General features: G+C 35.3%; 6 protein-coding genes across 9 annotated transcripts; 3 read left to right on the top strand and 3 right to left on the bottom strand.

Annotated features, from left to right (window-relative positions):
* Positions 1–7,493: 7,493 nt before the first annotated feature.
* Positions 7,494–38,733, bottom strand: LOC138323603 (uncharacterized protein CG5098-like). 3 transcript variants are annotated; one of them, XM_069268319.1, is made up of 8 exons: positions 38,528–38,733; positions 38,317–38,419; positions 28,663–28,778; positions 18,038–22,192; positions 17,411–17,504; positions 16,862–16,911; positions 11,676–11,730; positions 7,494–10,814 (listed from the first exon to the last, which is right to left on the bottom strand). In XM_069268319.1, exons 1-7 carry the CDS (start codon positions 38,618–38,620, stop codon positions 11,683–11,685), a joined length of 4,659 nt encoding a protein of 1,552 aa, XP_069124420.1. In that variant the 5' UTR covers positions 38,621–38,733; the 3' UTR covers positions 7,494–10,814; positions 11,676–11,682. The 3 variants fall into 3 exon arrangements, with proteins under 3 accessions (XP_069124420.1, XP_069124421.1, XP_069124423.1); XM_069268320.1 differs by lacking the exon at positions 11,676–11,730; XM_069268322.1 differs by lacking the exons at positions 38,317–38,419; positions 38,528–38,733 and adding an exon at positions 31,569–31,786.
* Positions 38,734–40,382: 1,649 nt separating this feature from the next.
* On the top strand, positions 40,383–52,655 carry LOC138323602 (mitotic spindle assembly checkpoint protein MAD1-like). The gene is made up of 17 exons (XM_069268318.1): positions 40,383–40,509; positions 41,841–42,017; positions 42,369–42,526; positions 42,971–43,153; positions 44,609–44,733; positions 45,044–45,125; positions 45,848–45,978; positions 46,480–46,594; positions 46,806–46,864; positions 47,561–47,647; positions 48,081–48,225; positions 48,839–49,036; positions 49,342–49,427; positions 49,627–49,717; positions 50,180–50,402; positions 50,898–51,088; positions 51,424–52,655. Exons 2-17 carry the CDS (start codon positions 41,849–41,851, stop codon positions 51,580–51,582), a joined length of 2,202 nt encoding a protein of 733 aa, XP_069124419.1. The 5' UTR covers positions 40,383–40,509; positions 41,841–41,848; the 3' UTR covers positions 51,583–52,655.
* Positions 52,656–53,390: 735 nt separating this feature from the next.
* LOC138323600 (carboxypeptidase E-like) lies at positions 53,391–71,392 on the bottom strand. Its single transcript, XM_069268317.1, has 9 exons — positions 71,042–71,392; positions 70,381–70,586; positions 66,058–66,207; positions 63,493–63,656; positions 62,432–62,568; positions 62,041–62,174; positions 60,981–61,116; positions 60,396–60,562; positions 53,391–57,394 (listed from the first exon to the last, which is right to left on the bottom strand). Exons 1-9 carry the CDS (start codon positions 71,253–71,255, stop codon positions 57,251–57,253), a joined length of 1,452 nt encoding a protein of 483 aa, XP_069124418.1. The 5' UTR covers positions 71,256–71,392; the 3' UTR covers positions 53,391–57,250.
* A 444-nt stretch (positions 71,393–71,836) lies between these two features.
* On the top strand, positions 71,837–84,658 carry LOC138323599 (transcription factor A, mitochondrial-like). 2 transcript variants are annotated; one of them, XM_069268316.1, is made up of 10 exons: positions 71,837–71,924; positions 72,865–72,998; positions 74,443–74,513; positions 74,784–74,933; positions 75,623–75,715; positions 77,231–77,287; positions 78,093–78,212; positions 78,645–78,740; positions 81,039–81,092; positions 83,351–84,658. In XM_069268316.1, exons 1-10 carry the CDS (start codon positions 71,863–71,865, stop codon positions 83,735–83,737), a joined length of 1,224 nt encoding a protein of 407 aa, XP_069124417.1. In that variant the 5' UTR covers positions 71,837–71,862; the 3' UTR covers positions 83,738–84,658. The 2 variants fall into 2 exon arrangements, with proteins under 2 accessions (XP_069124417.1, XP_069124416.1); XM_069268315.1 differs by lacking the exon at positions 81,039–81,092 and having other exon boundaries at positions 83,354–84,658.
* Positions 84,659–87,793: 3,135 nt separating this feature from the next.
* Positions 87,794–92,310, bottom strand: LOC138323598 (guided entry of tail-anchored proteins factor CAMLG-like). Its single transcript, XM_069268314.1, has 4 exons — positions 92,206–92,310; positions 90,672–91,183; positions 90,253–90,318; positions 87,794–90,007 (listed from the first exon to the last, which is right to left on the bottom strand). Exons 1-4 carry the CDS (start codon positions 92,306–92,308, stop codon positions 89,840–89,842), a joined length of 849 nt encoding a protein of 282 aa, XP_069124415.1. The 5' UTR covers positions 92,309–92,310; the 3' UTR covers positions 87,794–89,839.
* A 214-nt stretch (positions 92,311–92,524) lies between these two features.
* On the top strand, positions 92,525–103,925 carry LOC138323597 (solute carrier family 25 member 16-like). The gene is made up of 8 exons (XM_069268313.1): positions 92,525–92,796; positions 93,106–93,198; positions 93,898–94,031; positions 94,550–94,616; positions 96,138–96,326; positions 98,085–98,247; positions 98,628–98,699; positions 99,038–103,925. Exons 1-8 carry the CDS (start codon positions 92,736–92,738, stop codon positions 99,201–99,203), a joined length of 945 nt encoding a protein of 314 aa, XP_069124414.1. The 5' UTR covers positions 92,525–92,735; the 3' UTR covers positions 99,204–103,925.
* Positions 103,926–107,662: the final 3,737 nt, after the last annotated feature.

Below are 107,662 nucleotides of genomic sequence, written 5' to 3'. Positions count from 1 at the left end.
GACACTTCAATACACAAATACCTTTACGAATGTGTCCAGTCCCAAACCGGATTCCCCTATCTCGTGTTTGTCAAGTAAGCTATGTACCGATGGGTCGTAAGCACACAAAATATGTCGGTTAGATCAGTACAGTGACGTCACCGTACCAAAAATGATCTCATACGGAAGGTGCAGCATGCTTCCTGTTTACAAGGACACTTGCCACTAATTTACCAAATAAGGCAAATCTTGTCAAATCTTAATATTATATAACATGGTGTAGTAGAAGATAATGTAAGAATATGTATATGTGCTAATTATATGATACACTGTTGGATTTTCCATTAATTCTCATAATGAATATCTGGATAAGGAATGTCTCGTTTGAACCACATTAATTCATAGTCATAGAGGTGCAACATCAGGAAACACTGACTAAGAATATTGTAAATTCTTCTGAATAAATCCTTTTATAAATCCTTTAATATCCATTGTTTTGATTGTTCTAATTAACTATTCATTGTAAAAAGGAATTAAGTTAAATAAAACGAAAAATGAATGATAATCAACTAGCAACTTCAAATAGATAAAAAAGACACACACACAAACAAAAAAAAAAAAAAAATTGTCATTCTTGGGCGAATTTTGGTTCCATTAAAAATCATCGCATATATATAGACCTCTTGAAAATAAAAAAAAATGTTGGACATATCCTAATAAGAAAAATCAGTAAATAATTTGAAATTAGGGTACTAACTATTTATCACGTTGAATTTAAATAAGACGTCCAACTTAAAATAATTTTGCTTTTCAATTCGTAATTGCGGTACGAATCGACAGTGTATCACATTAAGAGCACTTGTCCCAGGTGGACAGTCAGTCGGTTACGGACACGAAGCCCAGGGTTTTAATCCATAGTTATTGCTAGAATAGAAATTAAAACCCCAGAACGGACGCCTCATGCCCTAGATTCTATTCGCCATTGCTGTTATACCGCATATTTACATAAATGTACCTAGAAAAGTCAGTCGTTTGGGAACAAAGTTTCCATTGTCATTCTAATGTGGTTTACGATTGTGTAGAGATGGTTACCTAATTGAAATGGAAGTGACGCATCAGTTTCAAATGAAGTATCTTATCTTATGGTGCGGATATAGTTATATGTAACAGATATATACATGGAAGACTATATTGTGTCATGCATGTTATTTTTGTTTTAATTAGTCATGCATGGAATGACATGCATGGAATGACACACGCACAGGTATTTAATAATAATTTTTATTTTCTATATATGAAAATTAAAGAATGTCGAAACAAGCTTGCTGTAATACGCCGTGCAAGAAGTTTAGAAGAACATATGTTTTTAGAAGAAAAACCTCAATTAAGTTCCCAAATCGTTATGAAAAATAAAATAAAAAAACACAATCGTCGACTGAAACTAAATCTAATTAAAATTCTATGTTGGTTATCTACTCCGTAAATACATGTACGTTTATACAGAGCTTTCGGAGTAGATAATGAACATCGAAGTTTAAATAGATTGACTGAAACTCGGTAATCACACCAAACTCCATACATAAAGTCCTTTAGGGAATCTGCCATCTTCACGCCTACCGAATAAATGAATGAACATCATAATCGGTACTCCATGTTTATTTCCTCCAGAGTTTTAGAACTCTCATTTCACATTATCTTGGTCAGTATCCCATAGAGCCAAACGATCTAAACTACAAATCTAACCACTTCGTTCAGTCAACAACCTTTCGACAATAACAAATTAACAATGGACGATAATCATCATGTAACATAGAAGAAGTAGAATTGTGGTATAGTTTAAAAAATACTTTATGAAAAATTAAACAACAACAAAATGAGAATTGGTGTAACAATGGTTTTTTTTTCGCGAGCAAAAACGTATCTATCCGTTTTACAAGTGAGAGGGACCAATGGCAACCCCTTGGCGTACACACACTTTTTTAATTGCGCTAAACATTATTGATATTTAGCCTAATCGATATAAATTCAATTCCCCTATGTGCTAGAAAAAGGAGACTTCATGGAGATTATAGCAACAGAGAAGTCATCAGAGGTCAAACTTTAATCCACTAAAGAGCGGATCATCAGCATGAATTGAGTAACGTTGTCATCCGCAACAATATTTGGCTAACATCACAAATTCTTCAGTATAAATCACTGACCCGAGCCGTCCTCGGGTGTCGCCAGGACGACCACTCTACCTTCTGAAGCTAGTGCCGTCGTTGAAATTGCTAAGTGAAGGGGGAACTGATGCAAGGATTAACCAAAGAACTAGTTAGTAAATGACTTTTCTATCAGAACCTGAAGATGCTGTGTTGGAGTGGATGAAACGACGTGCGATGGAGAAGGTATCACTGCTGTTCAAGGAGGCTAACAAGCAAAAAAGATTAGAAAAAGAAATGATGGGAGATGGAAGCTTCCTTGTAACATCTACAAAACAGATGGAGGGGGTTTATACCTGACATGTGAAACTGCACAAGGTATGGATAGACGACAAAGAACATCACAGTCAGTTATCGGCATACTTTGCCGCCATTCTTCAGTGGTAAAGCTAATCACTTGACTAGCATACTTCTCTGACAACTGTGTGGCGCACCCAGCATACTACATAGGCTTATTACTGTCACCTAGAAACCAGGTTCCATGTTATTCTGAAGTTGGTTTGTCCTTTAGTAAATCTTGGAGGAAGCCAGAAGACTGAGTTGAATATGCTTGTGAAGTTTTGAAATGCAAGCGAATCTTCCCAGGCGCAGTCTTCTACAAAGTTTGTGTTCTTCTCTGCCTCTGGAACAAGGATGGCATGACCTGGCCGAATTCATTGAAATGTTGCTGGATGGCAATAACTCTTGGGATCCATAACAACATTCCCCCCACAAACTGGACATGGCAAAAAGGTATGTCGATACCTGACATACCTATTAGTTTTAGTTTAAATTATGTGGGTTTACGCGAATTTGTTCGCAAATCCAATGCAAAACAGACGTAATACTTGAATGCGTTGCTCAGTATACATTCGTTTCAAACTACTTTGGTTTGTGATGTGAAGTAGACGTGATAAATACACTTAGTATATATTCATCTTACTGTTTCAGTTTGATAAGACGCAATACTTTGTCAGTTGCGGATATAGGCGAATAATAGCGGATATACAGCGCATAGAATGGATATGTATTGAGTAACTAAGGCGGATGTTTTTCGCCAATAAAATGTTTTGCAGCTCTCAAAAATTTGCTGATAATTGCGGTCGCGTTGACCGACAGAAGTACGGTTCACGAATGTTGAGGACGTTTAGCAAATATCAGCCAATTATGTGCGTTATACATTCGCAAATCTTCCTGTGGGACCGGGTCTGAACAGGAAAATAGCACCTAGTTACGACATAGAAAGAAAAAAACGGACTTCCACGTGGTGGTGAATTTGCGAATCTGCACATAGTGTCCCAGGTTCCCCCAAGGACAGTGTAAGGAACCTTTTGTCATATTGATTAACACTACCATCGTTTTTCTTAAGTGCAGGTCACGTTCTCAACTTTTTGTAAGTGGTTTCCGACGTTTGTACTGTCAACCTTTACCACAAGAAACGTGCTGAACAGGCGCCATACTTTCTGCACACAGGTATCAGCATCCTCGATACTCCAGGGGTTTCGATCACATATGATCTCTGCAACCCTGGACTCATCCTCGATATTCCAGGGGTTCCGATCACTTACGATCTCTACACCCCTGGACTATCTCATAGTAAAACTGGAGGCAACAGAATAGAACAGGTAATTTAGTCCTGTAATGTACATCAAAAGAGCCGTATAACGGTACACTGTGGTTGACTCTGTGGCTTTGATGTTAGGCGTCGCTCTCTCTGTAATCTTCAAATGAAATATTTGCTAGCCTGTGATTGGTCAAATGTTTTCCGCTGAGCTGCCTTCAATTTCACTATGAGATAGTCCAGGGGTGTAGAGATCGTAAGTGATCGAAAGTCCTGGAGTATCGAGGATGCCCTGGACTATCTCATAGTAAAACTGGAGGCAACAGAACAGGTAATTTAGTCCTATGATGCACCAAAAGAGTCGTATAACGGTACACTGTGATTGACTTGTGGCTTTGAAGTGGGCATCGCCCTCTCTGTAGTCTTCAAAGACAATTTATGCAGGCCTGTGATTGGTTCAGGTTTGTTCCTCTAAGCTGCCTCCAGTTTTTCAATGAGATAGTCCAGGGATGTAGAGATCGTAAGTGATCGGAACCCCTGGCGTATCGAGGATGAGGTATCAGGCGTCACATACATTGTAAATAATACTTCTTGAACGCAGTCTTTTTGTCCAGTCTCCATCGTGGGTTACCACGTTAACCAGTCTACGGAGCGTAGTGGGGTTTAGACACTGTATATGGTATCAGAGGGTGATTGTATCCGGCTATTAGATAAACTTGAAGTGGACATTTTTGTGGTCGCAGACCCTTGTGTCGGTGGGATCTGTCGGCCTTACATTGCCAGAACCCCGTTGTCCATACTGTTGTCTTTATCTGGATTCACACATATTATTCGTTTACATTTGACCAATTCATTCGAAAAAAGGACGTTTGCTATCATCTCTAGATTCGTTTTATTACTAGTTAAATTATCAGCTTACAACTCGTCTGTGCCGAGATCATCTCGTCTGCCTTTTGTCTTTCATCTTTCATCAATATTGTTTTGTCAGCCCTGGTATCTGTTGCTAAGAACAAGGCGCCAAAAACCTGGTCCCTGGTACATATGCTCATATACAGTAGTGGAATACTTGTCGACTATTGCACAGGCTGGCGATTGAGCAATGAACCAGCAAAACATGGTGACGTTGTAGGACACCAAAACTTCTGTTGGGATGCCATAATGATCGAGAGAATGGTACGATAACCAAAACATGAATGATCTGGACGTTAACCTGCGGCAAGATTGGATCGCTATGAAAATCAAACTGACCATATCCCAGGCAATGTAACTGGTTATACGTGAATGTGTTGCAGTTTGCACCGACTGAGAGAAAGGAAGAAAAAATATCGCTGTATCATACAGCATGGAATCAAATACCTTTAGCAAATTTAACGACTGGCAATAATGCATATGCCTTGGCTTTCAAGTTTCAACAAACAAGAGGCCCAGAGGGCCTGTATCGCTCACCTGGTTTGTAATGCCAAGTAATGTTCTGAATACAGGTTCATTGTTTCTTTTCTGAAGGAATTTTAATATTAACCTCTAAATCCCCTATTGGGCCCCACCCCTCCTGCCCCCAGGGGGTCAGAGCCAAAATTTATACAAGTTCTGTTCCCCTTCCCCCAAGGATGTTTATGGCCAAATTTGGTCACAATCTAAGCAAAACTCTAGGACAAGTAGCGATTTATAGGATTTACCTCTATTTCCCCTATTGGGCCTCACCCCTCCTGCCCCCGGGGGGCAAGAGCCAAAATTTATACAAGTTCTGTTCCCCTTCCAAAAAGGATTTTTGTGGCCAAATTTGGTTACATTCCATGCAGAACTCTATGACTAGTAGCGATTTAAAGGATTTACCTCTATTTCCCCTATTGGGCCCCGCCCCTCCTGCCCCCGGGGGACCAGAGCCAAAATTTATACAAGTTCTGTTCCCCTTCCCCCAAGGATGTTTGTGGCCAAATTTGGTTACAATTCATGTAGAACTCTATGACTAGTAGCGATTTATAGGATTTACCTCTATTTCCCCTATAGGGGCCCACCCCTCCTGCCCCCGGGGGGTCAGAGCCAAAATTTATACAAGTTCTGTTCCCCTTCCCCCAAGGATGTTTGTGGCCAAATTTGGTTACATTCCATTCAGAACTCTATGACAAGTAGCGATTTAAAGGATTTACCTCTATTTCCCCTATTGGGCCCCGCCCCTCCTGCCCCCGGGGGACAAGAGCCAAAATTTATACAAGTTCTGTTCCCCTTCCCCCAAGGATGTTTGTGGCCAAATTTGGTTACAATTCATGTACAACTCTATGACTAGTAGCGATTTAAAAGATTTACCTCTATTTCCCCTATTGGGCCCCGCCCCTCCTGCCCCCGGGGAACCAGAGCCAAAATTTATACAAGTTCTGTTCCCCCTCCCCCAAGGATGTTTGTGGCTAATTTTGGTTACAATTCATGCAGAACTCTAGGACAAGTAGTGTTTTAAAGGATTTACCTCTATTTCCCCTATTGGGCCCCGCCCCTCATGCCCCCGGGGGGTCAGAGCCAAAATTTATACAAGTTCTGTTCCCCCTCCCCCAAGGATGCTTGTGGCCAAATTTGGTTACAATCCATGCAGAACTCTATGACGAGTAGCGATTTAAAGGAAATGTTGACGGACAGACGGACGACGGACGGACGACGGACGACGGACGCCGCGCCATGACATAAGCTCACCGGCCCTTCGGGCCAGGTGAGCTAAAAACTATTGCCCATTGGCATACCTACGGTACGTTCCGCAAGAGTGCAAAAGGGAACCAAACGATGTCATCCAATATACAGGGTAACGTGTGGGAAAGATTATGTCAGGCAGAAAAGTATTAAAGTATCGAGAGTAAACAGGACAATGTGCCACAATGGAAAACTAGCATTGTGGATAAGAGTACAAAAGTCAAGACACAAATCAATTGTTATCAATTTCAAGGAAACAATTAACCTGATAGATACGACCCAGCAGTCGCTTGGCACATTATCCTTCATTTCTGTATTTGTCAATGTTTTTGATAACAGCCGACTGTAAGTGACACAACGGTAATTGCACAGGGAACCCCTGGTCACCTAATTATACCGCTGTGAATCTACACTGCTCTACAAGTTCAGTCATTGTTTTATTGACAGCCAGCTTAAACTCACAATACGTAGTCTTACTGTGAGATTAGACTTCCGTTACTAGTAATGCACCGCCATTTCCAAGAAGTGAACAGTGACCTTTTCCAATCTCAAGCAAGAAAGGCGTCCATGGTGTTTGAGTATGTCTACCAAAAGGATAGATTTTTTTTAGTATAAGTGACTTTGACTTTTGACTTTCATACATTGTAAACAACCTCAAATACCAATAAAGAACGGAATTTAACTAGGGAAGGTGTCCATAAAGTTGAAGTTTGCTCACCCAAAGGGCAATTTAATGAACTAACCTTCAAACCTTGATAATAATTCCTTACAAGCATTATCAACTAAAGATATCCGAGGTCCTTTGCACAAAAAGGTGTCATTGCAGAGTTGTTTTTTTCTTCTTCTGGAAGCTGAGCCATACAACATGTACACGTAGCCTTTATATTGTAGGGGACACACAAATTAAAATACCGTATTCAACTTGATTTATATTTTTACTCTGCATTTCATTTGAGGTCATTGAAATAGAGGCCTAAAAAAACTCCCATTAGGTGGAAAACCGTATTGTTTGTATTGGTTGTTTTCTCTGCAGTAAAAAAAACCCAACAATTTTCTTTGAAAAAGAAAACTGAACACAACAGATAAACACAAAAAAATAATCTTTGTAATGAAATAATTTTATTTCTCTTTTTATTTTCATAAAAAAGGAAAACTGTACAAAGTTTGTAAGACATCCGTCTTAAATTGACATGAACAACTTACGATCAATACCTCACATTCTGTTTTTCAGCACTTTCACCATATAATGGAAATATTTCTGATGTTGCGTAAAGCTCATAGCCATGACGAATTCTATTTATCAGAGAATCAAAAAAATATAGTTGGCATGCATATTCTCCAATCTACAGCATGGTATACATATAAGTATGGACTTGAAAGCAGGGTGAGCATGATACGAACCCCAAGGGACTGAGGCAGGCTTATCAGTATATGAGGAAAAATATATTCTAAAATGCGTTGCAAAATGTTAATCTAATTCAACAACTATGGTTGAATTCTCTATTTTCCTGAAACTTTCTACCTTTATTTGTTTACCAAGTATGTTGTAAATATGAAGATTATGATAACTGAAAACTGTGAAAAAATATTTCATAATATACTTATGCAGTAAATCTTAAATAAACACTTTTCTGCTTATTACCAGCTAAATGTGGTCAACCTTATTTCACATTAATATAAGCTATAATAAATTTTGGCATATAATCATTCTTGCCCCTGCTTCATCAACATTCCTCAACTTTAAAGAGTTCGCAAATTAATAAATTTCCCATAGGAAAGTGTTACCTGGTACAGGAGTTTAGGATAAAGTCTTACTAGGTAATTTTCTTAAAATGCGGAACATAAATTGAGCCCTGTTATGTCAAGTTTTATCATACTATCTCTTTATCGATTAAAAATCTTCTGTTCAATATTGTGCCACATTCATCTTCGTTTTCAGGGAGCACATTACTCAAGTTTATACAGCATTACTTACTCTACTGCACAGAACAAATGTGATGGGAACAATAAAACTTACATAATGAAACAACAACGTTCATTAACATTAAAATGTTCTACAATCACCTGCTCACAATCTACTACAGCTCAAATACCAAAACTCTGAAGAAGTTATCTCCCTTCAATCAACAGCAAAAAAAGTTAGTCTACTTAATCAAGTGAATTCAATCCACCTGAATTCTTTTTAAGAAAAAGAGAAACCCAATAAATCAAAGAACACTGACTACTGAACAGAATTTCTTCCTCAAATAAAACTTATTGGTTGTAGCAACACTTATTCTTGAGATTCATAAAGAAAAAGAAATAACATTTTATACTGAATTACAATATAAAAGTGTCGGTACTTAAATGCCATTAAACAAGGAAACTGTTCACAATATCTACTTCCTTATTTGACTTTAACTTAAAATGTTATAGAATCAACAACAACAAAATGATTTCCTCGATACAAAACTGTTGTTTAAACAGCATTAATTGCCATAAGATGATAAAAATTCAATACAAGCTTTCTTATTTGGACAATGGATTAAAATACTGTCAAAGGACCGAAACCTTTCCACCATGGAAAATTCACTTTGGTTTTCTAGAAACATTTAAGTACATGCATCAATGATTAAGGATAAAAAGTTTTAAATACTGAAACCTGTTAAATAACACCTGGCAATCTGAATGGAACACATAAATTAGGTGATGATATTAATTTGGAGAGTAAATTTAAAGGCTCACTACCTTTCTGAAACAAAAATGAAAAGTTTCTTTAAAACAATAATTTTATAGGAAAATATTTATCGGTGGCCTAAGATGTGATAACAACACCAAACAAATGCAAGATTCCTGTGTAATCTATGTTAATAGTGTAGATTTCATTTCGCTTTTTTCTGTCTGGCACAGTGATAGTCAACTAATGAGCGGTAATTAGGAAGACGGTGAGAAACATAATATGACCCTCGTTAAGAAAATTAACATTTCATTGAAGTTGTCCAGGAGGTGATGATAAGTGTTGTATTAACAGTAAGCTAGTAACTTTTGAGACAGTACAAAATTATTAATATTGTTTTAATATTCCCATTTTAAAATTTAGAAGCCGTTTTGGATTGATATATTTCTGTACCTTGATTATAGTATTTCAGTAAATAAACAATCAAGCATGCATCACTTCTTTAAAATATAATGACTTCTGAAGAAATGTTTTGTTTGTTTGTTTGTTTGAGTTTTACGGCCCATCGACAACTAAGGTCATTTAGGGCCAAACTACAAGTCAGGAACTAATATAAAGAAAAAATGTCCAGAGCAGTATTAAGGGTGTTGTCACCAATAAATATATCGCCACATTAACTATGTATTCCATTTAGATTGGTAGCACTTCATTCAAAACTCTTTATATTCTGCTAAATTTCCAAATAAAGAAAATCTTCCACTGAACTTGTATGTGAAAAAAAATCCTTCAACACTAAGTTTGACTAGATTCTTGAAAATACAAGTCATTAATAATTTTTCTTCTTCATTGAGACATTCAAGATGCCAAAACTGACTCCACAACGGGACAAATTCAAATCTCAGAAAAACAAACAAGGGGACATAACTGTCTTACTATCAGCTGTAAATCCATCCATACAAACTTTAACATTTCCAACATAAAACACCTATCTTTTAACATCTAGTTTCTTTCCACAGGTTTCATCGGCTTTTTCTTATTTGGACATATACAATGTATTTTTGAAGAGTCTACATGACAAGTTCTTGACATATTTAGTTATTGAATCCCTGTCAACAATCGTCATAAATGAAATCAAGATATTGTATAGTTAGTATGTTAAAGCAGTTTGATTACAATCAAAAATTCTATTTTTATTTTATTTTTTTTTCTTCAAAATTTGCTAGTTGACCTGTATTGTTAAGCTTTATCAAGGAATTTTTTTTCTATAAAAATAGGTAAAAAAGAGTGGAAAACTTAACATTTGGATGAGACAGTACAAGTTTTCACCCTTTAAAAATTAGACATTTTTGAGATAATCTCCAAGAAAACCTTTCAAACTAATATCTACAACCTTCACTGTAACGTCTTATCCAAAGCCAGATCAAATTACTGTCCCTTTTTTCCAATACATATCACCTACGCTTGGATATTGCTTTCTTTCTGTTTCTGCTTTGTGGTCAGCAATATTGACCCTGGTCTGTTCTGGTCCGCCATCAGGCATCTTCTTGTGTCCTTCTGTGGCTGGACACACCCAATTTGATTACTTATTGTGCCTCTCTGTGGGCAGACACAACTGATTTGGTAACTTTTTGAGCCCTTATTTGGCTGGACACGCCAAATCTGGATCTTCTCACGCCACTCTAGGGCCAAACATACCCAATGTAGTCTGCATGGCAGGAAGTCCATCGGCAAGTTTTTGGTTTCACACTGGCAACTAATGAGCCTACAAAAATAAGCCATTTAAATGTTATTTTACTTTCATTCTGAGTGAGCAATGTACTTTATCAAAGAAAGAGATGTCTATTTTCTCTTTACAAGTGACTTCAGAAATTAAATTAAGTCTAACATTAACATTACCTGAAATGAGGCCCTTTCAATAAGATCGTAATTTTCAAAATTGGAAATGCTATATGAAACTTTACATGCACAAATAAGGCTTATGCAGGAACAATCTCATAAGGAAAATTTCAGGATGTTATATGAATCATCAAGCAATCTAAAGCATTCTTTTATGAAAGATTTATTCAGTAAGCCGCAAAAGCAGAATCATTAGAGGCAAGCATAAGTGCTGTATAAATTTAGTCTAGAAAACGAGGTGTCATTTCTGATTTCTTATTAGTTCTGTATTTATCATGAGTCATAAAAGTTCATGATTACACCGTCACATTTTATACACACGTTAAAGATGCTCCACTGCTGACAAATGGTATTTTTTCACTATCAAAAACAGGAGCAGACAATTTAGCATTTCTCTTCACTTACAAAAGTTACTTACTTCACACCATTACCACCGTTGAAAAAAATGAGCTTTTAATTCTACTTCAAGTTAAAAATATCAAAATAATTAATTGCATCCCAAACAAATTCCATGGCATTATTTCCTATATGGAATGATGTACTGATTGCGCATGCACCAAAGGCAAAATAAATTATATCATATTATTTTTTTGGTAAATTAGAAATACATATACACGATAACACACCAATTATTGTTCAAATGATGAATATCATTTATGCTCTGTCGGCGGTGGAGCATCTTTAAACAAATGTCATGTTTGACAGAAACATGGACGTAAGCAGTTACCAAAGTGTCATGTCTTGGACATGGAAGAATCTGCAGCCTTATATTTCTTCTTCACCTGAAGGCAAAAAGAGCACATTTGTATAATCATCATGCTAGTGATGCTATTACACATTGGTATATAAAAGTACATGTCTTTGTAAACAATTGGGAACTCTTGGTACATTCTCATGTCATGCAAAGATGTCCATTTACTAGCTGCTATGTCAACCACAACTATAAGTAACACCTTAAAATGTTAAGAAAACTTGTAAACCTAAGTATTGGCATGATTCATTTCTATATGGATTTAATTTAGCAATTATAAATTATATTGTTGTCTTAATTCATCAATGCACTACCCAGTAATTTTTTTTTAATTTAATTTTTTTTTTTCGAAATTGATGATCAAAAAATTTTCTGGGGAAATAAAACATATTTTGATAAGTAACATATAACCCTAGTATTTAAAGACAGGGTCCACACTGATATGTCCCGATATTCTAACACTTGCCTACCACATGTTTTCATATAAAATCATTCCACAAATACACATAAGTTACATGGGGAATGGGAGATCTGATGTTTAGTTGGTAGATGGGGAATGGGAGATCTGATGTTTAGTTGGTAGATGGGGAATGGGAGATCTGATGTTTAGTTGGTAGATGGGGAATGGGAGATCTGATGTTTAGTTGGTAGATGGGGAATGGGAGATCTGATGTTTAGTTGGTAATGGGAATGGGAGATCTGATGTTTAGTTGGTACATGGGGAATGGGAGATCTGATGTTTAGTTGGTATGGGGAATGGGAGATCTGATGTTTAGTTGGTACATGGGGAATGGGAGATCTGATGTTTAGTTGGTACATGGGAATGGGAGATCTGATGTTTAGTTGGTAGATGGGATGGGAGATCTGATGTTAGTGGAGTGGGATGGAGATCTGATGTTTAGTTGGTAGATGGGGAATGGGAGATCTGATGTTTAGTTGGTAGATGGGGAATGGGAGATCTGATGTTTAGTTGGTAGATGGGGAATGGGAGATCTGATGTTTAGTTGGTAGATGGGGAATGGGAGATCTGATGTTTAGTTGGTAGATGGGGAATGGGAGATCTGATGTTTAGTTGGTACATGGGGAATGGGAGATCTGATGTTTAGTTGGTACATGGGGAATGGGAGATCTGATGTTTAGTTGGTGAATGGGAGATCTGATGTTTAGTTGGTGAATGGGAGATCTGATGTTTAGTTGGTTGATGGGGAATGGGAGATCTGATGTTTAGTTGGTAGATGGGGAATGGGAGATCTGATGTTTAGTTGGTACAGGGGGAATGGGAGATCTGATGTTTAGTTGGTACATGGGAATGGGAGATCTGATGTTTAGTTGGTATGGGGAATGGGAGATCTGATGTTTAGTTGGTACATGGGGAATGGGAGATTGATGTTTAGTTGGTAATGGGAATGGGAGATCTGATGTTAGTGTATGGAGATCTGATGTTAGTGGTAGATGGGGAATGGGAGATCTGATGTTTAGTTGGTAATGGGAACAGTGGGAATGGGAGATCTGATGTTTAGTTGGTACATGGGGAATGGGAGATCTGATGTTTAGTTGGTAGATGGGGAATGGGAGATCTGATGTTTAGTTGGTACATGGGGAATGGGAGATCTGATGTTTAGTTGGTAGATGGGGAATGGGAGATCTGATGTTTAGTTGGTGAATGGGAGATCTGATGTTTAGTTGGTTGATGGGGAATGGGAGATCTGATGTTTAGTTGGTAGATGGGGGAATGGGAGATCTGATGTTTAGTTGGTAGATGGGAATGGGAGATCTGATGTTTAGTTGGTACATGGGAATGGGAGATCTGATGTTTAGTTGGTAGATGGGAAATGGGAGATCTGATGTTTAGTTGGTACATGGGAATGGAGATCTGATGTTTAGTTGGTATGGGAATGGGAGATCTGATGTTTAGTTGGTACATGGGGAATGGGAGATCTGATGTTTAGTTGGTAGATGGGGAATGGGAGATCTGATGTTTAGTTGGTACATGGGGAATGGGAGATCTGATGTTTAGTTGGTAGATGGGGAATGGGAGATCTGATGTTTAGTTGGTACATGGGGAATGGGAGATCTGATGTTTAGTTGGTAGATGGGGAATGGGAGATCTGATGTTTAGTTGGTAGATGGGGAATGGGAGATCTGATGTTTAGTTGGTATGGGGAATGGGAGATCTGATGTTTAGTTGGTAGATGGGGAATGGGAGATCTGATGTTTAGTTGGTAGATGGGGAATGGGAGATCTGATGTTTAGTTGGTAGATGGGGAATGGGAGATCTGATGTTTAGTTGGTAGATGGGGAATGGGAGATCTGATGTTTAGTTGGTAGATGGGGAATGGGAGATCTGATGTTTAGTTGGTAGGTACAGTGTTTTTCCTGCCTATATATTTAGGGCCAAATGAGGCCCCATTCCCAATTGTATTTCTTGTTATTTTTCCCCAAATCTATGTCTAAATTTCCCAAATCAGTGAGTTGACGCATATTTTGTGTGACGAAACTAAAAAATTCCAGAAATCATATTTTATTATCCATTCTTACACTTGATTCTTAGAGAAGCATAATTGTCTATTTTTACCTTTTCCAGAATTTCCATAAACACTGTTTCAATTTTTCATTTCCCACTTTTATCGCACAAAATTTCCCAATATTCATCAGGTGGCAATTTCCCAAAATACCCAGGAAAAACACTGAGGTATGTTTGGTATAATGTCCTATTAACAGTCAAGGTCATTTAAGGTCGCCAGGAGGTGGAGGAAGCCAGAGTACCAGGAGATCATCCACCCACCTGTGGTCAAATCAAGCATCTGCCCCAGATGGGATTCAAACTTAAAACCCAGAGGTAGGGGGTTGGGGTAATTATTAATGTCAGGGCATCTTAACTACTTAGTAATTACAGTCTCTGTCAAGTACCCAACAAATCAATGAATGGAAATATAACGGTTTAAATCAGAGCGGCTACTGGCACAGTTTTACTTCATAAGTTCTATTAATAACAGATTATTATTCCTGGTATTTTTTTTCTCCATGATGCAAGTAAAACACATGCATTTAATAAAACCGATAATTGGTAATTCATCAAAACACTGCTCATGAAGTAAATTCTCACATTTCATATTCGGACATTGAATAGTCATAGTGCTATTTCAGCATCACGGCACATGTTAATTAAGCCATCAAATCTACGCAAAATGCAATTAACAAGTATATTTTCTGATGTTTACATTTCTTTTGACGCATGAAATTTCAAATATTCTTATCTCAAGTGATCTCATGCCAAAGCTCTTCAATTAACCACCAAAAATCAATGTCCCCATGCAGCGTGCCAAAGCACACAATCAATAATCGCTTTACAGTGTGGGTTAACAAGCATCCCTATCTCCTGACGGTCTACATTTACTTTTCTCATAGCTCTATCTATCATATTCTCTGTATAGTTTGCAGGGATTTCATTTTCTCTATGTATATGCTTTATCTATCTATATAGTTTTTAGAAGGGTTTTATTTTTGCTACATATGCTTATTTTGGATTAAAAGGGTTATATTTTTGTCACATGTGGTTAAATTGAAAGTTTTATTTTTGTCATATGTGCTTAGATTGAAAGGGTTTCAATTTTGTCATATGTACTTCGATTGAAAGGGGTTTCTTTTTGTCATATGTGGCAAGATTGAAAGGGGTTTCTTTTTGTCATATGTGGCAAGATTGAAAGGGTTTCAATTTTGTCATATATACTTAGATTGAAAGGGTTTTGTTTTTTGTCATATGTGGCAAGATTGAAATGGTTTCAATTTTGTCATATGTACTTAGATTGAAAGGGTTTTCTTTTTTTCATATGTACTTAGATTGAAAGGGGTTTCATTTTTGTTATATGTGGCAAGATTGAAAGGGGTTTCTTTTTGTCATATGTGGCAAGATTGAAAGGGTTTAGTTTTGTCATGTGGTAAGATTGAAAGGGTTTTATTTTTTCATATGGTAAGATTGGAAAGGATTTATTTTTGTCATATATGGTAAGATTGGAAGGGTTTCATTTTTGTCATATGTGGTAAGATTGGAAGGGTTTCATTTTTGTCATATGTGGTAAGATTGGAAGGGTTTCATTTTTGTCATATGTGGTAAGATTGAAAGGGTTTCTTTTTGTCATGTGGCAAGATTGAAAGGGGTTTTTTTTTAGTCATATGTGGCAAGATTGAAGAATTTATTTTTGTCATGTGTAAGATTGGAAAGGATTTATTTTTGTCATATGTGGTAAGATTGAAAGGGTTTTTTTTTGTCATGTGGTAAGATTGGAAAGGATTTATTTTTGTCATGTGTGGTAAGATTGGAAGGGTTTCATTTTTGTCATATGTGGTAAGATTGAAAGGGGTTTCTTTTTGTCATATGTGGCAAGATTGAAAGGGGTTTCTTTTAGTCATATGTGGCAAGATTGAAAGGGTTTTATTTTTGTCATGTGGTAAGATTTTTATTTTTGTCATGTGTGGTAAGATTGGAAGGGTTTCATTTTTGTCATGTGGTAAGATTGGAAAGGATTTATTTTTGTCATGTGGTAAGATTGAAAGGGTTTTATTTTTGTCATCTGGTATGATTGAAAGGGGTTTCTTTTTGTCATGTGGTAAAATTGGAAAGGGTTCATATTTGTCATATGTGGTAAGACTGGGAGGGTTTTATTTTTGTCATGTGTTGAAATGTAAGGGTTTTATTCTTGCCCCATGTGGTAAAATTGGAAGGGATGTTTTCCACCTCTTAGGATAAAAGAGTTTTACTTTTTCTATACATGTATTTGTTTAACCACTTTTGAGATAATGTAAAGTGCCATAAAGGTATAGATCTGATTATCGCATTTGGTTTGTAACAAAAGACTTATAGCAATTTATCTATTATCAGGTGTTGAGGTAAATTAGAGGAAAGTAGCAAGCTGAAGCATTTATAGATACATGTATTCTAGCTTATGTTTCCTTTTCCTCAATATACATTATTAGTCACACTCTATAGCCTTAATTGATCTGCCAATGAATTTGGATTATACATGTTTCAAAAGCAAGAAAAACGTTTATACTTTTACGAAAAATAATCTAGTTTTCAGGCCAAGCAGGCAACAAGCTCTGTATATTTCTGTATACTAGGTGCTATGTTTCTGTTTATACATAATATACTTGGTGTTACTTACCTTGTGTTTTGGACACCATAGTGAGAAATTCTCTTCCTCTAAACTACACCCTGTTCAAAAAATAAAAAAAAAGTTTTGTAATAAATTAATATAAATCAACTATGTACAGACATTAGGGGACATATGGGGGCATGATTTTTTTTTTTCTGATTTCAAACATCCAATTTAATTACATAAGGAAATACTATTTAACAATAAACTATGCTTACAGTGATATAATTTCCCTGGTTCACCGGAGTTTGGTACATAAAGAGTACTGTAGTATTTTATCTACTAAATAAGCAGTCATACATTTACAGTAAAACCTGTCTATAAAGTATACGTACACCAATGTGACATAGCATGTCCTGTATAGACAAGTGTCCTTTATACAAATGTCAATTATATAGTAAACTGCACCAAATGGGGTTAATGAGTCTGTCCTTTATAGACAGGTGTCCTTAATAGACAGATGTCCTTTATCGACAGGAGTCTTTTCTACAAAGTTGATATTTACAGTGGGTTTGACTGTAACAAGTTGTAAATGGCCAATACCGCTAAGGAACTTACCTGTTTCAATAGCACAGTAAAAGTGGTATTTTTGTGAGCAGCCTTTGTGTAAACACCCCACCATAGCACCAGATTCCTTACATACAGAACACACCTGTCGATGGAAAAACAACATCTCTCAACACAAAGGACATGAACTATTTTCATTCAACATTCAACATTTTTCATTTAAACTTGTAATGATTAGCTATCTATATACTGGGATAAGGGATACTTAGCAGGGTCGTATTGAGAATTAACCTTTCTATAAATCATTTGCGTTTCACAGAAAGTGGGATAAGTGCTTATTGAGGAATTGAATTATCTATATACACTGTTATTCAATTTGCAGCTACTAAATTTCACAATTTCAATTTCAAAACAATTTCGTGAAGAATACATTTGCAAATTTCAAAATTGAATGCTAATTCCTATCAATATTGATGATGTAGAAATTATGTTTAATTCATGTGAGATGAACTTTCGCAAATATATTTGGATTGCAAAAGTGCACACGAAAGAAAGTTGTTTTACAGAATACATGTTTTTAGGAAATTTTATCTCCATTCTGTACAGTAATTATGTGGGAAGTCTAGAGAACAGAAGTGCCTGTCAGTAGGTCTATTTCATTCTCTTCTGTCTACTTACCATAGACGATGCTATCCTTGTAGCCTCCTCTAAGCCGTATACCTTCTGTCCTATAAGTAATACCCCGTCAGCCCAAGCAAGACAATCCTCATGTACCCATACTTCCCTAGGAACCCTCGAGGTACTAGGGTCTGACTTCTTGAACTTTGACCTCTTTGATTTGTCAGCACCATCACAGAGTGTATTGTCGTCTGACGACTTGCGTTTTTTAGACTTAGTCCCACTACTACTAGAATCCTGTTGAGGAGCTTCTTGCACCTTTGGCAATGGCAGATTGCCTTCAGTGTAATACGGCCCAAACAAATCTCCAAGAAATTTATAACTACTATGTTTTTTACACAAAGCACAAACCCATGTTGACTCGTCTATCACTGAACTGCCAGGAACCATAACGGACTTCTCCGTCGGCAGCCGTGATATATGTACTGTTGATACAGCCACGGATGCTGAACGTTTCTTATGCTTGCTCGATTTAGAGTCCACTTGTATATCACTTTCTAGCTGGTTAACGACTGAACACTTTGTAGGGGTTTCTACATTTCCTTCCAACCGAATAAAAGGACCAACTGTGCTTTCTCTCTGTGCTGGTGGCTTTTTCTTATGTTTCTTTTTCATTAAGGCTAACGTTCTCTTAAGTTGGATATCCTCAATGTCTTCGTCATTTTGGAATCCTCCCCTAGATTTGGATTTTTCTAATTTCTTAAGTTTTCCCTTACTACTCTTGGATCCCTGGGGCCTCCTACATTTCTTTTTTGTCGTGGAAGGTTTATTTGAAAGCCCGTCAGAATTCTCTTTTTTGACACTACAGCTTGCTTTTTGACTTTCCTTTTTAGCACTTGAGTCTGGTTTACTATCACTAGCTTGATTATTTTCTGTGATTTTTTCGATTTTGATCACTGGGGTATCACGAGGGTTAGACGAGGCTCCAGAGGGGAATGAAGATATTGAGGATACCACGTGTGATGATGAGTGCGAATCAGCGGTAGATTCCTTTTTACAATCAACATTTAATGGTGTAATCTTTTTGTCGGAGTCCTCTGACGATTCCTCACCAGAATCTAACACCACAACCGACTTGACAAGAGGTTTACTTTTTTCTGGAGGGTTTCCACTTGGCTTCCTCGTCCTTTTACTCTTGACCTCTATTTCTCTTTCCTCATCCGAATCAAGAATGTAGTCCCCACCATAGTACATGTCTCCTGCGTACTTTAGAGGCGACATGCGAGGCCTTCTTTTCCTTTTGGATGTTTCAGAACTAGTACTTTCTACATGTGTTGGATTGTTTTTACCACTTTGTCCCTTTTTTGTTTTATTTTTCACTGATATTGCATCAATGTTTTTTTTTACATTTTCTAAATTTGAAACTTCATCATCATCCTCTTCTGAAGCCATATCAACGTAGTCCTCCATTAACTTGCGTGATTTGTCTTTGCGCGCCTTTTTACATATACTTTCCTTTCGTTTATTTACACTATTACCCAGATTTTGTGATATTTTGTCCGTTGATCGAGATTTTAACAAACTGTCTTTGGCCACCACATCCGTGTCATCATTAGATAGATCGATGCACGTCCACGGTTCAGGGTCAGTTTTTGTGTCGTTTACACCGTCAACATAATCTGGTTCCATCTTACAGTCCTCATTGTCCTCATCAGAGCTCTTCTCCGATGATAGAATATCTGGAGTCTGAATCCCGTTCATTAAACTATTTCTTGCCAACTTACTGTACGTTGCTTTTGTATCCTTCCTTACCATTAGTATTCCATCGTCGTTGCTGTCCGAATCACTGTAGTTGTTGTAGTAGGCTGCGTTGTTGGCCAGACGAGCGGGCACTTCTCGCAGCGACATTGTCCGTTCTGGTTGTGTTCTCTTGGAATTTACTTTGTTTTTGGACAGAGTTTCGCTTTTGTCTTTATTCACTGTAACACCATTCTCAGTTGGGGAGATGACATCAGATTTTGAATCCTCGACATCCTCAGCGTTTTGTTCAGGAGTATTTGTGTCACTTTTATCAACATTTTCCTGTTTTATTTCCATTTCAGAAGAAACAACAGGAGAGGTCGGCGCAGATGATGGCTTAGCTGACTCAACACTAGCATTCTCACTTGTATCTAGTTTATCACAGATGCGACCACATTTCTCTACGTTAATGCACAAATCTTCTTCGGTATCGTTAGTTTGGCTGTTTAACTTGTTTTTTGTTAGACTGGGAAGTTTCAATTTGTCCATAATTTGATCATCACCGTTTAGAACACAATCGTCGGAATAGACCAACTTAACATCACAGTTGAGTGATCGAGCTTTGCTAAGGACACTGTTTGGTGAACGTCTATGTTTTAGCAAGTGCTCGCCAATATCCTGATTTTTCATCTCCTCGAGAACTTCATCAGTCAGGGCACTTTTCTGTGAGATACACGGTGATGTAAAATCCGCCTGAATGCTACCATTCACAATCGCCTGCTGACAAGTCACATTTTTTAATTTACTATCAATTTTCATATCTCCTTCTTCTGAACACTCGGGCTTACCTATCATATCAGAATTGTCTATAAGTGGTGGAGGGGAATTATTTCGTTCATCAATAGGATCAGAAGAATGAAAGCTCTCTTTGTCATCATCTTTGGCTGCTGGTTTGTCGTCTTTTGAAGATGTCGCGTCTCCTGAACACAGACCTGCATTATCACACGGTGGAGGTTTAGCTTCGCCAGTTGCCCCAGCAGCAGACTTTTCTTCGTCACAATGTCTGCCGTCAGCACACTGACTGGACTGACTTGACCCCAATGCTGACCCACACCTACTCTCACTTTGGGAACTACCTTGACCTCCTGAACCCTGTGAGTCAGCATTGGCATCCAAGTTTTTTGAGTTGTCACGTGATTGTGGTGAAGGAAGACATGCATCATTAACTACACTTTTGGGGTCAATAACTTGTTTTTCGGGTAGCATGCACAGTTTCTGCAATGACAACAGAGGGTTAGCCCCTCCCGAGGATGAGGCTTGGTCTCTCGGATCCTGGGAGCCGTCGCTTACATACTCCCTTGTTGGGTGAGGGCTTGTGTAGGGATCCTGCTGAGGTGGACTTTGGACTGACGATTTAGACAGTGGAGTGAAAGGTGAGCTGATCTGACTAGCTGGGGGGCTTATAGGGTTTGTTTTGGGAGAATAACAACCAATGTTCTTCTGTTGTGTTGGTGACTGACCCGTATAAGCTGGCATTATATTTTGAGTTGACACAGAAACATGCAGTTGTTGGTTCACTGGCGTAGGAGAACATATGCTCTGTCCAGCATTCATAGGAGACTGCATGGCACATGGTGACTTGAGGCTCCCAATGGGAGATGGGGGAGGTACTGGAGACTTAACACTACCACCTGTACTCCCCGGGTGCTGAGTTGGACTCTGTATGGAACGCGGACTTGAGTTAGGCAGACTTTGGTTGCTGTGATGAGAGGCAGGGCTGTGAATAAAGCCAGGACTAGGACTGATGGGTGAGGTCCTGGAGGGGTGAGAATGATGAGGGGAGGAACTTGGGTACATGAACTGATGCCCCCCTTGTGGCCCCTGAAGCTGCTGCTGCTGTTGCTGTTGTTGTTGGTGAGTTGGACTGCTTCCCTGGCTAGGCATGACATAGTGAGGGGAGTTCGGCACATGGTATGGTGCATGGCGGTTTTTAGACAATGGAACTTGTACTGTCTGATTAGGTTGATAGGCTGCCGTCATTTGAAGGATGGAATTAGCCACATCCTGTGGACTTTGTACCTGTCCCCCACCGTGCATCATATGGGATGGAACATGGCTACCTTGTTGCTGTGGCTGTGCTTGTTGATGATTCTGCTGCTGCTGCTGTTGCTGTTGACGCCCCGAGTGTGACATACTGCCAGACCCGTAGTTACGGCCACCCGTCATAGGTCCGTATCCGCTGGGCATTTGACCATACTGACCAGGGCCATAAGGTCCCTGGCCAACAGACCCAGATCCCTGCATTCCACCATATGACTGGTGTGCCATGTAGTGTTGTGATGACTGGTTGTGTCCCCGGCCATACATGCCATCAGAGTACTGTCCATGCATGCTAGGCACCCTCTGACCTCGGTTGTCATAGTTTCCACTCCCTTGGTTCTGGTAGTTGGCCATGTTCTGTTGCGGTATTGTTGGCTGAAAAATACAAAAGTTAATTTAAATTATTTTTAAATCTTATTTTAGCTAAATATAGCACATTTTCAAACTAATACATTTAGCACTAATTCATGCACAGCGCTAAATTTTGCGAAAGGGAATTTCCAGTATTGAACCACCAAATTGTGTGAATTTTTCCACACTTATATCATAATCTACAGGTTTTCACATTTGCTCTAAAATTTAAAATAAGTATGTGTACAGTATTCAGTATCCTCAGTAAAACATGGGTATAACGAACTTCTGAGGCCAACCAAAATTATTTAGTAATAAGCACAGCTCACTATACAAACATTACAAGCCTTGTTGTGGAACGAAAAGTACTTTGTTATAACCATGAATTCTTTATATGCAAGTTCATTATAAATATATTCTACTATAGATCAATCGAGATATAGGCAGATTGTTTGTGTCTTGCATGCTGCATATCTCTAGTCATTCATAGATATGCTTGTTGTTTTTGGTCAAAACTTAAGTACATCTGGAGTACCTGGAGAAAAACTAACAACGAAAGGTATGTCAGCACCTTGCACATGCTCAGCTACATAATGTGTTGACCTTACAACTTAAAAGAGGAAAAGGTATATGTATAAAATTCACAGGGTTTTCCCCAGCATTTTCTATGAGGATCACGGAGACTATTTTGGCAGTCCAATTGTAAATTCTGGGAGATCTACGGTAGGTCTTTTTATCACAATAAACTAGTACTACAGTATGTTGAGGTATACTTCCTTTCACAACAAAAACCCACTATTTCACTGACATTTTTTCAAATCAAAATGCTCATTGTTTGTTCTTCATTTCATGACCAAGTCCACTGGACAGTCCTCTAAAGTGGAACTACAGTGGCCAAGTGGTTCATATGTGTCTAATTTACCACAAGCCCTCCACCTTTGGATCGTGAGTTCAAATCCCATGTGGGGCAGTGGCTAAGTACTGACCACTGGTTGGTGGTTTTTTCTCCTTGTACTCCAGCTTTTTGCAACATCTAAACCTGGTATAATGTACATCCTTAAACGACCTTGGCTGTTAATAGGACTCTAAACTGATCAAACCAAACCAATCCTCTAAAGCAATTAATTTACATGAATGACACAGAAAACATGTGTTTGATGAAACCCTGTCATATAAAATTAACCCGAACGACACCTTAACCACTCGACCACCATGGCAGTGTAATCAGAAAAGCATTCTGTTCCTCCATTTCATCAGAATTACTCAACAGCATCATTATACAAACAGAAGATGTGTCATCGTTTATGTCAGTCCTGTACAGTGTCGGTGATTCAGACCTGTGATCACACATTCAATACCACAGAGTTCCTACACACAACTGATCTATAGAAAATTTTAATTAAATGACAGTATTATTTCCTGGGATCAATGCAGATTACACACTGATTCCCTTTAGATTTCAAGCAACCTTATGTCATCATCATCATCAAAACTCCAGTGCATTAAAGATTACCTGTCTGCACAGATGATTTTGAATATAAATAGCAAATGTACATATAGCAGTTTATATGATATGCCAGCAACGACTGAAATATTAAACATTTGTGAATCAAACAGGCTGAGTGGATTCAACAATTCACTTTTGACAAATGCAAAATTTCAAAAAAGGCAGCCATGTAGTGATTTTTTTTTTTTTTTAAATGTTTTTGTATAGGACAATCTACATGCCATACAAATTACATAACTATGTATGGATGTCTGGGCTTTGTGTCATTTAAAAGATATGAAAATGAGATAAAACAAGCTTAATAGATTTTTTATGACACCATCAGATTGTTTTGGGTTTTTAAATTTTTTGTGTATATGTAACAGGAGAGGAGAGAATGTAGCAGCCAGACCAAGGTTTAAACTGGATGATCTAGTCATCTAACAATTAAAGATACCTCGTCACTGATGATCTACCCATATCCAGTTTAATATATGCATATATTACGTACACAGATACAAATTTACATCACCCCAATATTGTGTATAGAAAACACAAACATGTACCATGCTCATTTTGGGTTTTTAATCAATGATTTAAAGACATCACAAAAATGCCTCTATTATATGTTACAAAACTCTGGTGACAACCAAACGAATCTTGTTTTATAAGGCATGATGTATATGTATTAATCTTATCATAAACCTGAATCTTGGAGCAATAAATATCTTCTGAATAAACTTCAATTAGCTACCTCAAATGGATGTAGATACTGCCTCGTTAGTGCTCTGATAATACCTTTATATTTTGCACATTGTTAACAAATCTTTTCGTGTAATTCCATATAAATTTAAGAACTTTCTTGCAGTTACATAATGGATCCGGAGAGAATAACGAACAGTGCAGTAAAACACAATTATGAGGAACCTTGGGGATCAACAAATTACTTTGTTATAAGCAAAGTTCATTACACTCATATTATATATATATCTTATTGTAACATTGATGGGAAATAATAATTACTATGTTATAACCATGAATTTGGTGTAATATAAACATACTTTATTGTACTTGTATTACTCTCCTGTGAACACATACATATTATATTGTAACCAAATCATGACGCCTAATTAATTAACCTACTTGCAACCTCTAGGAAATAAATTAAAAAGAATGCTTGTTAGCCTTAAGTTAAAAATAGATGTTTTTACTCATAATTAACCTAAATAATGATTCTAATTACATGTGCTATTTTTTTGATATTCTGGAACATGTGCACATATCTGTCCAATACACATACATTCAGTTGAACAGGTAAAATGAATCCAATGTATAATGTCTGTATATACTGGTGAGCAGTAGCAAAGACTTTAATTTCTACACATCCAGATTACAGGTAATGTTTTTTTTTTATATTAAATGAAGACATGTACAGGTGACCGTGTATAAAACGAGACTTCACCCAGTGTAATTTGATCGTGTTGTCACCTTGTGTCATCAGAGACATTACTGTATAGCAGGCTATGAGCTACAATATAGTTACACTAGCAGAGCAGACCAAAACTGGACTAAAAATAGCTTTTCATTGAACTAGGCTAGGATGAACAAGAGGCCCAATGGCCTTTACTCTCATCCGACAACCTTGGCACCAGCACTAAATATGTTGTTTAAGATGGGCTGGAAATCCCTCTTTGAGCATATATTATAAATATTGATGTCTTACTAAAAATAATAAAATAGAATTGAATCATGTGTAATGAAATTTGTTCATTTGAACAAGTTTTCTTTGGGAAAATGTTTTAGGAAGCCATCTTGTTTTTCCTGATCAGCCTCAAAATCTGTATGGCACAGCTAGGGACCAAGGGTACCCTCCATATGAAGTTTGAACAAAATCCCTTCAGTAGTTCTCAAGAAATATCGATAACAATCTTCAACTGCCAAAATCAAAGATGGCTGCCTGGCGGCCATCTTGTTTTTCCGATCAGCCACAAATCCTGTATGGCACAACTATGGACCAAGGGGACCCTCCATGTGAAGTTTGAACAAAATCCCTGCAGTAGTTTTTAAGAAATAGTGATAACAAGCATTGTTTACGGATGGACGACGGATGGTGGACAAAGGACAACGGACCACGGACGCAGGGCGATTTGAATAGCCCACCATCTGATGATGGTGGGCTAAAAATATCAAACAAACAGTAGATAGTGTACAGTCAATCCGTCAATCAGTGAGATACAGATATATAGGTTGTACATGTATCGAAAATTCAATTAACTGATGCTATTGTATCGATCTTAATCAAAACTCTTGTGTGAAAAACAATCTAGACAATGATTGCAGATAGAGACGACTACTGCGAACACCCCCAATCCTCTACACAGTATCAGAGATACAACATTTCAGCATTAAAAGCACAGAAATGTAGAAAGGAAACTAATCTGCAGTTTTCCGTCAGAAGATGACATTTTTTGAGTTTATTAATTGATTTTCTACCGAACGATGTTCCAAGGAAGATCAATACATAGAATACTGTGTTTCACTGTACAAGATATTTAGAGATATATGTACACATGGTACCACAACATTCCCTTCAAAACATGTGTACAATTTCAGAGATTAGGTGTGTATAGCATTACAGAAAATGCACTGTATAAGTACATAGCCCATACAATTGGCTTTTACCAGGGTCTGTAACATTTTATGTGTACTTTAACAGACACAACCTTCAATTCTAACATGCATGTTTGATAGCACTCAATACAATTGTACTGAACTCTAGCTTAGTGCCAACACACCCTCAACCTCCTCAAAAAAAAAAAAAAAAACTAGATCGCTCACCTGCTACCTGGTAATCATGCATGGTTCATACTTAACAAATAGGAGAGTGAATAATAATTTATATCATGCCTAAGCACATTAGAGTCCCCTTTGCCTCTTGGTTATTAAGAAGAAATCAATTAAAGATTTTAGCCTATATGACCCCTGTGACCTTGAATGAAGCTCAGGTCATTCATTTGAACAAACTTGGTAGCCCTTGATCCCAGCATGTCACAGGCCCAATATCAGGTCCCTAGGCCTCTTGGTTATTAAAAAAAAGTCATTTGAATAGTTTAACCTATTTGACCCTGTTACCTTGAATCAAGGTCAAGGTCATTCATATGAACAAACTTGATAGCCCTTGATCCCTGCATGCCACAGGCCAAATATCAGGTCCCTATGCCTTTTGGTTATTAAGAAGAAGTCTTTTAAAAGATTTTAGCCTATTTGACCCCTATGACCTTGAATGAAAGTCAAGGTCATTCATTTGAACAAACTTCATAGTCCTTCATCCCAGCATACCACAGGCTCAATATCAGGTTCCTATGCCTTTTGGTTATTTAGAAGTCATTTAAAGATTTTAGCCTATTTGACCCCTCTGACCTTGAATGAAGTTGGAGGTCATTCATTTGAACAAACTTGGTAGCCCTTAGCTGCAATATTGTTGCTCAAAAGACTTTTAGAAGGAAAATGGTGTCGTCTTTAGAGCTACAATTGGTGCCTATTACTGCTAATGGAGCAAAGTAATGTTTATGCAAACCATTATAAAACGTTTGTAGGCATTTTATTGTACTTGTTTGATATCACTTACCTACTAGGCAATAAAACTGAACCACATGAAATATCAAATTCTCATTGAGGCATTATATTTTTTACATAACACATATGAAGGTCTTTCTGAAGGGAATTTATACGGCAAGTCCACAAATTGTGAATTTGACGTCTTGTGAGCGGCACGGTAGATATTAAGAATGGCAGTTATGTTTGTTTTGGACAAAAATAATATGTTAATGCATATATACGCATAACATAATTGGAAACCTACAAAAAAGTATAGAAAACTGTGCCAGAGTGATTTTCGGAGGCAGTGCTCCACTACGACACATAGGGACCAATTCGTACCTGGCCGAAAGGTATATTAGGCCGGGTACGTATATTCTTTCTAAGTAGCCCTTGATCCCAGCATGCCACGGGTCCAATATGAGTCTCTAGGCTGTTTGGTTATTAAGAAGAAGTCTTTTAACAATTTAAGCCTATTTGACCCCTGTGACCTTGAATGAAGGTCAAGGTCATTCAGTTGAACAAACTTGGTAGCCCTTTATCCCAGCATGCCACAGGCCCAATATAAGGTCTCTAGACCTCTTGGTTATTAAGAAGAAGTCTCTTACCAATTTCAGCCTATTTGACCCCTGTGACCTTGAATCAAGGTCAAGGTCATTCATTTGACCAAACTTGGTAGTCCTTCATCCCAGCATCTTACATGCCAAATATCAAATCTCTAGGCTCTTGGTTATGAAGCAGAAGTCTAAACAAGATATTTCAGCCTATTTGACCGATGTGACCTTGAATCAAAGTCAAGGTCATTCATTTGAACAAACTTGGTAGCCCTTTATCCCAGCATGCCACAGGCCCAATTTCAGGTCTCTAGGCCTCTTGGTTATTTAGAGGAAGTCTGTTAAAGATTTTCACCTATTTTACCCCTGTGACCTTGAATGAAGGTAAAGGTCATTCATTTGAACAAACTTGGTAGCCCTTCATCCCAGCATTGCTATAAGTCCAATTTCAGGACTCTAGGTCTCAAAGTTTCGGAGAAGAAGTTGTTTAAATAAAAAAGTTGATGCCGGCTGCCCGATGGACACTGCACCAGAGCATCAGCTCATTTGCCCTTTGGGCAGGTGAGCTAAAAAATGTGAAAATCGTTACTGTTAACATGAAATATTTGTGGGTATGTTCTTTTTGTGGTTTTGAGCTTCATAATTATATCATGGGCAGAAATAGTTGTGGTTACCATAGTAATACTATTTGCAGTTATGTATTACAGAAATTGTTTGATCTTCATTAAAAATATGGTTTCTTAGAAACAACGATAATTTCTTCATAACAAAAAATTCTGTTATATGGTAAAGGAAAAATTTAGGATTGACTCAAGTTTATTACTTTGCTTTAATCATTTTCAAATCAATATACATACCATAGGCTGTGAGCTCTGACCCTGGTATCCCGTGGGGCCAGCCCCACCCCCAGGCATGCGACCTCCACCCCCAGGGGGATACATCTCTTCATGATAGTGGTTCTGATTCAGTTGCCCTGAAAGGAAGTAAACAATGGATTACATAATGTTTTTCAGTCTTTAACTATGTAGGGCAACAAAGGTAGATCTATTGTTGTATGCATCTTGTTTTTTTTTTATATTAGTGAAAGTGTGCAACAAGTCGCACAGAATCCAGTATATATATATGTATATGTAAATATTGTCAGGCTGCAGAATGATATACCTTTTCACATTCAAAACAAGGAGTTAAACACAGCTGTGCTGGTGAAGGACAATCAAGTTATCAAATTCATAAATCAATCTGCCCTCTGAATAACACATCTCATATTAGATCTAAATTGTGCTTTTTATATTTCAATGAAGTTACACTTATCCAACTCTGTTCACAAAAGCTTGGTATGTATATATATCTCGTTATCACTTAAAGACATTTAATTCTATACAAGTTCCTTCCATATAGATTAGTGTATTACAGGGCAACACCTATGATATATTTGATCAACTTTTTATGCAGCGTTCACATGAATTTGATTTTTTTTCTCAGAGTGAATGAAAACTTCATATTTTCAATACACGCACATGTAATTTTTAATTTCAAAAACCAAAATACTGTTGAAAAGGAAAATACCAATAACACAGATTGATGTCTTAATTCCCATTAACATGTACTCATCAATGTACTATTGTATAACTATGAACTACAATGACTCCTCATGATCAGATGACAGTGACCCTGAAGATTTTAATGGAGTGTTTCCACACATAATCAGTAGTGAACTTTCGACCTTGGACTAAAACGGCAGTCTAGGACATGAATGTGACAGTAAACAACTCCAATCACGGTAGATTACCTGTTGACGTGTGTGTACCAGGAAAAAGTACTGATAAATTAATCAATTCTGAGGAAGATTTTATAGGTGGTCTGTGTCCAGTTTGTTTGTTTTATGTCCTATCAACAGCCAGGGTCATTTAATTTATATTGTAAGGTTAAGGAAGCAGATGAAAACTGGAGTATCTGGTGAAAAACACTGACCTGCAGTCAGTACCTGGAGACTGTCCCCCTCAAAACCCAGAGGTGGAGGGTTAGTGGTAATATGTTGGAACACATTAACCACTAATTAGCCACCACATTTCATAAATACAATGAATAATACATCTATGTTAGCTGACATTACAAAATACACCATGGTGTTTGAGGTATGGGCAGAATAAAATTTCTAATAAAAAGAACTGAAAATTGAATTATATACTGCAATCTATAATCAGTCTTTTTAAAGAGTTGTATTATTAGAAGGACTCCATCTTTATTTCATTTTTTCAAAACAAAATTTTAAAGCTCATTTACACAATTGCTTGAAAATACAAACCTATAGCTAGAATTAAATGAATTCAGAAAAGTGAATGTATGGTTAATATGAAAGCTTTGATTGTCTGTACACAATAGTCCATTGTGTGGTCAGCGTTATGTTAAGTTACACGGAGCTGGCAGTGTGTATATCAATATATTACTGGGTCACTGACCTCTGTACACATACATATATAAAATGTAAACCACAAATCCACAAATAAATGAAGTTAAATGTAAAAAGATACCTGTAACTGTTTATCTTACTTTTAACATGAAATATTCATGGGTTTATTTGGAAGATATAAATATTTGTGGGTAGTCTTCAATTGTAACAATGGTTACATATATTTTTTATATTCATGGTCCCATAGCTATTTTTTATATTCATGGTCCCATAGCTATTTTTTATATTCATGGTCCCATAGCTATTTTTTATATTCATGGTCCCATAGCTATCAGTCTATCATGTCATCATGAACACAACAAACTTTTCTATATTACAGAAGTTTCATGTTAAAGATGCTCCTCCGCTGACAAACGTTATTTTTCACTATCAAAAATATGAGCAGTCGATTTAGTATTTTTCTTTAGTTAAAAAAGTTACTTACTTTAACATCATTACCACCATTGAAAAGTTTTCTAATTTTACTTTAAGTTAAAAATATAAAAAAATAATAAATTGCATCCCGAAAAAATTCCATGTCACTATATCCTATATGGAATGAAATACTGATTGCGTATGTACCAAAGGCAAATTAAATTATTTAATTGCATTTTTTTGTGTTAATTATACATATATATACACGATTAAACACCAATTACTGTTCAAGTGATGAATATCATTTATGCTCTGTCGGCGGTGGAGCATCTTTAATATGTTATACAGTACCTATTTATATATAACATGTATAGGAATGCTACAAACAATACCAGGTAAACTTCTCATTGTGGCCTAGTCAAGTCTTGTAGAGTAGTCAATATATATAGTAGTGTGCATGTTTCACAGGCTGTCCATGTATTTTTGTTTTCAATTATATCAGATTTGGACAATTAAAGGTCCTGTTTTGATATTAATGATATGCAAAAAACTTCATGAAAGAATTCATGTTTTTCTAAGAAGTTAAGTATGCAATATTAATTAGCATGGAGTTTTCTATTAACATACATCCAAAGAGAAGAATAGGGCTTATTTCATGAACTATGTATACATGAGTTGTATATATCTTAGTTTTCAGTTTTTGCAACACGAGTGTGTATGAATTTCAGCAGCACTTATCATGACATTCCATAGATTCTTACCAGATTTCAAGATTTTCATTAAGAAAACTGTATAAAATGATCAGATAAGTATACTATATATATTCTCTATTCCACTGCCTGGTATATCTGAGTAAACAATCTCTGTAAGTGAAAGGCTAGAGATCTAGCTACTGGTATGTGTACATCTGTCCTACTACTGCTACATTACACCAATTACCATAGGCACACAGGTGGTTAGGGCAGGTTGTCTAGCCAAGCACATACAACCTGTATAGTGTATTGTAAACCAGTTTGTGATCTCCTCACCACTGCTATACAGCAGCCTTCCTTGTGTAGTTTACTAGTATTTACAGAGTCCTATATCCCTAGGGTTCGGCCATCAAGCTTGTTGGCCTTTCTCCAAACCCTTCCTTTCTATATATCTCTTTCCTGTGTTTTCCCCTCATAAGTCTGGCAGCTCCTATTGGATAGGTTTCAATCAATGTGTGTAGCACTAGTCAGGCGTAGGGAGAGAGACCCAGCTATATAGAGACAGGAATGACGAGTTGGGTCGTACACCACACACCAGCGCTCAAATGGTTAATACCAAACAAATCTTGTTCAATGTAAAATAACCTAATCAATAGACTTGACACAGATACTAATTCTAACTACAGAGCTGTTGAATCTGCAAGCCAGGATGCCCTGCAAGTCTCAAATATCGACAGTTCTCTGAATGCACATCATAATACAAACTTGCAAGTGCAAGCATTTCTTCTAGACAGACTTTTCACTTAAAATTGAATTAACACAAACAAGATCAGGACGAGATTGGGGTCAGGAAAAGAGGGGTGTAATGTACTAATGCCGCATGAAGACAAAATGATGAGAATTCCAATCAAATAAGAACAAAATGCTATTGAGGAAGTGAAAACACTTGTCTGTCTGTCTGGTTTCATGTCCATGTGAACTAGTTCACCTGTTTGTTAGGAATAAAGTGTGCAGGAGTAAGCCTTATACATGTAAAGATAGTGATAGGAAGTGAAGGAGGGGGGATAGGGGGAAAGGGAGGGGGTGTAAAGGTAAGGGGATGGGGGACAGGGGGATGGGAAATGGGAGTAGAGGGAAGGGGAGGGGATAAGGGGTAGAGGGAAGGGGAGAGAGGATAGGAAATGGGGGTAGAGGGAAGGGGAGGAGATACGGAGGGGAAAGGGAGGGGAGAAAATGGAATTGGGGGATCGTCAAGTACAATATGTTGGAGGCACTTAAAACACCAGAAGTGGCATAGATAACAACGTAACAGTAAACATGAGCTTCAGATCAACAGGTGATGCAAAATACACTAGTGGGTCTTACATATATACCTCATGATACCTGTCAGGAGCAGCAAACATTTACAGGAAATACATGGGGTACATAATACTACATTTGTAGGACAAAATGTGTAGATGAATGTTAAGTGGCTCCAATTAGTGTTGTGTTAATTAACCTGTTACATACAACCCTAGCATATTCAATCCATAAGCACCCCCACCATAAGTGCCATCCTTTATGAGACTTAATGTAGACATAAAATATGAATTTCTTCATTTCATATCCATTGAAAATTAATTTTAGTCTTACTGTGCATAATTATTTCGTCAAAAGTCTGAATTTGGTTCCATTAAGCACCCCATTGACTCAATACAAACACCCTGGGAGCTTATTGGGTGGAATATGGTAAGTCTGAATCATATTCAGAGTTATCTCCCCTATAAGAAATGCATTGGTCTCTTATGAATATCTTTTACATTTTATCTTTATGGATAAATCCCCAGCTTTAATGATGAAATTTCAATACAATGAACTACTGGATCGACCCCATATTTGATTCCTGCAAAAATGAAGCACGGGCACGGGTTTGGTTGGGGAAGCAAAATTGGTCTGAAAATGTGTACCTGGGTACCTTTCAAAATACTAGGAAACCGTCTGGTAAATTGTTTATATGTGACTATGTCTCTATGATTTAAAATATCACCAAAATCTACATTTCAAGGACTATTGAATACTCATACAATATTCCCTAATAAGGGCAACATACACAGGTTATTGGCTTAGAAGGGCGCAGTTGTTGGAGACCATATTTATTGGTATTTCAAGCTATTTGTTTACAAATGCATACACAAAAAATTTTGATTGCTACTTTTGTTTTGTGCCAGGTGGGAAATGCCAACAAGAAAACACAACTAAACACTTAAAAATGATAACATATCTGTTACATAGGAATCTTTATCATAGTTATCAGGTATCACAGTATTAGTAAATATTCATAACACCTGTAAAGATATTGCAAAACATTAAAATAAATGTGAAATATTATTTCATCAGTGCCTGCAACGACAGAAGTCGTCACTGTCTACCACAAAAGTTGTATGAAATATAATGAAGTTTTACGGCAAAAACATATAAGGGAGCCTTAGCTTTATTACATGCCGGTATTTGTTCCTAAACAACAAAATTGACAAGCATGCTCCATCATTTTGTTCTCTTTCAGGGATACCACTCTTTAGAAAAATTGAGAGGTATATGTAAAACCAAAGGATGCAAGCAATCTTGAATACCCGTAACATGTTACAGCTTTGACAGCAATTAAAGCAAAGTGTGTTTGACAACTTAAGAAACTTCCCATTGGGTTGAGGTTTTCCTGTCTCACCCTAAAGGGAATGAAAGATTCAATAATTCTTCCATACTGCACAGGGATATCCCATGGTTGCTAGGGAAAAGATAACTCTATCTTACACAGGGGATGTAAGACAGCTCACATGTGCTAGACAATAATATATATATATAACGTGACATCATCAATATATGCGGCGTAACTTCGTGGAGATTTTGGCCGGCAAGCCTCGGGTTGACAAGCCAAAATCTTTCACTCGGGTTGAGATATCCATGTAGCTGTCCACTTGACAGACCCATGTAATTATAAGATTCTATTAATCCATGAATGTTTTACAAGATGGACATGTGTACTTGAACTTCTGTCTAAATGAAGAAGACTACATCACTTTCTTTTGAACTTCCTGTTGCACATGATACACACAGGAGAACAATTCATGAATGAGGTGGACAACTAAGACAAGCTGTTTAGCTTTTCTATGTTATGTCAGCTTGTTATCCATCTTGCGTTTAAATATTACCAATTGAAAAATTATCCAAATTATAAAATTGGTCGTACCTATTTAGCTTTGCATGTTAAAATCCATTTGACAAAAGACAAGCAGAAAAAGTATTTCTCTATAAGATTGGTTCCATGTACCGTTTGTTTGAGTTTTATGGCCCATCGACAACTAAGGTCATTTAGGGCCAAAATTATTTGACCCAATAGGCATCCCAATCCCTATAAGCGTCCCCCATCAACAATTTGACTTACCTCAAATTAAATGCAGACTGAAAATATGAAAACCATGTATGTTTCTTTATTTGATGTCTTTTGCAAATTGATTCATGGTTTACTTTGTGCAGTAATTCTTATAAAGGTCTAATCTAAATCTGGTTCAATTGATCTGCTCCCCCTTATATTGGGTTGAATAAAGTCTGTAATGATATATAGTAGTAAAGACATGGCAAAGTCTTGGTAAGATCGGAAATATTTAAATGAACTTTGACAAAAAATAGAAATCCATCAAAATTAAGGTTTTCCCCCCAAAAAGTACAAGAACTAGGTAAAGTATTTTCCTCAATTTTTGTTTTGTCTATTGTGTTCTGATATGGATGCAAAGAACCACTATCTTGACGAAGTACCAGTACTATTGGAATTGATTTAACACAAATTGACAAAATCCAATATAATTCTGAGTTTCTAATAAAATATTACTACAATTGGACAAAATATTTTTTTTCAGTTTTTGTCCATGTGCTCTGACGGATGCAAATAAAAACTCAACCAGGTTTCAATTCAATTGATTGTGATTACCTTATCGTAGAAAGTAAACCTGTTAAAACAAATGTTGATGCCACCGCAGCATCGTTTCCGTCACTGCCAGAAAAGCAACACCTTGATTAGTGTTGCCTTCCTCAACTATTGAAGAATACTTCATTCACATATCATGATTGCATTGAATCTCCTTTAATTATCTCACACAACCAGGTTTTTCCCCACTTAATTGGGAAGGGGCCATTTTACCTTATTTTGAGGAAGTAATAAGTCAATTGGGAAGGAAATTTCCAGGAGTAAACTGTATTTATAGGGAATTTGGCATAAATTTGAAATAATTTTCATTGGGAATGAGGCCCATAATCGGCCCAAAAAGCCTCTAGAAAAAAGCCCTGACAAAAAACGATAATGTTTGAAATATTCAACTGAGAATATATATGTAAGCATGTACACAGGTACAATGTTTGGTACCAAAAATAGTACCTCATGTGACATTACTTTACCCTCTATCTATACAGGTTGCAATTTTTTACTTGGACATCCAATCACTGAAGTTTCTATAATAACTCAAGAACATATGTTCCATTGATAAGTATAAAATAGGTCATGGTACTTGCTAGATATAACTTTCCATTACTTATCCCTTATTCTTTTAATATGCCATGACAAACGTATCAATAGCAATACCGATCAAATTCCCAAACACGTGACCGGTGTGAAATGTGAAAGTATGGCTTCATCCCGCGCCAATTTCCTAATGTGTGATAATGTTACCAAAAAAACTGCATCAGTGCATGTCGCATTCTAAATTAAATCACGATCGTTTGCTCATTTTGCTGAGACAAATGTACGTAAATTCTTCTGTATTTGAACGAATTTGATATGTAAACGTTTGCAGTGAATTTTAATAGGACTAAGTCTGAACGGCGATCGTCCTTCCGATTCACGGTGATTGATTCACGTGTTTACTAAGACGGAGATGTAGTTGTGATCGTAAACAATTTGAATATTTTAAAATAACTATACGATTATTAAAACTTCTGGATTAAAATGACTATGCTTTCATTGCTGAACTAGATTTCACATATACTTTCCACAATGTGCAAATTCAGTAATGTTGATTGCTGAACTAGATTTCACATATACTTTCCACAATGTGCTTATTGTGAAAGTGCTATGCAACAGATAAATCCTTAAAGATGCTCCACCGCTGACATATGGTATTTTTTCACTATCAAAAAACAGGAGCAGACAATTAAGTATTTTTCTTCAGTTACAAAAATTACTTACTTACTTTTCACCATTACCACCATTGAAAAGTTTGAGCTTCTAATTTTACTTCAAGTTAAAAATGTGAAAAATAATTAATTGTATCCTGAAAAAATTCCGCGGCACTATATGCTATTTGGAATGAAATACTAATTGCGTATGCACCAAAGGCAAATAAATTATTCTATATATTATCTTTTGTGTTAATTAGACATACATTTACACGATTAAACACCAATTATTGTTCAAATGATGAATATCATTTATGCTCTGTCGGCGGTGAAGCATCTTTAAAAAGTATATTTATTTGGGATGCTGTTATATCAAGGTCATCAGATCTATGTCAGCTATTTTGGGAAAAGGACCCTAAGCAAAACAAATGGGAAAATATCATTAGCATCATTTTAATTAAGTTTTCTTCACGATTTTGTTAAAATAATATCAAAGTGGGGTAATAAAAACAGGATTAGCCATTTCTTTCAATAATATCTAAATATTAAATTTTGCATGATCTTACTGATGCCTTAGGTTTACGATATCATTCTGGGTTTTAATTTAACTTCACATTGTTTTGGAAATTACCGACCAAATTTTGGAAAATACAATGCTATTTTTCATTTGGGCAGCCAGGAATCCAATTCTATAATGACCTGGTAACAAATTGGGAATTTTTAATCGCAAAAAGAATAGTTTTGGGAATAATTAACCCATTTCTGAACATGGTATTATAGGTGATAGATATTGTTAAACAGTTCATTTATCTAGAGATGAAGACCATCACTACAGTACAGCTTCAGAGTAGTTTGTTTTTAGGTTTAGGGAGAAGACAGTTTCAGATTTGGTAATTTTTTATTGTAATTGGGAAAAAATAGAGGGGTTTGGCATTGATTGGGAATGGGGTTGTTAACCGACCCCAGTTATATAAGGAGTAAAATCACTGCCCTGCTTTTGGACTTGTGATAAAAAAATTCAGAGCAGGCTACATCTTGAGTTGTACACCATCTCTGCATTTGAGAACATCATTAGAGACGGACAGATGGTCCAGAGATGCTTAGTATGTACTAAATGTACTACAACAACAAGGTCAAGATCTGGGTCATGTATAGTATATATGCTGTGGTTGCATAGATTGGAACCAAACCTATGAAACTGTTATAGGACTGGAAAAAATAAAGCAAGGCCAGACTAAGTTTTGAACCCAGGACCTCTATACACTTGCCAGATGCTCTACCAATTCAGCTGTACATGTTAGCTACCTGGACACACATTCCAGAACCCTATAGGACTGTCATCCGGCTTAGGTTAGTGACAGCTTCTACAGCATCATGATCCCTAGTCAATCTTTGATCATGATGCATGACAGCTTTCATCAGAACACACATTTATAATCACCTGGATTTGAAATGGCAATTGTAGCAAATATATCTTTTCTAAATCAATCTTATATGCAATCACTGCAGTGTACATTTGCAAATGTGTATTCCTCTAAACAGAAGGATATGGTTATATTCATTTAAGTTTCTGACTTTTTTAAATTGGAAGTACTTGTTTAGTAGACTATCATAGATTTGTCAACATCAACGATCATTTGATCACATGATTACCAAATAACATGTTTGTTTAATATCAAATATTAAACAATTATAATGAAGACATTGCACATAGTGACGATTGATTCATCAAAGTTATTTCCATATATTGTTTAAGTAATCAAATAATTCGTGAAATTTTTAAAAACAGTGTTTGTTGACAACATTACATGAGTGAATGTGTAAATAGTGATGTCGTGTTTTTGGATTCTTACCATATAAAGTCTGTCTTAATACATGCACGTTCTCTAGTATCTTCTCACAGTGTTCCTGTGCAACACCCATAGCTTGGAGTTGTGGATGCTGTAGCTGACATACCTGTAAAACAAACCAATAATAAGAATAACTGCGTTCTTGTACGACATGTGCTTTCAAATCTTACCACAATACGCCATCTTGTTAATCTTGATAAAAGGGTCAACTTACAGACTGCAGTGTTTTAAATCCATATGCTTCAAATGTGTCGGCATATTGTTTACACATAAAGGTCTCCAACCATCTTTCAACAGGGCCGGGCATTTTATGATGGGAAAATATTACATGAGAGGGAGAAAACCCCCTAAATCGCGTGAGACATTTTCTAAACTTAGCATAATGGCAGTCGGTCACGTGACATCCACAGTGGTCGGAAAGGCCGCTTACAACAACAAGAATAATTCTCCCGCGGTTTTCGTGCTATGTATCTTGGAGCGAAGTTTTGTCCTTCACAAACAAACAAATAAAATGGTCTGAGGATAGTAATGACATTCCCGAGAATACATTTACGATGAAATGCGCAGACTAAATAAGTTTAAGCGACATTTCTGCATTCGTACATGTTTTCTACATGCTTTTAGAACATCGTTTACATGCGTAATTTGCACAAAATGAAAGAATGTACTTCTATGATAACGATAACGTAATGCCAGCTTGAAAAACACCTAATAGACTATTTTAATTTAGACATCGAGTTATTACACATAGAAGAACACAACACATAGTACAAATTTATTTATGTAAAAGTCACATATAAAACACGATTGTTTTAGTATTTCCAAACACTCAATGTTAATTTTTAAATCCTATATGTTATAAGTTCTTTCCTACATATTCTACATGTGATCAATATATCAATATATATATATATGTGTGATTTAAAATTTTAAACGGGGTCCGCACGCCTGAAGCATATTTTAATTCTGACCGAAAGATAGTTTTAAAAGTTTAATCAAGTTCATCTAAATAAATTCTAAGTAACTTCTTTTCAACTATTTAAATATGAGTTCTAAAGTTTAAGTTCGCATCAACAATATTAATTCTTTTCGTTGTTAACAATTTCTAGATCTATCTAATTTCCTGACCATTATCCCCTGACATGAACTGTTTTCTTGTACACTTTTTCCTATGGTTTTTTTCGGTAACCATTTGTTCGACTAGACTTGCAGTTCTTCTAAATCCTCTTGTAGCTGTTTCTCAGTCTTTATTTTCCTTTATATCTATTACGTTTTGTGTTCTGTGTGAAAAGCGGAAATTCTGAACTTGGCATATATATACACGACAAAAAAAAAAAAAAAATAATAATATATATATAGGACATAAGACTCTGCCTTGTGGTATGCCGCTTATGACCACAGGGACCTGGCACGAAAATTTTTAACCAACAGTATACATATATATATATGTTAAAAAATTTCGTGCCATATATATGTATATATATATATAAAAAATTTCGTGCCAGGTCCCTGTGCTTATGACTGAATAGACTTTGATGCTGTTTCATTTACAAACGATTTTCTCAAGCCTTTTTCACAATTGTTTTTACAACTATACTCGTCATTTACATACCTATAATTCCTTACACCAGGGGGATATACACGAAACATAAATAATTAATTATATAAGACATAATTATTTTTAATCACAAGATCTCTGGCTTGACAGTAGAAGTTAAAAAATTAATAAGAAAATACACATATATATTCTGTCTGATAATGAAATGATGCTGATGAGCTACTAAAAATATGCATACATGAGTGAATATTTTGCAATATTCATAAAATTTATTTTTGTTCTGACTGTACAAAAAAATTAAAGGTAAGAAAAAATGTTCAAAACTTAATTTAGATTGTTATCGGTGTTCAAAACTTAATTTAGATTGTTATCGGTCTATGCAACAATCAGCGTCTCGATAGATTTAACTCGAAACGGACCGTTGATGAATATCGTGCGGCACTTAGCACATCCTTTGATCATCATTTTGTCAAGGCCGACAATCATTATTATAGAGTTACTTCCCTTATTTTCGAAAACAAAAATGGCGCCGTGTTTCAAGAAGTATGGAAGTCCGAAGTCGCTTTATGAAGAAATGCATTGATTTACAGCTTTGACAGTCTTTACATTTTTCTGAAAATTTGGTGCAAGAAACAAGGGTAAAATCTGTTTGATATATATGTTGATAGCCGAGTTCTTGACGCAAGTTTAGATTTAAATGTCCTGATATCGTCTAAACAAACCGGCTGTTTGTAAACAACATTCTTGTTATCAGCAGTTCAGCACGTGCACTGGGACCCGACCAGTAGTCATGAAGGAACAGAAGTCATGATTTGGGAACAATTTGATTGTTTGCATATTATTTCCACATAAACAAAACAACACCATCATGAAATATTCGTCACAGCTCCAGATATTCGGAAATCTGGACGCACAGTAGAACTGTAGAATATGCACACAATCACGACTATTGTTCCATCACGAATACTGGTTGGGTCCCAGTAGCTTTTAATGTTCCAACCTTTTCCATAGTGGAACATAACATGAACGTATCATATTGATAATATTTCATATAAAGAATGAAAAAAATAATGTTTGATTTACTGTTCATTTTAACCAAACAGAGTGATTTATGATCATCTATCTATCATATCTAACTTCAGCCAAAGTTATAAATTTATCATCAAGGCAACAAATGTCTGATATCTGAAGCAGGGGTTTCAATTTGATGGCGATACCTGGTACTTTTTGCTGGTTAAAACTAGCTGTGGTACAGGCTGATTTGTTGTTAAATTACATCAGATAGCATAAATGGCAATTGCACTGCCTTTCCTGAATGAAACCCCTGCCGAAGTAAACCAGTTTTAAAAGTGATTATCTATTTAACAGTTTACAAGTGGACGATGTCTTTCATATTTAAAAGTGATTATCTATTTAACAGTTTACAAGTGGACGATGTCTTTCATATTATGCCTAAGTATCATATTTGACGCAATGATCATGAGTGCTCAGGGGGCTAGAATTATAAAGATTAGACCTTTGGATTAAACGGACATGAAAATAAAATATGTGAAATGAAAATAAAATATATGTGAAATCATAAATTAAAAACAATGTTTGATTGATATATTCATGAAAGGAAGTAAAATTCAGGTTTGAAAACCAGGTAAAATTGCTTATTTTGATAATACTTTCAAAAACCATATTAAAACAAGTCAATTGGAAAAACAAATCATATATCAAAATCATATCAGACTATGATATGATCATATCAGACTATGATATGATTATATTATGATTTAACTTTAATAATGATTATGCAAAAATAACATGTTAAACTTTACTAAGTCCGCAAACTTTAAAGTAGTTAGCCAAGGGAAAAGCTTTATAAAGTGAAGGTCTTTCTTTTGCGTATCTCGATATATATACATGTACATTGTATCTGGTGAAATTCACTTTGTACAATGTTTGATTCAATTTTCAATTTCAGATTACAAAATGTTGACCCCAGAAGATAATACGGCAGTCATTCGCATGAAGAGGGACTTTGACAGCTTTGTGTCTAATAATAGCCGTCGAGGTGTTCCGCGATTTGACCTGGACCGTTCCACAGATGTGTCCCTTGATCAGTCTGTACAATCTGCCGTTTCTATCAAAAACCTACTGGGTATGTGGTTTGTCTTTGACAATGAACATAGAGTTGTTGAAACTTGAATACTAAATATGTGTTAGTTTTCAGAGGGATTATTATTTTGATTTATATTTTCGTCACTTAGAATATTATTGAGGTTGTGAACAATTTTGTATATAAAAAAATAAATAATGGGTTTTTAGATGTACTGTTATTAAGTCTTATAGGCAGATCACAAAATTTTAATTATGGAAAATGATTTAATTGTGACCCTGTAGGAAAGTTTTACCGTCCAATACATGTAATTATTGAATTCAACTGTAAGTCATTCAGACTGCTTTAATATTTACTTTGTATTGCATTCTGTGTTTTGATTTCATTTCCTAGATCGAGAAAAAGAGGGGAGATTAAAAGATGCTGAAATGACTGCAGCTAAAAGCAAAATTTTGCAACTTCAATCAGAGGTTGAAGAGATAAGAACATCTAATAAACGAGCCAAAATTGAAATGGATTTAAACATTGGAAATTTGAAAGGTGAAAGGGAGGTAAGCCATGCATAGTTTTCTGTAAGTTTATTTTACAATCTCTGTTTCCCTTTACTTGACTTAAACATTTTAGGTGAATAAAACTATGGAATTACTAGGTTTTATTATTGAAGTTCTGTTCTATAAAATGAAATAAAAAAAAGAATATTGCCCATATTTGCTATCTAGTCATTCATTCAACTTTATACTTTTGTTATCCAATGTTGATTCTGGAGTTCTTGATCTGCATATTGGTTTAATTGATAGTTCAAAGGTAGTGAAAAGTAATGAAATGTAATTCTCATCCAAAAAAAATGGTCATTTGCAAAAACTTTGAAATAGTGTGGCATATAGTTTTACTTATCCCTGTCTTGTCACATTACATCCTGTATTGTCTATTCCTGCTCAGAGGGTATAGGCAGTATATCCTAAGACATTTCTAGTTAATCATTTCTTATTCTGTAGCGAGAAGAGGAAAGGATAAAGGAACTGAAAGCCAAGCTTAAATACATGGCCGACAAGGAGAAACACCTTCATGAGGAACTAATTTCGTGTCGGGGAGAACTGAAAGAAGAAAAGGCAAATTTTGAGGCCAAGTTGTCTGTGCAGCAGAAAGAGAAATTACAAATGCAGCAGATACTACAACAAGTAAGTCAAGATCTTTACCACAGTCACAGACTATTTAACAGCAAATTTGCATTTCAATAAACATAGAACGAATATACGTACCCAGCCTACTATACCTTTCAACCAGGTACGAAATGGTGCCTATGTGTGGTAGTGGAGCAGTGCCTCAGAAAATCACTCAGGCACAATTTTTGATACTTTTTTGTAGGTTTCCAAATTATATTATGCGTGCACATGCATTGATATATTGTTTTTGTCAAGAACAAACATAACTACCATTCTTAATATCTACTTTCCCTCTCAGAAGATGTGAAAATCGCAATTTGTAGATTTGCTGTATAAATTCCGTTCAGAAAGACCTTCATATGTATATGTAAGTAAGAAATAATGTCTCGCTGAGAATTCAATATTTCATAAGGTTCAGTTTTATTGCCTAATAGGTAAGAGATATAAAACAAGTATGATAAAATGCTTACAAACATTTTAAATATGGTTTACATAACCATTACTTTGCTCCATTAGCAGTAATATGCGCCTATTGTAGCTCTAAAGATGACACCATTTTCACATTGTTACATGCCAAATAATTTGCCTTAAAGTGAAAAGTCGGGCAAAGAAAACCAGTCTAACTGCGTTCATTGGCCTTCCAAAAGTTCTCACATATTAATACGACGGCCAAGTTCTGCTTAGTTTCCCAGTTCTGACCATTAAAGTAAAGAAAAGTTGAAAGCATTGAAAGCGAGGCTGCGTGGAAATGTAACCACGGACATAGTGAGCCGGGAGGACGTTTTAGAATTTCCATACTTTAAATTAATTTCTTCATACGCAGACAGATTTTGACGAGAGATTTTATTTTTCCATTTCATAAGAAATTATACTGGATACATTTACACCATTTTTACCGACTTTAGCCATCCTTGCCCGACTGTTCACTTTAAGAAATTCATTATTATCTTCAAAACATATTTTCTCTTTAATACAAAATCATTCATGATGCTCATCTTACTTAAAAAACTGAAATATTGAACATTTCTCCTGAATGCTGTCAATATTTAGGCACCAATAATGCAATGTGAAGGGTAAAAGACTGAAAGTAGAAATACTGCTTTGAATTATAAGGAAAGTTACATAAATTGTTGATCTTGGCTATATTTGTCATCAATCTGAATAAAATACAGATACTTATACCAACGCCGTTCAATAGAGGTTCTGACAACATTTCATAAGGGGTCATGTTCCGATCCAATGCATTTTCTACACTTTGCAACATCAATTAAAATTAGTGATAATAAGGATCTGTATTTTAATCAGATTGTATTTGTCCAGTATGGATGATAAATGTTATGCATTGAAATTAGAATGGGTGAAATAATAAAACTTCTTTATTCTTCTTTATTCTTTATGTGAAATTGCAATTGTTCCTCTAACATAACTAAAATTCAAGATAACAATCTATAAGAAAGTCTTAATTTTCAGTTAAGAGATTCATCGAAAACTAAAATGTTTGAAATGCAAAATGAATTGGTGAAGTGCCAGACAGAAATGCAGCAAGCAAAAGCAGAAGCAGAGGAAACAAATGAACATTTAAAAGTACAGATGAAGTAAGTACCAAGACTGATAGGGAAGTTTATGTAATACATTTGTAAAGCATGATTGTTAAATTGTCTTTTACATTTAGAAAAGGAAGAATTGCTAGATTTTAATTGAGACAAATGTCATTTCTACAACAAGAAGAAAAATATGGGAACAGACCACTGGATACTGTTGATAAACAATGATGAAAATAATATTTACATTAGATAATTTACTTATCAATTTGATTGCAATCTTTATTTTGAAAAATGAAACTATTATTTATACATTAACTGATATTTCTTTTTCTTTTTTAAAATATTTCTTTAAATATTGAAGGAGGGCAGCAGACTTGTCATTGGAAGTGAATGAGTTACAGGAATGTAGACATGCTGCACAACAAGCTGAAAACAAAATCAAGGTGAGAGTTTATCACAAGTATCAAATTTTAATGATTAAATCCATCATAATATAATTCCCCATGTAATATACCGTGTCATTTGTAGGGGACTGTAGTAGCCATCTGGTTTTAGTGTTTTGACATACCGTATTCACCGTAATTAACGCCCCTCCCCCTCTAAGCACCCCTTTCATTTTCTGGAGAAGAGTTGAATTTGTATAAACGCCCCAATTCCATGGATTTAATAATGTTTTACAAAATGTGATGCTTCTAACATCAGCATTATACCCCATATTACATGTGAGTCTTTTACATGAGAATCACAACATAGTAATGCATTTGAATTATGACATAATAATGTATCTCAAAGGAGAAAAGCAATATGCATGTTTACTGTAACTTACATTTTAGTTTATTAATAAGCGCCCCCCTTTGTTACAATTATTTAAGCGCCCTGGATGCTAATTACGGCAAATCCGGTACATTATATGTACCACAAACTATTATCTAAGGGTTAAAAAAACCTAAGTGGCACAGTTGCCAGCTACTGATCATAGGTCAATGATTTTGTTCAGGCCCAGTTTCATGAACATTCCTCTACTCCTTCATTGGAAAGTATTACCCACGTCAGTCTCATCCATTGTTGATCCCGAGGTTGAAGCATTACATCAGTCTGTCTCACAGACATAATTTCTGGTGTTACATCATTTAATAATAATGCAATGTATATATGACACAATAAGATGCTGGAACAGAAAGTGAACAGAATGTCGGAAGATGCAATCATGACACAGGCCATGAAGAGTCAGATTACCTCACTCCCAGCCCTGGAAAAGGAAGTCAGGAAACTCCGCGAGGAGAATGAGTACCTCAGGTTAGTTGTTCATGTAAAAGATGAAGACAAAGATATATGTATACATGTATAAACATACATGTCTGCATCAAAATAAGAAGACAAATAACTCCCGAGCCAGGTTACAATAGCTTATTCTGGTTTCTTCTGATACAGCTGGTTGACAACATGTTTTGGCCTTTTAGGCAGGCGGCCATCAGGGCAAAGATATTGTCTGCTTGCATTTGTGATAATGCATTAGATGCTAGAATTGAAGGAAATCAGAAATGTATCCTTTCTATATGATACTAATCCTCTCATTCTTCTTAAACACTGCATGAAATAGCTCAGGAAGTAGTGATTTGATTGGTGGATCCAAAGATCACTTAAGCATTCCCCTTAATGGGAGACTCCTTGTGAGATTGAGAAATATTGGACTCCAATCATCAATTTAGCAGTACATGTATAAGTAAAAGTAGATCTGTACCAGGTATTTAAATCAGATTTCCATCAAATGCATTCTTTTTTTACATCATTCATCAGGGGAACTAATGAAAACAATCTATTGCTGAAAGAGCAAACAGAGAGTATGAAGAAGAAGTTAGAGAGGCTGGAACAGCGATCAGAAGAATTTGCCAAAATTGAAGTTGAAAATACGGTAGGTACCAGAATGTTTTTATTTAAAGGGAAAAACTGTTGTAGTTTTTAGCAAACCGAATTTGAGAAAATGGTAAAAATAATTTAAATGTTATTCTATAGCTTTGTTGTAATTAGTGTGGGTATTCAAAATATTATAGAATGTCCATTTTTTGCTTTGATAGAGCAATTTTATTTAATAAAGTTTTAATTATTGAATGAAATATTTTCAGGAGCTGAAATATCGTTTGGAGAAGTGGGAGTCTGTGGATAGTGATGGAGTAAAGATACAGTAAGCTTCTTCATATTTCAGTTGATGTACTCATAGATTTAGTCTTCTGGTTTGTAGATGTTTTAATTGTGTGATATTAATATATATTGTACTCAGTTTTCCAAGCATACAGTTCTTATGGAGCATCTGTACTATATCAACTTCTTTGGCTGGCTTCACATTGTTTTCTTTCTGACAAAATAATGACAAAAAGTATTACAGTATTCCAAAAAAAAATAAATTTAAGTATTTTCATAAAATGGTCTGCAGGCTGCAGGGTACCAGAGATCAAAAATAGATCATTTTTGTTAATAGTTGCTTTCAATGTTAGTTATTGGTCTATACTCAGAGTCCCAAGGAGGTATCAATATTCAAATGGAATGCTTGAGCATACATGACCTAATATAGAAAATAGCATTTATTAATGTACTTATCATTTCAAGGTATACATTTTATGTATATTATCAATAGAATGTGAAAAAAGGGAATACCAGTACCACAATGGACCACCTACGATAATCTGGACACTGATGGTCTGGAAAACTCACAATCTGGACAAAAATATCAGGGAACTGGTTTGATTATTGACTTAATTGACGGAATTAGGCAGTCTGGAATATTTGCTATCCGGATTGTTTGGACTAGAGATACAAGTGTCCAGATTATTTAGGATCTACTGGTTTATAAAGTAATGAGACATGTCTGTTTTATTGACAGAAACCCTGCCCAGATGAGCCAGAGGATTGCACATCTACAGGAAATGAATGCTATCCTTCTGGAGAAACAGGGCGAGCTGCAGAGCAGGTACAAATAGAAGGAACTTGTTAAATATAGTCATATGTTACATCAACTCATCGCGTTCATGGGTGCTCAATTCGAGAACCAAATGTATCAGTTCTATGGATGATACAAAAATTGTCTATCCAAATTTTACACAGGCAATGATTGTATTAGCATACGGTGGCAGTTAAAGCCCCTAGGTATTTGACCCATTTGGTCTCAATGCTGTTTAAACGATATTGAAATTAAAAAAGAACCATACCAATTTTTATTCCTGATTTTTCTCAAAACGTTTTCATAGTCATTCATATTTGTGTACATTCTGTTAGCTTGATAACATTCTTCTGTATCCTATCCTATCCAAATGGTTTCAAGGTGATGGCCAATCGGGTTGACCTGTGAAATCTTATCCTTGTGCGATTCAGAGTGACTATAGGTAGAATATCTTGTGTTGTAGTTGCCACCTGGAGGAGGAGAATGGCCGCTGTCTACAGTATAAGTACGAAATGTTACAGAAACAACACGATCAGGACAAGGTCAAATCACAACATCTCATGGAGCAATTAAAACGCTTCCAGCGCAAACTTCTCCTTTTCTCAAAGGTACATCTTATAGCAAGCTTTGTAAAAAAAACATTCAAAGCACATGTAAAAGACTTTATTTCTTGAGAAAGCATTTTTCTTGAAAAGAAAGTTAGATTTCTAGTTGCTTCAGTTTTCTTTTTTGAGAACATCTAGTATTCTGTCTTTGCATATTACAGAGTTATCTCCCTTATGGGTAGGTATTGATTGTGATGACATTGTTTTATGATAAAAATTCACATAGTTTTCTCTGAATATTTGACATTATGCTCGCAAACACATGACATCACAATCAATACCTACCCACAAGTGCAGATAACTCTGTAATGTGCAAATACAGAAAATTTGGCATCAAATAACATGAGATCTAGTTGCCAAAAGTTTAATCATCAGCAAATGAAATTCTTGAAACAAGTCCTAAACCCAAATTTAGTGATCAGAAGTTATATTCTAGAAGTAGAAGAAGACATATCAAGTTTGGCACTGGGTTGTGATTCAGAAACCCGTAGGGTAGTGGCCAGGTGCTGACCATGGGTCAGTGTTTATCTTCATTTGCTATCCTTTCACTATATTTGATACTTTCTGTGGGCAGATTTGAATTGCAAATTTCAACAGGTTAATATTTTTTTTCCAGGAAAGAGATGGGTACAAACAGATCATAGATTCCTACGAGAGTGAGCTGACCAGTAATGTTGGGTCGCTGACCACAAGTCGTATCCAGCACCAGGAGGGAGTGATCGATGGCTACAGGAAGCAGATCGAAATGCTCGAGGCTAACATTACTAAGCTGACTCAGGAGCTCACCGATTATAAAATGCAAGGCTGTCACAAGGTATACTACAATACTAGACAGGTTACCTTGGTAACTAATTAAATTAAAGATTTAAGTTTAAAACCTAAAATTGATCTGGATCTGTAAAATGTTGACTGTTGGGTTCTACTGGAGCCACATACATAATAGTTTGATCTTGGAATATTTTTTTGAAAACTTGAATATTTATGTATACATGGAAATTTGATGCTAAAAATTTGAAGGTAATTTGCCACAATGATAACACCGCTATAAAATGTCTCCATTTCCATGTTACAGTACATTGATGACTGCTCTAAGGTAACATGCTATACTTTCTACTGTAGGAACCTTCCTCTTCTGCTAATAGCAATGGAGTGGTACCACGGTCCCAGGTAGACAATACAGACCAGAAGATCATATTACAACTCAGGTAAGCTTTAAGTGTATTTCAAAAGGCATATCTGCGACAACTTTTCCCATATTCTGCAGGTGATACAAATGCTAAAACTAATTATCGCAAATATAACAGAATTTTCAATCGCGGGTATGATTGATAAAATTTTTATGACTCTAAATTTAAATCACTGCAAAATTATAATGATTAACACTTTTGGAATTTTTCTTTTCAGAGAAAGAATAGAAAAATTAGAAAAACAACTGGAGAAGACAGAGGAGGAAAAATTCATCTTGGAATCCAGAATAGAACAGAGGCACCTTCAGGTAAACAAATTCACTGGTGCACGGTAATTTATCATAAGATAAAGTACAAACAGTGTAATTAATCATACTTGCAAATTATAAAACTGAATTTCGATCAACAATCCATACACACAAATGTATATTGAGAATCATTTGTAATAAATTGTTTTTGTTTGATGGCTGGGGACTTAGTACATGTACATGTATTACAAATCCTTTTTTGTACTGCATTACACATTACACAAACTTATGACATTTGGCGCCATATTCATAAATGTTTCTTAACATTTACTGAAATTTCTCAAATAGGAAAGCATTTCAAATATTTGGAAAAAATCTTTAGTTAAGGAATTCTCTTTGTGCACTGCCATACCTTCTTATGAAAGTTTATAAGTTAAGTAGTTAACTTTAATTAAGAAACAATATTGAAGCTATGCTATGGTTTCTGTGATTATATTAATTTTAAAGTGTACTTCCTGACAGGGGGACTATGATCCGTCCAATACAAAGGTGCTACACTTCAGTATGAACCCTGTGGCTATGGCACAAGCAAAGAAGAAGGAAATCATTGCAGAGCTGCAGGAAGAAAATGAGAAATTAAAACATCGTTTGAAGTTACTCGAGGAATCTGAAGGAAAGGTGGATGATCTTACTTTACAAGTACAACAGAAAATGGAGGAACCATGTTCAAGTAAAGAGATCGATGGTATGTATCAGCAATTTGATCTGTTGGAAAAACCTGTAGAATGTGTTCTGATTTTCCAAGTCTTTTTAGCAATCAAACTAATATTAAAGAATTTACAGGAGATATAGATTGTTTTGCTCCAAAACGGGAGTGGGGGAGCATATACATATGTAGTTGGCATGGTTATTTTGCAAAAGCTTTTTAAGTCTTTTGCCATTTTAAACTAAGAATAGTTTATTTTCCCCAGCATACATCTAGTTTTATAGAGGCGTCAAGCCTTACATGTTGTTACCTATGTCCCTATCATGGAGTAGACAAAATTAAACAACATTTGTGCTGGTGATGGCAAGAAGTTTAATTACCAAATCATAAAATTTAAGTTTAAATTTGGATAGTGTACATTTTGAAATGAGGAAGATTATGCAAAAAATTGTGTTATAGTGGAACCTTATTCTTGAAGGTCTTGTTATGTTAGTCTATGTTCTCTGTATGATCTTTATATTTGATCTTCTACAGGTTTAAAGGAACAGTTGTCAAAAGAAGAGACAAAGAATAAGAGACTGATGGAAGTGTTTAAAAAGACGAGTCAGGAGTTCCGTGAAGTGTGTTACCAGTTGACAGGATATAAGATTGACATTTTGGCGTCCAATCAGTACAAACTGACGAGTATGTATGCCGAATCACCGGAGGACTTCTTCCTGTTCCAGGTAAATTTATCAAATTCTATCATTAAATTCTATGGTCAAATTAGATGTTCATCAGTCTGTAATTAAGTAAATAAATGGAGTAAATGGCTAAAATGACAATTGTTTGAAATAAAATTATTGAGGTTGAAGGGATATGAAATGTAAAGTTTCAGTTTTAAATATATGTATATCATATTCAGATAGTCACAGAGAAGACCTATATGTTTGGATTGCTGTTATAGCTATTTGTACTATTTGTTCAAAAAAATTTGTTAAAAGTAAAAGGAAATGGATTAATTATTGATAATTTATGTTTTTATTGCATGATAAATTGCGAATGTTTGATATCATTTCAGCAAAGCTCTAATGGTGAAGTACAGATGCTGGGTACAGACTTCTCCAACACACTAGAGGAAGCTATAGAGCTCTACCTGGCTAAACAGGACAGCATACCAGCCTTCCTTAGTAGTATCACACTCAACCTGTTCAGTAGACAGACGATGATGATTGGCTGACCTTCACCTCACCTGACCTTGATGACCTTTAAACAAATGCTTCATATATGTTTTCCATCAGACATGCTATGCAAGGTGGACGGAGATTTTTCTCATTTTACCTACAGCTTCTGCCAGTTTACCAGCTAAATGATCAATGTCACAAAAATTCATGTATGTTTCATAAAAAGTGAAAATACAGGCGACCTCAAAATTTAGCATCAGCCACTTTGATGCATTGTTGCCGAGGTAAAACAAGTCAACAGGATGGTTATCTCTATGTTGCTACTCTGCTTATACAGTCTCTAAGGTGAGAATTAATCGAGTCAATGTGATGGATGATACTTATGTGTCTGTTCTTGCCTTGGTTGTACAGGATCTAATTGGAGAATGGAACACCACATTTATCGATATACTAAAGTCATTGTGTGTACTATTCCATTGTTATTTCTCATGTCAGTGATGATGTGTTGGAGGGATCTAAGCCAATATTTTTTCCTGAAAGTAAAAATTCTATTACCTCTGGAAGGTTATAGATAATCTTTTACCATGGTTACTCTTAAACTATTCGGATCAGCACTACTAATTCTCATTCCATGATTGTTGTGTTCTGAATGAGTGAAATACCTTGTCAATGTCAGCTACATTGGTAATGGTGTAATGTGGGAATTCACATCAATGACTGAGACGTTTGTATATCCATGTGGTTAAACAATATTCTATGAATTCTGATATTTAGGACAATTGCTTGAAATATGCATTTAAAAATTAAGGGTACATGCTGGCAAGCAAAGTAAAGTTTTAAACTTGATGTCTAGTGGCAGGATACAACCAAATTGTGTGATGGGTTTAGTGTCATATAACAAGCTGATATATTATCAACAGATTTGAGTATTAGACCATTAAAATGTAGACTAAGCTTAAACAAGTACATGTGTATAATGAACTGTTATATATATATATATATATATATATATATATATATATATATGCATGAATGGGTTGTTACCGATTGTACATGTAAATTTTTTATGCATTATTTTAGCAGTAATGATTTGGAAATTAACCTAATAAAGTAAAAATATGGATGAAAATTATGTCTGTGTCATCTTTCAAATGAAGATCAAATTCCAGTGCTGTTTTTGTTGATATTAGATCTAGTTGTTTGATCATTTGTGGATTAATGACAGCATTGGTGATTTTATATTGAGCCCTGGCAATGTCTTTGTATGCCTGTATAAAAATCTGCAGGTCCATCAGGAATTACTTTTACAAACAGTCTAACCAGTTGTTCTGCATAAACGAATCTCCCAAATATCTTGATTTTAATATTTTGGCCATTAGTTCATGTAGGCAAAGTGGAAAAATGTACAGAAATTGAATAATTATTATAATAATAGATAATTTGACCTTTATAACCTACTGTAAGGGGAAATATTTTTAGTATTTCCTACACTACTTACTTACTTACAGTGTTATGAGACTGCTAATTTGGATTCCAACGTACATGTAACTTTACTTTTATTACGTCGGAGATTTGAACATTTACAGTTTGTTGTTTCTTTGTAACCCCATAATATACAGCAGGTTGTTTCTTATTTCTAGCGCTCCACTCCTGGGTTGCAAGTTCAAATTCCATGTGGGGCAGTTGCCATGTACTGACCGCTGGTCTTTGGTTTGTCTCTGATACTCAAAACTTTCAACAAATCTGACATGTTCTTAAATGACCCTTGCTGTTAATAAGACTTTAAACTAGTAAAAACCAGTTGTTTAAGTCCGTAATAAATATCCTTCAATACTGAATTTAAACAAAATCTAAAAACAACACATTTTTTCTGAACTAAAGAGTTTTTATTGGATATCACAGACAATATAACACAACTACTTAACAAAACAACAAAACTATAAAATTTAGATCTTAAAGAGTTTTCCTTCTGATGTAGTTCTTGTGGTACAGAAATGATGTAAAACCACTTGTTCTGTTAAGTCAATTCAGCACTACTCTACTCACTACAACCTGTAGTGTAAGCTCGTCAATCTTTGGTATCTAGCACTTGGTATGATCATCTAAAGCCCTGGATATGGTGATACATCATTTCTGTTACCAATATGGTGGGTAGTTATAAACATATTTTTGTTTACTCTGAGAACATGTTTGAGATAAGTTGTGGACATGTCTGATCATAACAGTGAAATGTATGTATATAAATACGTAGATAAAGTAAAAACATTTGATGTTCTGTCTAGAAAGTAGCTTAAAAGCTTTTTCTCTACAGCACAGGTTTGTTCATAGTTTAAAATTTTCAAAAGTTTAATGTAACACATTTGTATTGAATGTTTGCTCAAAAGTTTAAAACACATACAAAATATTTGATTTTTCATCATAAAATTATGTGAATTTGAGGACTTGGAGGAGTTTAAAAGAAATATGAAACCTGAAGAATTCTTTGGATATGTTTATACTTTGAAAAAGGTGAAATGTAGAGCTAAATTTGGTTGATGCCTGATATGGGAAAAATAAAGCTTTGGGTCAGAATGAAGAAACAAAATTTTGATTTTTCTATGTAACAATTCTACTGTTTTTAATTATTTATGAATAACTGATTATTCCATTTTATAAAACAGATCTTTTCATTGCATAATTTAACATACTGTTGGATATATATATCAAATAACATTTTGAATAGAATAATGCAAAATTATTTGTTATAATAATTACATATGACACAATTTGAATATCTCTCTATGTTGTTGAAGTTAAAAATTGCCATGAGCCTTGAATTATTATTCAAATTTAGATTGTTACATTTTTTCCTCAAAGACTTTGATTTTTCACGGTAATTTTCAAAAAGGCTATCAAGCAATGACTAAGATATCATGTTGTTGAAAAAATAAACTTTGACTGATGAGAGTGGTATGTGTAACAATATTGATCATCACCTACAAATTGATCACGTAACGACACAAGACGATCGTGTAATTGTTCATCAACTCTTGTACTGAATAACCTGTTATAACAATAAAACAACATTTAATTAACCAGAAATATTCTTACACCGTGCATACTGATCTAATGTTTCAACATTCACTAGCTATAAGGAATGTGATAAAACCTGAATTATTAAACTCTCTTAACTTAACAAAGTTTGAAACAAAATTAGATATGAAAAGAAACCTGAATTATTAAACTGCCTTTTAAAGATGTTCCACCGCCGACAGAGCATAAATGATATTCATCATTTGAACAATAATTGGTGTTTAATCGTGTATATATATGTCTAATTAACACAAAAAATAAAATGAAAAAGATTATGTTGCCTTTGGTGCAGGCGCAATCAGTACTTAATTTCATATAGAATATAGTGTCATGGAATTTTTTCGGGATGCAATTAATTATTTTTCATATCTTTAACTTGAAGTAGAATTAGAAGCTGAAACTTCTCAATGTTGGTAATGGTGTAAAGTAAGTAACTTTTGTAACTGAAGAAAAATACTAAATCGTCTGCTCCTGTTTTTGATAGTGAAAAAATACTATTTGTCAGCGGTGGAGCATCTTTAAACAAATCTAGATATGAAGAGATCTTTAGATTTACAAATCTAAAGAACAAAAATCTTAAGAACAAAGAAATTGCTTGTTTTATCTACAATAATGCTATGATTACAATACACTTATAATCGAGGAAATGAATTCTAAAGTTGATTTAACTTTTTTATCTGTAAATCAATAGCTGATAATGAAACTGAGAATATATTTGCAAAATTAAGATATAAAGAAGTATTAAAAAACCAAAACCTTTAGCTCCCTAAAAACAATAAATAAACAAGTAAGTATTACAATCTGCTGTATACAAAAATGCATAATTCTGATCATAAAATTTCTTTCTTGCTGACAAATTCAGTTTTAAAATATGATTGGTAATTCAAATTAATTTTAAAACCTCTATAACTGAAATTCTAGAAACTTAACCAAACTGATGGTTGGATAATGAACTAACATGCATGTTTATTGCACTCAATTTGAACATACAAATATATAACAATAATAGAAGCCTTCTTAACGTCAAAACAATATCTTTATATAACAACCTGTCACTGTATGCTAATGCTACTGATAACTGATTTACGGTAAGCGGTGATCCTATCTTGGTGCTTTTCCTGCATTTTTCATGCATCATTTTTGAGTTTGTTAAATGAAATTCTTTTAAAACAGATTCCTTTTTTAATGAAATTAGCACAAATTTAAGAAATAATGGAAATAAATGCTTGGAAATATAACAAGTACAAATGTCAGCTTTAAATGTAGGAAAAGGGATTTACTAATAATAAACAAGTATGAAAGATCAACCCTGTAAAATAGAATAAAATGAACAATTCTTTAGTGTATCAAAATAATATTGTGTATCAAAATTTAATAAATTGAATGTTTTCCACTACACAAATAAAATCTATTAATGTCGAGAGAGAGTGCTTTGAGACTAGTCAACCTTTAAAGCTGGCATCATTAAATGACAACCATTAAATACCTAATTAAATATTAACATCTATTGAGTACCATTTTAAAAATGACAGATTACATTTCATATATATATAGGACATAAAAAGACTTTGCCCAAGAGTTCCTATCGATGATAAACTCCCTAAATTTGCCAATGTTTTCCCTAATATTAAGTTTCCCTTGACCTGATTCTTCAGTTAAATCTTGTCCTCTCCTTCATACACCGGGGAATCAACCATTAACCAAGGTAACCGAAGAACCATGTGCTTACCATTTATATTTTGTTCTGAGTATACAGGTGGCAATCCCCCCCATTTTCAGGGGAAAAAGTGACAACTTATACTCCGGAAAATATGGTAATCCAACCATTACACCATACCATTGGATTATAAGGGGAGATAACTTCACACTTTCTTATCCTTTTTAGATCTAAAATATCAAAGATTTCAAGAGTGAGATAATTTTCTGTGTCTCTCGCCAATTCCTTTTTAGCGCTATTAAAAAGTCCTTTTACCATGTGATAAATAAAATTAAATGATGTTAATGAGTTGGTTCTACTGGAATTCAATTGGAAATGCCATTTTATAACTGTGTGGGAATGTACTCATTTAAGAGTAGTGCCTCCTTAGCAAGTATTGTTTAAGTTATCAAGTCAAATGTTTTCATAAAATTGAATTATCCAAATTAAAATTCCACAAGTATAATATTAAACAAATTACACTTAACTCATTTATAAGCCAAAATCTTGAGGATTTTGAAGTTATCTGATTCATCAGGTACTGACTTAAAAAATACGATTACTGTATTCATGTTTACAATAAGTTAAGCTTCAAATACCATAAAAATGATATATGTGTATTCGTTGCTGGTGCTGGTACAAATATCAAATGTGTGGAATGCCCTCTTGGTGGAATTCTAAAACTAACCATTGAATTCCTGAAAGTCATATTACGAGATTAACAATATGTGGAAATATTTTCAAACTTTATAAATAACTGAACTGGATTATTTATGATATTGACTAGTTTTATATCATTTTTGGTAAAGCATGCTTAAAATTTTCCAGATGTACTTTTGAATAAGAAGTTCAGAAAATGTACATCTTTTTTCAAGAGTTATGCTTCATGATATTGCAATTCCCTTTGAAATTTCATAAAACGATATCTCCTGCATGTGTTGTTTTGCTGATTTGAGTTAACCGAAGAGGCGTCGGTCCTGAAGGACTTTTTGTAGTCGCTGGAGGTAGTCTGCATACTCAGCTTCGGACATTCCACCCCTGTACATGTCGTTCATGCCAGGTCTTCCTTTTCCAAATCTACTGGTACCCAAATTCATTCCCTACAAGACAATTACAAGATAAGGATATATTATAATGTAATTTTCTGGTGGTATTCAAAATCAAACAGCATATATTCTAAGTTATAAGACTTGTGTTAACAGAGATTGACTGTACATAACATACAAGAAATTAAAACAAGAGGCCCATGGGCCTTAGCGGTCACCTGAGTTAGAATATATAATGAAACAAATAATGAAACAAATTAAAGACATATAAACACTATATGCTGGGCCTTGGAGTTAGTCAGTGATTTATAAATTTGACTTTTTAGACTATGAAGAGTATTTGCTTCCATCAAACCTGTGAACTTAGAGGTATTTTTTTTTAATTTTAATCATTTTGACCCTGTTTGGTCCTGCCCCTCTGGTCCCCCAGGGGGTCATCGAGGATGGATGTGGATGTTAAAATGCTATATCTTAGGCTAACAATTCTAATCAAGTTGACTAATTTCCTACAAAAATTGGGCAAATAATGTTCACAAATATGTTTTTCCTATATAAACTAAAGTAAACTGGACCCCTCCCCAGGGGGTAACGTGAGACCCCAAGGTCATATAATTCACAATTTTTATAAAACACCTTAAGAACTTTCCATCTATAATTATTTGATTCTACAATATCCAGAATTTTAAGAAGATTTTTGAAGTTTTAGCCTATTTGACCCTTTTTTAGCCCCGCCTCTCTGCCCCCAGGGGGTCGGCCAGGACCAATGTGGATATGATATTGAAATGCTATCTCAGGCTAATAATTCTAACCAAGTTTGACTCATTTGCTATGGAAATTGAGCAAAAAATGCTCAAAAATGTGTTTTCCCTATATAAACTATAGTAAACTTGACCCCCTCCCCAGGGGGAAACGTGAGACCCCAGGGTCATATAATTCACAATTTTTGTAGAGGACCTTAAGACCTTTCTATTTATGAAAAGTATTTGATTCTATCATTTCCAGAATTTCAGAAGAAGATTTTTGAAGTTTTAGCCTATTTGAACCCTTTTTAGCCCCGTCCCTCTGCCCTCAGGGGGTCGGCCAGGACCAAATTTGAATATGATATTAAAATGCTATCTCAGGCTAATAATTCTAACCAAGTTTGACTCGTTTCCAATGAAAATTGAGCAAAACATGCTCAAAAATGTGTTTTCCCTATATAAAATAAACTATAGTAAAATTGACCCCCTCCCAGGGGGAAACGTGAGACCCCAGGGTCATATAATTCACAATTTTTGTAAAGAACCTTAAGACCTTTCTATTTATGAAAAGTATTTTATTCTACCATTTCCAGAATTTCAGAAGAAGATTTTTGAAGTTTTAGCCTATTTGACCCCTTTTGACCCCGCCCCTAAGGCCCCTGGGGGTCAGTCATAAAAAATTTGTTAATAGGATTAAATGGCCATCTCATACTGATAATTCTGACAAATTTTCACTCATTTCCTATAACAAATGACCAAATAATAAGCAAAAATTTGTTTTCCCAATATAAACTATAGTAAACTTAACCCCCTCCCAACGGGGAAACTAGAGACCCCAGGGTCATATAATTCACAATTTTTGTAAAGGACCTTAAGACCTTTCTATCTATGAAGAGTATTTGATTCTACCACATCTGTGAGTAGAGAAGAAGATTTTTGAAATTTTACTCAATTTTACCCCTTTTGGCCCCTCCCACAGCCCCCTGGGGGGTGGGACCATATAATTCACAATTTTGATTGGCCTTATGCCTTAGAAGGTTTGTGCACAACGGACAACGCACAACGCACGACGGACGACGCACGACGACGGACAAAAGGCGATTAGAATAGGTCACTTGAGACTTCGTCTCAGGTGACCTAAAAACAAGAGGCCCAGAGGGCCTGTATCGCTCACCTGGTTTGTAATGCCTAGGAATGTTCTGAATTCAAGTTCATTGTTTCCTTGCTGAATTCCCCTATAAGGCCCCACTCTTTCTGTTCCAGGGGGTCTAAGCCAAAATTTATACAAATTCTGTTAACCCCAAGGATGTTTCTGGGCCAAATTTGGTTAAAATCCAAGCAGAACTATATGACTATTAGCGATTTACAGAATTTACCTCTATTTCCCCTATTGGACCCCGCCCCTCCTGCACCCAGGGGGTCAGAGCCAAAATTTATACAATTTTCTGTTCTCTTTCCCCCAAGGATGTTTCTGGTCAAATTTGGTTACAATCCATGCAGAACTCTAGGACAAGTAGCAATTTATAAGATTACCTCTATTTCCCCTATTGGGCCCCGCCCCTCCTGCCCCCGGGGGGTCAGAGCATAAATTTATACAAGTTCTGTTCCCCTTCTGCCAAGGATGTTTGTGGCCAAATTTGGTTACAATCCATGCAGAACTCTAGGACAAGTAGCGATTTAAAGGATTTACCTCTATTTCCCCTATTGGGCCCCGCCCCTCCTGCCCCCAAGGGGTCAGAGCCAAAAGTTAAACAAGTTCTGTTCCCCTTCCACTAAGGATGTTTGTGGCCAAATTTGGTTACAATCCATGCAGAACTCTAGGACAAGTAGCGTTTTATAGGATTTACCTTTATTTTCCCTATTGGGCCCCGCCCCTCCTGCCCCCGGGGGGTCAGAGCCAAAATTTATACAAGTTCTGTTCCCCTTCTGCCAAGGATGTTTGTGGCCAAATTTGGTTACAATCCATGCAGAACTCTAGGACAAGTAGCGTTTTATAGGATTTACCTTTATTTTCCCTATTGGGCCCCGCCCCTCCTGCCCCCGGGGGGTCAGAGCCAAAATTTATACAAGTTCTGTTCCCCCTTCCCCCAAGGATGTTTGTGGCCAAATTTGGTTACAATCCATGCAGAACTCTATGACTAGTAGCGATTTAAAGGAAATGTTGACGGAAGGACGACGGACGGACGGACGGACGCCGTGCCATGACATAAGCTCACCGGCCCTTCGGGCCAGGTGAGCTAAAAGCCGCTGACATATCTAAAATTTTTGTCTTAGTATCACCAATATAAGATCATTATTTTCTGATTAGTATTCACCATGTTTTCATCTGTCTTCGGCATAAGTACGAAGTCTAATTTCTGAGCTTCATGGAGGCGCTGGTTAGTCACTGTGATTTCCTGCTCCTTGCTGGTGTATCCAGGCTTGAGAGCTTTAATTAAGTAAGTTCCATCAACAAGCAGACGGTAATAGTCTCCATCCTTGACTGGAAATGGAAGCAACATCATTCATGTTAGGCTGGATAAAGTGGATATAAAATCAAGGGCATTTAAGAGGTTTTTCAAAATCAGCAATCTATGTATCAATCTTTACAACAGAGAAAGCTGAAGAGTGATACAGTATTTTATTGTTTTATTTCTAAAGGTCAAAATTTTGTTATTTTAATTTGAATAATTTTTCAATAATTCATGGATGTCAGATGATATTTTCGCAATCAAATCAATGTCCCTTGTAATCGTGAAAATAACATCCCTGCGAAAATAGCCAGTTATATGGAAATTGTTAATTTACCATGTCGAGATAGTAACTACTGCAATCCCCTATTCCCAAATGAATAAGGTACAATAAATTGTGAAATTTTTTTACTTGCGACATAATCAGCGCAAAACTGCATTCATACTTACAAGTGGTGATGTCATGATCTATGTAGGTCCAGCCACCTCTAGACGCGCGAGTTTTCTTTAAAACTTTAATGGTGACATCTTTCAGTGGTTTCATTGTTTCGCCATCTTTAACTACTCCCTTCACACCAATATGAGTCTAAACATACAAAAAGAATTTATAATTTAATTCAAAATGTCTTTGTGAACATTTAGATATCCTGTTATGTTGAATTATCTCTATATGGAAAATTTTTGTTAATGAAATTATCTCCCCTGATCTGCAGGTATTGATGGCTATAGTCGAACTCGATTTTCGCTCTTCTAAGAAGAGAAGTCTCCTCAGAAGATCTTCCAGCATATAGACGGAAGAGTTTCCAGAGGTAGAAGAGCTACACATCGAGTGTTCAGATGCTATATTCTAGAAGTAGAAGAAGGCAAATCGAGTTAGGCTCAGGATATAGCTACCAAAAGTAGAAGAGAGCAAATCAAGCTTGGTTCATGTCATCTCTTTTCCATTTAGCTGCTACCAAGAGCAGATAGCTTTACATACGTGAACAGCAATCAAATCAATATTACCATATTTTACCCAATAAGTGCCCAAGGTGTTCATAAATTGAGAAAGTTTATAACCTTTTATAAAATCATAGCGTATCTTACTTGAGACAGAAATGAAATAAGGAAACTAAATGGTATCTGCATTTAGTAAAGTTTTATCAGTGTATTTATTGGGTTGAAAATGGTAAGTTGTATAATCTTAAAGCTGACATTGTATTTTGCAGTGTAGCTGATATCTTAATTTTTTTATTTAATTATTCTGTTTGTTTTATCTTTGTATCAACTTTTGATATTAAATCAAGGATACCATTCATTTCAAATTGAAACATGTCCAGGTTATTCTTCACACTATAATTTTTTTTTCAAATTTTCAAATTAATTCTATTACCTGATGAATCTTACTGACAAACCTAACAATTTGTATTACATGTATACCAGTAATATCAGAACATGCCTGCTAACATTTTCTATAGACATCAACTATCTTGCTCTATTTATGATACTCATTCATATCAAGCATTTTCACCTGCAGCATGAAGTTGACAAGGGATTCCTTGTTCTGTGTCCAGTACTTAGCCTCGTCCTTGGGAAACTTGTCACAACCAAGTTCTACGGTAATCTCAAAACAGTTGCTGGCAGCGTAGTTAAAGTCCTGCATACCTACATTTCAAAGTAACATGGAAATACAGTCATAACTGTCTATAAAGACCACATATGGGACAAATACACTAAAACATGTCTATAAAAACCACTTTAGTGACAAATACAGCTAAACATGTCTATTAATACCACTTTAGGGACAAAGACAGTTAAACCTGTCTATAAGGCCATCAGAGGGACAAAGAAAATATGGTTTATACACATGTCAAAAATTGTGTAGACATTGGTCCCATTTTAGACTCCAAGACAGTAATTACCTCCCGCCACAGAGTACCATGCTGCTCCATTGGTGATCCCTCCCTGTTTGGCGAAGTCGTCATCTCCGGACATGTCACACGTTGGGTGATTTTTAGCCATCAGAGTGTGATAAAGTGAATAGCTGAGAGCCAGGTACCTGTAAAGTCATAGGAAATTCACTTATTTCTTAATGCTGTCTATTGTTATTGTTATAATGACACCAATATACTTAAATATGATATCCTGCCTACTAACTAAAGTAATGATCCATTTTGTCCTTGATGGTTGTAATTATTATGTATTTCTTCAAACATTCTTACGGCTGTAAACTTATGGTGACTTGTTCGTGTGTCTTCAGGTTAAACTTTTCACTGATTTAAATCATCATTTACATCTTTTCAAAATGGTTAATACATGCAAACATAGGTAGGATTATAAGACTCTTTCATATGTGGATATGAAGGATAGGGATATTCTACCCGAGGGTCACAAAATGTAGTAAAACCCGAGGCTTGCCGAGGGTTTTGCAACATTTTGTGATCCCGAGGGTAGAATATCCCTATCCTTCATATCCACTTATGAAAGAGTATTTTTCTTTCATACCACGACGTTTTACTGCAATTTTACAACTATAATATCCCGCCATTTTGAAATAAATTCGAAGAAATCCACGACTGGAAGTCAATTTTCCATACATGAAAAATTACGTGATATTTTCAACACAAATTCCGTTGCTTGCATCTTTTATAGTAAAACCAGTCAATTTTGTGAAAAAAAATGTTAAAATTTTACTGAGGAAATAGAGATTTTGTTGACGCCGTGACGTCACGAGGCTTTATTGCATGGGTAGCCATGCAATACAGCCTCAGGCGACATGAGTGTATTGCCCTAGACCAGCCAGTATTACACGTGTAGGTATGAAAGAAAACAGTGTTCATTCAATTTCAATTTGTTAAAATAGGTGGAGTGGAGGGGGGTGTTCTCTTATGAAGGAGGGATCCTATTTGCCGTGAAATATGGTAGGTTAACAGTGCTTACTCACTTAAAATGTTCTTAAATTAGTTATTACTTTTATACACACCTGAAAGTTTCATCATCTGGGGAGGCTGCGTATCTAGATACTCCCTTCTTCAATCCCTCGTCAAAAGGATAGTTAGCGACCAAGTCTCCGCCGTGCAGGTTGGCGGATAGAACAAAAGAACCCTCCATGATGTATCGGATGAGTTCTTTTGTCTCTGGTTGCAGCTGCAATGACAATTAATTACAATGACTCAATTAAACATCTCTATATTGTGACCTAACGTCATTTCATAGATTTATAAACAGCTGTTACTTAGATATTGAAATATTTAAAATACCGTCTGATATTTGTTATATATTGTTTTACATGAGTGATACTTTAATATATTTGGTCCCCAATGAAGTTTTACGGTATGATCAGTCTGAGTGTATATGAATTTTCTTTGATATGTTTAATCTTTCAACTGACTATCAGTAATATAAAATGGTCTACCACAAACTTCACTATGAGACCTTTATTACTTCTCCCCTACAACAATTTGCTGATTCAAGTCACATATTTGTTATTTTTCTGAGGGACCAAATCATGCCTGACAATCTGTGAACAAATTCACAGTTGTTACAAATTGCTACCTCCAGTCATTTGCAGAGATAACCTTTTTAGCTTCCCATGTGGCTTAATGTGACTATATTGCCTGCAACTGCTATCAGCAATATGAATATATGTATGTATGTATATGTCCCATAGTTTTATTACCTCTTCTACTAATTAAAATGTACTATATAAACCCAGTAAGTGCCCCTCTCCTTATCAGTGCTCTTCCGACTTTTTTACAGGTCTCCATTTCACACAGATTGACTTAGACACAGACTGAAACTATGAAAACCTGACAGATTTCTCTATTTAATTTCTTTTTTTTTAATTTGATTTATGGCTGTTTATAGACTGTACAATAAATATGTGAAATGTTAGCCCAAATATGGTCCTATGAAGTACATGTACCTTTTTATTTTTTCCTCTCGATTTTTTTGACCGCCCTGGCCGCTTGGTATAGGGTCTAACACCGTATATATAATTATGTACTCGTAAAAAATAGCCAATAATTGTGTATTAATGTTAAGTAGGTATGGAGAACACACGGTTAATATCTTACAATACAAGGTTTATTTTGGTGTTTGACACGGAAAGCCGAGATGACTTGGCTTTACTAACCATGTATTCTGTTTATCCTGCAGCCATTATGAAATTCAAAACAAAAGCAAATTGCTGGTTATTTACTTGGTTTTGCTTGAAGTGAGATGCTTCTTTGAACAAATTCATGTGATTGTATTGACGAATAAAACATTTCATATTGATAGATAAAGCAAAAGTTTATCAGGCAGTCATAATCTGTCAGTACATTTATGCGCGACAGTTGCAGGATAAAATGAAATATCCTGATATGTGTTTCTTTATTAGGGAGTCCTTCGCAAGGATATTTTATGTTTTATATATATACAGTATATATATCTCATCTTGTCTTCTACATCTTGTCTTCTACCAATACCAAGTCAATAGTTGTGTATCTACAGCCTATATACAGAAGCTAATAAAACACTCCCATAACGGTACTTATCTTACAGCACACAGCTTGCCGAGCTCGCCAACAAGCATGCCACTAATAATGTTTCCTGTTATATGGGAACATCATGGCAGACAACACTCAGTAATTATGGCTATTTATAATTTGAGGTAATAGGTCTGACAGATATTTCCATACATAAAAACCCCATCTTGCCCTAATTGTGAACAATTCAGAATACAGTAAAATGGATTCACTGTGATCAATTCTTTTATTTCTATACAGCAAAATGGTTTCAATGTGTTCCATGTGTAATTAATTTTCAGGACAATTTATGAAATGTTTTATTAAGAATATTCTTTTCTGACATGCTTTATGCTTTAGACGGCATGTATAGTATTTTATAATGATTTTGATCTAAACATGACAATGTTTTAGCTGTCATGTATTGTATAACAGTGCTTTATCTAAATGTAAATTTGCCATTTTTTCTTACTCTTATACATGTATAACAATATTTTTTTCACATTTGGTCAAAACTTAATAAGTGATAACAATAAATTACATTGCACATTAATCATTCAATATAAAAGATGAATAAAATCTAAAGATATTTGTGATAATACTGAAAATTATGGCATTCACATTTTGTATGGTATCTATTTACTAGGTACAGTAAAGCATGTTTATACTGATCACACTTAAAACAAATTCCTTGTATAATGTAGGAATGTTTATTCCCCATCAATGTTCCTATACGATATCTACAATATGTATATCACAAACTTTGTTTATGACGTAGTGATTTTGATTGTCCCCAGATGTTCGTTGTAACTGTGTTTTACTGTATGACTTAATATATAGGAGAGTGAATTCAATTATTCTATGATAATTCAATATTAATTTTTATGCAAATGAAAACTCAAGACTTTTTCTGAAACCATCATTGTTGATCTAATGGACTTTTCAACGGTCACTTTAAAAAAAAAGTGCAAAATAAGGCATTCAGGTGAAGACTCCCTTCTGAACTTATAGTGATTTTCAAAAACATACAAAGAACTTACATTAGGAGAGCTTAGTGCCTCTTGTTCATTCGCTACATGGTTGTTTGGTGCGTTGCTTTGCCGAATTATCACGTCTAAATCAGGGAAATTCCTGTTTAAGTCCACACCACGTGCATTAGCCCGTCCTTCAAGCCAGTCACGTTGACCATTCTGAAAATAAAAAGGTTGTACTTTAATTTGATCGTTAGCATAAAAAGTTTGATTTACATATACCAGTATATAGCCATCATTCTTGCCCCAGAGTCAGATCAGATGAAATAAAACTACAAAGTTACTACCTGGGTATATATGATTATATATATGTTTATACTCTCAGGATTAAATCCCACAATTATCCAAGGATTTACAATAAATATTGTTATCTCTGGACTCGTGATGAAAACAGTGATGTTAACACAGACGGCCTAACATTATAGATGGGAAACTTCCACATCAATTCAAAGAACATGTGATCTGATATTGCAGGTGTTATATCTCTCTATGGCTGGTTGGAGTTCTACTAGCCCTCTACCCCGAGGTGTGAGTTTGAAACCCATATAGCCTAGAAAACAAATGTTTTTTCCCAGGGTACTCCAGCTTTTCTCCACCACCTAAACCAACAAATATTACAATAAATGACTTTGATTACAGAAAGGATGTTTACAAATTCACCTGAAGTTATCAACCCCATCATCAGACATCAGCTACACGTGAATTTACAGTCAAATATATGGCAATAGCAAACCTCTGGGGACCAACAAATTCACTTCTTTATAAACATACTTCATTATACACACATTACAAACATTGTACAGAAACTTTGATGGGGAATAAAACTGACTACATTATAACCATAGATTTGTTGTTTTACTGTACCTTGAAAAACAAGACCTGCTGCATTGATTGCACAAATTTTCAATCATAACAAATAAAGGATATTGTTTTGTAATCAGATATTGTTTTGTAATCGAAGTACTCTTACGTTACCAGTCAATGAAATTATTTGAAGAAATCATTGTCATAATAGAAGGAAGGAAGAATATATATCGGTACTGCAAAACATTACAGCTATATAGCATATATGTTGGTTTTTTAGGACCAACCTAGTAATAAATTGAATGACGGTTCTTTATGCTAAAAATAGTTTACAAAAGGGATTATCTTTTTCTAAATGAAACAGAAACAATAATATGTGTATCTTTCAAAAAACTTTCTGTGGGGCAATCCTTTTGAAGTTTAAATAATGTGTCTATTCAGAGTCAGAGAATCTTCTATAGCCCTTAGTCACGAACGCTTTGTGTAATATACAGGACAAATATGTGTTGAGAACACATTCACACAAAAGTAGTGTGAACTAACAATACAAATATAGGATAAGATAACCTACAATAACATTCTAGCTTGTATGAATAAAGAATAGCGGCTGGTTTATACTTCTAAAAGATTTAAACCAGTTAGAGTACTATATGCATATGCCTTACAAAAGTTATAATAATTGGATAGTCTTTTTTGGTCATATGGATTTTATCTAATGTGTCTGAAAACACATGCTAGATCATGACTGTCTTTGACATCTAATATTAGACTAGACCATACACAAAAACACAATATTCCCAGATGAATACAAGCAAGACAATATCTAACATATAATTATATAAAAGAATATTTGGTAAAGTTTGTATCTAATTCCATCTGGACAAATCCAGTGTATTTTCTTTTAGGGAAAAACTCTTCATTAATTCCTCATGTCTTATAGAGATTATGTGAAAATTTTAGATTGTTATTGGTTTTAATGTATCCATCGACAATTCCTTTCAGTTTACAAATGTTTACACTGACAGATGTCAAATCACTGAATATTGATAAACACTTTCCTTACATTAACACATTGGCATATCATATATAATTGAAATAAACAACAAATAATCCATTAAGTGTGGTTGACTGATGATTATATAAAGAATCCTGATAGCCACATCCATCTTTCTTCACTAAGATGCTTCAACTCTAGTACTCTATGGTTGTAAAACAATTGACATGATTTAGAACCAATCGTAACTCAAAGATAAATTTTCAATGCACATGTAGATCAAAGTTTTTAGTATGAAAACCAACAAATAATCCATTCAATATTATAGATTAAGTATATAAGAATCCTGATCACAACATTCATTCTCTCTTCATTACTGTCCAAGTTATTAATTCTATTTTTGTAAAGTCATTTTAGAAACCAAAACTATATATATCAATGTTTTCAGCATGATTACAAATAATCCATTCAGTACTACAGATTCAGTATAGAATCCCGATAGCAACATCCATCTCTTCCTTACTATCTACTAAGCCACTTTATTCTATTATTGTAAAATCAATTTAGAACCAAAAACTAATATCAAAGATACAATTTTCAATATATATCAATGCTTTACTGCAATAGACAACAAATAAGCAATGAGGCACTAGATCCATTAGATCTTGAATGCCACACCCCTTCCCTCTTCACTAGGATATAGACGACATATTACCCTATCAATGCTGTTGTCACGACTACAATGCCAGCTGTGTGCGTGGGCAGAAGATTGTCGAGTAGTAATGGTTCTGTATTGATTATTGAGTTAGACTGTTATTATATCAGGACTGGATATAGAGTCAACGCTGCATCCTTCAACTTATCTATCAACTGCCCATTGATGTCAATATACAGGCAATGGATTGTTTTCGTATTCAAAAATATGAAAATTGTTTTATAGACAAACGCCTGAGATTCTAACTTAAGTACAACATATGGTACCAATGGAAGTGCTGGTCCAAATGTTGTTTTGATGTTTGAGTAAACACCAAGAGAAAACAATGATGTGAGCATGTTTTGTACCCAAGTATTCTAAGGGAAAGATATATAATTGAACTAAATTTGTATAACAGTTTTTAATTGGTATAACTCCATATTATTGGGCCAGTGAATTTCATTTAAGAAGGAAAGTCTGAGTTCCCCAAGAAAACCACCAACCTGTGGGAGTACTTGGGAACTGTTCCACATGAGATTCAAAATCAGGACAAAGGTGGAGCGCTTGTGGCAGAACGTTGGGGCATCTTAACCATTTGGCAGCAGTAGCCATTATGGCCACTTTGCACTCATCAATGACTAGCTTAATATATATATATAGGCACTCAAAATATAGGTTGATTTAATTTATTTAGATCATTTTGGAAGAAAATATGCCACATCAGATCTACAGATATATACAACAATGCTAAACAAACCAGAATTGCCCATCCAAAACACCCCCTATCCAAAATATTTTATTGGTGTTTTCCATACCAAAAATATTTTATTATTTCTGATATTAAAATTTTTTGGTTTAATACTTTCAAAATACTTTGAATTGTCTATCATTTTATATTTATAATAGTATTCTCTGTTTTGTTTCTGTTCTTATATTAAATAATTTTTTTATTAAAATAATTTTGGGTATTTGTTGTCAATTTTTTTTTTTTACCTACCTACCCAACAGTCTGGCATAGGTCGGTAAAAGGAAAACGAACAATATATTTGGGCTGGCCTAAAATATCTTTGAAATTAGTTATTGGCGACAACATCATCCATTTACGAAAAAAAGAGCAGTGTTCAACTTCCTAAGCCACTGAATAGGGATGAATCTGACAAAAATTAAATAACAAATAGTAGCCTCAAGCCTATATATCAAAATATGTCAGACTGTACATGTACAGACTGTATTCAACCCGATAAGCGTCCATGTCCCTGTAAGCGACCCTCCCACTTTTGAGGCCTCATTTTCTATTTCCTGGGCATAAATAAAGCCCAAAATTGTATAGGTTTGCAATAATTTTGTCTAATTAAGCACCCAATCATTTTTAAACGCCCTGTAGTGGGCGCTTATTGGGTCAAATAAGGTACTCATCGAATACAATTTCAACCATGTATTTTTCCCATATGGCCCATTGAATTTGCTTTACCGTAAATATTACTTAAATCAAAACAATTTGTTTTACCAATAATTATTAATTTGTTTCGTTTATTCATTATAAAGTATTTCTTTAATACAATGTATCAATTTAAGATTACATATTCCATTACACTCTGTTCTTTCAGTCATACATGGGTAAAATACCCACTGAAAACCTGTCAATTACCCCTAAAAATTGTATGAACGTGTACAAATTACCCATACAATACTTGTTAATAATCAACCCGCGAGATATTTGCACAATATTGATTGGAAATTTGGTAGATTGTGAAAAAATGTCAAAAAAGAAAATTAATTTATTTAAAATTTGATACATATAATTTTCATTGGGGCCCATAATCAGTCCTTAATACTTTACCTTCACTGGGAAACTATTAGCTGCCTCCCATCCATCTGGATTCATTGTAGGCATGAGGTGGATGCGAGTGTGATGGATGAGCCATGTGATGGTGTCATTACCCTTCTTGTATTCCTCACACATGTACATACCAAGCTTCAGAAGCATTTCACGTCCTACCACCTCATTTCCGTGCATGTTTGCCACATATTTAAACTCAGGTACACCTGAAATTAAAATTATATGAAGTTTATAATACAGTGTCGTACATGACAATTCAATGACTTAATATCTTCAAATATTTTTTTATTGCTAATTTACAACAATTAATACCTTTATATAGTACAGTAAAACATGTTTTATAATGAACACAAGTTTGATTTTGGTAATCAAAGTGATTTGATTATACTGTAGAAAAAGTTACATACATATAGATTATTAATAAATAAAAGAAAAAAATCATATTTTTAATAATTTTTTTCATCAAATCCTGCCCCAGCCAACTACATTTGATATATTATCAGTTTGTGATAAAGTTACCATGACATGATCTATACTTTTTAAGCTAGCCTAATATATAATAACATTAGTATGGCAGAATAATGGAGTATTCTATAAATCAATTAGTATAATTAATAAAATAATTATAACACATCATAATAAATATAAGTCATCTATATACCTATAACATGTGTTCCTGGTGAGGTTGAGAATTCTATCACATTAAGAGGTCGATGCTGGACCGATTCTCCAACGGAATAAATGCGAGTTATATCCGGACAAGCCGCATTAATCTCGTCTAAAGCTGCTGTCACCTCTTTGGTATTGTGGTTTTTCACCTCAAACCCAAGACATAATGTTGGCACGATCACCAACAAAATGCTTAGTTGAAGCATAACAACTGTCGATTTTGATAACTTCCTCTCCTTTTTGAGATAAACCTGTGTAGCAGGTAAATTTACAGTCCAATATGTTACAGCCGCCAACACTGTCAACGAGCACCTGCTACTGTTATGTTTATACCGGGATGACGTCGGTTTGACGTCAGGTGGGAGTTCCGTACTTTGATGTTTCACATATTGTAGTTCTTATTGACTCTGGCATTTAAGGCTAACAAAACAATACAATAATTTATACTTTAAGATTTTTATGGTGTTATTAAATAAGATAAATATTCATCATGATAGCATGCAAATTGAAATTTGATAAATAAATACAGTAACTTTAATAATAACTTCTTCTCCCCATGATGATGTACAAATTTAAGATTGTGCAAAAGATAAATACGAAATACTGTGTAACAATAAATTAATTTACATAAAAAAAGCTGTAGCATCTTGCTTTAAACTAGATTTCATGAAATACAAATAAAGTTTTGAATATTCAACTACTATACTGAAAGCGTCAGAGTTTATTTTTTATCAAATAGATTATATTTCGTTCCGAAAATATGTTATTTTTTAATATATATAATCCCAAAAGCCTAAGCGGAAAACTTGGAAAATGGCTGCTTACAGCATCAGATGCGGCGGACTTTTCCGCAGTGTTATCAATGCTAAAATCAGGTATCATGCACATATTTGGGGCACACTTTAATCAATTTGTAATAAACCAATTATTTGTGACAAAAGCACCGCATGCCAACCGAATGTTCAACTTGCAATTGACATTTGGAAAGAACATATAATTTGGCACTAGCCCTACTTGCACAGGGACCAGACACCTTCACAGTCACACGAGCCCTGAAGATTATTTGTTATTTTTTGTGGATGACACATTATTACGTTTATCAAATTTAAGCTATCTTCAGATGATCTCTGATGAAAATAATGGATAACCGATGTAACAGGCGTGGAGAAAATGATGTGCCCATATTGAGATTTATCATTCGAACACAGGACTTTCCAAACATTGGCCAAATGCTCTACCGATTGCTCTGACAAAACACTTCAATAGAATAAGAAGATGCTGTACACTTAGAGCAATCTGGTCACTAACGATTGACCCAGCTAGTGAAGTCCTGTCTACACTTCTTTTGTGTGCTGGTTTCAAGATACATAAAACTAATTTTATAAGTGAAGTATGATTAAAACCATTGATTAATCCAACCTTATGATGTGAAAAAATCCCATCAAAATATGACATCACACCCAATCACCGGAAGATGTGACTAATCAATGGTAAATCATACTTCACCCACATTGTTTTGATATCATAAATCCAGCATTTTTTACTTTAATTCGAGTAATACACTTTTGTAATGTTAATCAAGTATGTTGATTATTTAACTTTCATGTTTGTATCGAAAAATTCTACTGAACCAAACTCTGGTTATGATATTTCTATTGTGTAACACCGAATTACAGAGGACAAATACAAACTTGTAAAACATCTTTGCTTGGACACTCTTATTCAGAAATCTGTTTAAAGTTGCCAAGTCAAAAAGAAAGAAAAAAAAAAAAAAATTAGGAAATTATTTTTAGATTATTTTCTTGAATTTTGCAGGCCGTCAACTTGCAATGCTTGGTTTGGAACATTACAAGAGAATGGACCAGAGACTGGCCAGCCCTCTAAACCTGCCTCGGCTTTCATCATGTTTTTCAGAGACAACTTTTCATCAATAAAGGAAAATAATCCAGGTATTGTACAATGTACACAGTTCTCCTCGATACTCCAGGGGATAATACTCCAGGGGATACTACCTCTGTCGATATAGCAGTAGTGATAGTTACCCCTAGAAAATTTTGTTGAAATGATGGAAATGACTGGAAAAATCAAACGATTTCATAACAGAACTTTGCTCCTTAATCTATAACATGTTCAATCTATCTCCAAGGACGTTATTTTCCAAGACATACTTTATGTGTCATGAGTGTCCATCTTCAAATATTAACTTGTATTTGCATACAGTGGACCCGCGATAATCCGGAAATGTCAGAAAATGGATTTCCGTAACGTTATTTATACTCACTAGTCCGGAAATTCGTATTCCGAATCCGGAACTCTATTTTAGGAACAGAACGTAATTTTCGTTAATAAATTCCCGCAATAATCCGGACAATTTGTTGTCGCCACGTGCCGAGAAAATCCAAGGCCAACTACAGTCATGTGTACAATAAACACTATCATTTGACACTGAGTGTGTTATCATAACGACGGCTGCCAGGTTATAGCCACGGGCGTTTACCTGAAAACCTTTCACACTTCAGTGTTGTAATTGAGATACGCAATATATATTTTTAGCCACAAGCTTTTAAACATGAAGATTGAGCTTGGGTACGGGAACGTATGCTGTAGATACCTTACTTGTTGTGCATGCAGAATATATAGATATGAGTATCGGATACAATAAATTGAAATAATACTTTCAAAATTAATAAGAATTGTAAATGTATGTGAATCTATTCTAATTCATCGTCTGTGGTATAAGATATAAAGGCTACGGTACATGCTATAACGTGTGTGACATTGTGCACGAAGTTAGACTTGAACGGGCGCGTGGTTGTTACACACGTCTGTAAGTCAAAAAGCAAAGACTTGTAGAAATTGTCATTAAAAACACACATTATACAAAATAACAATTATGAGTTCATGAAATGTTCACATCTATTTGTTATCATAGTTTTTTTATGCCAAGAACGTAAATGATATTGATCGTTGGTTAGGCAATTTGTCGTACGACAGATCAAGAGTGGGATACGTAGCTATATGCATACATAGTATAAAATTAACTATGGCTTAAGGTTTCGTATTTTGAAAAAGAAATATGTTTATTTGTTATTCTTAACGTAATGATATATTAATAAATATAAAACATAACAAATGAAGTATCAATTATAATACACGTATATTACATAAAAGCCTGTCATCGATTACAAGGTCAAGGGGAGTAACTCGTACGTGACAATTTAATTGACTAAGAGCACGGAATTCGGCAGTCCTGAAAACTCGTAATCCGGACGGTTAAGACTGGGAACGAAGGTGTCCAGATTATCGAGGGTCCACTGTACAACTAACAATTTTAAAAGAGGTGGGTTTTCTTTCCCCTTTAAAATGACAGATTTTGTTCTGAATTCATTACAGGAGAAAAAATCCCTGTTTTGTCCAAATTGGCAGGGGAAATGTGGCGAAAACTACCAGATAGCGAAAGACAGGTAGGTTGATCAAGTGTCACTCTTATAATCTATAACTGGAAAAAACCCCAATGAAATCAGACATTTAAAAACAGTCTTTTAATGCACAAAATATTTTTGATACACTTTTGTTTGAGGATATTAACATTTATTAGAAAGTGCCAGATGCATTCAACTTCTAATAGTCTGTGTTTTCTTATTATGAACCATTTTAATGATTCTATCAAGCTAAGCATTCTCACAATCTGTTTATCTGTATTTAGTGGTAGATGTTATTAATTTATTTTGTAGAAATATTTGAAAATGGGACAAAATGCCATGGACAATTACTCAGAGAAGTTAAAAACCTACACTGAAGGATTAAGCTCAGAACAACTGGAGGAAATGAAACTCAATGCATGGAGAACAAGAGAGGAAAAGAAAATTAAAAAAGCATATCAGGTTTGGAAAAAGTTTGCTGTATATTTATTCTAACTGTATACTTTTGTATGTTTTGATATCATTAAATTTAGATTAATATTTTCTTTGTCAGAATGGAAATCTATTAATTTGATCAAATAGGAGCAGCGATGGCCTAGTGGTAAGATGTCCTGACATATTTCCACAAGCCATCCACCTCTGAGATGGGGTTCGAATCCCATATGTGTCAGTTGCCAGGTCCTGACTGCTGGTCAGTGTTTTTTTATCCAGGTACTCTGGCTTTCCTCTAACAACAAACCTGGCACATTTTTACATGACCCTGGCTGTTAATATGACGTTAAACTAATTAAAAGAATTTGATCAAATAAGCCCATCTCCCCTTTTCAAGGTCTCAAGTTCCTTTCCCAGTATCTTACATTTAAATCTAATAAGACTATGAAATGCAGACAGAAAATTAAGACTGTATAGTTTCTTTATTTCATTTCTTGATTTATAATTTACTTTGTGAAATGATTTGATTAAAGTTTTAGTTTTACTTTAAGTCCTATTATTAAGCACCTCTCAATTTACTCAAATTCTTCAAAGCTTCTGGGAGCTCACTGGATTCAGTGGATTGAATGTAGTAAAAGAATTGTAAACCATATTATATGTTCTCTCCATCTACATTGTATTTAATTTAATGTAAACAATATATATATCTTATTTTTCAGATGGCTCTGTCAAAACATCCGATGCCAAAAAGACCAAAACCTGCTTTATGGGTTTATGGTGAAACTGTTGATGGCAAAAACTGCACTCTACAGGTAAGGGTTGGATGATTTTTTAGTCCAATATAAAACTCACAATTGGAACGGAAATATCAGGGAACAGATTTCCGTAACTTTTTTTATACTCACTAGTCCGGAAATTTGGATTCTGAATCCGGAACTCCAGTCATGTGTAAATTGCACACTTCTGCTTGACACTGTGTGTGTTGTCATAGCGACGGCTGCCAAGTCATAAGTGTTTACCTGTACACCTTTGTCACAGGTACATGGAGTCATGTAACTTCAGGATAGTAATTGAGATAAGCAATGTATTTTTAGACACACTTTTAAACATGCAGATTGAGCTTGGGTACATATCCTATAGATATCTTTTGCATGCAGAATATATTGCTCCCAGTCTGGGTACAATAAAGTGAGATACTACTGACAATGTTAATATGTATTTTAAATTTATATAAATCTATTCAAATTCATAATGCATGGTGTATGATATAAAGGCTAAGGCACATACCATATACTCGTATGCGACGTATGTGACTTGCGCAGGGAAGTTAGACGTGAACATGTGCATGTAGTTATATCCAATCGTCTGTAAGTCAGAAAGTAAAGATTTGTGGAAATGGTCAATAAAAACACACAATATATAAAACAATAATTCCATTAGTCCATAAAAATGTTTATAACTATTATCATGGTTTTGTTAGGCCAAGACGTATATAAAGATCATTGGTTACAGTAGGCATTTTGAAACATGATTTGCCGTACGACAGATCAAGAGTGGTATATGTAGCTATACTGGCATACATTGTACACAAACAATGATGGCTTTTGTTTCGTCTTTTAAAAAAGAAATACATTTATTTCATATTCTTAACCTAATAATAGCTATTTATTTAAGTACACATACTTTACATAAAAAGTAACCTATAATTCATTACAAGATTACAAGGGGAGTAACTCGTACATGACAATTTAAAAATTGACAACGAACACAAATTCATCAGTCCGGAAAATCAGGATGGTTTAGGCTTGGAACGAACATGTTTGCTTTGTACTGTAAACAAACTTATCTTGGAGTGTGATTAATTTGCATATTTTTTGGGTGATAGGAATTTGAGGATGTGATTACTTCACGTAATTTTCGGGTGAATGGAATTTGGGGAAATAAATCACTTGGACAACAATGCAACTAAAAGTAAAACCACTAGAGCTATTAATCTTAAATTATGACATTAAATCATCATGAAAATCACCCTAATGAAAATGGGAATTTAATAGGCTGCAAAAATGAGTTTACGTTACTTCTGGGATCAAAGCATACATGATTGATGAATGTTTGCGAATAGAAATTGCAGTTGACATAATCATTATTGTTTTTTTTTGTTATTGATATAATGAAAGTACTTGGCAAATTACATTCTTGTTTGTATTTCATGAGTCATACTGATAACTTGTAATTGTAAAGAGTAAATAAGACCAAGATTTAGAAATATTTACTCTAGTTCACAAGGATGTTTTGTTTCTAAAAGTACAGAATTTGCTTTTATACAGGAGCTGAACCAGAAAGTCAGATCTGGATGGCAACAACTCTCATATGCCGAGAAAGAGGTACTGCCTTAATTGTTCAAACTTAGAGGGAGGCATATAGTATTACTGATGTCAGCTCTGACCTGTCATGTCAGTGTGTCCTATATCAATATCATATGGAGGCAAGGACATTTATGGCTTTCAATTATATTTCTAGTTCCTCCAACTGAAGTTTTGTACAGCATATGGTGTGTGTGAAACCATAGTTTATAATTATAAAGCAATGTGATTGAAGCAGTTTTAAGTAGTGTAACAGCAGAGGAGAAAATGTAGTGGCCAGACCAGGATTTCGAACCTGGGACCTCTGAACATTAGCCGAATGCTCTACCGCTGAGCTAGTACCTGGTCACTGATGATTGACTCAGTCCAATCCTGCTACATTACTCCCTCCCTTTTCAAAGTCTTGGCCCTTGAAGACATTCAAGACCCTTAGACCACCACCATGGGTATTTAGTTGGGTGCCTAGTTTGTAACAGGGGAGGAGAAAATGTAGCGGCCAGACAGGGATTTGGACCTGGGACCTCTGAACTCAAGCTGACTGCTCAACTGCTGAGCTACCTACTCTATCTGCTATAGAAGATTTTTATGCATCAGTTGATTTGTTTCCCAATGCATGTTTTGGCAATAAGTATGTATCTTTTGTTTGTAAAGTATTTAGTTTCAGAATATACATATTGCTAACTAGCTTAATGATGTATTTTGAGATCCAATCTGATTTCAAACATTTACACAAGTTATGATATGGTAAAATATCCATGGTATGAAATTGATTTGGATCAGCAATTATACAATATTTTATGTACATGTATTTTTATTCTATTTTAAGAACTATGTTGCTGATTATGAAGAAAAGATGAAGCAATGGAAAGCTGACTTTGGGCTTTGGGTTCAAGATATGGTATTAGACGGTAACTCAGACTTCATCACAACACACGAGCTCAAACAGGTTTGTGTTAACTAAAAAATGGAATGATTTTCTATTTATGAATTAAGCATGGAATTTAGATAGCTAATTTTAAGGGGTTCGGCTCTTTTTGGAATTACATAAAACTGCATTCAATCCAGTAGTTAATTCCTTTGTTAACATACTGGAGATATAATGACTTCTTAATGGGCTGCTGTGGCTAAGTGGTTAATTTGAAAGTGTGTGACATTCTACCACTAGCCTTCCACCTCTGGATCACAGTAGCCAAATTGAATCGGTGAATGGTAATTTTGATACTAATTGTCGTATTTTAAAGCTTGAGTTCTTATATCTTATATCCTGCATTGTAAGCCTTGTCATCATTTCATTGTCTTCTAACAATATTGTATGTCTAATTTTAGCTATATATTCTTCAGTTGATATTAAAAAATACCTATTTGTCTTGATTTTAAGGAGCTGCAAAGAATGGGTATGCCAAAACGTCCCATGTCGTCCTTCATGTTATATTCTAAAGCAAGTCGTTCAGACCAGGGAAGCATGTCTATTGCAGTAAGTATTATGATAATTGTTGGACAAAAATTCTCATTTTGATATTCACTTTGCTTTTAGATAATTTAAGCCAAACTACAGTTTTGGGGACACAGAATCTGAGTATATTAGATCATTGCTGTGTGCGGTCTGCTGTGGGTAAACTTTTCACATATTGAACTTCTTCTCAAGTTCTACCAGTGCGAGATCTGAAACTTCTCATGACATGATCTCTACTTGGTCCTAAATCGAAGATAGCTGCCATGACATTATATACAAGAATATTTTTGACTATTTCCAATGTAGTCAGATGACTATTAAGGCCCTTGGGCCTCTTGTTTGCATCATGTAATTATAAGAAGAAACAAAATGTACTGTTTATCTAATTAGCTCACCTGGTCCGAAGGACCAAGGTGAGCTTATGTGATACCGCAGCGTCCGGCGTCCGGCGTCCGTCGTCCGGCGTCCGTCAACAATCGACTTCTTCTCCATAACCGCTGGTCGGATTTCAACAAAATTTGACTGGTAGCATCCTTATGGGCTACTAACTGAAAATTGTACAAAGATGGGGCTGATCCCCCGGGGGCCTGAGAGCGGGGCCAAAAGGGGTCAATTTGGCTATTTCCATATAAACGACTTCTTCTCTGAAACCAAGCATGGGAAAGCACCCAAAATGCAATGGAAGCATCCTTATAGGGTGGGGATTCAAAATTGTACAAATGATGGGGCTGACCCCCTGGGGGCCTAAGGGGCGGGGTCAAATTGGGTCAATTTGGCTATTTCCATAAAAACGACTTCTTCTCTGAAACTAAGCAAGAGATAGCACTCATAATGCAATGGTAGTATCGTTATAGGGTGGGGATTCAAATTGTACAAATGATGGGGCTGACCTCCCGGGGGCCTGAGGGGCGGGGTCAAAAGGGGCCAATTTGGCTATTTCCATATAAACGACTTCTTCTCTGAAACTAAGCATGGTATAGCACCCATAATGCAATGGTAGCATCCTTATAGGGTGGGGATTCAAAGTTGTGCAAATGATAGGGCTGACCCCCTGGGGGCCTAAGGGGCGGGGTCAAATGGGGTCAATTTGGCTATTTCCATAAAAACGACTTCTTCTCTGAAACTAAGCGTGATATAGCACCCATAATGCAATGGTAGCATCCTTATAGGGTGGGGATTCCAAATTGTGCAAATGATGGGGCTGACCCCCCCAGGAGCCTGAGGGGCGGGGTCAAAAGGGGCCAATTTGGCTAATTCCATATAAACGACTTCTTCTCTGAAACTAAGCATGGTATAGCACCCATAATACAATGGTAGCATCCTTGTAGTGTGGGGATTCAAAATTGTGCAAATGATAGGGCTGACCCCCCGGGGACTTGAGGGGGGGGGGTCAAAAGGGGTCAATTTGGCTATTTCCATATAAATGACTTCTTCTCTGCAACAAAGCATGATATAGCACCCATAATGCAATGGTAGCATCCTTATAGGGTGGGGATTCCAAATTGTGCAAATGATAGGGCTGACCCCCAGGGGCCTGAGGGGCGGGGTCAAAAGTAGTCAATTTCCATATAAATGACTTTTTCTCTGCAACTTAACATGGGATTACGCTCATAACGCAATGGTTACATCCTTATAGGGTTTGGATTCAAAATTTTGCAAATGATGGGGCTGACCCCCCGGGGGCCTGAAGGGTGGGGTCAAAAGGGGTTAATTTAGCTATTTCCATATAAACGACTTTTTCTCTGCAACTGAGAATGGAAGAGCACTTATAATGCAATGGTAGCATCCTTATAGGGTTGGGATTTGAAATTGCACAAATGATAGGGCTGACCCCCGGGGCCTTAGACGGCAATAGATGCGAGGTCAAAAAGGTCAATTAGGTTACTACTTTCATATAAATTACTTTGTCTCTGAACCTATGTATTGGATAGCATATTTTGTATGGTATCAATAGCATCATTGTATGGTTGTGATTCAATTAAACTTTGGGAGTCAATTTTGCTTAATTTTCTTATTGTCAGAGTCTTGTGATAATAACTAACAAAAAACCAGGTGAGCAATACAGGCCCTATGGGCCTCTTGTTATTTTCACGGGGATACTTTTTATATAGGCCATCGCTTTGGTCGTAAAATTGTGATCAGCAAAAAAATATGAAGTGATGGAAATTGTGATTGTTGAAGTTAAATTTTCTAAATAGTGCATAAGATAAGTTATGCCATTAAGCATGGTACTAGACCCATCAGTACTTATTCTTTGGCAAGCCCTATGCTGAACTTTCCAAATAGCTGAATAAGAAAGTTTTCCTTTCTTTTTTATAGGAATTTTCCAAGGAATTGGCATCCAAATGGAAACAGATGAGTGATGAAGAAGAATAAAATGGTAATTTAGATACTCATCATATTCATAATTATTTGGTCCGTCCGTATTTCCGTCTATCCTTCACCGGTCCGTCCTTCCGTCCGTCCGTCCGTCCTTCCGTCCGTCCGTCCGTTAACAATTCTTGTTACCGCTATTTCTCAGAAAGTACTGAAGGGATCTTTCTCAAATTTCATATGTCGGTTCCCTTAGGACCCTCGTTGTGCATATTGCATTTTGGGACCGATCGGTCAACAAGATGGCCGACAGGCGGCCATCTTTGATTTTGATAGTTAAAGTTTGTTACCGCTATTTCTCAAAAAGTGCTGAAGGGATCTTTCTCAAGTTTCATATAAAGGTTCCCCTAGGACCCTAGTTGTGCATATTACATTTTGGGATCGATCGATGAACAAGATGGCGGAGAGGGCGGCCATCTTTGATTTTGATAGTTAAAGTTTGTTACCGCTATTTCTCAAAAAGTATTGAAGGGATCTTTCTCAAATTTCATATATAGGTTCCCCTAGGGCCCTAGTTGTGCATGTTGCATTTTGGTACCGATAGTTGAACAAGATGGCCGATAGGCGGTCATCTTGGATTTTGATAGTTAAAGTTTGTTACTGCTATTTCTCAAAAAGTACAGAAAGTATCTTTCTCAAATCTCATATGATGGTTCCCCTAGGACCCTTGTTGTGCATATTGCATTTTGGGACCGACTGGTCAACAAGATGGCCGACAGGCAGCCATCTTGGATTTTAATGGTTAAAGTTTGTTTACCACTATTTCTCAAAAAAGTGCTAAAGGGATCTTTCTCAATTTTCATATACAGGTTCCCCTAGGACCCTAATTGTGCATATTGCATTTTGGTACCGATCGGTGAACAAGATGGCCGACAGGCGGTCATCTTGGATTTTGATAGTTAAAGTTTGTTACTGCTATTTCTCAAAAAGTACTGAAGGGATCTTTCTCAAATTTCATATGTCGGTTCCCCTAGGACCTTAGTTGTGCATATTGCATTTTGGGACCGACTGGTCAACAAGATGGTCGACAGGCGGCCATCTTGGATTTTAATGGTTAAAGTTTGTTACCACTATTTCTCAAAAAGTGCTAAAGGGATCTTTCTCAAATTTCATATACAGGTTCCCCTAGGACCCTAATTGTGCATATTGCATTTTGGGACCGATCGGAAACAAGATGACCGACTGACGGCCATCTTGGATTTTGATATTTAAAGTTTGTTATCAATATTTCTCAAAAAGTACTGAAGGGATCTTTCTCAAATTCCATGCAAAGTTTCCCCTTGTACCCTAGTTGTGCATATTACATTTAAGGACTGATCCATAATGCCTTTCGGCACTGATTGGTAAACAAGATGGCAAACCGGCCGCCATCTTAGATTTCATTGTTGAAGTTTGTTACCACTATGTCTTAGAAAGTACTATAGCGATCTGTCTCAAATTTTATATGTAGTGTGTTTGAACAAGTTTGAAAAGCAGGGAAAAGATCCCTCTTTCCATTGTCAGACATAGATCATTCTTGGGTGGGCGCCAAGATCCCTCTGGGATCTCTTGTTATTTGAACAGGATAAGTGCAAGAATATGCTTTGACTGTGAATCTACACCGGTCTATGAGAAAAGGAAATCAGTTGAAAGGGAGTCAAACAATTTGGCTGTAAGCCCTAAAGTATATGTGAAGTAACAAACTTTAAGATAAATTCTAATGCAAATTTTTCTTATTTCAAAAAAAAAAAATGAAGCTTTGTTTTGTCATAATAGCTTATGGTTGACCTAGTAATTCTAAGAGTACAAGAGTTTACGAGTCTGTTGTCATGTTTAAAAATAGACCTGTTAACATTCAAAGTTATTACTCCAAACAATAAATGTGATTTGTTTTGGAGACATGTAGTTCTGATCAGAGAGTCTTATCATCTGTCAACTTGTAAGCCAACTGGCAGCCATCTTGGATTTTAATAGTTGAAGTTTGTTACCACTATTTCATAGAAAGTTATGAAAGGATCTGTCTCAAAATTCATATATAGGTTCCTCTAGGGCCCTAGCTTTGCATATTGCATTTTTAGGACCAATCTAACAAGATAGCCAACTGGTGACATCTTGGATTTTGATGTTTAGAGTTTAAAAAGCAGAGAAAAGATCCCTTTTTCCATTGTCAGACATAAATCATTCTTTGATGGGCACCGAAATCTCTGTTTTTCAGAAAATTCTATGATTTTTTTTTTTTAGAGAATTCTAAATAAATAAAGTTTATCCATCTCTAATTTCAGGTGTACAGTGAAGAATCTAAAAGGCTGTGGGACAACTATGAGAAGGATGTGTCAAACTGGAAAGCAAGGCTTAGCGAACAAGAACTTGCCTTCTCAGATCTGGCTCCGAAAGTCATTAGCGGTACACTTGATAGAGAAATAAAAGCAGCTGAACAGATGATTGAAAAAGAAAAGCAAAAAGCTAAGATGACAAAAGAAAAAGAAAAGGCCAGATTAGCCAAAGAAAAGGAAAAGGAGAAGTTAGCTAAACAAAAAGAAAAAGCTAAGCTTGCAAGACTGAAAGCAGAGGAGAAATTTACAAAACAGAAGGCAAAAGAATATGAGAAAATGGCTAAACAAATGAAAAAGGAAAATGAAAAGATAGCAAAACAGTGGAAAAAATGATTGAAGTTAGAAGTGATAAATGTAAGCTGGGACATTGCAACATTGTAATACACAACTGGTTAAAGTGCTATAGTATTGAGGAATGTTAGTAAGAGACATTCTGACATCCATTACCCCAGAGGTAGAGGGGTCAGGGGGACATTTTGGGCATTGGACATCGTTGATATAGTGGTACACATGGAGGTTTTGTAGAACATCAGAGAGAGACTTTGCATCATTAGCAAACATAAAAACTGTAGATGATACAGAATTGAAGAACATAGGACATAGCGACATCAGAATTACACCTGTGATATTAGTGCTGAATTACTAGTCTACCAGTATATTATGAAACCAATGGATGCTACAGAATTCCAGGAAAACAGATAGGACTTTTGTGATTGAAACATCACTGCAGTGGAATAACAGATTTGTAGGACATCAGATAAGGAAGTTGTAGAATCAGTGGTGTTCTGTGTGGCTGGTCATTTTTGAAGGTAAAAAATTTGGAGATTTGGACCACAAACTAGAATTTCATGAAATGTTAACGAATTAGTATTTCACAATTTTGGCTTCAAGGTTATGAATTTAATTAAACTATTTCTTAATATTTCATGGTTCAAATTTTTGTGATTATGTTGATCAGCTGCAAAATCGTGAAAATATTCCTGCGGAAATAACCGGCTCTCCAATACACTGACAGTATAATATTACATATGTATATACTGCAGAGTTAGATGACACCATAGGCCAAAGTAACATTGTGGCATGAAAAAGAAAGCATGTCATACACAGTGGTAGTGTTATGGGTGACTTTTTTTAATTGTTATCAAAATACAAAATACATTGTTTACTTGTTAGAGATTGCTGTGAATGTTGATACCTACTATAAAATGTGGATCTTCCTTGTTTTCAATAAAGTTTTGATACACAGAGAGAAAAGTTGTTTTCTTATACTATTCGACCACAGGTTTTATAGTCACCATTTTTATGTGTAATACTGGGACCCAGTTCATACAGAGCAGAGGTGTCTGTATACTATAATATAACTTACTTTCACGACTACTACATATATTATGCGATTTCCATTTCAAAACAATTTCACAAAGATTAACATTCACAGATTTAAAAATTGTCCGGAAATTCCTATCAGAATTATTGATGTAAATGTTAATTTGCAGAGATAAACTTTCGCGAATTTACTTGGAATGCACAATTCACGAAAATTAATTGCATGGGAAAGAAAGTTTGTTTGCAAGAACTAACATATAGAATCAAAAGCGTGTGACTCGATAATGTAATGAAAAATGTGATGTGTAGAAACTTTGTTTTCATGATGTTTTATATCCTATTATCAGCCAAGGTCATTTAATATAAATCTAATTAATTAATTAGAATATGCCATACAAAGATGCTCTACATAACGCTCAAATGCAAGATCTATTAACACAATGTTCAGGTTACCCCAGCATGACCCCTACGGTTAGCCAATCAGCATGTCGCCTAAAAGATCTTTGGTGTGGTTGATTCTCTCGGTAGTATAAACAGCTAATAGTACATCCTGAGATGTTAAGATTCTAGGCCAGGGGTCATGCTGAGGTGATCCAGGATGGGGAGCTGCTAGATCTTGTATTGGAGTGTAGCGTAGAGCATTAATAATAATTGAAGCTGAATAACAAGTCTAATTTTAATTAGATTATTTAAAGATGCTCTACCGCTCACAGCGCATAAACGACTCTAATCAGTTGAACAATAATAAGTGTTTACTCATGTAGATATATGTCTAATTAACACATAAATGATTTAAAATAATTGACTTTGTTTTTGGTGGATGCAGAATCAGTCCTTCATTCCATATAGGGCATATAATGCCATGGAATTTTTTGCGGGACGCAATAAGTTATTTTAAATTTTTTTATCTTGAAGTAAAGACAGAAGCTCAAACTTTTCAATGTTGGTAATGGTGTTAAGTAAGTAACTTTTGCAACCTGAGGAAAATTACTAATTCATCTACTCATGTTTTTGCTATTCCATCTTTGTATATTATGGAGTTATCTGGCCTTTCTGTTAGGTATTGATTTTGACGTCATGTGTTTTTTGCGAGCATAATGTCACACTTTTTAGAGAAAATGTTTTGCTAACAGAATAATAACGTCACAATGAATATCTACCTGGAAGGGAAATAACTGTAATAAGCAAAGAAGGAATAGAAAATCTATAAATTGTCAAGGGCATCTTTAAAGATGTGCTAGGTTTAGGATGTGGGTACATTTTTATGTATGTCAAGAAAGTCAGAGAACCTGTAGAAAAACCATCAACCAACAGGTACCATGACAGCCCACTTGGAATTCCATTTTTAAACCTTTAGGGTCTGTGAAGTAGAAAAGTCTTAAATTGACAATCTTTATTTCTTATGCATATGGTATTCACCATCATGCAGGTAAGCGATCTAGGTCCATTGAACTTTTGTGCAGAAGCCTCCTAGGGACAACCATATACCAGTAACAATAAGAGTTTAAATTGGTAGCATTAAAAATAAGCTAAAAAAACTCAACAATAGATCCCAGAGGGATCTTGGCACCCAACTAAGAATGATCTATGTCTGACAATGGAAAGAGGGATCTTTCCCTGCTTTTCAAACTTTTTCAAACACACTATATATAAAATTTGAGACAGATCGCTATAGTACTTTCTAAGAAATAGCGATAACAAACTTCAAGTATCAAAATCCAAGATGGCCGCCTGTCGGCCATCTTGTTGACCGATCAGTCCCAAAATACAATATACACAACAAGAGTCATAGGGGAACCTGTATATGAAATTTGAGAAAGATCCCTTCTGCACTTTTTGAAAAATAGCGGTAACAAACTTCAACTATCAAAATCCAAGATGGCCGCCTGTCGGCCATCTTGTCGACCGATCAGTCCCAGAATGCAATATGCACAACAAGGGTCCTAGGGGAACCTATATATGAAATTTGAGAAAGATCCCTTCAGCACTTTTTGAGAAATAGCGGTAACAAACTTTAAGTATTAAAATCCAAGATGGCCGCCTGTCGGCCATCTTGTTGACCGATCAGTCCCAAAATGCAATATACACAACAAGAGTCATAGGGGAACCTTTATATGAAATTTGAGAAAGATCCCTTCTGCACTTTTTGAGAAATAGCGGTAACAAACTTCAACTATCAAAATCCAAGATGGCCGCCTGTTGGCCATCTTGTAGACCGATCAGTCTCAAAATGCAATATGCACAACAAGAGTCATAGGGGAACCTGTATATGAAATTTGAGAAAGATCCCTTCAGCACTTTTTGAGAAATAGCGGTAACAAACTTCAACTATCAAAATCCAAGATGGCCGCCTGTCGGCCATCTTGTTGACCGATCGGTCCCAAAATGTAATATGCACAACTAGGGCCCTAGGGGAACCTACATATGAAATTTGAGAAAGATCCCTTCTGCACTTTTTGAGAAATAGCGATAACAAACTTCAACTATCAAAATCCAAGATGGCCGCCTGTCGGCCATCTTGTTGACCGATCCGTCCCAAAATGCAATATGCACAACTAGGGTACTAGGGGAACCTGTATATGAAATTTGAGAAAGATCCCTTCTGCACTTTTTGAGAAATAGTGGTAACAAACTTCAACTATCAAAATCCAAGATGGCCGCCTGTCGGCCATCTTGTTGACCAATCGGTCCCAAAATGCAATATGCACAACTAGGGTCCTAGGGGAACCTACATATGAAATGTGAGAAAGATCCCTTCAGTACTTTCTGAGAAATAGCGGTAACAAGAATTGTTAACGGACGGACGGACGGACGGAGGAGGACGGACGGACGACGGACCACGGACGAAAGGCGATTTGAATAGCCCACCATGATGGTGGGCTAAAAAACTCAACAATAGTAATGTTACCTGGGCCCATACAGACAGTTTCACAAAAATTTAAGGAATCCCAAAATTCTCCAAAATTCTCGCTTTCCACCACTTACAGATGCATCATTTCTTTAATATTACTGTACATGTAGTATGATATTTGATTAAGGGAATAATAACACAAGACCATTTCCTACTAAATTAAATATTTATTGAACTTTTTTCTAAAATATAAAACAACATGCAAATACAGATCACTATGTATTTTGACAAAGAAAATATACAATTATCCCTAAGAAGATCCCCAATAAAACAATAAGCTTAATTAATGTCTATGGATAGGGTTTGCAATCCATTCTTTAACAGCATGCTCATTAAAAATGCATAACTCTGCAAAAGTGAAGTTTCTCCATGTAATCCCATCTGCCATTTTTCACAATTATTTAGTTAAGCCTTAATCTGTTTATTTGTATAGCAAAAAGAAATTTGAACATATTAAATTGGTGCTTGTTGTTGAATGTCTTTAACATCAAATTTGAATATTTCTGATGAATTGGGTATTTTTTAAGCTTCACCAATTTCTGTAAGCCAACAAATTTTTTTGCAATCGATTCCATTTTGGTGAATTTGGTGAATGATTAGAAACTTCATCCCTATGAAGATATCCTGTGTACATTAAGGTACAAAGGAACCATACATACCACTGTGACTATAAATCATGAAATAACGTTGCCACATTTGAATAGTTAATTATTAAAAGTTGTGGCAAAAATAAGTTAGTGTTTATAAGATCTTAATCTAAAATCAACATGCTTATAACAAATCATAAATCAATTTTGTTACATGTATATTTCATGATACTGGTACTTATTTGTACAAATAAACTCAATACACTTTACGCTTGTTCATTATCAATATATGGTACTGTCAATAGTAACACACAAGTTAAGTAGTCAAACATATAGCAGTGGGTCTCTCATAGTTCATTATTTTAGGCAGTTGATATCACATAATTAACATTATGTCACAAACAAACAAAAATTCAAATTTAGCACTTTTCCAATACATGCAAATATGGTAAATGATTGGGATATAATAGGCAACATGCATGTTTACAATTGAGATATAAATGTACCATCTGCAATTCATGGCGTTAGACTTTCCTTAAACAAAACTTTTCTAAAGTTGAAAGAAAGTAAAATAATTATGAAATAAATAATTTTTAAATGGTTTTTGTCAGACTTTGTAACTCTTATAACGATGTATTGATCATTTTCATAGCACAACCAGCAATTTAATGCCTATGTCCATAGAGTGTGAACACATATTATGATTCCTACCACTGTCAAATCATCATTCACTTATGGCTGATATTCAACAAAAAACATAAAGATTTGAGATTTATATGGCCAACTAAATGACAAAAGGCAATGGCAAGCATAAGCAGAGAATTTGGAGCTTATGGTCCCATGTCATGATAAAATATGTAAGTAAAATAACCAAGAAATTAAAAATATTGTTTTAAAAGTATGATGTACCAGTACAGTCAAACTTGTCTGTTTAGCAACCACTTGCTTAACTCTTTCACCCCTATGTAACTTTAGTAGACTCCACCATCAATTGATCTGGATGAGTCCATTATGGCCTACAGTGGTGAAAGGGTTAATAAAACCACATTCTCAGGGTACCACAATGGTCACTTGGCAGTCCTTTTTTCTTGATCTCTTGTGTGACCTTTGTTGACAAGATTGACTGACCTACTTAAACCATACTCAAGCAAACATGATGAGCTTTTAGATATCCAGCATTTTTTGTTTGAAAAATGACAAATGTTAATCCAAACATTCCTTCGGTTCAGATGACCTAAAAATATGGATATAGCTGCCGGGCAATCCTGCCCTTCATTGTGTACTGGCATATACCAACATAATGCACAAATGCTGTATGTTTTATCATGAAAATACTGTATCATGATGTCAAAAGTCATAGAAGACTCATCTGCATTATTCCACATTATTCCAAGGGATCAAGCATTGAATTTCATGACAATTAGTGATTTAATGATACAAGTATCTAGGGGTACCATAAAGTTAACACATTACTCTTAAGTTGACTAGTAACATCAAAAACATGTGTATTTCCTTCATTCATCTCATTATGCTAGTTCCAATATATATGTTACATAAATATCTCTATACCAAAATAACTATAAAAAAAAAAAAACACCCCAAAACTACGAACCCTCATGTCATGAGCATGTTGCTGCAGAAGAATGCAAATAGGTAAATGGAGAAGTCTTCGTATATTCCTGCTATGTTGCCCATGATTTTATTATAGGTAGTGATTACTTCTGGCTTCAAACCACACAACATCAAGGCACTAGACATTGCTGTTCCTTTGTAGGGGATATCCTGAAAAGAATCCAAACAATTGAACTATTGTGTACACATGTAGATCATCAACATGCAATAAATAAGAGGCCCAAAGGGCAGTGTCCTTCATCGCGAACTTGTTGTAAAATGGAAGTCACAAAATTCAGCAATCACAAAAGAAAGTTGGTTTACAGTAAATGAGAGTCAATTAATATCCAGGCATAAAACGATACCATAGTATTAAAACAACAGATTTAACATATGTTACCTATTAAAGACTTTACCTTAACAAAATTGATTTTGTAGTAATACAGTGCTCCTTGTAGTGCTGCAAATGGCAAGACAATGGTCTGAAATGTAAAAAAAATTGTGTTTTAAAAAATCTAAATTAAATCTGTTCAGACATTTGTATCTTTTAACCATATTTTTTGCTTTAGAAATTAAAAAACCTTACAAAATAAATACTTATTAACATGATTTGATATCATTCTAAAAAATAAATTCATTTTACATTTGTGAACTGTGTTAACTGATTACAATGTACTATAGATTTACAATGACGGTAATGCAAGTATATATATATTTCTCCAGGTATTACTCATTCACCCCTGAAAATTCATAATGAACTATTCCAATGGTTGAATTTTGAAGAGTTCAAATGTGTCTTTAGGGTTGAATAAGTTATATGTAGAAGAAAATTTACCTGAAAATAAAAGAGACCTATTCCCAACTGAAGCACTACTCTGGATAGGATTGCAACAAATACACATCCGGCCAGTCTGAGAAGATTGAACTGATGCTGCGGTGATCGCTCTGTAGCAGAACTGGGTTTGATGTCTTCTTCAACAGATGGTGCTTTACTGGGTTTTTTACTTTCCGTAGGCAGGGTTGACTGTTGGATCTTTACGGTGTTCCTTGTAGCTCTGTGACGCACAGTGTCTGTATCTGATTGCTGAGAATGAAGTCTATCTGAGGTTTTAATACCTGAAGGGAAAGCAATTTCTCCAGCTTCCCTTGTTACAGTGTTATCAGAGAAGTGAGAGATTGATTCCGAGTCTCGGGTCTTATTATTGGATATGTTTAATAAATCAACATCATCATCATTTCTTTTCTGTTTTGTGACTGCAGGTGAAGTTTCATTATTTCCATATATATCTTGCTGTACTGATTCTGATTCTTTAGAATTATTTTCTGCATATGATGTCAGATCGTCACCTAAAAAATAAAACAAAATAACATTATACTATATATGTTAACAACAGATCACTAATAAGGAGAACCATGTCAAAACAATCTTTCAATAATCGCATCCTCACATAATTACTGTATTCAAATTTCGACCCAATAAGCTACCCTTATCCCTTTTTTAAGGCTATTTTCACTTACCTCGAATTAAAAACAGACTGAAACTATATGAAGCCTGTATAGGTTTCTCTGCACACTTATTGGGTCGAATACAGTAATTTTCATTTATGATGAAACTTTGGGTTGGTTGATTTAATGATTATGCTACACTTATTAATGACAGCCTCCCTGTATATGATGCATTGCATAATGTATGACTGCATGTGTATCTTGGGAGGCTTTGATGTGTTTGCATGTACAATGTATTACAGGGTTTGCACTGGGTACATATATTACATAAATGGGGTCCTTCTCAGACAAGAGGCCTAGAGAGCCTGTTTCGCGCACCTGTTTTGTTTTTTTAGCAATTATCGCAAAGACTCTTACAATTGAATAAATTAGCAAAATTGACCCCATGATCTGTTAATTTTGAATCCCAACAATATAATGATGCTATAGATAACATACAAATTTGCAATCCAATACATAGTTTTAGAGAGAAAGTAATTGATATGAAAATAGTAGCCTAATTGAACATTTTGGCCCCGCGCCTAAGGCCCTGGAGGGTTAGCCGCATCATAATAATTTTGAATCCCTTCCCCAGGGATGCTACCATATATTCTCAGATGCTTAGCTGCAGAGAAGAAGTCGTTTATATGGTAACAGCGAAATATATCCCTTTTGACCTCGCCCATCAGGCCCCCGGCTAGTATTAATGAGGGTTACATATGTAGCAAGATCGTCGGAAAATTCAGATTGATGCTGCGCAAACTGAAGAGTAAGTTCATTGAAGTTTGAAAGTGTATGTTTTATGTCGGATGAAAATGTTTTTTAAATCATTAAAACAATAGGGAAATGTTTAGGTTATGTTGGGATCAAAAGTCTTTGCATACCTGTGTCAGTATCTTTCCGCCCATACAATGTATTCATACGTTTCTCACGATTCTGCAATATTTTTCTATTTCTTGCTGCTCTTCGTGCTTCAAGATCCGCCATTTTGAAAGTTAATATATATTTTAGTTTCGTATGATTTTAAATATCTTGCTCTTTACCTTTCACTTGTCAATAAAACCATTAAAGATATACTGAATATAATGTATTTAAGTTACATTCATTTTATGTTTAACTTATATGAATTTTTTAAAGTAAATTCTTTTTTATAAATGACAACAAATTTACGGAAATGCGGATAACTCCAATGTCACAGGTAACTTCCGGGCATATGTAACTTTCATTTGATTTCATATGCTTGAGAGCCATTTTCGATGATTACCCCAAGCTAACCACCATCAAAGAACAAGATCAAGCATGACAATGGCTAGGGACTTGACATAATTTGATCTAGTTCAAGTTCAAGGAAACTTACTAGTTTACGAAGAAACCTCCGATTGGTGTTGATAGCAAGCATTGATAACTTACAACCATGTCTGATGCTCTACAGTCTCAATCCTTCAACCATTTAGCAAAGAAACTTCTAGCTGGAGGTATGATGTATGGAATTAATGATTTTCCAAATTATGGTTGTCATTATCATTTTTATTCAGATATTCCGTTTTTCGAAATAGGCAATCCATGTTTACAAGTTTTAAGTACATGTATTCACTTTTTTTATAAAGTATGCTCACAATGCACACTACTATTCAAACTTCATAGCTGACCTCTCATCGGGAAAAAAACTAGTAAAACTCAAAAGTAGTGTCAAAAGCAGTGCAAGAAATTGACGAACAACTGAAATTATGAACTTTATATTTAATATTTATAACATCTAACCCATGCATGTTTATTTTTTTCAGGTGCTGCTGGATGTTGTGCTAAAACTGCTGTTGCTCCTCTGGACAGAATCAAAATCCTCTTACAGGCTCATAATCAACATTATAAACATTTAGGTAACACTATCCAAAATATTGATATTAGAGCACAAAACGGTTTACTCCTACACATGTACGAGTCCTTATTCTACCTGATAAATTATATATGCAGTGGATATGAGGACGTAAATGTTTCACAAGTGTTTCATTGCTGAAGCAAAAATATTTGAGCATTAATTTTTCTCATACATTGAAAGTTTTATTGATCGATCATTATCAAAGTCTCATAGGTTAGAGTATTTGTACCAGATAATGTCCACATAATTATATATATTGATACAATACAAAATCAATATTGCTGTCCTTGTTGAACTTATTCATGATCAATAAGTATGCTAATAGTAGTAAATTCCAAGGAACATCCTAATTCTGAATATGAATTCTGACATGTCTGTTATGATTATTACCCAAGAATGATGATAAATATTATAATTAACATACAATGTAGTTGTCTCAAACAGTCAGCAAAATAGCAATCGATAATAAATCAACTGACCAGTGGTCTCTCATATGGTGCTAAAGTAACTCATAATCTGCATCAATTGATCTCTATATTCATTACATTTTATTTTGTAGTCATATTATATGCATTTATAATTGATATACGAGAAAATTATTACCATTATAGAATGGAAATTTTATAGCATATAAATTAATGTTTCAATAAGTAAATATGATACCTATATTTGATTTTAGAATATCAAGTGTATGTTTAAGGTGTAATTTCCTCATTGATACAAGTCAAGAACAAAGAAGGTTTCTTCAGCCTGTACAAAGGAAACGGAGTACATATGCTCAGGATGTTTCCCTATGCCGCTATCCAATTCACTTCATTTGACCTCTACAAGCAGGTGATGCATATCATTCAATATAATGAAATAACTACAAACGTGTTAGTGAAAAGCTTCATTTAATGCTTAATATTTCATTACACAGAATAATTAGTACTTAAAAGTAACTTATCTTTATATAGTCACTATTTGAATGAAGCGATGGTTTAAAGTAATATTTAGAGAAAGCAACCCAAGAATCCTTTTTTATGCCTCAATCACTACTTTTTCATGGCAATTTGATATTGTGTTTTACAGTTTAAAAAGTTCTATTTTACTTGACAAATCTTTTTCATGGCAAATTATTTTCACAAATTATAATCACCAGTGAAACATATAGAATTTAGTCATATTATAAAATCAGTTGGTGGACTCTAATCGTAAGACTATACGAACATAGAAGTTGACAGATTTATAAATATTGATAATAACAATATGATTAAGGTGCATGTAATCTAGATTAAATGCAAGATAATAGAGCATAGCATAAATATTGTCAAAAGGAAATTTTTATTTTCATATGATTTTTACTCTCACAGGCATTGAGACATTTACATAGTGAAGGTAATGTCCACCTAATTCGACTGACCTCAGGCTCGCTGGCAGGTACGTGTCATTTGTATACTGTATAGCTGAATATTTACCAGGACTAAAATTTTTCCAAATTTATTGAAAATGAGAAATTATTTTTCAATGATTTGTTTTCCAGAGTATATATGCTGCAATATTTTCTTAAGATTAAATATTTTCACAATCATAACCATAGTAGGGAATGTAAAAAACCGTTACTAAGAGAACAACGTAATGGCTGCCGTTATGCTATGTCAGACATGTCTTTAGATTTAAAGCATGAATGGCATGAACCATGTTTCTGCTTGTGCCTTTTCTCATAATGTTTCCGAAAGTTTGGTGTGAATGTGATTTTTTCACATTTATAAGCGACATTCATTTGCCTTGTTTTATTTTGGGGAATCTGCATATGCCTATTCAGGCTGGTTCGGTAAGCTATTGCATGTTTGGAGAGAAGCTACATCAGCTATGGGTTTTCTTCAAATTTCAACAAGCACTGCCTACATCTTTTACACAACAGGTTTACACAATTTTTATATTGCTTTACATGAATGTGTCCTGACGTTAGCCATGCAATTCTATGTTCTAACGGTATCCTCCTCCTCCAAAAGTTCTTATACAAGTTGTTCTTGCTCATTTAGCAAACACTGTTTTAAATGAGTTTGGTATGGCTTACAATCATTTTAGAATATTTAAATATGCTAGAGAAGGGGATTTAGGGTCAATTTGCTTCATTTCCACGTAGAAGTCCTAACGATAGCAATGTTAGATCTATGAGCATACAATGTTTGTCCTTGAATGCTTGAAAAAACAGGACATTCTGTAAGAAATTCATTCACAGCTGATGAATCTTGAATGAATTAAAAGTACTTTAAATTGGCATTGATTATTAATAAGATAATTGATAAAGAAACAAACAGAGGTAAACTTACTGCAAGGCGGGCCTCACAGCAGCCATTACATTGTTCTCTTAGTAATGTTTGTGACGTACATTCCCTACCGTGATAACAAAATTGTGAAAATTTCATCTCCAAAAAAATAATTGTCTATACGTTTATGTTACATTTCATTAACAATTTTGATTTTAAATTACATTATTGACAAGAATGTTATAACATCAATAGGACATCAGGCATAGATTATCTAAGACTTCTCTTTATGTAAAATGTGGTTGACAAATAAACTATGTAGGTAAACTTAAAACATTCACATGGTTTATGAAAGAATAAAGGGAGATAACTCCCAGGTGAGACCAGATATGCTTTACAGTGTAATTCATCTAGACTGGATGTCTTTTGGAGCAGGGTATTTGGCCATTATATACATGTTTTATAAAGGTTTTAATAACTATAATTAATAAGGAAAATGTTGTAAAATTACACAGGGATCTCGAATAGAAATGGGCAAGTTTTGACAAGTTGTACTGTAGTAACTCTCTTATACAACAAAAACAAAAAGTTGAGTCAAAGCATTTAGGTGGTAGTATTGGGAAATAACTGAAGTTATATAGAGTAGTAATTAGTGGTCACTAACAGGCCTATTCTGCCTTTTTTACAGGCCTGACAGCCGTACTGTGTACATATCCACTAGACATGGTGAGGGCCAGACTGGCATTCCAGGTATCCGGGGAACATATTTACACTGGTCTTGTGGACGCATTCCGGTCCATTAGATTCCACGAGGGTGGAGTTCCAGCTCTGTATCGAGGGATGGTACCTACACTACTAGGCATGGTACCTTATGCTGGTAAGTTCAGGAAACAAAAATAATCCAGTGATAGAGGTTGAATCTGTTTGGACATAATATAAGCAGCTTCCACCTCTGATTTGCAAGTTTGAAACAGACATGGGGCAGTTGCCAGGTACTGACCGTTAGTTGGTATTTTTTTCTTTGGATTTCATTATAGAATCTTTCATACCCTTTGGGGTGAGACTAATAGAATCTTTCACTCCCTTTGGGGTGAGACAGGAGAATCTCAACCTGAGGGGTAAGATTCTTAAGTTGTCAAACATGAGGCTTTGCTGAGTGTTTGACAGCTTTAAAATAATCTTACCCCGAGGGTTGAGGTCTCCTGTCTCATCCCAAAGAGGGTAAATGATTCTTTTTTTCTTACCTCGTGCACCACTTTGGGTCTCTGATAAATGTGTCACTTATGCAAGCGAGGATGACGTGACCTCAAACAGTCGCTGTCTTGACTTTGTGACATCATTTCATTGTTGTAGTGACGTTATTATACTATTACGGTGACGTCATGATACTTTTGTTGTGATGTCATACTATTGTTGAGCACGAGCAAAAATCTTGTGTAACTTGTCTTTACCCTAGGGTGAGATAGAAAAATCTCACACCATTTAAAACTGTGGATATCCCTGTCCGGGGTAAGAGAAAGGAGAATCTCAACCCTCAGGGTAAGATTCTTAAGTTGTCAAACACTCAACAAAGCCTCGTAATTGACAGCTAAAGAATCTTATCCCAAGGGTTGAAGTCTCCTGTCTTACCCCATAGAAGGTGAATGATTCTTTTTCTCTTACCCAATGTGAGCTTGAGCAAAGATCTTGTGAATTGAGATTGAAAAATACCACAGCGGTAAAATTGCAGATATCCCCAGTCTGTACAGGGTAAAAGAAATGCTGCTCCTGTGTTGCTCATCTTCTTATCCAGGTTCATCCTTTAAAGACCCTTGTTTTTGATCAGACAAAATAAAATTAAACCCAAGCATGTTCTAACAAGTAGGAAACAAACACTCAACAAAGCCTCATAATTGACAGCTAAAGAATCTTATCCCAAGGGTTGAAGTCTCCTGTCTTACCCCATAGAAGGTGAATGATTCTTTTTCTCTTATCCAATGTGAGCTTGAGCAAAGATCTTGTGAATTGAGATTGAAAAATACCACAGCGGTAAAATTGCAGATATCCCCAGCCTGTACAGGGTAAAAGAAACACTGCTCCTGTGTTGCTCATCTTCTTATCCAGGTTCATCCTTTAAAGACCCTTGTTTTTGATCAGACAAAATAAAATTAAACCCAAGCATGTTCTAACAAGTAGGAAACAAACAACAGTTATAAAAATATTTGTCTTATGCAATACCACTGTTTTATCAATGCTTTTAAGACAGAAATATTTTCATGTCAATTGTCATGAATGATTTTGACTAGTAAGCATACTTTTGGGTACTTTTTTTGCATAATCAAATTTTAGGGCAAAGGCAATGATGTTTACACAATCACCATATTGGATATATGAAAGATACACATATTTTAGTGCAGCATTTTATGCATTAAAAGGGATTCCTTCAAAGTGACTTGTAAGAACTTTCCTTTGCCAACAAAGGTTTTATTTACAATATACACGCCCTCTCCTTAAGATTTATTTTTATGTTTTATTTATTTAAGACATATTACTCTTCTTTCGTTAAACTGTTCAGTATAGATATATGTTGGCATCATAGTATGTAAAATGTCTTTGTTTCTGATATAAAGAAAATATTTTCTTTTCTTTTTCTCAGGAATTTCATTCTACAGTTTTGAGACATTGAAGGAATTGTGTTTACAATATTTCCCTGACTACCTTGGTCGCAGCAACCCCAACAATCCAGACACACTTGTACTGAGAACCTCAGCCAAAATATTTTGTGGTGGGTTTGCTGGAGCTATGGGACAAACTCTAGCGTAAGTACTAGAATGCATAAATTGAAAATCCATGATACAATACGCTGCCTGGAAAATAAGTATGGACTACATATCATAATTAAGGCTTTTTCTACAGATAAAACATTTGTTTTGCACGTTTGTGTGGTACCAGTATTTCCAATTGAAATGGACAGTAACTCTTTGTGATCTTCTTGCTGAAATAACACGAATGCTAGATTATTATCAGCTTTTGCATCATCCCAATAGATGCAATATAAAATGTCAATTAGTCACATTGTCTTTAAAGTAAGTTATCTTAGTTTTTACTTTGTTGAAAATTACCCCAGTGCTGTAACATTAGTAAACTTTGGTGATATTATAGCTACATAGAAATAACCTAATAGACATTTGTGTTATAGGTACCCACTAGATGTGGTGAGAAGGAGAGTTCAACTGTCAAAAATGCTTCCAGAATCTCACAAATACAAAAGGTAAACTACAAAATAAAATCACTGAGAAACCAATTTTACATGTGAAGGTTTAACATATTTTTTCTTTGTCATTTTCATAGTTAGTTCCCTTCATGATAAGTGTCGTGTTGTTTACATGCTAATTAGGTATTTTTGCTTATGTTAAGCTTGTAATGAATATGGTTTTGTACAGGTTGAACACATTTCGCTTGAATACTCTTTGATCCTGCTGTGTAGATATTTATTTATTTTAAATCCATTGGGAAACATGTTATACAAATTAAACACACATTTTGTTGACAGTGGCAGAAGGCTGCTCTTATAACATGAATAGCTATATTTCTGTATTGTGTTGATAGGAAGTGGTACCAGATACTGTTGATGGTGTACAGAGAAGATGGAGTGTTTCGTGGTCTGTACAGAGGGATGAGTATAAACTATATGAGGGGTGTGCCAATGTATGCTGTGTCATTCACAATGAATGAAACTTTCAAAGAGCTGCTTGGTCTGGACACAAGTTCATGACAAGTAGACAGCATTAGGTATTCCATTATTGTGTAGTTATATCTAGTCATGTATCGGTGACTGAAATATTCTGGTATGTGAAATTTTTATCTTCCGAAACTTTTGTATATGTTTTTAGCTTTGATATAAAGATATGGTCCATGTGGTTCTCGACCAGTGTTTGAAATAGTGTGATTTGTGCAATTCATTATGTATACGATTGTGGTTTTGCCAGTATTTTTTGATAGCATATATATTTCATGGTAAATTATATTGTTCATTTTCCTTGAGACAGCATTTAGACAAAAAATCATTTAACAATCATGTATAATGAAATGTTTTGTTGTTTTGTATGTAACATTGTTCAAATAAGGCACTGGACATTCCCTTGATAGTTCCGAAGATATTTGATAGTTCTGAGGATCTTCTCATTCCTGACCTTGACATTGTTTGATTAGAAATAGAACATCTGATGGTTCTGGAATATTTCCGTCTTCCCCAATTAAGGGAAATCTCAAAGACTGGGACCTGGATCCAGATGTAGCTTTTAATGAAATTAACTCTTATTCTTTTTGTTGAAAAGCAATAGGTTGCTAAGGAAAAGACAACTCTGTCTTACACAGTATGTGTGAGACAGCTTACATGTGCTAAACAAATTACCGGTACATGAGTACGTCAATATATGTTACATGCAGTGTAACAGCATCATCATTTGTCAAGTTTTAAGAACAAGCATTTTACTCCAAGTTACCTCCCTTCATTTGACTTAGATAGATGCGAGTGGAGAATGATGAATATCAGTAGATAATTTTGACTAAGCTACACCAGCTACATACATTAGATCCTGTCGGGATCAGACTGGGATTCCAGTCATTCAACATATATTTTGATTTAAACATCTGTTTTCTGTTATGTATGTGAAAAAGATGAAGACTTGTCTAATTGACAAACTTCAATGAAATATTTGGTTTGAATTTTGGCACAAGAAATCCTAAAGCAAATGCGATATTTACACCACTCTCAGAAGATAATAATGTTAGAATCAGTCTTTACATATCAGCTAAAGATAAATAATAATACATATTTTTCTTTAAATATATGTTTTCCATTACCAAAAATTATATATTTAGTAGAAATCTCATATTCATAATCCATTTTACCCATGACAGCTGTAAAAAAGGCATACATGTACACATATTTTGAACATATGTTAATTAATAAGATTTAAGATAATATAATGTTATGTTGGAATGTTCTTACTTTGTATAACTTTTTTATACTTCTCATTTTCCCCTGAAATCACATTTGAACTCTTCTAATTCAAATCCTGGAATAGTTCATTATGAACTTTCAGGGGTGAAATGGTATACATGTGTGTTCTGTCTAAAGACAGCATTTCTGAAAATTGCTTTAAAATGGCCTTTATTATTTTCACTTGTTTTATTTTATTTGAAAAGTTTTTAACTTGGTACTATTAATCAAGACACAGAATTTAAAATAAAGATCAACATATATAGGGTTTAAAGATAATATAATCCTATTGTTCTTTTTAGAGTTAATCTCAACACCAGATAATCAATGTATTATAATATTCTTAATTAATGTATAGTCTCTGCACAATCTGTAACTGTTCAATGCTTGTTTTAAAACTTTAATCTCAAACTCACCCTTTTTATACATACCCTCTGTAGTAATAATTACCCTTTTTCAAACGATTAAGTATATCCACTGTAAAATGATTTACTTTCTTTAAAATGATTAATAATAAACTTTATTGGAAAGAAATGACATTATAGTTCATGTCAATTTTATAGAGAATAATATTTTTCTGGAATTAATTTTAGCTGAATCGATTGAAGACGATGGTGTCCCATCTATCACTGAAAAAAGCTTTAACTAATGCACTACTGATACCACAGGGACCTGGCACAAATTTCTAACCAACAGCATTAATATACAAGTGTATATAATTATAGTATAATATATATATCAATACTGTTGGTTAGAAATTAGGGCACAAGTTTCTAACCAACAATATTAATATATATAATTATAGTATAATATAAATATATCAATACTGTTGATTAGAAATTAGTGCCAGGTCCCTGTGACTGATACCACCGAAGATCAGTGAATTACAATAACAAAGTATACAGTGTACATGAAACAGCCTATTCCATGAGACTTATTCATGTACCATGTGATACCTGATAATATTTTTGCGGGACTTTTGTTGCTATTGGTAATGGAATGAAGTCAAAAGATAATATCACCACCTCGGGAAATAGGCCAGTCTCGGGAAACCAGAAACTTGCTATATCGCTCAACCCCATACTTTAACTGTATACTAACGTCATTTCAGCGGGAAGATAACAAAGAGTTACTTTCGTCACCACTAGTCCAGCTCAAACGTTATCAGGTATTATGTGGTACGTGAATTAGTCCCATTCCAAGGTTATTATGATCTATCAGAGTTACTCTGTCAGACTGTATGCAGGAAGTTAAAAGAAGGGAAGTAACTCTGATAGATCTCAAATGTTCCATTGCCTTATAAAATTTTTAAATGACCAGCAAAGTAATATTTTTACATGCTTGTGAAGACCACAACGGGACTTTAAAAGTGAAAAAAAGATATAGTTAAATTATATGTTTTAATGTACTTGTCATTCTTGTTTTGTTTAATAATTTATTGTATTTAATTGAAGAAATGTCAAACGTAGAATTTTTTAGTTCTGTCCTGAATAGGATATACCCGGTTTATTTTTATTGATAGTTTATTTTATATACATGTAACTGTGTATTAGTTTAATTTTCTAATGGTGTTTGAAGTGTAGAACCCTTTTTATTATATAATTTTATCTTAATCCTCAGTTTTATTCAATGTTTCTATTATTCTGAATGGATTTCATATATTATACATATGTAAGGACTGTCAACAGTAAATAAAAAGATAAATAATTCACAGACAGTAGAACTCAGGGTAAAAATGTAATACATACAATGTACAAGGGTATTTATCTTAGATAACCTGTATTCATGTTCCAGTAGATGAGGTAATGTACATGTAAAAGCTAAATTTCTTGAAATCTGAAAATTGTATTTTTGTATTTAGTGTGTAATGCATTTTTGTATAATGAGATGCTTGATACTGAATTTTTTTTTACTTTATTCACCAAAGTTTTGGAATTTCCATATGACCGATTTAGCTAACTATTCCGTATGTACAATATAGACTTGAAATTTAAAACTATATTTCCTTCTCAGATTAGATTTAAAGTACATGTATAAAGTTAATTTAGAAGTTACCTATCTCTCAAAATAGTAAGGGTGGCAAGTAACGTTTATGACAAGATAGGAATCGGAAATATGTAATGTATATTATAATGGATAAACAATTATTGAAGCAAGAGTTTATTTTCTGGAAATATGAGCTAAATTGATTGTGTTGTCATAGGATGAAATATCAAATAGATCACATTGATTTATTCAATTAAAGATATTTTTTTTGTTTTGTTGAATATTTTTAGTTGAATTGTTTTTAGTTTTCTCTTCCTATACAGATAGAAGTTTGTTCCTTAAAGAATGCTTGTGATGAATTATTAGCTTTAATACATGTATATCCTAAAAACAATCAAGGTCGTGTGAGACACACAGGCCCTGCTGACCTCTTGTATCTCTTGTTGTTTGATGGCTGTGATTAACACGAAACCGGTTTATAATATATTATTTATTGAGTAACTGTAATGGTCTAGGAGAATTATGAATGTTTAATATAAATTCTGTATAAAATATAAAATGTTCCACATGTTTTAGCTTTAAAAATGTCGATATTTTATTAATAAATTAGAAAGAAATCTAGTGATAGTTATAACGTCTATAGGTGATGATTAAAATCAGATTCTTTCTTTTAGAAACCTGGTGATTCCATTTTCATGTGTGATTATGAATTCAACTAGTATCTGATTTTAATCATATTTATTGTCAATTTTCGAAAACTTCCAATTATGGTCAAGAAGGTGAATCTTCTTTTATGGATAATAGCCAGTTATTTATGTGAGGATGCTATTTTCATAATGTCGCTAGTTATCACCATGGTGACAAAATTTGTATCTGCAGAATATTAAGAATTTGTTAAAAGGTCAAATAATGAAAGTCTGATTACTAAAATTTGATTTTCTTTTTTTTTCTAGGTCAAAATAATTTCCAAATTACTCTCATAAATAACTGGCTACTGTATAAGTTGATATTGTTTTAGGTAAATCATGTGAAAATGTCAATACATGTATAATGTCTTCATTTATGTAAATAGACAATTGTTTCTATGTTCAAAATGTGTACAAAGTCACTGTTTAATACATGTCTATTGTAAATGTTGTCTTACTTGGATAAAAATTTGAAATTTATCCATTACATTCTAAAGTCATTATTATGCGTACTACCATGTAATGTATTATGCGATATGCTACTATATTAGGAGACAGATATTCAATAGAAATTATTTAACATATGGAAAAAAGTATTGTTTTTCAGATACTATACTGCTTATACATTGGGTTACCTTAAAATTGCTGTACACAGAAAAAAGTACAGTTTTATAATTTTTAATACATTTTGTATGCATACATGACCAACTTAATCCCATAGAAAATGAAAATACTAATGCATTTTGTGTTTGTTATAGCCGTGTTTTACTGTAGTTAAAAACTCCACTAGCCATATCTGTAGTAAATTTTGGGACTCATCCATCAACAAGATGACTGAAAGACAGCCATCTGGAATTTTGATAGTTGAAGTTTGTTACCACTCTTTTTCTGAAAGTACTGAAGATATCTTTCAAATTTCGTGTGTAAACTCCCTTTAAGGCCCTAGTTATACATATTGTATTTTGGGACCGATCCATCTCCCAGATCGTTAACAGGCAAGCCATCTTGGACATGTACATTTGTTTTGATATACCAAATGGACTCATTATACTCAGCCCACACCATTTTGGTATTTCAAAGTCCCTGTATTGCAACACTATACAGTTTGTATAGATATACAAGTATACTGTGTTAGCTACTGTGGCTGAGATGTTAAAGCGTTTCGTCTTCACCTTCGGTCTTTGGGTTTTTATGATAGAATGAATAAGGTACCGGTTGTGTGACCTTTACGTCTAATCTTTCATCTTTTGGGTCTTGGTGGTTTAGTGGTTAAGATTGACATTCTACCACTAACCCTCCATCATGGCAGAGTGGCTGAGTGGTTAAGGTGTCTTGCATTCTACCTCTAACCCTCCATCTCATGGCATAGTGGCTGAGTGGTTAAGGTGTCTGACATTCTACCACTAACCCTCCATCTCATGGCATAGTGGCTGAGTGGTTAAGGTTTCTGACATTCTACCACTAACCCTCCATCTCATGGCATAGTGGCTGAGTAGTTAAGGTGCCTAACATTCTACGGTTAGCCCTCAACTGTGGTTTCAGAATTTGTGCCCTACCTAGTTTAATTGCCATTTACCAGCTGTAGGTTGATGGATTTTCTCTGGTAACTCCTGCATGCCTCCTCCAGTAAAATCTGAGTGATCCCTAAAAGTAAAAAGTTGGAAAAGTGATATAAAACAAAAACACAGGTTTACAGGAATAAATTAACAACGTGATTACTCATGTAGCCCATTAAAAGAGAAATTATAATATGTGCTGGTGTAGCTAGTTTTTATACACCTCTGTCTTGATATACTTACACATGGATGTTCATTGTATAATGTGGTTATACTTCTTAAATTGTGATAACTAAGCAATTCCTGTTGATAAGATCTTAAATTTTTGATGACTGATTTTAAACTTTTTAGGAAAACAACAATGGAATATGTTTTTTTTCTTTTTAATTTTAATGATTTTGTTTTAAGTATATAATAACTTGAAAGATGGGATATGCACTTATAAATTCAGAAAATGGTTCAATTGAAACACATCTTTAAGGAACGAATGATTAAGAATTAGTTTGAATACCTATTGTCCTCAAAAAGATATTGATAAATTCTTTAATTGCTTTCATTTTTTAATCAGAGATTTAATTTGGAATTTGACAATAGACTAAATCTATGCAAGTTCTCTCCGGCAGATATAAAGCCAAAACAAATGGACCCATTTTACAAGCTGCTATAGCAACAATACATAAGTCCCATGCAAAACGATAAGAAATGGATTAACTCAACATGCAAGATTATAGTGAGAATTTTAAGCAATGATACCCATTATTTTGAAGGTCTCATAAACAGTTGGAATTTATTTTTGTTTGGATTCGAGTCACAGAAACATAAACCTAAGTTTACCATAAAAATCTGGCTTCTACATTTATCCTGGGTGCTCTTTTGATTGATAACTTTGTTCTGCTAGCCGACCCCGTATCTCTAACAGTCCCTTTCTGTTATCTGCTAGCCGACCCCGTATCTCTAACAGTCCCTTTCTGTTATCTGCTAGCCGACCCCGTATCTCTAACAGTCCCTTTCTGTTATCTGCTAGCCGACCCCATATCTCTAACAGTCACTATCTGTTATCTGCTAGCCGACCCCGTATCTCTAACAGTCACTATCTGTTATCTGCTAGCCGACCCCATATCTCTAACAGTCCTATCTGTTATCTGCTATGCTACCGACCCCGTATCTCTAACAGTCACTATCTGTTATCTGCTAGCCGACCCCGTATCTCTAACAGTCCCTTTCTGTTATCTGCTAGCCGACCCCGTATCTCTAACAGTCCCTTTCTGTTATCTGCTAGCCGACCCCGTATCTCTAACAGTCCCTATCTGTTATCTGCTAGCCGACCCCGTATCTCTAACAGTCCCTTTCTGTTATCTGCTAGCCGACCCCGTATCTCTAACAGTCCCTTTCTGTTATCTGCTAGCCGACCCCGTATCTCTAACAGTCACTATCTGTTATCTGCTAGCCGACCCCGTATCTCTAACAGTCCCTTTCTGTTATCTGCTAGCCGACCCCGTATCTCTAACAGTCACTATCTGTTATCTGCTAGCCGACCCTGTATCTCTAACAGTCCCTTTCTGTTATCTGCTAGCCGACCCTGTATCTCTAACAGTCCCTTTCTGTTATCTGCTAGCCGACCCCGTATCTCTAACAGTCCCTTTCTGTTATCTGCTAGCCGACCCTGTATCTCTAACAGTCCCTTTCTGTTATCTGCTAGCCATACTCTGTCTAGCCACCCGTATCTCTAACAGTCCCTTTCTGTTATCTGCTAGCCGACCCGTATCTCTAACAGTCCTATCTGTTATCTGCTAGCCGACCCCGTATCTAACATCTCTAACACAGTCCCTTTCTGTTATCTGCTAGCCGACCCGTATCTCTAACAGTCCCTTTCTGTTATCTGCTAGCCGACCCCGTATCTCTAACAGTCCCTTTCTGTTATCTGCTAGCCGACCCCGTATCTCTAACAGTCCCTTTCTGTTATCTGCTAGCCGACCCCGTATCTCTAACAGTCCCTTTCTGTTATCTGCTAGCCGACCCCGTATCTCTAACAGTCCCTTTCTGTTATCTGCTAGCCGACCCCGTATCTCTAACAGTCCCTTTCTGTTATCTGCTAGCCGACCCCGTATCTCTACAGTCCTTCTGTAGCTAGCCGACCCGTATCTCTAACAGTCCCTTTCTGTTATCTGCTAGCCGACCCCGTATCTCTAACAGTCCCTTTCTGTTATCTGCTAGCCGACCCTGTATCTCTAACAGTCCCTTTCTGTTATCTGCTAGCCGACCCCGTATCTCTAACAGTCCCTTTCTGTTATCTGCTAGCCGACCCTGTATCTCTAACAGTCACTATCTGTTATCTGCTAGCCGACCCTGTATCTCTAACAGTCACTATCTGTTATCTGCTAGCCGACCCCGTATCTCTAACAGTCCCTTTCTGTTATCTGCTAGCCGACCCCGTATCTCTAACAGTCACTATCTGTTATCTGCTAGCCGACCCCGTATCTCTAACAGTCCCTTTCTGTTATCTGCTAGCCGACCCCGTATCTCTAACAGTCACTATCTGTTATCTGCTAGCCGACCCCGTATCTCTAACAGTCCCTTTCTGTTATCTGCTAGCCGACCCCGTATCTCTAACAGTCCCTTTCTGTTATCTGCTAGCCGACCCCGTATCTCTAACAGTCACTATCTGTTATCTGCTAGCCGACCCCGTATCTCTAACAGTCCCTTTCTGTTATCTGCTAGCCGACCCCGTATCTCTAACAGTCCCTTTCTGTTATCTGCTAGCCGACCCCGTATCTCTAACAGTCCCTTTCTGTTATCTGCTAGCCGACCCCGTATCTCTAACAGTCCCTTTCTGTTATCTGCTAGCCGACCCCTATCTCTAACAGTCCCTTTCTGTTATCTGCTAGCCGACCCCGTATCTCTAACAGTCCCTTTCTGTTATCTGCTAGCCGACCCCGTATCTCTAACAGTCCCTTTCTGTTATCTGCTAGCCGACCCTGTATCTCTAACAGTCCCTTTCTGT

The sequence above is a fragment of the Argopecten irradians genome, chromosome 5, assembly GCF_041381155.1.
Source record: "Argopecten irradians isolate NY chromosome 5, Ai_NY, whole genome shotgun sequence".
Lineage (NCBI taxonomy): Eukaryota > Metazoa > Mollusca > Bivalvia > Pectinida > Pectinidae > Argopecten > Argopecten irradians.
The sequence above is the reverse complement of the archived record's forward strand: the minus strand, read 5'-3'. Positions and strand labels throughout refer to the sequence as shown.

Excerpts from the sequence above, each read along its gene's own strand:
- LOC138323603 (XM_069268319.1), bottom strand. The coding sequence starts at position 38,620 with ATGCCCGGCCCTGTTGAAAGATGGTTGGAGACCTTTATGTGTAAACAA. Across the intron at positions 28,779-38,316 it reads ATTAAGACAGACTTTATATG|GGCAACTGAATCAGAACCAC; the intron begins GTAAGAATCCAA and ends ACTTCCTTTCAG. Across the intron at positions 16,912-17,410 it reads TTACTGTGCTATTGAAACAG|GGTGTAGTTTAGAGGAAGAG; the intron begins GTAAGTTCCTTA and ends TTTTTTGAACAG.
- LOC138323602 (XM_069268318.1), top strand. The coding sequence starts at position 41,849 with ATGTTGACCCCAGAAGATAATACGGCAGTCATTCGCATGAAGAGGGAC. Across the intron at positions 46,865-47,560 it reads AGTGATGGAGTAAAGATACA|AAACCCTGCCCAGATGAGCC; the intron begins GTAAGCTTCTTC and ends TTTTATTGACAG. Across the intron at positions 49,428-49,626 it reads AAGATCATATTACAACTCAG|AGAAAGAATAGAAAAATTAG; the intron begins GTAAGCTTTAAG and ends TTTTCTTTTCAG.
- LOC138323600 (XM_069268317.1), bottom strand. The coding sequence starts at position 71,255 with ATGCTTCAACTAAGCATTTTGTTGGTGATCGTGCCAACATTATGTCTT. Across the intron at positions 66,208-70,380 it reads CTAATAGTTTCCCAGTGAAG|AATGGTCAACGTGACTGGCT; the intron begins GTAAAGTATTAA and ends TTTTATTTTCAG. Across the intron at positions 61,117-62,040 it reads TTGTCAACTTCATGCTGCAG|ACTCATATTGGTGTGAAGGG; the intron begins GTGAAAATGCTT and ends TTGTATGTTTAG.
- LOC138323599 (XM_069268316.1), top strand. The coding sequence starts at position 71,863 with ATGGCTGCTTACAGCATCAGATGCGGCGGACTTTTCCGCAGTGTTATC. Across the intron at positions 77,288-78,092 it reads TCTCATATGCCGAGAAAGAG|AACTATGTTGCTGATTATGA; the intron begins GTACTGCCTTAA and ends TTCTATTTTAAG. Across the intron at positions 78,741-81,038 it reads AGGGAAGCATGTCTATTGCA|GAATTTTCCAAGGAATTGGC; the intron begins GTAAGTATTATG and ends TCTTTTTTATAG.
- LOC138323598 (XM_069268314.1), bottom strand. The coding sequence starts at position 92,308 with ATGGCGGATCTTGAAGCACGAAGAGCAGCAAGAAATAGAAAAATATTG. Across the intron at positions 91,184-92,205 it reads GCGGAAAGATACTGACACAG|GTGACGATCTGACATCATAT; the intron begins GTATGCAAAGAC and ends TTTATTTTTTAG. Across the intron at positions 90,319-90,671 it reads TAGGTCTCTTTTATTTTCAG|ACCATTGTCTTGCCATTTGC; the intron begins GTAAATTTTCTT and ends TTTACATTTCAG.
- LOC138323597 (XM_069268313.1), top strand. The coding sequence starts at position 92,736 with ATGTCTGATGCTCTACAGTCTCAATCCTTCAACCATTTAGCAAAGAAA. Across the intron at positions 94,032-94,549 it reads CATTTGACCTCTACAAGCAG|GCATTGAGACATTTACATAG; the intron begins GTGATGCATATC and ends TTACTCTCACAG. Across the intron at positions 94,617-96,137 it reads GACCTCAGGCTCGCTGGCAG|GCCTGACAGCCGTACTGTGT; the intron begins GTACGTGTCATT and ends CCTTTTTTACAG.